Source organism: Hemitrygon akajei, unplaced genomic scaffold (assembly GCF_048418815.1).
Source record: "Hemitrygon akajei unplaced genomic scaffold, sHemAka1.3 Scf000043, whole genome shotgun sequence".
Lineage (NCBI taxonomy): Eukaryota > Metazoa > Chordata > Chondrichthyes > Myliobatiformes > Dasyatidae > Hemitrygon > Hemitrygon akajei.
The window spans coordinates 6,761,315-6,905,493 of NW_027331929.1; the positions used below are offsets into that span (position 1 = coordinate 6,761,315).

General features: G+C 48.4%; 2 protein-coding genes across 2 annotated transcripts; one reads left to right on the forward strand and one right to left on the reverse strand.

Annotated features, from left to right (window-relative positions):
* Positions 1 to 529: 529 nt before the first annotated feature.
* On the reverse strand, positions 530 to 67,598 carry LOC140720483 (NACHT, LRR and PYD domains-containing protein 3-like). The gene is made up of 10 exons (XM_073035334.1): positions 67,553 to 67,598; positions 61,057 to 61,118; positions 59,414 to 59,510; positions 55,749 to 55,915; positions 46,639 to 46,810; positions 46,479 to 46,544; positions 42,221 to 43,955; positions 1,512 to 1,598; positions 1,186 to 1,356; positions 530 to 704 (listed from the first exon to the last, which is right to left on the reverse strand). Exons 1-10 carry the CDS (start codon positions 67,596 to 67,598, stop codon positions 530 to 532), a joined length of 2,778 nt encoding a protein of 925 aa, XP_072891435.1.
* A 585-nt stretch (positions 67,599 to 68,183) lies between these two features.
* On the forward strand, positions 68,184 to 116,101 carry LOC140720485 (uncharacterized). The gene is made up of 11 exons (XM_073035335.1): positions 68,184 to 68,301; positions 87,583 to 87,762; positions 90,292 to 90,360; positions 94,202 to 94,321; positions 106,072 to 106,188; positions 107,469 to 107,660; positions 110,459 to 110,601; positions 113,058 to 113,122; positions 113,746 to 113,920; positions 114,483 to 114,583; positions 115,855 to 116,101. Exons 1-11 carry the CDS (start codon positions 68,184 to 68,186, stop codon positions 116,099 to 116,101), a joined length of 1,527 nt encoding a protein of 508 aa, XP_072891436.1.
* Positions 116,102 to 144,179: the final 28,078 nt, after the last annotated feature.

The following is a 144,179-nucleotide window of genomic DNA, read 5'->3' on the forward strand; positions in this document are numbered from 1 at the left end:
AGCGGAGACGAGATCCTCGGCCCCAGAATCTGTGAGACCGACATCCCTCAGCCTGGAGATGAGAGAGAGTGAGGGTGAAGGACACAGAGAGACAGGAGACGGTACAAATCCCCAGTGTTTATCAGTAACACAATTACTGATCACATTAATGTTCAGTGTCAGACACCCAGTGACTGTAAACACAATCTCCCACAGTCTTGTACTTACCCCAGTTTCTGTATTTTACACTCCGGGTTCCTCAGAGCCGCAGACACCAGTTTCACTCCTGAATCTCCCAGTTTATTATAACCCAGGTCCAGCTCCGTCAGTGTTGGGTTTGTACTGAGAGCGGAGACGAGATCCTCGGCACCAGAATCTGTGAGACCGACACCCAACAGCCTGGAGATGAGAGAGAGTGAGGGTGAAGGACACAGAGAGACAGGAGACGGTACAAATCCCCAGTGTTTATCAGTAACACAATTACTGATCACATTAATGTTCAGTGTCAGACACCCAGTGACTGTAAACACAATCTCCCACAGTCCGGTACTTACCCCAGTTTCTGTATTTTACACTCCGAGTTCCTCAGAGCCGCAGACACCAGTTTCACTCCTGAATCTCCCAGTTTATTATAACTCAGGTCCAGCTCCGTCAGTGATGGGTTTGTACTGAGAGCGGAGGCGAGATCCTCGGCCCCAGAATCTGTGAGACCGACACATTTCAGCCTGGAGATGAGAGAGAGTGAGGGTGAAGGACACAGAGAGACAGGAGACGGTACAAATCCCCAGTGTTTATCAGTAACACAATTACTGATCACATTAATGTTCAGTGTCAGACACCCAGTGACTGTAAACACAATCTCCCACAGTCTGGTACTTACTCCAGTTTCTGTATTTTACATTCCGGGTTCCTCAGAGCTGCAGAGGCAAGTTTCAGTTTTGAATCTCGCAGTTTAATACCACTCAGGTACAGCTCCGTCAGTGATCGATTTGTACTGAGAGCGGAGGCGAGATCCTCGGCCCCAGAATCTGTGAGACCGACATGGGTCATCCTGGAGATGAGAGAGAGTGAGGGTGAAGGACACAGAGAGACAGGAGACGGTACAGATCCCCAGTGTTTATCAGTAACACTATTACTGATTACATTAATGTTCAGTGTCAGACACCCAGTGACTGTAAACACAATCTCCCACAGTCTCGTACTTACCCCAGTTTCTGTATTTTACACTCCGGGTTTCTCAGAGCCGCAAACACCAGTTTCACTCCTGAATCTCCCAGTTCATTATAATTCAGGTCCAGCTCCGTCAGTGATGGGTTTGTACTGAGAGCGGAGGCGAGATCCTCGGCACCAGAATCTGTGAGACCGACTTTGATCAGCCTGGAAATGAGAGAGAGTGAGGGTGAAGGACACAGAGAGACAGGAGAAGGTACAGATCCCCAGTGTTTATCAGTAACACTATTACTGATCACATTAATGTTCAGTGTCAGACACCCAGTGACTGTAAACACAATCTCCCACAGTCTGGTACTTACCACAGTTTCTGTATTTTACACTCCGGGTTCCCCAGAGCCGACAACACCAGTTTCACTCCTGAATCTCCCAGTTCATTGTTCCCAAGTCTAAACACAAACAGACAAATTGATGAACAAAGTGATACAAACCGTGGGTCTGAAGGTAATTCTCTCACGCGGATATTTCAGGAAACATTAAACCCTTCCGTAAATCACTGATCGGAGTTCCCATCACTGTCAATGTCCCTCACTGCCCAGCTCCAGGGTATTCACCCAATGTCAGTCCTTTAGTCTGTTGCTGTGACCCTGTGAACTCCACATTTTCTGTCTCGTTCTCCGTTGGCTAGAAAAGTGTTACTGACCACAGAGTGTCAGAAGGGGCAGGGATGGGGGTGATATAGCCCCACAGTGAGGAAGCTTTGTGAATCGGGAAATGTCGATGGGAGATGGAGGAAGAGACCCCACCTGAGGGAACGGATGGAAAGACGCAAGAGGAAAGGGATGGGGGAAAGAGTTCCCACAGGAGGAAGTGGGATGGGGAAAAGAGATACCACAGTTATGGGGGGATGGGGAAGGAGAGATCCCACCGGGGGACGGGGAAGAGAGATCCCACCGGGGGATGGGGAAGAGAGATCCCACAGGAGAAAGGGGGATGAGGATGAGAGATCCCACAGGAGGAAGGGGGATGGGGATGAGAGATCCCACAGGAGGAAGAGGATGGGAAAGAGATATCCCACAGGAGGAAGAGGAAAGGGGAAGAGAGATCCTAGAGGAGGAAGTGGATGGGGAAGAGAGATCCCGCAGTAGGAAGCTGAATCAGGAAAAGAGATCCCACAGGAGAAAGGAGATTGGGAAAAGAGATCTACAGGAGGAAGGGGATGGGGAGGAGATATCCCACAGGAAGAAAGGGATGGGGAAGAGATATCACACAGGAGGGAGGGGATGAGGAAATTAGATCCGGCAGGAAGAAGTGGGATGGGGAAGGGAGATCCCACAGGAAGAAGGGGATGGGGAAGAGAGTTCCCACAGGTGGAAGGGGTTAGAAAAGAGAGATCCTATGGGAGGAAAGGGAATGGGAAGGAGAGATCCCACAGGAGGAAGGTGGATGGGGAAGAGAGATCCCACAGGAGGAAGGGGAATGGGGAAGAGGTCCCATAGGAGGAAGGAGATGGGGAAGAGAGATCCAACAGGAGGATGGGGAAGAGATCCCACAGGAGGAAGGAGGATGGGGAAGAGATCCCACAGGGTGAAATAGATTGGGAAGAAGATCCCACAGTCGGAAACGGAATCAGCAGGAGAGATCCCACGGGAGAAGGGGAAGGCAATGAGAGATCCCTCCGGAGAAAGGGGGATGGGGAAGAAATTTCCAGCAGGAGGAAGTGGATGGGGAAGAGTGATCCCACAGTAGGAAGCAGAATCAGGAAGAGAGATCCAACAGGAGGTAGGGGGATGGGGAAGAGAGATCCCACAGGAGGATGGGGGATGGGGACGAGAGATCCCACAGGAGGAAGGGGGATGGGTAAGTGAGATCCCACAGGAGGAAGAGGGATGGGGTAGAGATCCCACAGGTGGAAAGGTGATGGGGAAGAGAGATCCCACAGTAGGAAGGGGGATGTGGAAGAGAGATCCCACAGGTGGAAATGGATGGGGAAAAAGAGATCCCTCCGGAGGAAAGGGGGATAGGGAAGAGAGATCCCACAGGAGGAAAGGGGGATAGGGAAGAGAGATCCCACAGGATGAAGGATGATGGGGAAGTGAGATCCCACAGGATGAAGGATGATGGGGAAGAGAGATGCCACAGGAGGAAGGGGGATGGGGAAGAGAGATCCCACAGGAAGAAGGAGATGGGGAAGAGAGATCCCACAGGTGGAAATGGATGGGGAAAATGAGATCCCTCCGGAGGAAAGGGGGATAGGGAAGAGAGATCCCACATGAGGAAGGGCGATGGGGTAGAGAGATCCCACAAGAAGAGGTGGATGGGGAACAGAGATCCCACAGGAGGAAGGGGATGGGGAAGAGAGATCCGACAGGAGGAAGGAGAATGGGGAAGAAACATCCTACAGGAGGGCGGGGGTTAGGAAAGAGATCCTACGGGAGGAAGGGCAATGGGACGGAGAGACCCCACAGGGGGAAGTCGGATGGGGCAGGGAGATCCCACAGGAGGAAGGGGATGTGGAAGAGAGAACCCACAGGAGGAAGGCGGATGGGGAAGAGATATCCCACAGAAGGAAGGACGTTGGGGAACAGTGATCTCTCTGGAGGAAGGGGGATGGGGAAGAGAGATCCCACAGGAGGAAGGGGATGGGGAAGAAATTTCCGGCAGGAGGAATTGGATGGGGAAGAGAGATCCCACAATAGGAAGCAGAATCAGGAAGAGAGATCCAACAGGAGGTAGGGTGATGGGAAAAAGAGATACCACAGGAGGAAGGGGGATGGGGAAGAGAGATCCCGCAGGAGGTAGGGGGATGGGAAAGAGATACCACAGGAGGAAGGGGATCCGGAAGAGAGATCCCACAGGAGGAAGGGAGATGGGGAAGAGAGATCCCACTAAAGGAGGGGGATGGGGAAGAGATATCTCACAGGAGGAAGGGGATGAGGAAGAGAGATCCCATAGAAGGAGGGGGGATGGGGAAGAGAGATCCCTCAGGAGGAAGGGGATGGGGAAGAGAGATCCGACAGGAGGAAGGGAATGGGAAGGTGAGATCCCACAGGAGGAAATGGATGGTGAAAAAGAGATCCCACAGGAGGAAGGGGGATGGGTAATTTCAACATACAGGTGAACTGGGAGAAACAGTTTGGTGCTGGACCCCAGGATAGGGAGTTTGTAGAGTGCCTACGGGATGCATTCTTGGAACAGCTTGTACGAGAGCCGACCAGGGTCAAGGCTATTCTGGATTTAGTCTTGTGTAATGAACAGGGTTTGATAAGTGATCTTGAAGCAAAGGAGCCATTAGGAGGTAGTGTCCATAACATGATATGTTTTTATCTACAGTTTGAGAAGGATAAGGGCAGCTCGGAGGTGTCAGTGTTGCAGTTGAACAGGGGAAACTATGGAGCCATGAGGGAGGAGCTGGCCAAAGTTGACTGGACGGATAGCCTAGCAGAAAAGACAGTGGAACAGCAATGGCAGGTATTCTTGGGAATAACGCACAAGGTGCAAAATCAGTTCATCCCCAGAGAAGGAAGGATTCAAAGGGGGGAAAGGGGCCACAGTGGTTGACAAAGGAAGTCAGAGATTGCATAGCATTAAAAAAAAAGGAAGTATGACAACTAAGGTGAGTGGAAGGACGGATGATTGGGAAGTTTTTAAGGAACAACAGAACTTAACTAAAAAGGCAATACGGGGAGAAAAAATGAGGTACGAACGCAAGCTAGCCAGGAATATAAAGGAAGATAGCAAGAGCTTTTTTAGGTATGTGAAGAGAAAGAAGATAATTAAGAACAATGTTGGGCCCTTGAAGAATGAATTGGGTGAAATTGTTATGGGAAACAGAGAAATGGCAGAAAAATTTAATGAGTACTTTAGATCTGTTTTCACTGAGGAAGACACAAGCAATCTCCCAGATGTATGGATGGGCCAAGGACACAGGGTAACAGAGGAAATGAAACAGATTGACATTCGGAAGGAAACGGTGATGAGCAGACTGATGGGTCTGAAGGCTGACAAATCCCCAGGTCCAGATGGTCTGCATCCTAGGGTACTAAAGGAGGTGGCCCTGAAAATTGCGGATGCATTGGTAATCATTTTCCAATGTTCCTTAGATTCAGGATCAGTTCCTGAGGATTGGAGAATGGCTAATGTTATCCCATTTTTTAAGAAAGGAGGGAGGGAGAAAACAGAGAACTAACGACCTGTCATCCTGACATCAGTGGTGGGGAAGATGCTAGAGTCCATTATTAAGAATGAAATGGTGGCATATCTAGGTAGCAGTGATAGGATTGGGCCGAGCCAGCATGGATTTACCAAGGGTAAATCATGCTTGACTAATCTGTTGGAGTTTTTCGAGGATGTAACCAGGAAGTTAGACGGGTGAGATCCAGTGGATGTAGTGTACCTCGATTTTCAGAAGGCATTTGATAAGGTCCCACATAGGAGATTGGTGGGTAAAATCAAAGCTCAGGGCATCGGGGGGAAGACATTGACATGGATAGAAAACTGGTTGGCAGATAGAAAGCAAAGGGTAGCGGTGAATGGGTGTTTCTCGGAATGGCAGGTGGTGACCAGTGGGGTGCCACAGGGCTCGGTATTGGGAGCACAGCTGTTTACAATTTACATCAACGATTTAGATAAAGGCATTGAGTATAACATCAGCAAATTTGCTGATGATACTAAGCTGGGTGGCAGTGTGACATGTGATGAGGATGTTAGGAGAATTCAGGGTGACTTGGATAAGCTGGGTGAGTGGGCAGATACTTGGCAGATGACTTGGTGTGAGGTTATCCACATTGGGAGTAAGCACAGGAAGGCAGATTATTATCTGAACGGTGTAGAGTTAGGTAAGGGAGAAATACAGAGAGATCTAGGAGTCACTGAGTTCATCAGTCACTGAAGGTGAATGAGCAAGTGCAGCAGGCAGTGCAGAAGGCTAATGGAATGTTGGCCTCTATTACAAAGGGAATTGAGTACAAGAGCAAGGAAATCCTCTTGCATTTGTACAGAGCCCTGGTGAGACCACAGCTGGAGTATTGTGTACAGTTTTGGTCTCCAGGGTTAAGGAAGGACATCCTGGCTGTAGAGGAAGCGCAGCGTAGATTTACGAGGTTAATTCCTGGGATGTCTGGACTGTCTTACGCAGAGAGGTTAGAGAGACTGGGCTTGTACACACTGGAATTAAGGAGACTGAGAAGGGATCTGATTGAAACATAGAGGTTTAAGGGACTGGACAAGATAGAGGCAGGAAATATGTTCCAGATGCTGGGAGAGTCCAGTAGCAGAGGGCATGGTTTGAGAATAAGGGGTAGGTCATTTAGGACAGAGTTAAGGAAAAACTTCTTCTCCCAGAGAGTTGTGGGGGTCTGGAATGCACTGCCTTGGAAGGAAGTGGAGGCCACTTCTCTGGATGCTTTCAAGAAGAAGCTAGATAGCTATCTTATGGATAGGGGAATCAAGGGATATCGGGACAAGGCAGGAACCGGGTATTGATAGTAGATGATCAGCCATGATCTCAAAATGGCGGTGCAGGCTCGAAGGGCCGAATGGTCTACTTCTGCATCTATTGTCTATTGTCCCACAGGAGGAAGGGGGATGTGGAATAGAGATCCCACAGGAGGACGGGGGATGGGGAGGAAATTTCCAGCAGGAGGAGGTGGATGGGGAGGAAATTTCCAGCAGGAGGAGGTGGATGGGGAAGAGTGATCCCACAGTAGGAAGCAGCATCAGGAAGAGAGATCCAACAGGTGGTAGGGGGATGGGAAAGAGAGATACCACAGAGGAAGGGGATTCGGAAGAGAATTCCCACAGAAGGAAGGGATATGGGGAAGAGAGATCCCACAAGAGGAAGGAGAATGGGAAAGAGAGATCCCACGGAAGGTAGGGGGCTGGGGAAGAGAGATCCCACAGGAGGATGGGAGATGGGGAAGAGAGATCCCAGAGGAGGAATGGGGCTGGGGAAGAGAGATCCCACAGGAGGATGGGAGATGGGGAAGAGAGATCCCACAGGAGGATGGGAGATGGGGAAGAGAGATCCTACAGCAGGATGGTAGATGGGGAAGAGAGATCCCACAAGAGGAAGGAGAATGGGAAAGAGAGATCCCACTGGAGGTAGGGGGCTGGGGAAGAGAGATCCCACAGGAGGACGGGAGATGGGGAAGAGAGATCCCACAGGAGGAAGGGAGATGAGGAAGAAAGATCCCACAGGAGGAAGGGGGCTGGGGAAGAGAGATCCCACAGGAGGATGGGAGATGGGGAAGAGAGATCCCACAGGAGGAAGGGGGCTGGGGAAGAGAGATCCCACAGGAGGATGGGAGATGGGGAAGACAGATCCCACAGGAGGAAGGGGGATGTGGAAGAGAGATCCCACAGAGGGAAGGAGGATTGGGAAGAAATTTCCGGCAGGAGATATTGGATGTGGAAGAGAGATCCCACAATAGGAAGCAGAATCAGGAAGAGAGATCCAACCGGAGGTAGGGGGATGGGAAAGAGAGATACCACAGGAGGAAGGGGATTGGGAAAGAGAGATCCCACTAGAGGTAGGGGGCTGGGGAAGAGAGATCCCACAGGAGGATGGGAGATGGGGAAGAGAGATCCCACAGGAGGAATGGGGCTGGGGAAGAGAGATCCCACAGGAGGAAGGAGAATGGGAAAGAGAGATCCTACTGGAGGTAGGGCGCTGGGGAAGAGAGATCCCACAGGAGGATGGGAGATGGGGAAGAGAGATCCCACAGGAGGAAGGGGGCTGGGGAAGAGAGATCCCACAGGACGATGGGAGATGGGGAAGAGAGATCCCACAGGAGGAAGGGGGATGTGGAAGAGAGATCCCACAATAGGAAGCAGAATCAGGAAGAGACATCCAACAGGAGGTAGGGGAATGGGAAAGAGAGATACCACAGGAGGAAGGGGATTGGGAAGAGAGATCCCACAGGAGGAAGGGAGATGGGGAAGAGAGATCTCACAGGAGGATGGGGGATGTGGAATAGAGATCCCACAGGAGGACGGGAGATGGGGAAGAGAGATCCCACAAGAGGAAGGAGAATGGGAAAGAGAGATCCCACTGGAGGTAGGGGGCTGGGGAAGAGAGATCCCACAGGAGGATGGGAGATGGGGAAGAGAGATCCCACAGGAGGAATGGGGCTGGGGAAGAGAGATCCCACAGGAGGATTGGAGATGGGGAAGAGAGATCCCACAGGAGGAAGGGGGCTGGGGAAGAGAGATCCCACAGGAGGATGGGAGATGGGGAAGAGAGATCCCACAGGAGGAAGGGGGCTGGGGAAGAGAGATCCCACAGGAGGATGGGAGATGGGGAAGAGAGATCCCACAGGAGGAAGGGGGATGTGGAAGAGAGATCCCACAGAGGGAAGGAGGATTGGGAAGAAATTTCCGGCAGGAGTTATTGGATGCGGAAGAGAGATCCCACAATAGGAAGCAGAATCAGGAAGAGAGATCCAACAGGAGGTAGGGGGATGGGAAAGAGAGATACCACAGGAGGAAGCGGATTGGGAAGAGAGATCCCACAGGAGGAAGGGAGATGGGGAACAGAGAGATCCCACAAAAGGAGGGGGATGGGGAAGCAAGATCCCACAGGATGAAGGGGATGAGGAAGAGCGATCTGACAGGAGGAAGGGGATGAGGAAGAGAGATCCCATAGAAGGAGGGGGGATGGGGAAGAGAGATCCCACAGGAGGAAATGGATGTGGAAAAGAGATCCCACAGGAGGTAGGAGGATGGGGAATTTCAACATGCAGGTGAACTGGGAGAAACAGTTTGGTGCTGGACCTCAGGATAGGGGGTTTGTAGAGTGCCTACGGGATGCATTCTTGGAACAGCTTGTACGAGAGCCGACCCGGGACAAGGCTGTTCTGGATTTAGTCTTGTGTAATGAACAGGATTTGATAAGCTATCTTGAAGTAAAGGAGCCATTAGGAGGTAGTGACCATAACATGGTATGTTTTTATCCACAGTTTGAGAAGGATAAGGGCAGCTCGGAGGTGTCAGTGTTGCAGTTGAACAGGGGAAACTATGGAGCCATGAGGGAGGAGCTGGCCAAAGTTGACTGGACGGATAGCCTAGCAGAAAAGACAGTGGAACAGCAATGGCAGGTATTCTTGGGAATAATGCGCAAGGTGCAAAATCAGTTCATCCCCAGAGAAGGAAGGATTCAAAGGGGGGAAAGGGGCCACAGTGGTTGACAAAGGAAGTCAGAGATTGCATAGCATTAAAAAAAAAGGAAGTATGACAGAGCTAAGGTGAGTGGGAGGACAGATGATTGGGAAGTTTTTAAAGAACAACAGAACTTAACTTAAAAGGCAATACGGGGAGAATAAAATTAGGTATGAACGCAAGCTAGCTAGGAATATAAAGGAAGATAGCAAAAGCTTTTTACGTATGTGAAGAGAAAGAAGATAGTTAAGAACAATGTTGGGCCCTTGGAGAATGAATTGGGTGAAATTGTTATGGGAAACAGAGAAATGGCAGAAGAATTTAATGAGCACTTTAGATCTGTCTTCACTAGGGAAGACACAAGCAATCTCCCAGATGTATGGATGGGCCAAGGACATAGGGTAACAGAGGAAATGAAACAGATTGACATTTGGAAGGAAACGGTGATGAGTAGACTGATGGGGCTGAAGGCTGACAAATCCCCAGGTCCAGATGGTCTGCATCCTTGGGTACTAAAGGAGGTGGCCCTGGAAATTGCTGATGCATTGGTAATCATTTTCCAATGTTCCTTAGATTCAGGATCAGTTCCTGAGGATTGGAGAATGGCTAATGTTATCCCATTTTTTAAGAAAGTAGGGAGGGAGAAAACAGAGAACTATCGACCTGTCAGCCTGACATCGGTGGTGGGGAAGATGCTAGAGTCCATTATTATCGATGCAATGCTCCTCAGACAGGATGAAGAGGTCAATACTCCCCAATGCCATTAGGCTTTACAATTCAACCGCCAGGACTTAAGAACTTTTTAAAAGCTATTATTAATGCTTTTTGAGATAGTGATTTAGATGCATATCATATTTTTTTTTACTGAGTTAAGTATTGTATGTAATTAGTTTTGCTACAACAAGTGTATGGGACATTGAAAAAAAAAAGTTGAATTTCCCCATGGGGATCAATAAAGTATCTATCTATCTATCTATTAAGGATGAAATAGTGGCATATCTAGATAGCAGTGATAGGATTGGGCCGATCAGCATGGGTTTACCAAGGGTAAATCATGCTTGACTAATCTGTTGGAGTTTTTCGAGGATGTAACCAGGAAGTTAGACGGGTGAGATCCAGTGGATGTAGTGTACCTCGATTTTCAGAAGGCATTTGATAAGGTCCCACATAGGAGATTGGTGGGTAAAATCAAAGCTCAGGGCATCGGGGGGAAGACATTGACATGGATAGAAAACTTTTTGGCAGATAGAAAGCAAAGGGTAGCGGTGAATGGGTGTTTCTCGGAATTGCAGGTGGTGACTAATGGGGTGCCACAGGGCTCGGTATTGGGACCACAGCTGTTTACAATTTACATCAACGATTTAGATGAAGGCATTGAGAATAACATCAGCAAATTTGCTGATGATACTAAGCTGGGTGGCAGTGTGACATGTGATGAGGATGTTAGGAGAATTCAGGGAGACTTGGATAGGCTGGGTGAGTAGGCAGATACTTGGCAGATGATGTTTAATGTGAATAAGTGTGAGGTTATCCACTTTGGGAGTAAGAACAGGAAGGCAGATTATTATCTGAACGGTGTAGAGTTAGGTAAGGGAGAAATACAAAGAGATCTTGGAGTCCTTGTTCATCAGTCACTGAAATTGAATGAGCAAGTACAGCAGGCAGTGAAGAAGGCTAATGGAATGTTGGCCTTTATTACAAAGGGAATTGAGTACAAGAGCAAGGAAATCTTCTTGCATTTGTACAGATCCCTGGTGAGACCACAGCTGGAGTATTGTGTACAGTTTTGGTCTCCAGGGTTAAGGAATGACATCCTGGCTGAATGGATGTGCAGCGTAGATTCACGAGGTTGATTCCTGGGATGTCTGGACTGTCTTACGCAGAGAGGTTAGAGAGACTGGGCTTGTACATGCTGGAATTAAGCAGATTGAGAAGGGATCTGATTGAAACATAGAAGATTATTAAGGGATTGGACAAGATAGAGGCAGGAAATATGTTCCAGATGCTGGGAGAGTCCAGTACCAGAGGGCATGGTTTGAGAATAAGGGGTAGGTCATTTAGGACAGTGTTAAGGAAAAATTTCTCCCAGAGAGTTGTGGGTGTCTGGAATGTACTGCCTCGGAAGGAAGTGGAGGCCAATTCTCTGGATGCTTTCAAGAAGGAGCTAGATAGCTATCATATGGATAGGGGAATCAAGGGATATGGGGACAAGGCAGGAACTGGGTATTGATAGTAGATGATCAGCCATGATCTCAAAATGGCGGTGCAGGCTCGAAGGGCCGAATGGTCTACTTCTGCACCTATTGTCTATTGTCCCACAGGAGGAAGGGGGATGGGGAAGAGAGATCCCACAGGAGGATGGGGGATGTGGAAGAGAGATCCCACAGGAGGAAGTGGATGGGGAAGAATGATCCCACAGTAGGAAGCAGCATCAGGAAGAGTGATCCAACAGGTGGTAGGGGGATGGGAAAGAGAGATACCACAGGAGGAAGGGGATCCGGAAGAGAATTCCCACAGAAGGAAGGGAGATGGGGAAGAGAGATCCCACAAGAGGAAGGAGAATGGGAAAGAGAGATCCCACTGGAGGTAGGGGGATGGGAAAGAGAAATCCCACAGGAGGAAGGGAGATGGGGAAGAGAGATCCCACAGGAGGAAGGGGGATGTGGAAGAGAGATCCCACAGAGGGAAGGAGGATTGGGAAGAAATTACCGGCAGGAGTTATTGGATGCGGAAGAGAGATCCCACAATAGGAAGCAGAATCAGGAAGAGAGATCCAACAGGAGGTAGGGGGATGGGAAAGAGAGATACCACAGGAGGAAGGGGATTGGGAAGAGAGATCCCACAGGAGGAAGGGAGATGGGGAACAGAGAGATCCCACAAAAGGAGGGGGATGGGGAAGCAAGATCCCACAGAATGAAGGGGATGAGGAAGAGCGATCTGACAGGAGGAAGGGGATGAGGAAGAGAGATCCCATAGAAGGAGGGGGGATGGGGAAGAGAGATCCCACAGGAGGAAATGGATGTGGGAAAGAGATCCCACAGGAGGTAGGAGGATGGGGAATTTCAACATGCAGGTGAACTGGGAGAAACAGTTTGGTGCTGGACCTCAGAATAGGGGGTTTGTAGAGTGCCTACGGGATGCATTCTTGGAACAGCTTGTACGAGAGCCGACCAGGGACAAGGCTGTTCTGGATTTAGTCCTGTGTAATGAACAGGATTTGATAAGCGATCTTAAAGTAAAGGAGCCATTAGGAGGTAGTGTCCATAACATGATATGTTTTTATTTACAGTTTGAGAAGGATAAGGGCAGCTCGGAGGTGTCAGTGTTGCAGTTGAACAGGGGAAACTATGGAGCCATGAGGGAGGAGCTGGCCAAAGTTGACTGGACGGATATCCTAGCAGAAAAGACAGTGGAACAGCAATGGCAGGTATTCTTGGGAATAATGCGCAAGGTGCAAAATCAGTTTGTCCCCAGAGAAGGAAGGATTCAAAGGGGGGAAAGGGGCCACAGTGGTTGACAAAGGAAGTCAGAGATTGCAGAACATTAAAAAAAAGGAAGTATGACAGAGCTAAGGTAAGTGGGAGGACAGATGATTGGGAAGTTTTTAAAGAACAACAGAACTTAACTTAAAAGGCAATACGGGGAGAATAAAATGAGGTACGAACGCAAGCTAGCCAGGAATATAAAGGAAGATAGCAAAAGCTTTTTTAGGTATGTGAAGAGAAAGAAGATAGTTAAGAACAATGTTGGGCCCTTGAAGAATGAATTCGGTGAAATTGTTATGGGAAACAGAGAAATGGCAGAAGAATTTAATGAGTACTTTAGATCTGTCTTCACTAGGGAAGACACAAGCAATCTCCCAGATGTATGGATGGGCCAAGGACATAGGGTAACAGAGGAAATGAAACCGATTGACATTAGGAAGGAAACGGTGATGAGTAGACTGATGGGACTGAAGGCTGACGAATCCCCAGGTCCAGATGGTCTGCATCCTAGGGTACTAAAGGAGGTGGCCCTGGAAATTGCGGATGCATTGGTAATCATTTTCCAATGTTCCTTAGATTCAGGATCAGTTCCTGAGGATTGGAGAATGTCTAATGTTATCCCATTTTTTAAGAAAAGAGGGAGGGAGAAAACAGAGAACTATCGACCTGTCAGCCTGACATCAGTGGTGGGGAAGATGCTAGAGTCCATTATTAAAGATGAAATAGTGGCATATCTAGATAGCAGTGATAGGATTGGGCCGAGCCACCATGGATTTACCAAGGGTAAATCATGCTTGACTAATCTGTTGGAGTTTTTGGAGGATGTAACCAGGAAGTTAGACGGGTGAGATCCAGTAGATGTAGTGTACCTCGATTTTCAGAAGGCATTTAATAGATAGATAGATACTTTATTCATCCCCATGGGGAAATTCAACTTTTTTTCCAATGTCCCATACACTTGTTGTAGCAAAACTAATTACATACAATACTTAACTCAGTAAAAAATATCACCACATAGGAGATTGGTGGGTAAAATCAAAGCTCAAGGCATCGGGGGGAAGACTTTCACATGGATAGAAAACTGGTTGGCAGATAGAAAGCAAAGGGTAGCGGTGAATGGGTGTTTCTCGGAATTGCAGGTGGTGACCAGTGGGGTGCCACAGGGCTCGGAATTGGGACCACAACTGTTTACAATTTACATCAACGATTTAGATGAAGGCAATGAGAATAACATCAGCAAATTTGCTGATGATACTAAGTTTGGTGGCAGTGTGACATGTGATGAGGATGTTAGGAGAATTCAGGGTGACTTGGATAGGCTGGGTGAGTGGGCAGATACTTGGCAGATGACGTTTAATGTGAATAAGTGTGAGGTTATCCACTTTGGGAGTAAGAACAGGAAGGCAGATTATTATCTGAACGGTGTAGAGTTAGGTAAGGGAGAAATACAAAGAGATCTAGGAGTCCTTGTTCATCAGTCACTGAAGGTGAATGAGCAAGTGCAGCAGGCAGTGAAGAAGGCTAATGGAATGTTCGCCTTTATTACAAAGGGAATTGAGTGCAAGAGCAAGGAAATCCTCTTGCATTTGTACAGAGCCCTGGTAAGACCACACCTGGAGTATTGTGTACAGATTTGGTCTCCAGGGTTAAGGAAGGACATCCTGGCTGTAGAGGAAGTGCAGCGTAGATTCACGAGGTTGATTCCTGGGATGTCTGGACTGTCTGCCGCAGAGAGGTTAGAGAGACTGGGCTTGTACACACTGGAATTAAGGAGATTGAGAGGGGATCTGATCGAAACATATAAGATTATTAAGGGATTGGACAAGATAGAGGCAGGAAATATGTTCCAGATGCTGGGAGAGTCCAGTACCAGAGGGCATGGTTTGAGAATAAGGGGTAGGTCATTTAGGACAGAGTTAAGGAAAAACTTCTCCCAGTGAGTTGTGGGGTTCTGGAATGCACTGCCTCGGAAGGTAGTGGAGGCCAATTCTCTGGATGCTTTCAAGAAGGAGCTAGATAGGTATCTTATGGATAGGGGAATCAAGAGATATGGGGACAATGCAGGAACCGGGTATTGATAGGAGATGATCAGCCATGATCTCAAAATGGTGGTGCAGGCTCGAAGGGCCGAATGGTCTACTTCTGCACCTATTGTCTATTGTCCCACAGGAGGAAGGGGGCTGGGGAAGAGAGATCCCACAGGAGGATGGGGGATGTGGAAGAGAGATCCCACAGGAGGAAGCAGAATCAGGAAGAGAGATCCAACAGGTGGTAGGGGGATGGGAAAGAGAGATACCACAGAGGAAGGGGATTCGGAAGAGAATTCCCACAGAAGGAAGGGATATGGGGAAGAGAGATCCCACAAGAGGATGGGGGATGGGGAAGAGAGATCCCACAGGCGGATGGGGAAGATATCCCACAGGACAAAAGAGATGGGCATGAGAGATCCCACAGGCGGAAGGAGAAAGGGGAAGAGAGATCCCACAGGAGGAAGGGGGATGGGGAAGAGAGATCCTTCAGGAGGAAGGGGATGGGAAAGAGAGATCCCACAGGAGGAACGGGGATGGGGAAGAGAGATCCTACAGGAGGAAGGGGGATGGGGAAGAGAGATCCTACAGGAAGAAGAGGATGGGAAAGCGATATCCCACAGGAGGAAGAGGGATGGGGAAGAGAGATCCCAAGAGGAGGAAGTGGATATAGTAGAGAGATCCCGCAGTAGGAAGGGAGATCGAAGGGGAGGAAGGAGATCGGGAAAAGAAATCTACATGGGGAAGCAGATGGGGAAGAGAGATCCCACAGGAAGAAAGGAATGGGGAAGAGATATCCCACAGGAGGAAGGAGATTGCGAAAAGAGATCCCTCAGGAGGAAGGTGAATGGGGAAGAGAGGTCCCACAGGAGGAAGCTGGATGTTGATAAGTGATCCCGCAGTAGGAAATGGAATGGGGAAAAGAGATACTACAGTTATGGGGGGATTAGGAAGGGAGTTCTCACAGGTGGAAGGGGGATAGGAAAGAGTGATCCTACGGGACGAATGGGGATGGGAAGGAATGATCCCACACGAGGAAGGTGGATGGGGAAGAGAAATCCCACAGAAGGAAGTGGGCTGGGGAAGACAGATCCCACAGGAAGAAGTGGGATGGGGAACAGAGTTCCCACAGGTCGAAGTGGGATAGAAAAGAGAGATCCTACAGGAGGAAGGGGGATGGGGAAGAGAGATCCCACAGGAGGAAGGGAATGGGGAAGAGAGATCCCACAGGAGGAAGGGGGGTGGGGAAGAGAGATCCCACAGGAGGAAGGGGGATGGGGAAGAGAGATCCTATAGGAGGAAGGGGGATGGGGAAGAGAGATCCCACAGGAGGAAGGGGGATGGGGAAGAGAGATCCCACAGGAGGAAGGGGATGGGGAAGAGAGATCCCACAGGAGGAAGGGCGATGGGGAAGAGAGATCCTATAGGAGGAAGGGGGATGTGGAAGAGAGATCCCACCGGAGGGAGGGGATGGGGAAGAGAGATCCCACAGGAGGAAGGGGGATGGGGAAGAGAGATCCTTTAGGAGGAAGGGGGATGGGGAAGAGAGATCCCACAGGAGGAAGGGGATGGGGAAGAGAGATCCCACAGGAGGAAGGGGATGGGGAAGAGAGATCCCACTCAAGGAAGGGGGATAGGAAGGAGTGATCCTACGTGTGGAATGGGGATGGGAAGGAGAGATCACACAGGAGGAAGGTGGATGGGGAAGAGAAATCCCACAGAAGGAAGTGGGATGGGGAAGACAGATCCCACAGGAAGAAGTGGGATGGGGAAGATTAATCCCACAGAAGGAAGTGGGATGGGGAAGACAGATCCCACAGGAGGAAGTGGGATGGGGCACAGAGTTCCCACAGGTCGAAGGGGGATAGAAAAGAGAGATCCTACGGGAGAAAGGGAATGGGAAGGAGAGATCCCACAGGAGGAAGGCGGATGGTGAAGGGAGATCCAACAGGAGGAAGAGGGATGGGGAAGAGAGATCCTATAGGAGGAAGGGGGATGGGTAAAGGAGATCCTACACGAGGAAGGGGATGGGGAAGAGAGATCCTATAGGAGGAAGGGGGATGGGGAAGAGAGATCCCACAGGAGGAAGGGGGATGGGGAAGAGAGATCGCACAGGAGGAAGTGGGATGGGGAAGAGAGATCCCACAGGTCGAAGGGGGATAGAAAAGAGAGATCCTACAGGAGGAAGGGGGATGGGGAAGAGAGATCCCACAGGAGGAAGGGAATGGGGAAGAGAGATCCCACAGGAGGAAGGGGGGGTGGGGAAGAGAGATCCCACAGGAGGAAGGGGGATGGGGAAGAGAGATCCTATAGGAGGAAGGGGGATGGGGAAGAGAGATCCCACAGGAGGAAGGGGATGGGGAAGAGAGATCCCACTCGAGGAAGGGGGATAGGAAAGAGCGATCCTACGGGAGGAATGGGGATGGGAAGGAGAGATCACACAGGAGGAAGGGGGATGGGGAAGAGAAATCCCACAGAAGGAAGTGGGCTGGGGTAGATTAATCCCACAGAAGGAAGTGGGCTGGAGTAGATTAATCCCACAGAAGGAAGTGGGATGGGGAAGACAGATCCCACAGGAGGAAGTGGGATGGGGAACAGAGTTCCCACAGGTTGAAGGGGGATAGAAAAGAGAGATCCTACGGGAAAAAGGGAATGGGAAGGAGAGATCCCACAGGAGGTGAAGGGAGATCCAACAGGAGGAAGAGGGATGGGGAAGAGAGATCCTATAGGAGGAAGGGGGATGGGTAAAGGAGATCCTACACGAGGAAGGGGATGGGGAAGAGAGATCCTATAGGAGGAAGGGGGATGGATAAAGGAGATCCTACACGAGGAAGGGGATGGGGAAGAGAGATCCTATAGGAGGAAGGGGGATGGGTAAAGGAGATCCTACACGATGAAGGGGATGGGGAAGAGAGATCCCACAGGAGGAAGGGGGATGGGGAAGGGAGATCCAACAGGAGGAAGGGGGATGGGGAAGAGAGATCCCACAGGAGGAAGGGGGATGGGGAAGAGAGATCCCACAGGAGGAAGTGGGATGGGGAACAGAGTTCCCACAGGTCGAAGGGGGATGGAAAAGAGAGATCCTATAGGAGGAAGGGGGATGGGGAAGAGAGATAACACAGGAGGAAGGGGGATGGGGAAGAGAGATGCTACAGGAGGAAGGGGGATGGGGAAGAGAGATCCCACAGGAGGAAGGGGGATGGGGAAGAGGGATCCCACAGGAGGATGGGGGATGGGGAAGAGAGATCCTACAGGAGGATGGGGGATGGGGAAGAGAGATCCTACAGGAGGAAGGGGGATGGGGAAGAGAGATCCTACAGGAGGAAGGGGATGGGGAAGAGAGATCCCACAGGCGGAAGGGGGATGGGGAAGAGAGATCCTATAGGAGGAAGGGGGATGTGGAAGAGAGATCCCACAGGAGGGAGGGGATGGGGAAGAGAGATCCTACGGGAGGAATGGGGATGGGAAGGAGATCACACAGGAGGAAGGTGGATGGGGAAGAGAAATCCCACAGAAGGAAGTGGGATGGGGAAGACAGATCCCACAGGAAGAAGTGGGATGGGGAAGATTAATCCCACAGAAGGAAGTGGGATGGGGAAGAGAGATCCCACAGGAGGAAGTGGGGTGGGGAACAGAGTTCCCACAGGTCGAAGGGGGATGGAAAAGAGAGATCCTATAGGAGGAAGGGGGATGGGGAAGAGAGATAACACAGGAGGAAGGGGGATGGGGAAGAGAGATAACACAGGAGGAAGGGGGATGGGGAAGAGAGATCCTACAGGAGGAAGGGGGATGGGGAAGAGAGATCCCACAGGAGGAAGGGGGATGGGGAAGAGAGATCCCACAGGAGGATGGGGGATGGGGAAGAGAGATCCTACAGGAGGAAGGGGGATGGGGAAGAGAGATACTACAGTTATGGGGGGATTAGGAAGAGAGTTCCCACAGGTGGAAGGGGGATAGGAAAGAGTGATCCTACGGGAGGAATGGGGATGGGAAGGAGAGATCCCACAGGAGGAAGGTGGATGGGGAAGAGAAATCCCACAGAAGGAAGTGGGATGGGGAAGACAGATCCCACAGGAAGAAGTGGGCTGGGGAAGACAGATCCCACAGGAAGAAGTGGGATGGGGAACAGAGTTCCCACAGGTCGAAGGGGGATAGAAAAGAGAGATCCTACGGGAGAAAGGGAATGGGAAGGAGAGATCCCACAGGAGGAAGTCGGATGGTGAAGGGAGATCCAACAGGAGGAAGAGGGATGGGGGAGAGAGATCCTATAGGAGGAAGGGGGATGGGTAAAGGAGATCCTACACGAGGAAGGGGATGGGGAGGAGAGATCCTATAGGAGGAAGGGGGATGGGGAAGAGAGATCCCACAGGAGGAAGGGGGATGGGGAAGAGAGATCCCACAGGAGGAAGTGGGATGGGGAACAGAGTTCCCACAGGTCGAAGGCGGATGGAAAAGAGAGATCCTACAGGAGGAAGGGGGATGGGGAAGAGAGATCCCACAGGAGGAAGGGAATGGGGAAGAGAGATCCCACAGGAGGAAGGGGGATGGCGAAGAGAGATCCTACAGGAGGAAGGGGGGTGGGGAAGAGAGATCCCACAGGAGGAAGGGGATGGGGAAGAGAGATCCCACAGGAGGAAGGGGGATGGGGAAGAGAGATCCTATAGGAGGAAGGGGGATGGGGAAGAGAGATCCCACAGGAGGAAGGGGATGGGGAAGAGAGATCCCACAGGAGGAAGGGGATGGGGAAGAGAGATCCCACTCGAGGAAGGGGGATAGGAAAGAGTGATCCTACGGGAGGAATGGGGATGGGAAGGAGAGATCACACAGGAGGAAGGTGGATGGGGAAGAGAGATCCCACAGAAGGAAGTGGGATGGGGAAGACAGATCCCACAGGAAGAAGTGGGCTGGGGTAGATTAATCCCACAGAAGGAAGTGGGATGGGGAAGACAGATTTCACAGGAGGAAGTGGGATGGGGAACTGAGTTCCCACAGGTCGAAGGGGGATAGAAAAGAGAGATCCTACGGGAGAAAGGGAATGGGAAGGAGAGATCCCACAGGAGGAAGGCGGATGGTGAAGGGAGATCCAACAGGAGGAAGAGGGATGGGGAAGAGAGATCCTATAGGTGGAAGGGGGATGGGTAAAGGAGATCCTACACGAGGAAGGGGATGGGGAAGAGGGATCCTATAGGAGGAAGGGGGATGGATAAAGGAGATCCTACACGATGAAGGGGATGGGGAAGAGAGATCCCACAGGAGGAAGGGGGATGGGGAAGGGAGATCCAACAGGAGGAAGGGGGATGGGGAAGAGAGATCCCACAGGAGGAAGGGGGATGGGGAAGAGAGATCCCACAGGAGGAAGTGGGATGGGGAACAGAGTTCCCACAGGTCGAAGGGGGATGGAAAAGAGAGATCCTATAGGAGGAAGGGGGATGGGGAAGAGAGATACTACAGTTATGGGGGGATTAGGAAGAGAGTTCCCACAGGTGGAAGGGGGATAGGAAAGAGTGATCCTACGGGAGGAATGGGGATGGGAAGGAGAGATCCCACAGGAGGAAGGTGGATGGGGAAGAGAAATCCCACAGAAGGAATGGGATGGGGAAGACAGATCCCACAGGAAGAAGTGGGCTGGGGAAGACAGATCCCATAGGAAGAAGTGGGATGGGGAACAGAGTTCCCACAGGTCGAAGGGGGATAGAAAAGAGAGATCCTACGGGAGAAAGGGAATGGGAAGGAGAGATCCCACAGGAGGAAGTCGGATGGTGAAGGGAGATCCAACAGGAGGAAGAGGGATGGGGGAGAGAGATCCTATAGGAGGAAGGGGGATGGGTAAAGGAGATCCTACACGAGGAAGGGGATGGGGAGGAGAGATCCTATAGGAGGAAGGGGGATGGGGAAGAGAGATCCCACAGGAGGAAGGGGGATGGGGAAGAGAGATCCCACAGGAGGAAGTGGGATGGGGAACAGAGTTCCCACAGGTCGAAGGGGGATGGAAAAGAGAGATCCTACAGGAGGAAGGGGGATGGGGAAGAGAGATCCCACAGGAGGAAGGGAATGGGGAAGAGAGATCCCACAGGAGGAAGGGGGATGGCGAAGAGAGATCCTACAGGAGGAAGGGGGGTGGGGAAGAGAGATCCCACAGGAGGAAGGGGATGGGGAAGAGAGATCCCACAGGAGGAAGGGGGATGGGGAAGAGAGATCCTATAGGAGGAAGGGGGATGGGGAAGAGAGATCCCACAGGAGGAAGGGGATGGGGAAGAGAGATCCCACAGGAGGAAGGGGATGGGGAAGAGAGATCCCACTCGAGGAAGGGGGATAGGAAAGAGTGATCCTACGGGAGGAATGGGGATGGGAAGGAGAGATCACACAGGAGGAAGGTGGATGGGGAAGAGAGATCCCACAGAAGGAAGTGGGATGGGGAAGACAGATCCCACAGGAAGAAGTGGGCTGGGGTAGATTAATCCCACAGAAGGAAGTGGGATGGGGAAGACAGATTTCACAGGAGGAAGTGGGATGGAGAACTGAGTTCCCACAGGTCGAAGGGGGATAGAAAAGAGAGATCCTACGGGAGAAAGTGAATGGGAAGGAGAGATCCCACAGGAGGAAGGCGGATGGTGAAGGGAGATCCAACAGGAGGAAGAGGGATGGGGAAGAGAGATCCTATAGGTGGAAGGGGGATGGGTAAAGGAGATCCTACACGAGGAAGGGGATGGGGAAGAGGGATCCTATAGGAGGAAGGGGGATGGATAAAGGAGATCCTACACGATGAAGGGGATGGGGAAGAGAGATCCCACAGGAGGAAGGGGGATGGGGAAGGGAGATCCAACAGGAGGAAGGGGGATGGGGAAGAGAGATCCCACAGGAGGAAGGGGGATGGGGAAGAGAGATCCCACAGGAGGAAGTGGGATGGGGAACAGAGTTCCCACAGGTCGAAGGGGGATGGAAAAGAGAGATCCTATAGGAGGAAGGGGGATGGGGAAGAGAGATAACACAGGAGGAAGGGGGATGGGGAAGAGAGATGCTACAGGAGGAAGGGGGATGGGGAAGAGAGATCCCACAGGAGGAAGGGGGATGGGGAAGAGAGATCCCACAGGAGGATGGGGGATGGGGAAGAGAGATCCTACAGGAGGATGGGGGATGGGGAAGAGAGATCCTACAGGAGTAAGGGGGATGGGGAAGAGAGATCCCACTGGAGGATGGGGAAGAGATATCCTACAGGAGGAAATGGGATGGGGCAGAGAGATCCTATAGGAGGAAGGGGGATGGGGAAGAGAGATCCCACAGGAGGAAGGGGATGGGGGAAGAGAGATCACACAGGAGGAAGGGGATGGGGAAGAGAGATCCCACTCGAGGAAGGGGGATAGGAAAGAGTGATCCTACGGGAGGAATGGGGATGGGAAGGAGAGATCACACAGGAGGAAGGGGGATGGGGAAGAGAAATCCCACAGAAGGAAGTGGGCTGGGGTAGATTAATCCCACAGAAGGAAGTGGGCTGGGGTAGATTAATCCCACAGAAGGAAGTGGGATGGGGAAGACAGATCCCACAGGAGGAAGTGGGATGGGGAACAGAGTTCCCACAGGTTGAAGGGGGATAGAAAAGAGAGATCCTACGGGAGAAAGGGAATGGGAAGGAGAGATCCCACAGGAGGTGAAGGGAGATCCAACAGGAGGAAGAGGGATGGGGAAGAGAGATCCTATAGGAGGAAGGGGGATGGGTAAAGGAGATCCTACACGAGGAAGGGGATGGGGAAGAGAGATCCTATAGGAGGAAGGGGGATGGATAAAGGAGATCCTACACGAGGAAGGGGATGGGGAAGAGAGATCCTATAGGAGGAAGGGGGATGGGTAAAGGAGATCCTACACGATGAAGGGGATGGGGAAGAGAGATCCCACAGGAGGAAGGGGGATGGGGAAGGGAGATGCAACAGGAGGAAGGGGGATGGGGAAGAGAGATCCCACAGGAGGAAGGGGGATGGGGAAGAGAGATCCCACAGGAGGAAGTGGGATGGGGAACAGAGTTCCCACAGGTCGAAGGGGGATGGAAAAGTGGATCCTATAGGAGGAAGGGGGATGGGGAAGAGAGATAACACAGGAGGAAGGGTGATGGGGAAGAGAGATGCTACAGGAGGAAGGGGGATGGGGAAGAGAGATCCCACAGGAGGAAGGGGGATGGGGAAGAGAGATCCCACAGGAGGATGGGGGATGGGGAAGAGAGATCCTACAGGAGGATGGGGGATGGGGAAGAGAGATCCTACAGGAGGAAGGGGGATGGGGAAGAGAGATCCTACAGGAGGAAGGGGATGGGGAAGAGAGATCCCACAGGAGGAAGGGTGATGGGGAAGAGAGATCCTACAGGAGGAAGGGGATGGGGAAGAGAGATCCCACAGGAGGAAGGGGGATGGGGAAGAGAGATCCTATAGGAGGAAGGGGGATGTGGAAGAGAGATCCCACAGGAGGGAGGGGATGGGGAAGAGAGATCCTACGGGAGGAATGGGGATGGGAAGGAGATCACACAGGAGGAAGGTGGATGGGGAAGAGAAATCCCACAGAAGGAAGTGGGATGGGGAAGACAGATCCCACAGGAAGAAGTGGGATGGGGAAGATTAATCCCACAGAAGGAAGTGGGATGGGGAAGAGAGATCCCACAGGAGGAAGTGGGATGGGGAACTGAGTTCCCACAGGTCGAAGGGGGATGGAAAAGAGAGATCCTATAGGAGGAAGGGGGATGGGGAAGAGAGATAACACAGGAGGAAGGGGGATGGGGAAGAGAGATAACACAGGAGGAAGGGGGATGGGGAAGAGAGATCCTACAGGAGGAAGGGGGATGGGGAAGAGAGATCCCACAGGAGGAAGGGGGATGGGGAAGAGAGATCCCACAGGAGGATGGGGGATGGGGAAGAGAGATCCTATAGGAGGAAGGGGGATGGGGAAGAGAGATACTACAGTTATGGGGGGATTAGGAAGAGAGTTCCCACAGGTGGAAGGGGGATAGGAAAGAGTGATCCTACGGGAGGAATGGGGATGGGAAGGAGAGATCCCACAGGAGGAAGGTGGATGGGGAAGAGAAATCCCACAGAAGGAAGTGGGATGTCGAAGACAGATCCCACAGGAAGAAGTGGACTGGGGAAGACAGATCCCACAGGAAGAAGTGGGATGGGGAACAGAGTTCCCACAGGTCGAAGTGGGATAGAAAAGAGAGATCCTACGGGAGAAAGGGAATGGGAAGGAGAGATCCCACAGGAGGAAGGCGGATGGTGAAGGGAGATCCAACAGGAGGAAGAGGGATGGGGAAGAGAGATCCTATAGGAGGAAGGGGGATGGGTAAAGGAGATCCTACACGAGGAAGGGGATGGGGAAGAGAGATCCTATAGGAGGAAGGGGGATGGGGAAGAGAGATCCCACAGGAGGAAGGGGGATGGGGAAGAGAGATCCCACAGGAGGAAGTGGGATGGGGAACAGAGTTCCCACAGGTCGAAGGGGGATGGAAAAGAGAGATCCTACAGGAGGAAGGGGGATGGGGAAAAGAGATACTACAGTTATGGGGGGATTAGGAAGAGAGTTCCCACAGGTGGAAGGGGGATAGGAAAGAGTGATCCTACGGGAGGAATGGGGATGGGAAGGAGAGATCCCACAGGAGGAAGGTGGATGGGGAAGACAGATCCCACAGGAAGAAGTGGGCTGGGGAAGACAGATCCCACAGGAAGAAGTGGGATGGGGAACAGAGTTCCCACAGCTCGAAGGGGGATAGAAAAGAGAGATCCTACGGGAGAAAGGGAATGGGAAGGAGAGATCCCACAGGAGGAAGGCGGATGGTGAAGGGAGATCCAACAGGAGGAAGAGGGATGGGGGAGAGAGATCCTATAGGAGGAAGGGGGATGGGTAAAGGAGATCCTACACGAGGAAGGGGATGGGGAGGAGAGATCCTATAGGAGGAAGGGGGATGGGGAAGAGAGATCCCACAGGAAGAAGTGGGATGGGGAACAGAGTTCCCACAGGTCGAAGGGGGATAGAAAAGAGAGATCCTACGGGAGAAAGGGAATGGGAAGGAGAGATCCCACAGGAGGAAGGCGGATGGTGAAGGGAGATCCAACAGGAGGAAGAGGGATGGGGAAGAGAGATCCTATAGGAGGAAGGGGGATGGGTAAAGGAGATCCTACACGAGGAAGGGGATGGGGAAGAGAGATCCTATAGGAGGAAGGGGGATGGGGAAGAGAGGTCCCACAGGAGGAAGGGGGATGGGGAAGAGAGATCGCACAGGAGGAAGTGGGATGGGGAAGAGAGATCCCACAGGTCGAAGGGGGATGGAAAAGAGAGATCCTACAGGAGGAAGGGGGATGGGGAAGAGAGATCCCACAGGAGGAAGGGAATGGGGAAGAGAGATCCCACAGGAGGAAGGGGGGTGGGGAAGAGAGATCCCACAGGAGGAAGGGGATGGGGAAGAGAGATCCCACAGGAGGAAGGGGGATGGGGAAGAGAGATCCTATAGGAGGAAGGGGGATGGGGAAGAGAGATCCCACAGGAGGAAGGGGATGGGGGAAGAGAGATCACACAGGAGGAAGGGTATGGGGAAGAGAGATCCCACTCGAGGAAGGGGGATAGGAAAGAGCGATCCTACGGGAGGAATGGGGATGGGAAGGAGAGATCACACAGGAGGAAGGGGGATGGGGAAGAGAAATCCCACAGAAGGAAGTGGGCTGGGGTAGATTAATCCCACAGAAGGAAGTGGGCTGGGGTAGATTAATCCCACAGAAGGAAGTGGGATGGGGAAGACAGATCCCACAGGAGGAAGTGGGATGGGGAACAGAGTTCCCACAGGTTGAAGGGGGATAGAAAAGAGAGATCCTACGGGAGAAAGGGAATGGGAAGGAGAGATCCCACAGGAGGTGAAGGGAGATCCAACAGGAGGAAGAGGGATGGGGAAGAGAGATCCTATAGGAGGAAGGGGGATGGGTAAAGGAGATCCTACACGAGGAAGGGGATGGGGAAGAGAGATCCTATAGGAGGAAGGGGGATGGGGAAGAGAGATCCCACAGGAGGAAGGGGGATGGGGAACAGAGTTCCCACAGGTCGAAGGGGGATGGAAAAGAGAGATCCTACAGGAGGAAGGGGGATGGGGAAAAGAGATACTACAGTTATGGGGGGATTAGGAAGAGAGTTCCCACAGGTGGAAGGGGGATAGGAAAGAGTGATCCTACGGGAGGAATGGGGATGGGAAGGAGAGATCCCACAGGAGGAAGGTGGATGGGGAAGAGAAATCCCACAGAAGGAAGTGGGATGGGGAAGACAGATCCCACAGGAAGAAGTGGGATGGGGAAGACAGATCCCACAGGAAGAAGTGGGCTGGGGAAGACAGATCCCACAGGAAGAAGTGGGATGGGGAACAGAGTTCCCACAGGTCGAAGGGGGATAGAAAAGAGAGATCCTACGGGAGAAAGGGAATGGGAAGGAGAGATCCCACAGGAGGAAGGCGGATGGTGAAGGGAGATCCAACAGGAGGAAGAGGGATGGGGGAGGGAGATCCTATAGGAGGAAGGGGGATGGGTAAAGGAGATCCTACACGAGGAAGGGGATGGGGAGGAGAGATCCTATAGGAGGAAGGGGGATGGGGAAGAGAGATCCCACAGGAGGAAGTGGGATGGGGAACAGAGTTCCCACAGGTCGAAGGGGGATGGAAAAGAGAGATCCTACAGGAGGAAGGGGGATGGGGAAGAGAGATCCCACAGGAGGAAGGGAATGGGGAAGAGAGATCCCACAGGAGGAAGGGGGATGGCGAAGAGAGATCCTACAGGAGGAAGGGGGGTGGGGAAGAGAGATCCCACAGGAGGAAGGGGATGGGGAAGAGAGATCCCACAGGAGGAAGGGGGATGGGGAAGAGAGATCCTATAGGAGGAAGGGGGATGGGGAAGAGAGATCCCACAGGAGGAAGGGGATGGGGAAGAGAGATCCCACAGGAGGAAGGGGATGGGGAAGAGAGATCCCACTCGAGGAAGGGGGATAGGAAAGAGTGATCCTACGGGAGGAATGGGGATGGGAAGGAGAGATCACACAGGAGGAAGGTGGATGGGGAAGAGAGATCCCACAGAAGGAAGTGGGATGGGGAAGACAGATCCCACAGGAAGTAGTGGGCTGGGGTAGATTAATCCCACAGAAGGAAGTGGGATGGGGAAGACAGATTTCACAGGAGGAAGTGGGATGGGGAACTGAGTTCCCACAGGTCGAAGGGGGATAGAAAAGAGAGATCCTACGGGAGAAAGGGAATGGGAAGGAGAGAACCCACAGGAGAAAGGCGGATGGTGAAGGGAGATCCAACAGGAGGAAGAGGGATGGGGAAGAGAGATCCTATAGGTGGAAGGGGGATGGGTAAAGGAGATCCTACACGAGGAAGGGGATGGGGAAGAGGGATCCTATAGGAGGAAGGGGGATGGATAAAGGAGATCCTACACGATGAAGGGGATGGGGAAGAGAGATCCCACAGGAGGAAGGGGGATGGGGAAGGGAGATCCAACAGGAGGAAGGGGGATGGGGAAAGAGAGATCCCACAGGAGGAAGGGGGATGGGGAAGAGAGATCCCACAGGAGGAAGTGGGATGGGGAACAGAGTTCCCACAGGTCGAAGGGGGATGGAAAAGAGTGATCCTATAGGAGGAAGCGGGATGGGGAAGAGAGATAACACAGGAGGAAGGGGGATGGGGAAGAGAGATCCTACAGGAGGAAGGGGGATGGGGAAGAGAGATCCCACAGGAGGAAGGGGGATGGGGAAGAGAGATCCCACAGGAGGATGGGGGATGGGGAAGAGAGATCCTACAGGAGGAAGGGGGATGGGGAAGAGAGATCCCACAGGAGGAAGGGGATGGGGAAGAGAGATCCCACAGGAGGAAGGGCGATGGGGAAGAGAGATCCTATAGGAGGAAGGGGGATGTGGAAGAGAGATCCCACCGGAGGGAGGGGATGGGGAAGAGAGATCCCACAGGAGGAAGGGGGATGGGGAAGAGAGATCCTTTAGGAGGAAGGGGGATGGGGAAGAGAGATCCCACAGGAGGAAGGGGATGGGGAAGAGAGATCCCACAGGAGGAAGGGGATGGGGAAGAGAGATCCCACTCAAGGAAGGGGGATAGGAAGGAGTGATCCTACGTGTGGAATGGGGATGGGAAGGAGAGATCACACAGGAGGAAGGTGGATGGGGAAGAGAAATCCCACAGAAGGAAGTGGGATGGGGAAGACAGATCCCACAGGAAGAAGTGGGATGGGGAAGATTAATCCCACAGAAGGAAGTGGGATGGGGAAGACAGATCCCACAGGAGGAAGTGGGATGGGGCACAGAGTTCCCACAGGTCGAAGGGGGATAGAAAAGAGAGATCCTACGGGAGAAAGGGAATGGGAAGGAGAGATCCCACAGGAGGAAGGCGGATGGTGAAGGTAGATCCAACAGGAGGAAGAGGGATGGGGAAGAGAGATCCTATAGGAGGAAGGGGGATGGGTAAAGGAGATCCTACACGAGGAAGGGGATGGTGAAGAGAGATCCCACAGGAGGAAGGGGGATGGGGAAGAGAGATCCCACAGGAGGAAGTGGGATGGGGAACAGAGTTCTTACAGGTCGAAGGGGGATGGAAAAGAGAGATCCTATAGGAGGAAGGGGGATGGGGAAAAATGATCGTTTGGGAGGAAGGGGGATGGGTAAAGGAGATTCCACACGAGGAAGGGGATGGAGTAGAGATATCCCACAGGACGAAGGGGGATGGGGGATTTCAACATGCAGGTGAACTGGGAGAAACAGTTTGGTGCTGGACCCCAGGATAGGGAGTTTGTAGAGTGCCTACGGGATGCATTCTTGGAACAGCTTGTATGAGAGCCGACCAGGGACAAGGCTATTCTGGATTTAGTCTTGTGTAATGAACAGGATTTGATAAGCGATCTTGAAGTAAAGGAGCCATTAGGAAGTAGTGACCATAACATGATATGTTTTTATCTGCAGTTTGTGAAGGATAAGGGCAGCTCGGAGGTGTCAGTGTTGCAGATGAACAGGGGAAACTATGGAGCCATGAGGGAGGAGCTGGCCAAAGTTGACTGGACGGATAGCCAAGCAGAAAAGACAGTGGAACAGCAATGGCAGGTATTCTTGGGGACAATGCACAAGGTGCAAAATCAGTTTGTCCCCAGAGAAGGAAGGATTCAAAGGGGGGAAAGGGGCCACAGTGGTTGACAAAGGAAGTCAGAGATTGCATAGCATTAAAAAAAATTAAGTATGACAGAGCTAATGTGAGTGGGAGGACAGATGATTGGGCAGTTTTTAAGGAACAACAGAACTTAACTAAAAAGGCATTACGGGGAGAAAAAATGAGGTACGAACGCAAGCTAGCCAGGAATATAAAGGAAGATAGCAAATGCTTTTTACGTATGTGAAGAGAAAGAAGATAGTTAAGAACAATGTTGGGCCCTTGAAGAATGAATTGGGTGAAATTGTTATGTGAAACAGAGAAATGGCAGAAGAATTTAATGAGTACTTTAGATCTGTCTTCACTAGGGAAGACACAAGCAATCTCCCAGATGTATGGATGGGCCAAGGACATAGGGTAACAGAGGAAATGAAACAGATTGACATTAGGAAGAAAACGGTGATGAGTAGACTGATGGGACTGAAGGCTGACAAATCCCCAGGTCCAGATGGTCTGCATCCTAGGGTACTAAAGGAGGTGGCCCTGGAAATTGCGGATGCATTGGTAATCATTTTCTAATGTTCCTTAGATTCAGGATCAGTTCCTGAGGATTGGAGAATGGCTAATGTTATCCCATTTTTTAAGAAAGGAGGGAGGGAGAAAACAGAGAACTATCGACTTGTTAGCCTGACATCGGTGGTGGGGAAGATGCTAGAGTCCATTATTAAGAATGAAATGGTGGCATATCTAGGTAGCAGTGATAGGATTGGGCCGACCAGCATGGATTTACCAAGGGTAAATCATGCTTGACTAATCTTTTGGAGTTTTTCGAGGATGTAACCAGGAAGTTAGACGGGTGAGATCCAGTGGATGTAGTGTACCTCGATTTTCAGAAGGCATTTGATAAGGTCCCACATAGGAGATTGGTGGGTAAAATCAAAGCTCAGGGCATCGGGGGGAAGACACTGACATGGATAGAAAACTGGTTGGCAGATAGAAAGCAAAGCGTAGCGGTGAATGGGTGTTTCTCGGAATGGCAGGTGGTGACTAGTGGGGTGCCACAGGGCTCGGTATTGGGACCACAGCTGTTTACAATTTACATCAACGATTTAGATGAAGGCATTGAGAATAACATCAGCAAATTTGCTGATGATACTAAGCTGGGTGGCAGTGTGACATGTGATGAGGATGTTAGGAGAATTCAGGGTGACTAGGATAGGCTGGGTGAGTGGGCAGATACTTGGCAGATGACGTTTAATGTGAATAAGTGTGAGGTTATCCACTTTGGGAGTAAGAACAGGAAGGCAGATAATTATCTGAACGGTGTAGTGTTAGGTAAGGGAGAAATACAAAGAGATCTAGGAGTCCTTGTTCATCAGTCACTGAAATTGAATGAGCAAGTACAGCAGGCAGTGAAGAAGGCTAATGGAATGTTGGCCTTTATTACAAAGGGAATTGAGTACAGGAGCAAGGAAATCTTCTTGCATTTGTACAGATCCCTGGTGAGACCACACCTGGAGTATTGTGTACAGTTTTGGTCTCCAGGGTTAAGGAATGACATCCTGGCTGTAGAGGATGTGCAGCGTAGATTCACGAGGTTGATTCCTGGGATGTCTGGACTGTCTTACGCAGAGAGGTTAGAGAGACTGGGTAGAGATATCCCACACGAGGAAGGGGGATGGGTAAAGGTCATCCCACATGAGGAAGGGGGATGGGGAAGAGAGATCCCACAGGAGGAAGGGGGATGGGGAACAGAGTTCTTACAGGTCGAAGGGGGATGGAAAAGAGAGATCCTATAGGAGGAAGGGGGATGGGGAAAAATGATCGTTTGGGAGGAAGGGGGATGGGTAAAGGAGATTCCACACGAGGAAGGGGATGGAGTAGAGATATCCCACAGGACGAAGGGGGATGGGGGATTTCAACATGCAGGTGAACTGGGAGAAACAGTTTGGTGCTGGACCCCAGGATAGGGAGTTTGTAGAGTGCCTACGGGATGCATTCTTGGAACAGCTTGTATGAGAGCCGACCAGGGACAAGGCTATTCTGGATTTAGTCTTGTGTAATGAACAGGATTTGATAAGCGATCTTGAAGTAAAGGAGCCATTAGGAAGTAGTGACCATAACATGATATGTTTTTATCTGCAGTTTGTGAAGGATAAGGGCAGCTCGGAGGTGTCAGTGTTGCAGATGAACAGGGGAAACTATGGAGCCATGAGGGAGGAGCTGGCCAAAGTTGACTGGACGGATAGCCAAGCAGAAAAGACAGTGGAACAGCAATGGCAGGTATTCTTGGGGACAATGCACAAGGTGCAAAATCAGTTTGTCCCCAGAGAAGGAAGGATTCAAAGGGGGGAAAGGGGCCACAGTGGTTGACAAAGGAAGTCAGAGATTGCATAGCATTAAAAAAAATTAAGTATGACAGAGCTAATGTGAGTGGGAGGACAGATGATTGGGCAGTTTTTAAGGAACAACAGAACTTAACTAAAAAGGCATTACGGGGAGAAAAAATGAGGTACGAACGCAAGCTAGCCAGGAATATAAAGGAAGATAGCAAATGCTTTTTACGTATGTGAAGAGAAAGAAGATAGTTAAGAACAATGTTGGGCCCTTGAAGAATGAATTGGGTGAAATTGTTATGTGAAACAGAGAAATGGCAGAAGAATTTAATGAGTACTTTAGATCTGTCTTCACTAGGGAAGACACAAGCAATCTCCCAGATGTATGGATGGGCCAAGGACATAGGGTAACAGAGGAAATGAAACAGATTGACATTAGGAAGAAAACGGTGATGAGTAGACTGATGGGACTGAAGGCTGACAAATCCCCAGGTCCAGATGGTCTGCATCCTAGGGTACTAAAGGAGGTGGCCCTGGAAATTGCGGATGCATTGGTAATCATTTTCTAATGTTCCTTAGATTCAGGATCAGTTCCTGAGGATTGGAGAATGGCTAATGTTATCCCATTTTTTAAGAAAGGAGGGAGGGAGAAAACAGAGAACTATCGACTTGTTAGCCTGACATCGGTGGTGGGGAAGATGCTAGAGTCCATTATTAAGAATGAAATGGTGGCATATCTAGGTAGCAGTGATAGGATTGGGCCGACCAGCATGGATTTACCAAGGGTAAATCATGCTTGACTAATCTTTTGGAGTTTTTCGAGGATGTAACCAGGAAGTTAGACGGGTGAGATCCAGTGGATGTAGTGTACCTCGATTTTCAGAAGGCATTTGATAAGGTCCCACATAGGAGATTGGTGGGTAAAATCAAAGCTCAGGGCATCGGGGGGAAGACACTGACATGGATAGAAAACTGGTTGGCAGATAGAAAGCAAAGCGTAGCGGTGAATGGGTGTTTCTCGGAATGGCAGGTGGTGACTAGTGGGGTGCCACAGGGCTCGGTATTGGGACCACAGCTGTTTACAATTTACATCAACGATTTAGATGAAGGCATTGAGAATAACATCAGCAAATTTGCTGATGATACTAAGCTGGGTGGCAGTGTGACATGTGATGAGGATGTTAGGAGAATTCAGGGTGACTAGGATAGGCTGGGTGAGTGGGCAGATACTTGGCAGATGACGTTTAATGTGAATAAGTGTGAGGTTATCCACTTTGGGAGTAAGAACAGGAAGGCAGATAATTATCTGAACGGTGTAGTGTTAGGTAAGGGAGAAATACAAAGAGATCTAGGAGTCCTTGTTCATCAGTCACTGAAATTGAATGAGCAAGTACAGCAGGCAGTGAAGAAGGCTAATGGAATGTTGGCCTTTATTACAAAGGGAATTGAGTACAGGAGCAAGGAAATCTTCTTGCATTTGTACAGATCCCTGGTGAGACCACACCTGGAGTATTGTGTACAGTTTTGGTCTCCAGGGTTAAGGAATGACATCCTGGCTGTAGAGGATGTGCAGCGTAGATTCACGAGGTTGATTCCTGGGATGTCTGGACTGTCTTACGCAGAGAGGTTAGAGAGACTGGGTAGAGATATCCCACACGAGGAAGGGGGATGGGTAAAGGTCATCCCACATGAGGAAGGGGGATGGGGAAGAGAGATCCCACAGGAGGAAGGGGGATGGGGAAGAGAGATCCTATAGGAGGAAGTGGGATGGGGAAAAATGATCGCTTGGGAGGAAGGGGGATGGGTAAAGGAGATTCCACACGAGGAAGTGGATAGGGTAGAGATATCCCACAGGAGGAAGGGGGATGGGTAAAGGACATCCCACACAAGGAAGGGGGATGGGGAAGAGAGATCCCACAGGAGGAAGGGGATGGGGAAGAGAGATCCCACAGGAGGAAGGGGATGGGGAAGTGAGATCCCACAGGAGGAAGAGGGATGGGGAAGAGAGATCCCAGAGGAGGAAGTGGATATAGTAGAGAAATCCTGCAGTAGGAAGCTGAATCAGGAAGGGAGATCGAAGGGGAGGAAGAAGATCGGGAAAAGAATTCTACATGGGGAAGCGGATGGGGAAGACGTATCCCACAGGAGCAAGTGGGATGGGAACAGAGTTCCCACAGGTCGAAGGGGGATAGAAAAGAGAGATCCTACGGGAGAAAGGGAATGGGAAGGAGAGATCCCACAGGAGGAAGGGATGGGGAAGAGAGATCCCACAGGAGGAAGGGGATGGGGAAGAGAGATCCCACAGGAGGAAGAGGGATGGGGAAGAGAGATCCTATAGGAGGAAGGGGGATGGGTAAAGGAGATCCTACACGAGGAAGGGAATGGGGAAGAGAGATCCCACAGGAGGAAGAGGGATGGGGAAGAGAGATCCTATAGGAGGAAGGGGGATGGGTAAAGGAGATCCTACACGAGGAAGGGAATGGGGAAGAGAGATCCCATAGGAGGAAGGGGGATGGGGAAGAGATATCCCACAGGAGGAAGGGGGATGGGTAAAGGACATCCCACACGAGGAAGGGGGATGGGGAAGGGAGATCCCACAGGTCGAAGGGGGATGGGTAAAGGAGATCCCACACGAGGAAGGGCAATGGGGAAGGGAGATTCCACAGGAGGAAGGGGATGGGTTATTGAGATCCCAGAGGAGGAAGGGGATGGGGAAGAGAGATCCCTCAGGAAGAAGAGTGATGGGGATGAGAGATCCCACAAGAGGATGGGAATGGGGAAGAGAGATCCCACAGTAAGGGGGATGGGGAAAGTGATCCGACAGGAGGAAAGGGATCGGGAAGAGAGATCACACAGAAGGCAGGAGGATGGGGAAGACGTATCCCACAGGAGCAAGTGGGATGGGGAACAGAGTTCCCACAGGTCGAAGGGGGATAGAAAAGAGAGATCCTACGGGAGAAAGTGAATGGGAAGGAGAGATCCCACAGGAGGAAGGGATGGGGAAGAGAGATCCCACAGGAGGAAGAGGGATGGGGAAGAGAGATCCTATAGGAGGAAGGGGGATGGGTAAAGGAGATCCTACACGAGGAAGGGAATGGGGAAGAGAGATCCCATAGGAGGAAGGGGGATGGGGAAGAGATATCCCACAGGAGGAAGGGGGATGGGTAAAGGACATCCCACACGAGGAAGGGGGATGGGGAAGGGAGATCCCACAGGTCGAAGGGGGATGGGTAAAGGAGATCCCACACGAGGAAGGGGGATGGGGAAGGGAGATTCCACAGGAGGAAGGGGATGGGTTATTGAGATCCCAGAGGAGGAAGGGGATGGGGAAGAGAGATCCCTCAGGAAGAAGAGTGATGGGGATGAGAGATCCCACAAGAGGATGGGAATGGGGAAGAGAGATCCCACAGTAAGGGGGATGGGGAAAGTGATCCGACAGGAGGAAAGGGATCGGGAAGAGAAATCACACAGAAGGCAGGGGGATGGGGAAGAGAGATCCCACAGGAGGAAGGGGGATGGGGAAAGTGATCCGACAGGAGGAAGGGGATGGAGAAGAGAGATAACACAGGAGGAAAGGGTTCGGGAAGTGAGATCCCCTAGGAGGAAGGGGGATGGGGAAGAGAGATCCCACAGGAGGAAGGGGTTGGGAAGAGAGATCCCACAGGTTGAAGTGGTTGGGAAGAGAGATCCCACAGGAGGAAGGGGTTGAGAAGAGAGATCCCACAGGAGGAAGGGGGATCTGGAAGTGAGATCCCACAGGAGGAAGTGGTTGGGAAGAGAGATCCCACAGGAGGAAGGGGGATGGGGAAAGTGATCCGACAGGAGGAAGGGGATGGAGAAGAGAGATAACACAGGAGGAAAGGGTTCGGGAAGTGAGATCCCCTAGGAGGAAGGGAGATGGGGAAGAGAGATCCCACAGGAGGAAGGGGGATCTGGAAGTGAGATCCCACAGGAGGAAGTGGTTGGGAAGAGAGATCCCACAGGAGGAAGTGGATAGGGAAGAGAGATCCCACAGGAGGAAGGGGTTGGGAAGAGAGATCCCACAGGATGAAGTGGTTGGGAAGAGAGATCCCACAGGGGGAAGGGGTTGGGAAGAGAGATCCCACAGGAGGAAGGGGGATGGGGAAGAGAGATCCTATTGGAGGAAGTGGGATGGGGAAAAATGATCGCTTGGGAGGAAGGGGGATGGGTAAAGGAGATTCCACACGAGGAAGGGGATAGTGTAGAGATACCCCACAGTAGGAAGGGGGATGGGTAAAGGACATCCCACACGAGGAAGGGGGATGGGGAAGAGAGATCCCACAGGAGGAAGGGGATGGGGAAGAGAGATCCCACAGGAGGAACGGGATGGGTTATTGAGATCCCAGAGGAGGAAGGGGGATGGGGAAGAGAGATCCCACAGGAGAAAGGGGAATCTGGAAGAGAGATCACACAGGAGGAAGGAGTTGGGAAGAGAGTTCCCACAGGAGGAAGTGGTTGGGAAGAGAGATCCCACAGGAGGAAGTGGATAGGGAAGAGAGATCCCAGAGGAGGAAGTGGATATAGTAGAGAAATGGCGCAGTAGGAAGCTGAATCAGGAAGGGAGATCGAAGGGGAGGAAGAAGATCAGGAAAAGAATTCTACATGGGGAAGCGGATGGGGAAGAGAGATGCCACAGAAAGAAGTGGGATGGGGAAGAGAAATCCCACAGAAGGAAGTGGGATAGGGAAGACAGATCCCACAGGAGGAAGTGGGATGGGGAACAGAGTTCCCACAGGTCGAAGGGGGATAGAAAAGAGGGATCCTACGGGAGAAAGGGAATGGGAAGGAGAGATCCCACAGGAGTTAGGCGGATGGTGAAGGGAGATCCAACAGGAGGAAGAGGGATGGGGAAGAGAGATCCTATAGGAGGAAGGGGGATGGGTAAAGGAGATCCTACACGAGGAAGGGGATTGGGAAGAGAGATCCCAAAGGAGGAAGGGGGATGGGGAAGAGAGATCCCACAGGAGGAAGGGGGATGGGGAACAGAGTTCCCACAGGTCGAAGGGGGATGGAAAAGAGAGATCCCACGGGAGAAAGGGGAATGGGAAGGAGAGATCCCACAGGAGGAAGGGGGATGGGGAAGAGAGATCCTACAGGAGGAAGGGGGATGGGGAAGAGAGATCCCACAGGAAGAAGGGGATCGGGAAGAGAGATCCCACAGGAGGAAGGGGGATGGGGAAGAGAGATCCTATAGGAGGAAGGGGGATGGGGAAAAATGATCGCTTGGGAGGAAGGGGGATGGGTAAAGGAGATTCCACACGAGGAAGGGGATGGGGTAGAGATATCCCACAGGAGGAAGGGGGATGGGTAAAGGAGATCCCACACGAGGAAGGGGGATGGGGAAGAGAGATTCCACAGGAGGAAGGGGGATGGGTAAAGGAGATCCCACACGAGGAAGGGGAATGAGGAAGGGAGATTCCACAGGAGGAAGGGGATGGGTTATTGAGATCCCAGAGGAGGAAGGGGATGGGAAGAGAGATCCCACAGGAGGAAGTGGATAGGGAAGAGAGATCCCACAGGAGGAAGTGGTTGGGAAGAGAGATCCCACAGGAGGAAGTGGATAGGGAAGAGAGATCCCACAGGAGGAAGGGGTTGGGAAGAGAGATCCCACAGGATGAAGTGGTTGGGAAGAGAGATCCCACAGGGGGAAGGGGTTGGGAAGAGAGATCCCACAGGAGGAAGGGGGATGGGGAAGAGAGATCCTATTGGAGGAAGTGGGATGGGGAAAAATGATCGCTTGGGAGGAAGGGGGATGGGTAAAGGAGATTCCACACGAGGAAGGGGATAGTGTAGAGATACCCCACAGTAGGAAGGGGGATGGGTAAAGGACATCCCACACGAGGAAGGGGGATGGGGAAGAGAGATCCCACAGGAGGAAGGGGATGGGGAAGAGAGATCCCACAGGAGGAAGGGGATGGGGAAGAGAGATCCCACAGGAGGAACGGGATGGGTTATTGAGATCCCAGAGGAGGAAGGGGGATGGGGAAGAGAGATCCCACAGGAGAAAGGGGAATCTGGAAGAGAGATCACACAGGAGGAAGGAGTTGGGAAGAGAGTTCCCACAGGAGGAAGTGGTTGGGAAGAGAGATCCCACAGGAGGAAGTGGATAGGGAAGAGAGATCCCAGAGGAGGAAGTGGATATAGTAGAGAAATGGCGCAGTAGGAAGCTGAATCAGGAAGGGAGATCGAAGGGGAGGAAGAAGATCAGGAAAAGAATTCTACATGGGGAAGCGGATGGGGAAGAGAGATGCCACAGAAAGAAGTGGGATGGGGAAGAGAAATCCCACAGAAGGAAGTGGGATAGGGAAGACAGATCCCACAGGAGGAAGTGGGATGGGGAACAGAGTTCCCACAGGTCGAAGGGGGATAGAAAAGAGGGATCCTACGGGAGAAAGGGAATGGGAAGGAGAGATCCCACAGGAGTTAGGCGGATGGTGAAGGGAGATCCAACAGGAGGAAGAGGGATGGGGAAGAGAGATCCTATAGGAGGAAGGGGGATGGGTAAAGGAGATCCTACACGAGGAAGGGGATTGGGAAGAGAGATCCCAAAGGAGGAAGGGGGATGGGGAAGAGAGATCCCACAGGAGGAAGGGGGATGGGAAGGAGAGATCCCACAGGAGGAAGGGGGATGGGGAAGAGAGATCCTATAGGAGGAAGGGGGATGGGGAAAAATGATCGCTTGGGAGAAAGGGGGATGGGTAAAGGAGATTCCACACGAGGAAGGGGATGGGGTAGAGATATCCCACAGGAGGAAGGGGGATGGGTAAAGGAGATCCCACATGAGGAAGGGGGATGGGGAAGAGAGATTCCACAGGAGGAAGGGGGATGGGTAAAGGAGATCCCACACGAGGAAGGGGAATGAGGAAGGGAGATTCCACAGGAGGAAGGGGATGGGTTATTGAGATCCCAGAGGAGGAAGGGGATGGGAAGAGAGATCCCACAGGAGGAAGTGAATAGGGAAGAGAGATCCCACAGGAGGAAGTGGTTGGGAAGAGAGATCCCACAGGAGGAAGTGGATAGGGAAGAGAGATCCCACAGGAGGAAGGGGTTGGGAAGAGAGATCCCACAGGATGAAGTGGTTGGGAAGAGAGATCCCACAGGGGGAAGGGGTTGGGAAGAGAGATCCCACAGGAGGAAGGGGGATGGGGAAGAGAGATCCTATTGGAGGAAGTGGGATGGGGAAAAATGATCGCTTGGGAGGAAGGGGGATGGGTAAAGGAGATTCCACACGAGGAAGGGGATAGTGTAGAGATACCCCACAGTAGGAAGGGGGATGGGTAAAGGACATCCCACACGAGGAAGGGGGATGGGGAAGAGAGATCCCACAGGAGGAAGGGGATGGGGAAGAGAGATCCCACAGGAGGAAGGGGATGGGGAAGAGAGATCCCACAGGAGGAACGGGATGGGTTATTGAGATCCCAGAGGAGGAAGGGGGATGGGGAAGAGAGATCCCACAGGAGAAAGGGGAATCTGGAAGAGAGATCACACAGGAGGAAGGAGTTGGGAAGAGAGTTCCCACAGGAGGAAGTGGTTGGGAAGAGAGATCCCACAGGAGGAAGTGGATAGGGAAGAGAGATCCCAGAGGAGGAAGTGGATATAGTAGAGAAATGGCGCAGTAGGAAGCTGAATCAGGAAGGGAGATCGAAGGGGAGGAAGAAGATCAGGAAAAGAATTCTACATGGGGAAGCGGATGGGGAAGAGAGATGCCACAGAAAGAAGTGGGATGGGGAAGAGAAATCCCACAGAAGGAAGTGGGATAGGGAAGACAGATCCCACAGGAGGAAGTGGGATGGGGAACAGAGTTCCCACAGGTCGAAGGGGGATAGAAAAGAGGGATCCTACGGGAGAAAGGGAATGGGAAGGAGAGATCCCACAGGAGTTAGGCGGATGGTGAAGGGAGATCCAACAGGAGGAAGAGGGATGGGGAAGAGAGATCCTATAGGAGGAAGGGGGATGGGTAAAGGAGATCCTACACGAGGAAGGGGATTGGGAAGAGAGATCCCAAAGGAGGAAGGGGGATGGGGAAGAGAGATCCCACAGGAGGAAGGGGGATGGGAAGGAGAGATCCCACAGGAGGAAGGGGGATGGGGAAGAGAGATCCTATAGGAGGAAGGGGGATGGGGAAAAATGATCGCTTGGGAGAAAGGGGGATGGGTAAAGGAGATTCCACACGAGGAAGGGGATGGGGTAGAGATATCCCACAGGAGGAAGGGGGATGGGTAAAGGAGATCCCACATGAGGAAGGGGGATGGGGAAGAGAGATTCCACAGGAGGAAGGGGGATGGGTAAAGGAGATCCCACACGAGGAAGGGGAATGAGGAAGGGAGATTCCACAGGAGGAAGGGGATGGGTTATTGAGATCCCAGAGGAGGAAGGGGATGGGGAAAGTGATCCGACAGGAGGAAAGGGATCGGGAAGAGATATCACACAGAAGGCAGGGGGATGGGAAGAGAGATACCACAGGAGGAAGTGGATATGAAAGAGAGATCCCACAGGATGAAGTGGTTGGGAAGAGAGATCCCACAGGAGGAAGGGGTTGGGAAGAGAGATCCCACAGTAGGAAGGGGTTGGGAAGAGAGACCCCACAGGAGAAAGGGGGATGGGGAAGAGAGATCCCACAGGAGGATGGGGGATGGGGAAGGGAGATTCCACAGGAGGAACGGGATGGGTTATTGAGATCCCAGAGGAGGAAGGGGATGGGGAAGAGAGATCCCTCAGGAAGAAGCGTGATGGGGATGAGAGATCCCACAAGAGGATGGGAATGGGGAAGAGAGATCACACAGTAAGGGGGATGGGGAAAGTGATCCGACAGGAGGAAAGTGATCGGGAAGAGAGATCACACAGAAGGCAGGGGGATGCAGAAGAGAGATACCACAGGAGGAAAGTGTTCGGGAAGTGAGATCCCCTAGGAGGAAGGGGGATGGGGAAGAGAGATCCCACAGGAGGAAGTGGTTGGGAAGAGAGATCCCACAGGAGGAAGGGGTTGGGAAGAGAGATCCCACAGTAGGAAGGGGTTGGGAAGAGAGACCCCACAGGAGAAAGGGGGATGGGGTAGAGATATCCCACAGGAGGAAGGGGGATGGGGAAGAGAGATCCCACAGGAGGATGGGGGATGGGGAAGGGAGATTCCACAGGAGGAAGGAGATGGGTTATTGAGATCCCAGAGGAGGAAGGGGATGGGGAAGAGAGATCCTATAGGAGGAAGGTGGATGGGGAAAAATGATCGCTTGGGAGGAAGGGGGATGTGTAAAGGAGATTCCACACGAGGAAGGGAATGGGGAAGGGAGATTCCACAGGAGTAAGGGGATGGGTTATCGAGATCCCAGAGGAGGAAGGGGATGGGGAAGAGAGATCCCTCAGGAAGAAGAGTGATGGGGATGAGAGATCCCACAAGAGGATGGGAATGGGGAAGAGAGATCCCACAGTAAGGGGGATGGGGAAAGTGATCCGACAGGAGGAAAGGGATCGGGAAGAGAGATCCCACAGGAGGAAGGGGGATCTGGAATAGAGATCACACAGGAGGAAGGAGTTGGGAAGAGAGATCCCACAGGAGGAAGGAGTTGGGAATAGAGATCCCACAGGAGGAAGGGGGATGGGGAAAGTGATCCCACAGGAGGAAAGGGATCGGGATGTGAGATCCCATAGGAGGAAGGGGATGGGGAAGAGAGATCCCACAGGAGGAAGTGGGATCTGGAAGAGAGATCACACAGGATGAAGGAGTTGGGAAGAGAGATCCCACAGGAGGAAATGGATCGGGATGTGAGATCCCATAGGAGGAAGGGGATGGGGAAGAGAGATCCCACAGGAGGACGGGGGATCTGGAAGAGAGATCACACAGGAGGAAGGAGTTGGGAAGAGAGATCCCACAGGAGGAAGGGGGATGGGGAAGAGAGATTCCACAGGAGGAAGGGGGATGGGGAAGAGAGATCCCACAGGAGGAAGGGGGATGGGGAAAGTGATCCCACAGGAGGAAGGGGATGGAGAAGAGAGATACCACAGGAGGAAAGGGATCGGGATGTGAGATCCCATAGGAGGAAGGGGATGGGGAAGAGAGATCTCACAGGACGGGGGATCTGGAAGAGAGATCACACAGGAGGAAGGGGGATGGGGAAGAGAGATCCCACAGGTGGAAGGAGTTGGGAAGAGAGATCCCACAGGAGGAAGGGGGATGGGGAAAGTGATCCCACAGGAGGAAGGGGATGGAGAAGAGAGATACCACAGGAGGAAAGGGATCGGGATGTGAGATCCCATAGGAGGAAGGGGATGGGGAAGAGAGATCCCACAGGACGGGGGATCTGGAAGAGAGATCACACAGGAGGAAGGAGTTGGGAAGAGAGATCCCACAGGAGGAAGGAGTTGGGAAGAGAGATCCCACAGGAGGAAGGGGGATGGGGAAGAGAGATCCTATAGGAGGAAGGGAGATGGGGAAAAATGATCGCTTGGGAGGAAGGCGGATGGGTAAAGGAGATTCCACACGAGGATGGGGATAGGGTAGAGATATCCCACAGCAGGAAGGGGGATGGGTAAAGGAGATCCCACACGAGGAAGGGGGATGGGGAAGAGAGATTCCACAGGAGGAAGGGGGATGGGGAAGAGAGATCCCTCAGGAAGAAGAGTGATGGGGATGAGAGATCCCACAAGAGGATGGGAATGGGGAAGAGAGATCCCACAGTAAGGGGGATGGGGAAAGTGATCCGACAGGAGGAAGGGGATGGGGAAGAGAGATCCCACAGGATGAAGGGGGATGGGGAAGGGTGATCGCACGGGATGAAGGGGGGTGGCATTTGTCACAATTCATCTCAATCTGATTTACTGCAGTTTTACCCAAATCCGTTTACTTTGAAACAGCACAATGGAACCGTTTCACAGTTCTGAGTGAGAGATAAATCAAGTTACCTCAACTCCTGGCACTTGTGCAGCCCGGGTCCCAGCCGCTGGATTCCTTCACACTGAATGTGGCAGCCCTCCAGGTCGAGGTGTTTTATTGTATCACAGAGTCCAATGGCATGAGACAGGACCGCGCAGTCAATAGGGGTCAGTGTCATTCCAGTGAATGAAAGTGTTTTCAGAGATCCCAGTGCGGCCTGAGCCAGTCCACGATTCTGAGACTCAAACAGGTAGTGCAATGTGTTCAGGAGTCTCCTTCTACCAATGTCACCCGTGTTTCTACTCTGGTGTTTAACCTTGTTCTTCAACCAGTCAATCACCCGGCAGGTTGTTTGATGAGGAAATGGACCCAGAAACTCCTCCAGGCCCCGAGCTGTCATTGGGTTGGAGAGACCAGCAACAAAACGGAGAAATACCTCAAATCGCCCATCTTTTGTCTTGTGGGCTTCAGTGAGGAATTTCAGGATATCCTCGGGATGTACAGACAGGAATTGTGCGACTGCAGCTACAAACTCCTGGATGGTGAGGTGTGGGAATGTGTACACCACGCTGTGGGCAGAATCCTCTCTCTCCAAAAGCTCCATCAGGAACCCGGACAGGAACTGGGAAGGCTGCAGATTGTAGTTGATCAAATCTCCGTCTGCAAACACAATCTTCTTCTCGGACACTCCTCTGTAGGCCATCTGACCCACCCTGAGTAACACATCACGGGGGTTCTCAATCTCACGGCCGTGGTTTTTCAGGATGTTGTAAATATAGTAGGAGTACAGTTGGGTGATGGTCTTGGGAACTCTCTGCGGGTCCCTGACTCTTTGTGTGAAGAAGGGGCCCAGTGCCAGAGCGAGGATCCAGCAGTAGGAGGGGTTGTAGCTCATGGTGTACAGGATCTCGTTCTCCTCCACGTGTTTGAAAACAGCTGCTGCCACCGTCTGATCTTCAAAATGCCTGATGAAATATTCCTTCCGTTCCTCACCAACAAATCCCAGGATTTCAGCCCAGACACCGATCTTCGCCTTTTCCAAGAAATGTAACACAGTGGGGCGGGTGGTCACCAGCACTGAACACCCTGGGAGCAGCTTGCCCTGGATTAAACTGTACACTATGTCAGACACCTTGCACCGGAATTCAGGATCTGTGCATGAGTCCTGAGGGTCCGTGTTTCTCCGGCTGTCAGCAAAATCAATTGTGTCGTTGAATTCATCCAAACCATCAAATATAAATAGCATTCCCACTGGATTCTTCCACAGTGATTTCAGGACATTCCCGAGGTAAGGATAGAAAAACAGCACCAGGTTCGAGAGGTTTATTGTACAATTGATCGTGTTTAAATCTCGGAACTTGAAACTGAAGACGAACTGGAACTGTTGGTAAATTTTTCCCGTGGCCCAGTCATAAACAATCTTTTGTACCATTGTGGTTTTCCCGATCCCTGCGACTCCGGCCACTGCTGCCGAACTCCCAGATTTGGATTTACTCCGGGAAAAGCTGCTCTGGAACAACTGATCAGTCCGGATTTTTTCCAGCTCCCTGCGGAGTTGTTTCTCTCTATAATCCTCGTGGTCTCTGCCTCTTGCCAGCAGCTCATGTTCCACCAGTCTCCGAACTCGAACAGTAGAAATGACCGTGAGCTCAGCGTATCGATCAACCAGCTGGAAATCCTTCACCTTCTCCCTCATCAGGATCGTGTTCACTCTCAGTGTCTCAGTTTGTGCCCGCAGAGTCTCCTTGTGTTTCTGTTGAACATCTTCCATGGGAACAGAGAACATATTCAAAATGTTAACTAGCTCAACTGACAAAGGTCTTTATAACTGCATTCCAAAATTCAGTGTTTGAGATTACATGAATTAATTCAATGCTTCCATGGATATTAGGACAGAAAGTAAAATTCTGTTCACAGACACTGGAACTAACAGCGATGATTGTCCCAGAAAAATATCCAATCCTCATATTCTGACACTAATTACTGATGAAGGTGAACATTCCCCGATATCCTATTGCAATCCTGACTGCACTCCCGTTACAACATTTCACTATATTTAAAGCATTGTTTGCATCATTAACAGACGATGTTATTGCTGACCTGGTGTGGAATTGTGGAGAGCAGGACAACGTGCATTTTGGCAAAGCTACACACTGGGGTGTCACGGGTGTCCACTGCTCTTGCATCAAAACAGGAGCAGAATATGCGGGAAATACTCAAGTCGGGCAGTGCCTGGGGGAGAATCGCAGTGAACTTGCGGATCGATAACCCTTCGGAATGACAAGAAATAAAATGGCTAGTTTGCAGTCCAACCGGGACACTCCGATATGGAGAGGAAGCTTTTGCCGATGTAGCAAGCTCCCTCTCTCCCTGCATCTGATTAACACAAAGGAACGGCAGAGACTGACACAGCCTGGCACTAGAGATGTTTCAGGAGATGCCAGTCTGCGTTGAACATTATTTAAGACTGCCTCAGGGGCTCTAAATCCACTGGGTTTACTCCCAAACTCTTCCCCATGAGGGGTACAGTTACAGAGCCGTGGATGTTTGACATCAGAGCTTTCCTGTTGCTGGGTGAGCTGCCAATCACGGCCGACCAGACCCATCTGCTCAAAGCGACAGGTTGTAAGGAACCAGTAACCCGCCTTTACCCTTTCTCCTGTCGGAAGAAACGCTTCCACCGGGCTTAGTGGCTGAGCCAAACGCCAACATACCAGCTGCCCGTTTTCCTGCTGTTCCCACGTCTGCAGATCCCAACAGTCACCAACGACCGTGCCATCATTCAGCAACACACACACACACACACACACACACACACACACACACACACACACACACACACACACACACACACACACACACACACACACACACACACACACACACACACACACACACACACACACACACACACCCACACCCTACCAGGGAAGAGAAAAGGACTTAGGGTACTTGATGTATCTTATGGAACTTGGAACTTCTGTTAACCAACCAAGGGAGACAATCAAATGTTTTTCGATACAATATAACATTGAAAGATGTCTGCTTTCCTCAGTGTTTGATATAGAATTACATAATTTATTATCAGTTGTTCCTTAAATTCGTTCATACGCTAAAGGTATTCTCTCTGCTTTTCTGTACGTATTATGGTTATCTAAATAAGTGGTTATTGTTTATGAGATACATAATGTTACAATTTTATATATAAAATTCTCTTATTATTAGGAGCCAGTAATAACATAGTAGGTGACCATTCAATAGTCATAAATGCAGAATTAAAGCTATCCTTGAGGCTGCTGGTACGTACCTTCAGCTTTTTATATTTTCTGCCGCATGGGAGTATGAAAGGGAGAATGTTTGAGGGTTCATCAGCAAGGCTTTGGTGGGGCTTGTGTCTGGCTAACTTAATTGAGTTCCTCCAGGAGGTGACAAAGGTGATGGATGAAGTTACAGATGGATGTTGTCTACTTGGATATTGGTAGAATCTTTGACAAGGTTCCCACATGGGAGGCTCATACACAAGGTTAACATGTCTGGGAACTGTGGTGAATTGCCCTGGCTGGCGGGGAACCATATTGTGAGAAATTGCTTTCGCTGGCAGGTGGTGAATCTGTGAAAAAATTGTCATAGATGGCAGAGGAAGACAGGTCAATGGGTATACTAAAATGCAGGTCTATGTTCCTGATTCGGAAGAACATCAACATTTACAGAAGGCAAGATAATGGGGTTGAGAGGAATTGCGGAGCAAATTCACTGAGCTGAATGGCTTAACTGTCAGCTTAAGTATGATGGTTTTAAGGTGCATCTAGAGTATTGTGTTCACTTCTGATTGTCCAGCACTGCGGATGATTGGAGAGGGTGCAGAACAGGTTCACCTGGATGTTGCTTGGATTCGGTGGCATGTGAGGCAAGTACAGCTTTGAGAATCAGAATTGAGTGCAGCTGCTTTACGATGGAGGAGGTGCTTGGGAATCTGAAAGGTCTGAAGAGAGAAAGGTCACCTGGACTGGGTCATACAGTGTGTCAGGAGCCTGTATGGGGATACCCAGAGCATTAGGACCCGGAGTGGAGGGTTCAGCAGACACAAGGGCTGGATGAATACATTAACAGCTGGAACAGCTGGAAAAATACACTTTACAATGTTCAGGCTGCAACGAGAGATGATCTGAATTGTAACCTGAAACCTGAGATCGGCGAATGATTGATGGTGGATTTTCGTTCCCAGATTCTGCCAAGTCACAGTCTAACATTTGAGTTGCGGTGTGAACTGAGGATTTCATCACTCACCTGTCAGTTCAGTGGGTAACTCAGATAACCCTTGTGCGATGTTTATGTATTCCTCTGGGTCAGGACCTGTTTAAATCAAAAAAAGAGTTCATGAAAACAGAACTAAAATAATTACAACTATTTAATGTGCCTTTGTGTTCAGTGCATGTTTTTAACATACCGAGCTCCTGTATTTCCCTCAGTATCCTGTCCAACTTCGGTAACTCAGTCCTCCACATCAGAAAGGATTCCCACATCGCCCTCCGGGCCCGGGAGCCTTTGCCATTCACCAAACTGACGAAGAGTCTGGAACTCTCTGTCCGGTTGCCCTTCTCTGTCAGTTCAGTGACTTTCTATAAAAGCAAACAATTAATTTATTGTGGAGTAGATGGACAGACATGGCGAATCTCACTGTTTAATATTCATCCTGGATTAATGAGCTGAGGTGAATTTGACCGACGGTCCTGATAAGATGCAAAATTAATTTTAGACTGAATGCCTTGACAACAGTCCAGATATGCAGCCCTTGCACTTATGTCATACAACGATATGACTATTACAGCACAGTAACACAGTCCGTGCCGAGCGCTTACTCTCACCTAGTCCCACCTACCTGCACTCAGTCCATAACCCTCCATTCCCTTCCTGTCCATATACATATCCAGTTTTTAAAATGACAGTATTCAACCTGTCTTTGCCACTTCTACTGTAAGCTTATTCCACACAGTTACCACTCTCTGAGTAAAGAAGTTCCCTCTCGTGTTACCCCTAAACTTTTGCCCCCAACTCTCAACTCATGTACTCTTGTTTGTATCTCCCCTACTCTTAATGAAAAAAAGCCTATGCACGTCAACTCTATCTATGCCCTCATAATTTTAAATGCCTCTATCAAGTTCGCCCCTCAAACTTCAACGCACTAAAGAATAAAGACTTAACTTGTTCAACCTTTCTCTGTACTTAGGTGCTGAGACCCAAGTAACACGGTAGTAAATCTCCTCTGTACTCTATATTTTGTTGACATCTTTCCTATAATTCGGTGGCCAGAACTGTACACAATACTCCAAATTTGGCCTTACCAATGCCTTGTACAATATATCTTTACTTCCCATCTCCTCTACTCAATGCTCTGATTTATAAAGGCCAGCATACCAAAAACTTTCTTCACCAGCCTATCCACATGAGATTCCACCTTCAGGGAACTATGCACCATTATTACTAGTTCACTGTGTTATACTGCACTCTTCAACGCCCTACCATTTACCATGTATGTCCTATTTTGATTAGTCCTACAAAAATAAAGCATCTCACACTTATCAGCATTAAACACAATCTGCAAACTTTCAGCCCACTCTTCTAACTGTCCTAAATCTCTCTGTAAGATTTGAAAACTACTTCATTTTCCACAACGCCACCTATCTTAGTATCATTTGCATACTTAGTAATCCAATTTACCACCCCATCATCAGGATCATTAATGGATATGACAAACAACATTAGACCCAGTACAGATCCCTGATGCACACCACTAGTCACCAGTCTCCAATCTGACATACAGTTATCCACCACTACTCTCTGGCATCTCCCATCCAGCCACTGAATCCATTTTACTACTTCAATATTAATACCTAACGATTGAGACTTCCTAACTAACCTTCCGTGCGGAACCTTGTCAAAGGTCTGACTGAGGTCCGGTACACGGATAAATACAGCAGGTGTGAGAGGAGAAGGTGACTCTGAACCTGCTGTTCCCAGTGCTCCCCAAATGAACAGCTGAAACAGATCTACTGAAGACAAAGGTCTGACTGAGGTCCGCTACACGGATAAATACAGCAGGTGTGAGAGGAGAAGGTGACTCTGAACCTGCAGTTCCCAGGGCTCCCCACCTGAACAGCTGAAACAGATCTACTGAAGACAAAGGTCTGACTGAGGTCCGGTACACTGATAAATACAGCAGGTGTGAGAGGAGAAGGTGACTCTGAACCTGCAGTTCCCAGTGCTCCCCACCTGAACAGCTGAAACAGATCTACTGAAGACAAAGGTCTGAATGAGTTCCGGTACACTGATAAATACAGCTGGTGTGAGAGGAGAAGGTGACTCTGAACCTGCAGTTCCCAGTGCTCCCCACCTGAACAGCTGAAACAGATCTACTGAAGTCAAAGGTCTGACTGAGGTCCGGTACACGGATAAATACAGCAGGTGTGAGAGGAGAAGGTGACTCTGAACCTGCAGTTCCCAGTGCTCCCCACCTGAACAGCTGAAACAGATCTACTGAAGTCAAAGGTCTGACTGAGGTCCGGTACACGGATAAATACAGCAGGTGTGAGAGGAGAAGGTGACTCTGAACCTGCAGTGCCCAGTGCTCCCCACCTGAACAGCTGAAACAGATCTACTGAAGACAAAGGTCTGAATGAGGTCCGGTACACCGATAAATACAGCAGGTGTGAGAGGAGAAGGTGACTCTGAACCTGCGGTTCCCAGTGCTCCCCACCTAAACAGCTGAAACAGATCTACTGAAGTCAAAGGTCTGACTGAGGTCCGGTACACTGATAAATACAGCAGGTGTGAGAGGAGAAGGTGACTCTGAACCTGCAGTTCCCAGTGCTCCCCACCTGAACAGCTGAAACAGATCTACTGAAGACAAAGGTCTGAATGAGGTCCGGTACACTGATAAATACAGCAGGTGTGAGAGGAGAAGGTGACTCTGAACCTGCAGTTCCCAGTGCTCCCCACCTGAACAGCTGAAACAGATCTACTGAAGACAAAGGTCTGACTGAGGTCCGGTAAACGGATAAATACAGCAGGTGTGAGAGGAGAAGGTGACTCTGAACCTGCAGTTCCCAGGGCTCCCCACCTGAACAGCTGAAACAGATCTACTGAAGACAAAGGTCTGACTGAGGTCCGGTACACTGATAAATACAGCAGGTGTGAGAGGAGAAGGTGACTCTGAACCTGCAGTTCCCAGTGCTCCCCACCTGAACAGCTGAAACAGATCTACTGAAGACAAAGGTCTGAATGAGGTCCGGTACACTGATAAATACAGCTGGTGTGAGAGGAGAAGGTGACTCTGAACCTGCAGTTCCCAGTGCTCCCCACCTGAACAGCTGAAACAGATCTACTGAAGTCAAAGGTCTGACTGAGGTCCGGTACACGGATAAATACAGCAGGTGTGAGAGGAGAAGGTGACTCTGAACCTGCAGTTCCCAGTGCTCCCCACCTGAACAGCTGAAACAGATCTACTGAAGTCAAAGGTCTGACTGAGGTCCGGTACACGGATAAATACAGCAGGTGTGAGAGGAGAAGGTGACTCTGAACCTGCAGTGCCGAGTGCTCCCCAAATGAACAGCTGAAACAGATCTACTGAAGACAAAGGTCTGACTGAGGTCCGGTACACGGATAAATACAGCAGGTGTGAGAGGAGAAGGTGACTCTGAACCTGCAGTTCCCAGTGCTCCCCACCTGAACAGCTGAAACAGATCTACTGAAGTCAAAGGTCTGACTGAGGTCCGGTACACGGATAAATACAGCAGGTGTGAGAGGAGAAGGTGACTCTGAACCTGCAGTGCCGAGTGCTCCCCAAATGAACAGCTGAAACAGATCTACTGAAGACAAAGGTCTGACTGAGGTCCGCTACACGGATAAATACAGCAGGTGTGAGAGGAGAAGGTGACTCTGAACCTGCAGTTCCCAGTGCTCCCCACCTGAACAGCTGAAACAGATCTACTGAAGACAAAGGTCTGACTGAAGTCCTTTACACTGATAAATACAGCAGGTGTGAGAGGAGAAGGTGACTCTGAACCTGCAGTTCCCAGTGCTCCCCACCTGAACAGCTGAAACAGATCTACTGAAGACAAAGGTCTGACTGAGGTCCGGTACACGGATAAATACAGCAGGTGTGAGAGGAGAAGGTGACTCTGAACCTGCAGTTCCCAGGGCTCCCCACCTGAACAGCTGAAACAGATCTACTGAAGACAAAGGTCTGACTGAGGTCCGGTACACTGATAAATACAGCAGGTGTGAGAGGAGAAGGTGACTCTGAACCTGCAGTTCCCAGTGCTCCCCACCTGAACAGCTGAAACAGATCTACTGAAGACAAAGGTCTGAATGAGGTCCGGTACACTGATAAATACAGCTGGTGTGAGAGGAGAAGGTGACTCTGAACCTGCAGTTCCCAGTGCTCCCCACCTGAACAGCTGAAACAGATCTACTGAAGTCAAAGGTCTGACTGAGGTCCGGTACACGGATAAATACAGCAGGTGTGAGAGGAGAAGGTGACTCTGAACCTGCAGTTCCCAGTGCTCCCCACCTGAACAGCTGAAACAGATCTACTGAAGTCAAAGGTCTGACTGAGGTCCGGTACACGGATAAATACAGCAGGTGTGAGAGGAGAAGGTGACTCTGAACCTGCAGTGCCCAGTGCTCCCCACCTGAACAGCTGAAACAGATCTACTGAAGACAAAGGTCTGAATGAGGTCCGGTACACCGATAAATACAGCAGGTGTGAGAGGAGAAGGTGACTCTGAACCTGCGGTTCCCAGTGCTCCCCACCTGAACAGCTGAAACAGATCTACTGAAGTCAAAGGTCTGACTGAGGTCCGGTACACTGATAAATACAGCAGGTGTGAGAGGAGAAGGTGACTCTGAACCTGCAGTTCCCAGTGCTCCCCACCTGAACAGCTGAAACAGATCTACTGAAGACAAAGGTCTGAATGAGGTCCGGTACACTGATAAATACAGCAGGTGTGAGAGGAGAAGGTGACTCTGAACCTGCAGTTCCCAGTGCTCCCCACCTGAACAGCTGAAACAGATCTACTGAATTCAAAGGTCTGACTGAGGTCCGGTACACGGATAAATACAGCAGGTGTGAGAGGAGAAGGTGACTCTGAACCTGCAGTTCCCAGTGCTCCCCACCTGAACAGCTGAAACAGATCTACTGAAGACAAAGGTCTGACTGAGGTCCGGTACACTGATAAATACAGCAGGTGTGAGAGGAGAAGGTGACTCTGAACCTGCAGTTCCCAGGGCTCCCCAGCTGAACAGCTGAAACAGATCTACTGAAGACAAAGGTCCGACTGAGGTCCGGTACACTGATAAATACAGCAGGTGTGAGAGGAGAAGGTGACTCTGAACCTGCAGTTCCCAGTGCTCCCCACCTGAACAGCTGAAACAGATCTACTGAAGTCAAAGGTCTGACTGAGGTCCGGTACACGGATAAATACAGCAGGTGTGAGAGGAGAAGGTGACTCTGAACCTACAGTGCCCAGTGCTCCCCACCTGAACAGCTGAAACAGATCTACTGAAGTCAAAGGTCTGACTGAGGTCCGGTACACGGATAAATACAGCAGGTGTGAGAGGAGAAGGTGACTCTGAACCTGCAGTGCCCAGTGCTCCCCAGCTGAACATCTGAAACAGATCTACTGAAGACAAAGGTCTGAATGAGGTCCGGTACACCGATAAATACAGCAGGTGTGAGAGGAGAAGGTGACTCTGAACCTGCAGTTCCCAGGGCTCCCCACCTGAACAGCTGAAACAGATCTACTGAAGACAAAGGTCTGACTGAGGTCCGGTACACTGATAAATACAGCAGGTGTGAGAGGAGAAGGTGACTCTGAACCTGCAGTGCCCAGTGCTCCCCACCTGAACAGCTGAAACAGATCTACTGAAGACAAAGGTCTGAATGAGGTCCGGTACACGGATAAATACAGCAGGTGTGAGAGGAGAATGTGACTCTGAACCAGCGGTTCCCAGTGCTCCCCACCTGAACAGCTGAAACAGATCTACTGAAGACAAAGGTCTGACTGAGGTCCGGTACACGGATAAATACAGCAGGTGTGAGAGGAGAAGGTGACTCTGAACCTGCAGTTCCCAGTGCTCCCCACCTGAACAGCTGAAACAGATCTACTGAAGTCAAAGTTCTGACTGAGGTCCGGTACACGGATAAATACAGCAGGTGTGAGAGGAGAAGGTGACTCTGAACCTGCGGTTCCCAGTGCTCCCCACCTGAACAGCTGAAACAGATCTACTGAAGACAAAGGTCTGACTGTGGTCCGGTACACTGATAAATACAGCAGGTGTGAGAGGAGAAGGTGACTCTGAAGCTGCAGTTCCCAGTGCTCCCCACCTGAACAGCTGAAACAGATCTACTGAAGACAAAGGTCTGAATGAGGTCCGGTACACAGATAAATACAGCAGGTGTGAGAGGAGAAGGTGACTCTGAACCTGCAGTTCCCAGGGCTCCCCACCTGAACAGCTGAAACAGATCTACTGAAGACAAAGGTCTGACTGAGGTCCGGTACACGGATAAATACAGCAGGTGTGAGAGGAGAAGGTGACTCTGAACCTGCGGTTCCCAGTGCTCCCCACCTGAACAGCTGAAACAGATCTACTGAAGACAAAGGTCTGACTGAGGTCCGGTACACTGATAAACACAGCAGGTGTGAAAGGAGAAGGTGACTCTGAACCTGCAGTTCCCAGTGCTCCCCACCTGAACAGCTGAAACAGATCTACTGAAGACAAATGTCTGACTGAGGTCCGGTACACTGATAAATACAGCAGGTGTGAGAGGAGAAGGTGACTCTGAACCTGCAGTTCCCAGTGCTCCCGACCTGAACAGCTGAAACAGATCTACTGAAGTCAAAGGTCTGACTGAGGTCCGGTACACGGATAAATACAGCAGGTGTGAGAGGAGAAGGTGACTCTGAACATGCAGTTCCCAGTGCTCTCCACCTGAACAGCTGAAACAGATCTACTGAAGACAAAGGTCTGACTGAGGTCCGGTACACGGATAAATACAGCAGGTGTGAGAGGAGAAGGTGACTCTGAATCTGCAGTTCCCAGTGCTCCCCACCTGAACAGCTGAAACAGATCTACTGAAAACAAAGGTCTGACTGAGGTCCGGTACACTGATAAATACAGCAGGTGTGAGAGGAGAAGGTGACTCTGAACCTGCAGTTCCCAGTGTTCCCCACCTGAACAGCTGAAACAGATCTACTGAAGACAAAGGTCTGAATGAGGTCCGGTACACGGATAAATACAGCAGGTGTGAGAGGAGAAGGTGACTCTGAACCTGCGGTTCCCAGTGCTCCCCACCTGAACAGCTGAACAGATCTACTGAAGACAAAGGTCTGACTGAGGTCCGGTACACGGATAAATACAGCAGGTGTGAGAGGAGAAGGTGACTCTGAACCTGCGGTTCCCTGTGTTCCCCACGTGAACAGCTGAAACAGATCTACTGAAGACAAAGGTCTGACTGACGTCCGGTACACGGATAAATACAGCAGGTGTGAGAGGAGAAGGTGACTCTGAACCTGCGGTTCCCAGTGCTCCCCACCTGAGCAGCTGAAACAGATCTACTGAAGACAATGGTCTGACTGAGGTCCGGTACACTGATAAATACAGCAGGTGTGAGAGGAGAAGGTGACTCTGAACCTGCAGTTCCCAGTGCTCCCCACCTGAACAGCTGAAACAGATCTACTGAAGACAAAGGTCTGACTGAGGTCCGGTACACGGATAAATACAGCAGGTGTGAGAGGAGAAGGTGACTCTGAACCTGCAGTTCCCAGTGTTCCCCACCTGAACAGCCGAAACAGATCTACTGAAGACAAAGGTCTGACTGAGGTCCGGTACACTGATAAATACAGCAGGTGTGAGAGGAGAAGGTGACTCTGAACCTGCAGTTCCCAGTGCTCCCCACCTGAACAGCTGAAACAGATCTACTGAAGACAAAGGTCTGACTGAGGTCCGGTACACGGACAAATACAGCAGGTGTGAGAGGAGAAGGTGACTCTGAACCTGCAGTTCCCAGTGCTCCCCACCTGAACAGCTGAAACAGATCTACTGAAGACAAAGGTCTGACTGAGGTCCGGTACACGGATAAATACAGCAGGTGTGAGAGGAGAAGGTGACTCTGAACCTGCAGTTCACAGTGCTCCCCACCTGAACAGCTGAAACAGATCTACTGAAGTCAAAGGTCTGACTGAGGTCCGGTACACGGATAAATACAGCAGGTGTGAGAGGAGAAGGTGACTCTGAACCAGCGGTTCCCAGTGCTCCCCACCTGAACAGCTGAAACAGATATACTGAAGTCAAAGGTCTGACTGAGGTCCGGTACACGGATAAATACAGCAGGTGTGAGAGGAGAAGGTGACTCTGAACCAGCGGTTCCCATGGCTCCCCACCTGAACAGCTGAAACAGATCTACTGAAGACAAAGGTCTGACTGAGGTCCGGTACACGGATAAATACAGCAGGTGCGAGAGGAGAAGGTGACTCTGAACCTGCGGTTCCCGGTGCTCCCCACCTGAACAGCTGAAACAGATCTACTGAAGTCAAAGGTCTGACTGAGGTCCGGTACACGGATAAATACAGCAGGTGTGAGAGGAGAAGGTGACTCTGAACCTGCGGTTCCCAGTGCTCCCCACCTGAACAGCTGAAACAGATCTACTGAAGACAAAGGTCTGACTGAGGTCCGGTACACTGATAAATACAGCAGGTGTGAGAGGAGAAGGTGACTCTGAACCTGCAGTTCCCATTGCTCCCCACCTGAACAGCTGAAACAGATCTACTGAAGTCAAAGGTCTGACTGAGGTCCGGTACACGGATAAATACAGCAGGTGTGAGAGGAGAAGGTGACTCTGAACCTGCAGTTCCCAGTGCTCCCCACCTGAACAGCTGAAACAGATCTACTGAAGACAAAGGTCTGACTGAGGTCCGGTACACAGATAAATACAGCAGGTGTGAGAGGAGAAGGTGACTCTGAACCTGCAGTTCCCAGTGCTCCCCACCTGAACAGCTGAAACAGATCTACTGAAGACAAAGTTCTGACTGAGGTCCGGTACACTGATAAATACAGCAGGTGTGAGAGGAGAAGGTGACTCTGAACCTGCAGTTCCCAGTGCTCCCCACCTGAACAGCTGAAACAGATCTACTGAAGTCAAAGGTCTGACTGAGGTCCGGTACACGGATAAATACAGCAGGTGTGAGAGGAGAAGGTGACTCTGAACCTGCGGTTCCCAGTGCTCCCCACCTGAACAGCTGAAACAGATCTACTGAAGACAAAGGTATGACTGAGTTCCGGTACACTGATAAAAACAGCAGGTGTGAGAGGAGAAGGTGACTCTGAACCTGCAGTTCCCAGTGCTCCCCACCTAAACAGCTGAAACAGATCTACTGAGGATAAGTCAGAGATCAAAGTCTCCATTGCCATGTAGAACTCCTAGAACGTGCAGGAGATTAATATCGATCACTATCCCCTCTGATACCAGCAGTTCGGTGACTATACAGTAAATACACTCACCTCATTTTCTTCTCTACTGAAATGTCCCTCCTTTGTCAGCATCCAACCGAGTCTTTCAACTTTTTCTTCAATTGCATGTTTGAGTCTGTCCCTGTAGAACTTGGTCAGTTGGTACAGTCGATACTCGCCCCCCTCTGCCAGGAGGTCGGAGATTGTAAATTCTGTCTCTGCGAATATAAAATGAGAATGTAGTCACAAACTCAAATATCACTTATCTCCATTGCTTCACCCAACTCAACAAACCAGTCATGTCTTGAACCTCAGTGTTTACCTGCTTTCTACTGGAAACACGTATTTTGCCGTAATCTCCAACACTGGCCTTAAAAAACCGACCCATCAATGCGCTGTGCTAGACGTTCCCAGAAGAAACCCATTCACCAGCAACCTGTCTCTCAAATCGTCCCATCCACTCACCGATTTCAGTTTAAAATGGACAATAGATGTTGGGACTGTCGCTTCCCAGAGATACTCTCTCTATCCTGGCGAATGCATTTCCCATAAATCATATCCTGGAAATACTCTCTTACCGAGCTGACAGGTAGTCGCCTCACTTGTGCCGGTTCCAGGGTCCTGCTCAGTGTCTCTGACGTCACTGTCTCTGGGCTGACAGGCAATCACCTCACTTGTGCCGGTTCCAGGGTCCTGCTCAGTGTCTCTGACGTCACTGTCTCTGGGCTGACAGGAAGTCGCCTCACTTGTGCCGGTTCCAGGGTCCTGCTCAGTGTCTCTGACGTCACTGTCTCTGGGCTGACAGGCTGTCGCCTCACTTGTGCCGGTTCCAGGGTCCTGCTCAGGGTCTCTGACGTCACTGTCTCTGGGCTGACAGGCAGTCGCCTCACTTGTGCCGGTTCCAGGGTCCTGCTCAGTGTCTCTGACGTCACTGTCTCTGGGATGACAGGCAGTCGCCTCACCTGTGCTGGGTCCAGGGTCCTGCTCAGTGTCTCTGACGTCACTGTCTCTGGGCTGACAGGCAGTCGCCTCACTTGTGCCGGTTCCAGGGTCCTGCTCAGTGTCTCTGACGTCACTGTCTCTGGGATGACAGGCAGTCGCCTCACCTGTGCTGGGTCCAGGGTCCTGCTCAGTGTCTCTGACGTCACTGTCTCTGAGCTGACAGGCAGTCGCCTCACTTGTGCCATTTCCAGGGACCTGCTCAGTGTCTCTGACGTCACTGTCTCTGGGCTGAATTTGCTCCTCCTCCTCTGCAGCCGGACCGCATTCCATTGGGACATTGCTCTCAATCTGACCGTGCTTTGGAACCTTGCTTCCCGTGTCCCGATCACATTCCCTCGATGAGCTGCCGGGTAAAAGCCTCTTGAGGACTTTCTGTACCCGATTTAATTTCCCACCTGCTGTAAATGATGAATTGCAGGTTTAGAGTGATTTGTGCTCGAACAAGGATTCACAATGGGTGTCTGCAATGGAGCCAGGAAACGGGCTGACCGGATTTGGAGTGGGACTGTGCTGGTGAATGTGAACCACACATCCTGCTAGGTGACCATTACGGTAAGCCAGTGAGTGGACACATCCACTCCCAGAAAAAGAACTGGATAGACACAGTAATACTGATCACCGACTACGCATTAGCTGAACACACCAAGAATCAGCGGTTATTAATGCAAAGGCATTAGGTGATACCGGGAATTATCACTGGGATTATTTCCCACAAACTTAAATCTCCCTGGATCACAAACTGTCCAGTCACCTGTGTCACTCACAGACAAGCCACTGGATTACTCGTGGTCCGATCCTCGAGATCAAACGTTCTCCGGTTGCTATGTCACACACTTTCTTGTCCCCTGGGTCAAAGACTGACCACTGCCTTGAGATGGACAACGTTCAGTCCCCTGGGTTACAGACTGAACATAACCTTGAAGCCCATGATGCCTGGTCCCCTGGGTCCCATCCCGTCTCCTGGATAATAATTGTCATGTAGCAACTATACAAGTCATTGGCAAAGGGAGAGTCTTGCGTGCAGTTCCAGTAGCTAAACAAAGTCTCGCTGAGAGAGCTTTGCATTTGCTAAGGATGCAGTTGCTAACAATCTACAGGATGGATGGGATTCAGCTGGAAAGTGTCGGGGAGATTCACAATTACGTTACCGGATGGGGTTGTTTGTTATCCGGTTCGGCTGGGACAGTTTGCCCCGGAACACGGGAGCTTGAAGGGTAAACTTGCACACGTAAAACAGAATCAGAATCAGGTTTATTATCACCGGCAGTGACGTGAAATTTGTTAACTTAACAGCAGCAGTTCAATGCAATAGGTAATCTAGCAGAGAAAAAATAATAATGAATAAAATTTTTTAAAAAGTAAACAAGGAAACCAATTACGGAAATTGAATAGATTTTTTTTAAATGTGCAAAAACAGAAAGACTGTGTATTTTGAACAAAGTTAGGTAGTGTCCAAAGATTCAATGTCCATTTAGGAATGGGATGGCAGAGAGGACGAATCTGTTTCTGAATCGCTGAGTGTGTGCATTCAGGCTTCTGTACCTCCTCCCTGATGGTAACAGTGAGAAAAGGGCATGCCCTGGGTGCTGGACGTCCTTAATAATGGATGCTGCCTTTCTGAGACACCGCTCCCTGAATATTTACAACTTCCGGCAGCTTCTCTCGGTCCTGTGCAGTTGACCCTCCATACCAGACAGTGACAGACCAATGCAGACCACAAATGAAGTGTCTCCTGATGCTCAGCCATTTCCAAGGCTGGCAATGTTCTCGGCTCGGCTACAGAAAACAGAGTTCGGAAAACTCCCCTCATCTACTTTGCGCAGCGAGGGGGGAGTTGAGAGCTGCCCTGACAAAACCTGAAATGTTGTATTATAGCACAATCTCTGAAATCCCAGAAATGCTCTTGTCACCTGTCTCTGAATTTTATAAATGAAAGTTGAAGATGTCTTTCACCTCTAAACAGGCCCTGATGTGCAACAAACCCTGAACCTAGATAATGTTGTAGGGGTGGAACTGGACTCTCTGACGGTGGTGTCTGAAAAGAGGATGCTGTCCAAGTTGCATGTCATCTTGGAAAATGCTCCCCTCCACTCCATAATGTACTGGTTAGGCACATGAGTACATTCAGCCAGAGACTCATTCCACCGAGATGCAACACTGAGCGTCATAGGAAGTCATTCCTGCCTGTGGCCATCAAATTTACAACTCCTCCCTCTGAGTGTCAGACACCCTGAGCCAATAGGCTGGACCTGGACTCATTCCCACTTGGCATGATTAAATTATTATTATTTATGGTTTTATATTGCTATACTTCTACACTATCCGTGGTTGGTGCGGCTGTAACGAAATCCAATTTCCCTCGGGATCAATAAAGTATGTCCGTCTGTCTGTAGACTTTTACGTAACAAACAGCACCGCTGTCACATTCCTGTTTGTGTTTCACTCTCACGCTGCTGATTCAGGGTCTCCGGCTCCTTTCACTCAGGTGAAGCTTTGCCTGGTGAGTGGAGTCATTCGACCATTACTGGTGTCAGGTCCCTGCGCTGGAACTGTTGGACCGATCGATTACACAAAGTCACTTTACCAGTGGGATCAATGACACTGCTTGATGAAACTTTTTCTCTGCCCTGTTAGCGCCTGTGTAAGCTTCTTTTTCTGAACTATTGTGCACCAACAGGGTAGAAGTTTAGTTATAAAGGTCCAGGTGAACATACCTGTAGCCATTCTGATTCTGGCTGACGGTTGTTGATTGTCGTCGTCTTGTTTACACTCTGATCCCGGTGCAGGACAGCTCCACTTGCTGGTGATGCCCTGAATTAAACACAACAAGCAGACAGTGAGTCAGAGAGAGTTGGATTACTTTGCAAATGTGACAGTACAGCCATTCTCTGTATCAGAGCCGCAGTTCGCATCAACTTCCAAACCATGTCTGTATGTCTGTCCAGTGATATCTGGAGCATCCTTCCGATAGAGGCACAGAGCAACAGATCACAGATACTGACCCTTCAGCCCATCGAGACAATGCTGACCACAGTGTACACTGAGATGGTCCTAATTTTCAGGCCTTTAGTACAGGGTCAAACAGGAACATAACTTCATTGTAAAACCTAATTCTGCTTAATCACAGATTCGCAGGTTATGACAATTTATTAGTAGAAAAGCAACTGATGACGACAGGGTAGGTAAATATAAATTATTGGTTGGCATTTGCTAGTTAGGACTGAGTGAAATGTGGTGCTGGGACATTTGGCTTCAAGGGGGTTTGCTCTCAGCAGAGGCTCGCACGACGATATACTCGAGGGTAAGTATATCATTGCAGCTTGCAATAGACAGAGGAGTCAATGACATGTTGCTGTAGTTCATGGTGATTCCACATTTCTGCAATCACTGCAGCAGGAAACAAAAGTGGCATCTCCTGACTGGAGGAAATTCTCCACGCATTTTGAGATAATTGTGACGTAACACAGCCGAAGCAAGGAAAGGTCAGAGGTGATGTTGGAAATGGACAAGCAATGTGAGGGAATGTGCGTGGCTTCGCAGAGCTGATGCTGACATCTGCAATGATTGCGACTGAGTCTGATAGAGGCATAAATGGTATTTCTAGGCTTATTCAGTCTGACTCCAGCTATTTTCTACCTTCCTTGGTACAGAAATGTAATGTCTAAAGAACTAGCGTTTGAGTGAATGAGACTCACCAAACTTTCTCCTGAATGAGTCAATGGAAACTCTGATTCAGACTGAGGGTAAGTTGTTCTACTCAGAGAGGTGTGGATCCCCGGATTGCCCTGTCTGTTATGGAGGTGGAAGCAAATACAATGGGGGCTTTAAGTGAAGTTTAGATAAGCACATGGGTGTGAGGAAGATTGAGAGGTTATGGACATTGTGTAGGAGGGAGTCATTAGTATATTTCGGGGGGTGTTGATTTACTTTTCCGCTGGTTTGGCACACCATTGTGGCGGGAAGGCCTGTTCCTGCGATGTACTGTTCCATGTTCTGTTCTATCTTCAGCACCAGGAGTTTCTATTTGACTCCCACTGGCAGATGGACAGGTGACAGTCAGGGGGAATTTCCAAATGCAAATTGATTTCTGAAACTCCGCTCTATTTCTACCGGTGCAAACACAAAACAGCGTATTTAACCCCAGCCTCTCCCTGTGAGGGATGGAATGGGGACTCGTCCTCTGCTTTGCTTCCAAAGGAACTTCACAACCAAACACCTGAGCACAGAACAGAAATACTCGCTCAACATCTCATAAACCCGGACAGCTTGATCCCCTGACTCATTTTATCTGGATCAAATCAGGTGTGGTATCCCAGGTCCAACCTCAGAGGGTCACAGCCCACACCGAGAGACTCACATCTTTCCCACACCTCACACTGGGTGTTCCCACAGCCCACAATGAGAGATTCATTGGGGGTCCTGGTGCAGGAAACACAAAAAGTTAGTATGCAAGTGCAGCAGGTGGTCAAGAAGGCCAATGGAATGCTGGTTTTTATTGCTAGGGGGATGGAGTATAAGAACAGGGAGGTCTTACTGCAGTTGTACCGGGTATTGGTGAGACCACACCTGGAGTACTGCGTGCAGTTCTGGTGTCCATATTTAAGAAAGGACATACTGGCTCTCGAGGCAGTGCAGAGAAGGTTCACTAGGTTAATTCCGGGGATGGGTGGGTTGATGTATGATGAGAGGTTGAGTAGATTGGGACTCTACTCGTTGGAGTTCCGAAGAATGAGAGGCGATCTTATTGAAACATATAAGATTGTGAAGGGGCTTGATCGGGTGGATGCGGGGAGAATGTTCCCAATGATGGGTGAAACTAGGACTAGGGGGCATAATCTTAAAATAAGGGGATGCCATTCCAGGACTGAGATGCGGAGAAATTTCTTCACTCAGAGGGTAGTGGGGCTGTGGAATTTACTGCCCCAGAGAGCTGTGGAAGCTACTACACTCAATAAATTCAAAACGGAGATAGACATTTTCCTGGATAAAAATGGCATTAGGGGATACGGTGAGCGAGCAGGTAAGAGGACAGGAGGCTAGGTTTAGATCAGCCATGTGATCTCCTGGACCAGTTTTCGATAGCTTGGATGGGTCGGAGAGGAATTTTCCAGATTTTTTCTCCTCAATTGGCAACTCGGTTTTTTCCCCCGGGTGATCACATGGGTTTGGGCGGGATGAATAATAAAATAAAATGGGCGGCATGGTGCCCTGTTGGTTGGCACTGTTGCCTTGTGGGATTCGGTGAAAACTAGAGTTAAGATTGGATCAGCCATGATTTTGTTGAATGGCGGAGCAGGCTTGAGGGGCCGATTGGCCTACTCCTGCTCCTATCTCTTATGTTCTTATGTTCTATACCAGGTCAATTAGCAGCCCCTTTTCTCGTCGTGTAACAGGAACAAAATGTTTTAAATATAAAATTGAAAATATAGCACTCAGTACAGGAGATTTTTTTTTTCTGTTCTTTTGACGTAGAAACGATTCACTGACTGCAAGGTGTTTGACACCCAGAACAGAATTGCATAAATACTATCCCTGCAATTTTCTTCATTCCATCGATAAACATGTTCAACACTCTCTGCAGCTCTGGTGAGCTGTTGCCCTGGCGACGGAGGAAGTGGCTCGCAAAGATAACCGAGCGGGAAAACAACAAACTCAGTGTGACATGTTCTCAGTTTCATTGTGACGAAGATGAACTGAACATTCAGCCATTTTGTAATGGTGACACTAAAATTCCGGTGGTTGTCTTTACCCTGTCGAGGTGCATTCGGTAAATCTCATGGTGGTTCCAGCTCTACAGAACTCTCAGCAGCGCAGATGCTGGCCCAACATAAAAACAAATTGTTGGATACGACCCTTCCGCAACAAATGTCGATGTTGTGCAGAAGTTTCAATTGAGATTCACAGAGACCTTAAAGCACAGACACAGGACTGTTAGCCCATCCAGTCCGTGCCGTGTTCGGTGTGGTCCCATCCCCCCGCACCCAGACCGCAGTCCTCTATACCTCTCTCATCTAGATACCCACCCAAACATCGCTCAAATACCACAATCGAACCTTCATCTCTCACTTCTGCTGGGAGCTGGTTCCCCATTCGCACCACCCAGTGAGTGAAGTAGTTCCCCCTCAGATTCCCCTTCAATGTGTCAGTTTTTGCCCCAAATCCATGATCTTACCCAGCCTGAGGGGAAAATGTCTCCCTGCATTCACCCAGCTTATAGCATCATAGATTTCTGTATCTCTAGCAGGGGTTCCCAACTTGGGGTCCATAGACCCTTCCTTTAATTGTAGGGCAAAATGGCTTAGAAAAGTTGGAACCCTGCTAGGGTACCCCGTCATTCACTTGTATTCCAGGTAACAAAGTTTAACCTGTTCAAACTATCACTATAATTAATTCCTGAAATACCAGCAATGTCCGTGTAATTTTCACTGCACTCTTTCACGCTTATCGGTAACTTTCCTCCAAGTAGCTGACCAGAACTGCAGACAATTCTGCCTATTGTAGAATCACGGTGCCCTTTACAACTTTAGCATTAATATCCCAACCCCTCTTCGTAATAGCCTGCGTTGTGAAGGTCAATCTGCCCAAAACTCTCTTTATGACTCTGGTGCTACCTTAAAGGAATTGTGGATCTGTAACACCCACACCAGGACAATCAGGCTCAAAACAGTTATTTTCCCCAAGTAGTAAGCCTGATCAACACCTCTACTCACTAACCCACGCTCCACACCCCACACACTACCAGTTTAACATTTCCTGACCGTTCCAGACACTCCTGTGCCTAACGTCACTTTATGGACAGACAATCAATGTCAGTCTCCATATGTCCAGACACTTCTGTGCCTAACGTCACTTTATGGACAGACAATCAATGTCACTTTCCGTATGTCCAGACATTCCTGTACCCACCGTCAACTTATGAACATAGAATCAATGTCACAGACCAGACAATTGTGCAATATTGCAAAGGAAGTATTGCTGAATCAAAAATGCAATCAAGTAGAAGGCTATATTAACAACAGCAAAGATATGCACAAAAAAAAAGGAAATTGCTGGAGTTAAGGAAACCTCCTCTGCAGGATGCATAACAGATCAATAAAGTATGTGACAGCTGGATTCAGTATATAGAGCAGCTTTTTCTGAAGATAATAGAGGGGAACCCCCAGATATTAAACACCCTAATTCTGGCCCACCGATTGCCAAAGAAGAAATAACTAAAGCAATGAAAAGCATGAATCATGGTAAGGCCACTGGACCTGATGAAATATCAATGGAACTGATACACGCCCAAGAAGATCTGGGCATAGACATTCTTTCTGAAGTGTTTAATGGCGGATATGAGTCTGGTGTATTCACTGACGATCTCTTGAAATCAGTGTTTATAACTCTGCCTAAAATTCCTGGAACTTTTGACTGAAAATTATAGAATAATCAGTCTTGTGAATCACATAATAAGAATTTTGTTGAGAATTGTTCTGAGTCGAATCAAAAACAAGTTAAGGCCAGAAATTTCTAAACTGCAATAAGGGTCTATTTAGGATAGAGGAGCTAGGAACGCAATTGTCATGCTACGAATACTTTCAGAAAGGGCAATTGAATATCAAAATGATGTATTTTTATGATTTATTGAGTTCACTAAAGCATTCGACGAAGTCAACATGAAAAATTATTTCAAATTCTCAGTAAACTAAATATTGACGGAACGGACCAATAATCTCTTCAAAATGTATTTTGGAATCAAACGGTGGAGGTAAGAATTGATGATTTAATAAGCATTTGGACTAAAATTCAAACAGGAGTTAGGCAGAGATGCGTTGCCTCACTGAAATTATATAACATCTAAACTGAAATGATTTTCAAAGAAATAGAAGACCTAAATGGGATGGAAATTGGAGGTGTTAACATCAACAATATGAGATATACAGATGATACCACCCGAACAGCAAGTGCTGCAGAAGGCCTACAAATCCTCCGAGATAAAGTAGTACAAACAAGTGCAGATTTTGGTCTGACCATCAATTGTAAAAAAAAATCCAAATATATCGTCACATCAGAAGAGCAGAATTCTCCCAAGTGCAAATTGTCCATCAGTAACAAAAGAGATTGAACAAAAGACCGGCTGTAATTACCATGGTAGCTTTATATCACAAGATGCTAGAAGTAAAGTAGAAATAAAAAGAAGAATTGCCATTGCCAAAAACAACTTCCAAAAAATAAAATCTATTTTTCCCAACAGACACATTTCAATGACAACAAAGCTTAGGCTACTAAAATGCTACATCTGGTCAATCTTGCCGTATGCTTCCGAAACATGGACGATAACATCAGAACTCCAAAGAAACTTACAAGCAGCAGAAATGTGGTTTCTCACAAGAATTCTGAAAATATCATCTAGAGATGGGGTAATTAATGAGACAGTACACCAGCATGCCCAGACAAAAAGATCTTTAATGAGAATATTACATGAGAGGAAACTTCAATTCCTGGGCCATGTCATTAGAAAGGGAGAAATAGAATGTCTTACATTGCAAGGCAGTATGCCTGGGAAACGTGACAGAGGAAGGCAAAGAGGAAAATATATGGACGCTGTGAAAGAATGAACAGATCTAAGTGTGCGAGGTATCATCGACGCTGTGAGGGATCATTGGATGTGGAGAGTCATGATCGGCCAGGCATGTAAGGCGCAAGTCACATGCAGAAGAAGAATCAATGTCAGTCTCAGATGTCCAGACACTCCTGTGCTTAACCTCACTTTATGGACAGACAATCAATGTCAGTCTCATATGTCCAGACACTCCTGTGCTTAACCTCACTTTATGGACAGACAATAAAAGTCAGTCTCATATGTCCAGACACTCCTGTGCTTAACCTCACTTTATGGACAGACAATCAATGTCAGTCTCATATGTCCAGACACTCCTGTGCTTAACCTCACTTTATGGACAGACAATCAATGTCAGTCTCATATGTCCAGACACTCCTGTGCTTAACCTCACTTTATGGACAGACAATAAAAGTCAGTCTCATATGTCCAGACACTCCTGTGATTAACCTCACTTTATGGACAGACAATCTATGTCAGTCTCATATGTCCAGACACTCCTGTGCTTAACCTCACTTTATGGACAGACAATCAATGTCAGTCTCATATGTCCAGACACTCCTGTGCTTAACCTCACTTTATGGACAGACAATCAATGTCCGTCTCATATGTCGAGACACTCCTGTGCTTAACCTCACTGTATGGACAGACAATCAATATTTTTAAACGATCATACTTTATGTATCGTGCTTTGTCTATTATTGTGGTCTCCATCTTTTTTTTTCTGTCTTGCTTTGGATCCAGAGTAACAATTATTTAGTTCTCCTTCACACTTGTGTAATGGAGTGACATAAAACAATTTTGGATCTTGAACCCTGGGGAGAATGCCACGACCATCCACATTATCTAATCTCCCACTTGATTCCATCAGCTCCTACAATGTCACCCTCATTCTCCTCTGGAATAAAGGTCCAGCTCGGCCAAACGCTTCCTATGACTCGGCCCTCTAGTCCAGGCAACATCTTCAGTAATCTCTTCCGCACCCTCTCCAGCTTCAAATATATTTACTACAGTAGGGTGAACACAACTGTACATAATACTCTGTGTAGCCATGTTGATTCATACACAAGTCAATGGCATGAATAGTGAATTACAGAGGTCTCAACGCTGACACACACACCCCAGTCGTCACAGGCCTCCATTCGCTAAAACCATCTTTAATCATCTCCCTCTGCTTCTTGTTCTCGAACCCGGAGTGAATCCTCCTCGCCAGCTCCCCGTGAATCCCTCGTGACCGAACCTCCCCGATCAGCTGCCACGCGGGATTTTGTTACAGACTTTACCAAAGTTCAGATAAACAACATCACTGCACAACTTCACCCAACTCCCTAGTGAACTCTTAAATAATCTCCAAAATAGTTGACAGATATGATGTCCTCTTGGGCAGTGTAGAGGGTGATTTCCCCATGACTAATGCCCAACCGCCCGAGACTTCAGCTTCACTCCATACTGAGAAAATTCCGATCCCAGCTGTGGAATTACCAACCTGGACTGAAGCCCGCATACTGCCCGTTCCATATCCTCAGAGTCACCAGCCCAATATTCTCACCCATACACAGACGCTTTGGTGCCGGCGATTTGCCGTGGTGTTCCTGCCATGTCCGATTCACAGACTAAGGTGGAACTGGAACCTAATAACCCTCTGCCGGGGCCGGGGCTCAGTCTGGTTCCCCGGTCTGTGTAGAGGTTGCGGATACACTTCAGCCTGTCCCCAGCAGCAAAACCGAGCACATTTGATCACAATCTTCGTGCTGTGAGGGATCTTGCCCAGCACAGCTGGCTGCCCAAAATGTAAAATTACAAAGTAGAAAATGCTGGGAACTCAGTACATCAGACTACATCTCTGAAAGGTGAAATGGTGGAAGACCCAGTTCCAGAACTAAGACTGTCCGTGATCTGCTGAGCGTCTCCAGTATTTTTCTCCTCCTCACTTTAAATTTCCTGCAACTGTAGTATTTCCTCCCTCTTCATTTTAATGCACAGATAGTAACTGATTGCCACCCCACCCCAACCAATGTGTCAGTTGTCAGTTCATTCTGACCCTGGTGTAACTCAGCCCATACGGTCAATGCTCACAGCATCCTTTCCCCCCACTGTCACTCTGTGCATTTGCCCCTGAGGCCGCAGTCTCTGCGCTGAGAGGCCGTGACCACAGAACCAGTGAAACACTCGCTGCAGCTCTGACGGGCTGTTACCATGGAAACAGAGGAAGTGGCTCACTGAAAAAAACCGAAAAAGGAAATAACAAACTCACCATGTGATACAAGTGTCGTTTTGACAAAGATGAACACTGCAGCCATTTTGTAACGGTGATACTAAAATTGAAATGGCCGCTTTTACCCCGCCGTGTGCGGTGTTCAAATAAACCTCTGTCTGAACGGGGGAAACATGCTTCTACTCATACACGTGGAGCAGTGTCCCGAGGGTGAGATCACTCTGTTTAACCCTCGCTGTCTGCAAGCACACAGCGGGCCGAACGCCCGCTTCCGGTGAGATGTAAGCATGTAAAACAATTACCGACCCCAGGCGTCGATCCAGGTGAAGTCTGGATCCGCTACCGGGCCGGGTGATGGAGGTAAAGTTCCCCAGGTACATTTTAATGCGTGTGTTTAATCTCGGCATCACCACCTCATCCCGCTCCTGGGACCAGAACACCAGGGGCTGAGCGGCGGCTCATCTCAGGCGGTCCGGCGTGAAGGTCCCATAACCCGGTCCGACCACGACAGGTTGGATCCAGGAAGCGGGACGAGGCCGCCAGTTCGAGGAAGTTAACGGGACTCCCTGCCCGACATCAGGTCCCCTCAACCACACCCCTCACCCGAATCGGCTTCAGTACTCACCGATGGGAAATTGTTGGTCGCGTTCACCCCTAATGACCGGCCTGAATGCTCACCGATGAGAACTTGATTAATTTGTCCCGCAAAGAGCGATCGGTACACCACTCCCCGCCGACGACCCGCTTCGACAGAGGACGGAAAGAAAAGCACCGCCCATCCGGAGACTGTGAGAGCGGGGGCGGGGCCTCGGAAGCGAGAACCTCAGATGCTGCAGATCTGTGTTTGAAATGGGAGCCAGACGCTGGATCACGTGACGGGAGGAGGGACTCCCTCCTGAACTGGGGACTCTGCTCCTCGCCCCTCACACACTGACCGACCTACCTGCCGCATTTTAAACCTTATTTCATACTTACACCAGCTACATTTTTAATGTTCCCCTCTGTATCTTTCCCGTCCCCATTGCTCCGCCTCCCGGTTCCTGGAGCTTTGCGGGTTCGATTCCATCCCGGTCCGATACACAATGCCCACCCGAACAGGAATTGCGCAGGTTTCATTGAAATCACTTGTCTGTTTATAAACAGTAATTTCTATTCACCATCCTCCGGAGCCTCACTGAACAGGAACCCTGGAACATCAAGTGAGAAACAGCAGGAGGAGGCTATTCAGCTCCTCCAACCATCAAGATGGCGGCTGCTCTCCCATCTCAGCCCACATGTTTCTGCTCGATCCTCATTTCCTCGATCCCTTCGGTCTCCATACATCTGCCGGCCTTTGATTTATGTGAAGATGATCACTGAGACTTCATCGTCCTCCAGGAATCAGTCTGGCGAATCTCTAAAGCAAACACTGTCCAACTTCTTATAATCCTCCATGGAATTAAATTCTATTTCTGTAGCCCCGTATTGCACCCACAACTCACCTCCCACCCATGTCACTATTTCCACCTTGCCACCTCCCCTCAAACCTGGATCCACCTCTCTCTCCCCAGCTCTTGCCCCATCCCTACCCCTCACCGCTTTTCTCTGAATATTTCCTGTCCACTCTCAGTCCAGAGGGAGGGTCTCGGCCCGAAATGTTGACGGTCCATTTCCTTCCACAGCCGCTGCCCGACCCACTGTGTTCCTCCGGCAGTTTGTTCTTTGGTCTGTATAACCCGTGTTAGTATGGGGAGCGGGATTTTACACCAAATACTCTCAGATGCAGGGGTCAAAGGAACACGTACAACACGCTGGAGGAACTCAGCAGGTCGGGCAGCTTCCGTGGACACGAAAAGTCAACATTTCAGGCCGAGACCCTTCGGCAGGATTGAGAGGGAGGGGGCAGGGTCACTATAGTCTATGGTGGGAAAGCTGTTGGAAAAGATTCTTAGAGATAGGATCTATGGGCATTTAGAGAATCATGGTCTGATCAGGTATAGTCAGCATGGCTTTGTGAAGGGCAGATCGTGCCTAACAAGCCCGATAGTGAGCAGGCATATAGATGGGGGTAGTGCAGTGGATGTGATCTACATGGATTTTAATAAGGCATTTGACAAGGTTCCACACGGTAGGCTTATTCAGAAAGTCAGAAGCCATGGGATCCAGGGAAGTTTGGCCAGGTGGATTCAGAATTGGCTTGCCTGCAGAAGGCAGAGGGTCGCAGTGGAGGGAGTACATTCAGATTGGAGGGTTGTGACTAGTGTTGTCCCACAAGGATCTGTTCTGGGACCTCTACTTCTTGTGATTTTTTATTAACGACCTGGATGTGGGGGTAGAAGTGTGGGTTGGGAAGTTTTCAGACGACACAAAGGTTGGTGGTGTAGCAGATAGTATACAGGATTGTCAACGATTGGGCAGAGACATTGATAGGATGCAGAAGTGGGCTGAGAAGGGGCAGATGGAGTTCAACCCGGTAAAGTGTGAGGTGGTACACTTTGGAATGACAAATTCCAAGGCAAGGTAAATGGCAGGATACTTGGTAGTGTGGAGAAGCAGGGGGGTCAGGGGGTACTTGTCCACAGACCCCTGAAAGTTGCCTCACAGGTAGATAGGGTAGTTAAGAAAGCCTATGGGGTGTTAGCATTCATAAGTCGAGGGACAGAGTTTAATAGACGTGATGTAATGATGCAGCTCTATAAAACTCTGGTTAGGCCACACTTGGAGTACTGTGTCCAGTTCTGGTCACCTCACTATAGGAAGGATGTGAAAGCATTGGGAAGGGAACAGAGGAGATTTACCAGGATGCTGCTTGTTTTAGAGAGTATAGATTATGATCAGAGATTAAGGGATCTAGGGCTTTACTCTTTGGAGAGAAGGAGGATGAGAGGAGACATGATAGAGGTGTACAAGATATTAAGAGGAATTGACAGAGTGGACAGCCAGCGCCTCTTCCCCAGGGCACCACTGTTCAGTACAAGAGGACATGGCTTTAAGGTAAGGGGAGGGAAGTTCAAGGGGGATATTAGAGGAAGGTTTTTCACTCAGAGAGTGGTTGTTGCGTGGAATGCAATGCCAGTCATTGGTGGAGGCAGATACACTAGTCAAGTTTAAGAGTCTGTTAGACAGGTATATGGATGAATTTAATGTGGAAGGTTATATGGCAGGCAGGGTTTGAGGGTCGGAACAACATTGTGGGCCGAAGGGCCTGCAATGTGCTGTACGATTCTATGTTCTATAAAGAAGGGGGAAGGGTGGGAAGGCGAAGGCTTTGAGGTGCCAGGTGAAAAACCAGTAAGGGGAAAGATCAAAGGGTGGGGGAGGGGAAGCTGGGTGGGGTTAGGCAGGAAAGGTAGAGAAGGAGTGTAAGGGGAAAGCACTATGTGTAGTTCAAGAAGGCAGAATCATGAGAGAGATGATATTTGTGGCAAATATAATTATGTGATATGTATGTACAATATCTGAAGTATATCACATGGAAATGTTTGTTTGATGATGAACTTCAATAAAAAATAAATTACAAAAAAGTAAATTTACCGATGACACAAAGGTTGGGGGTGTTGTGGATAGTGTGGAGGGCTGTCGAGGTTACAGCGGGACATTGATAGGATGGAATACTGTGCTGAGAAGTGGCAGAGGGCGTTCAACCCAGATAATTGTGAGGTGGTTCATTTTGGTAGGTCGAATATCATGGCAGAATGTCGTATTATTGGCAAGACTCTTGGCAGTGTGGAGGATCAGAGGGATCTTGGGGTCCGAGTCCATAGGACACTGAATGCAGCTGCGCAGATTGACTCTATGGTTAAGAAGGTGTACGGTTCATTGGCCTTCATCAACCATGGGATGAGTTCAAGAGTCAAGTGGTAAAGTTACAGCTGTTTAGGATCCTGGTCAGACCCAACTTGGAGTACTGGACTCAGTCCTGGTCCCCTCAGTGCTGAAAGGTTGTAGAAACTATACAAAGTTTGCAGAAGAGATTTACAAGGATTTTTTCTGGATTGGGGAGCATGCCCTATGAGAATAGGTTGAGTGAACTTGGCCCTTTTCTCCTTCGACAGATGGAGGATGAGATGTGACCTGATAGAGGCGTATAGGATGATGAGAGGCATTGATCGTGTGGATAGTCAGCGGCTTTTTCTCAGGGCTGAAATGGCTAACGCGAGAGGACACAGTTTTAAGAGGCTTGGAAATAGGTACCGAGGCGATGTCTGGGTAAGGTTTTTGTACGCAGACAGTGGTGAGTGCGTGGAATGGCCTGCCGGCGACGGTGTGGAGACGGATAGAGTGGGGTGTTTTAGGAGAATTTTGGGCAAGTACATGGAACTTAGAGGAATAGAGGGCTGATGGGTAACCCTAGGAATTCTCGAAAGTAAGTTCATGTTTGGGACAGCACAGCACTCTTGGCCGAAGGGCCAGTGTATTATGTTATAGGTTCTCTATGTTTCTATGCTTCTATGTTCTCAGTTCATTCCATACCGCCAATGCTCACAGCATCCTTTCCTCCCACTATCATTCTGTTTCCTTTGCTCCTGAGGCCACTGTCTCTACCCTGAGAGGCGGTGAACACTGAGCGTTAAAAAAATGTGCAGCTCTTCTTGCAGTTCTGGTGGGCCGTTACCCTGGAAACGGAGGAAGTGGCCCACCACAAAATAACCTAAAAGGGAAATGACAAACTCGACATCGTATGCTGTGAGTTTCATTGTGACAAAGGTTGACACTGCAGCCATTTTGAAATGAAGAATCTAAAACTGTAAAGTCTGCTTTTAACGTGCTGTATTCAGTTAATTCTCTAGTAGCTCTGGCTAACAAAAATGATCAATAGTTGGCGATCAATAATATATAAACCTCTGCCGTAAATATACGCAGTGAGAAACTCAATCACCATCTGTTGCTGCAAACTCCACAGATTGAACACTGTTTTGCTGAAGAGGTTTCTCTCATCTCAGTTTTAAAGGGAAGCTTGATTATTTGGATGTTGTCCTCTCAAACCCCAGACTCTCGGTTTCGCTCCCGACGCGACTTCCTTGTCCATTCATCCCACCCCCCATCCCACCCCACCGACCTCCCTCCGGGCACTCATCCCTGCAAACGGAAGAAGTGCTACACCTGCCCCCACACTTCTTCCCTCACCACCATCCCAGGCCCCAGACAGTCCTTTCAGGTGAGGCACCACTTCACCTGCGAGTCAACTGGGGTGATATACTGTATCCGGTGCTCCCGATGCGGCCATTTATACATTGGGGAGACGCGCCGCAACTGGCGCTCAGTCATCCAGCAGTTGCGGGATCTTCCTGTGGCCACACACTTCAATTCCACAGACCACTCCCATTCCGACATGTCTGTCCATGGCCTCCTCTACCGTCAAGATGAGGCCACACGCAGGTCGATGGAGCAATACCTTATCTCCCGCCCAGGTAGCCTCCTACCTGCCGGCATGAACATTCAACTCACAGACCTCCGTTGATACCCCTGCCCCCCCTCTTACCCCCATCTCTATCTATTATTTTAGTCTTGTTCTCCTTCTTTCTTTTTCCGCCGTCACTATAATCTCCCCCCGGCCCTACCTTTCTTTCTCTTTTATTTCCCATAATTCTCCACCTTCCCCCCAGCCCATTTCCCTCCAGCCTATCACTTCCCAGTTCACTACGTGATCCCTCCCCCTACTTCTTATCCCCCCTCGACCATCCCATGATACTTCACTCCTGATTAAAAGTTTCGGCCCGAAACATCGTCACTACCTCCTCCCATAGATGCTGTCTGGCCTGCTGAGTTCTGCCAGCATTTTGTGTTTTTACTTGGAGCACTGTGTCCAGTTCTGGTCGCCTCACTATAGGAAGGATGTGGAAGCATTGGAAAGGGTACAGAGGAGATTTACCAGTTTGATGCCTGGTTTAGAGAGAATGCATTATGATCAGAGATTAAGGGAGCTTGGGCTTTACTCTTGGGAGTGGAGGAGGATGAGAGGAGACATGATAGAGGTGTACAAGATATTAAGAGGAATAGATAGAGTGGACACCCAGCACCTCTTCCTCAGGGCACCAGTGCTCAATACAAGAGGATATGGCTTTAAGGTAAGGGGAGGGAAATTCAAGGGGGATATTAGAGGAAGTTTTTTTTCACTCAGAGAGTGGTTGATGCGTGGAATGCTCTGCCTGGGTCAGTGGTGGAGGCAGATACACCAGTGAAGTTTAAGAGACTACTAGACAGGTATATGGAGGAGTTATATGGGAGGCAGGGTTTAAGAGTCGCACAACATTGTGGGCCGAAGGGCCTGAACTCTGCTGTACTGTTCTTTGTTCTATGTTCCAAATAATCTCTTCCCCAGATCCCTCTAAACCTCTTATTCCCAAATATATTCCCTTTGACCTATGACACGTCTGCTCCCGGACTGTGGCCGATACGGGCATCAGTGAGGCCTTTGATCAGGTTCCACATGGTCAGCTGCTGTGGGAAGTTACACCGCATGATACCCAGGGAGAGACGGCGAACTGGATGCACGGTTACCTTGATGCCAGGAAGCTTTTTGGATAGGTAAATAGAGCTTGGAAAATTAGAGGGCTATGGGTAACAATGGGTAATTTCTAAGTTAAGTACAGGTTCGGCACAGATTTGTGGTTAAAGACCTGTATTGTGCTGTAGCTTCTCTATGTTTTCCTTTTTCTTTCTTTCTTTTTCAATCATTTTATTAAGTTTCAAATAGGTAAACATAACAATAATGACAGTGATTCAAAGAGATCGGGATTACATTAATAACGGTCAACATGTACAAACACAGTTTCCAAATAACAGATGTAGTTTAGCCTCCCAATCTCTTAGTAACCAGCCGTGAAAAAGATATTTTATAAAGAGTGAAAAAAGAACCTCAATCTATGAAAAAACTAAACTAAAAAACAAACAAACAAAGATTGGGCTGCCATATCCCATCGGCTAAAATTATATTTTTTTAACTCCGTTCCTCTATACCTGAACAAAAAAATACTAAAAAAAGGATCCAGAAAGTATCAGTTTACATCATTAAAAAAAATATTGAATAAATTTCCGCCAAGTTTCTTCAAATTTAAACGAAGGATCCTTCTTACCGCTCCTATTTTTTTTTTAGTTTAACCATGCAATCGTTTGGGAAAACCAATGAAATGTTGTAGGAGGATTGGAATATTTCTATTTAAGTAAAATGGATCTACTAGCTATTAATGTAACAAATGCAATTGAACGGCAAGCTGATGAGGACAAATGAGTGGATTCTATCACTGGTTGTCCAAAAATTGCAGTAATAGGATGAGGTTGTAAAGCAACACGCAGAACTATTGAAATAATATCAAAAATATCTTCCCAATATTTTCCTATGAGAGGACAATTCCAGAAAATATGTGCCAGGGAGCTACTTAAGAATTACATCTATCACAGACAAGATTTATATGGAAGTTAAAACGAGCAAACTTATCCTTGGATATATGAGCCCAATGAACTACATTAAATTGTATCAAACAGTCTGGCACATCTTGAAGTATTAACTATTTGAATTGTCTCCCATTTCTTTGTAGATAAAGATATTTGAAATTCTCTTTCCCACTCAGTCTGTTTTGTCGGAAGTACCCAAGGGTATTTTCATAATTAAATCATGAATAAATGCTATTAAGCTCTTCTGATATGGATTTAAACTTACTTTTTATTTCTTCTGTAATTTCAATTTGTTGCGATATCCGAAAGCTTACTAAAGTGGCGTTCAGAAAGTTTCTAATCAGTAAATATCTGAAAAATGCTATCTAGGCAAATTATATTCATTAGTCAACTGTTCAAAAGACATAAAACATTCATCCATGAATAAACCACGAAAACATGTTATTCCCTTTGCTTTGCGTAAAAGAAAAAAGCTTGATCAATTCTAGATGGTTGAAAGAAAAAAAAAGATATAATAGAACTTGACAGGATAAATTTATTCAATCCAAAAATAAATACTAAATTGAAACCATATTCGTACTGTGTGTTTAATTATTGGATTTATCATTGGGTTATTCAATTTAGTAAGTGCAAATGGAAGCGGATGCCCTAAAATAGAAGCCAGTGAAAATCCATGGGCAGACACCCGCTCGAGGTTCATCAATTGTGAACATTGAGTTTCATCCAGCTCTTTTGTCCGAAACGTTAATTATCGAATATTAATTGCACAGTAATAAAGTCCAAGATTCGGCAAAGCCAATCCACCTTCCTTTTTTGATTTCTGTAAATACTATTTCTATTCTGCCATATACATGAAGAAATTTTAGAATTAGTAATATAAAAAAAGATTTAGGAATGAAAAATGATACCGCCTGAAACAGATACAGATATTTAGGTAAAATAATCATCTTAATAGCATTAATTCGACCAATCAAAGATAACGACAATGGGGATCATTTAGTAAACAGTTGTTTAACATGATTAATTAAGGGTTAAAAAAAAACTTTAAATAGGTCCTTATGCTTCTTAGCAATTTTACCACGACAATAAATAAAATAATCAGTAAACTACCCAAATGATGATTGTCTATAAATTGAAACTTTCATATTTAATGGCAAAGGACACTCTTATTAAGATTCAATATAACCAGAAATACTACTAAACTGAGCAAGTACCATTATTACTGCAGGAATGGATTCCTTTGGGTTAGAGGTATATATCAACAGGTCATCTGCATACAGTGAAACATTATGCGTCCCATTCCCAGGAATAATTCCAAATATATTGTGTGAATTACGAAGAACGATTTCCAAGGGCATCAGGGCAATATCAAATAGTAAAGGGCTTAAAGGTCAACCCGGTCTAGTACCTCGAAAAAGCCTAATAAAAGAGAGATCTCTGATTATTGGAAAATACAGCGGCCAAAGGTGTATGATACATCAGTTGAATCTAAGATATAAATTGTGGGCTAAAATTAAATTATTGAAGTATATAAAAAATATTCCCATTCAAGTCTGTCAAAAGACTTCTTGGCGTCAGGCGAAATAACACATTCTGGAGTATTAGATGAAGTTGCGTATACAATGTTCATTAACCTCCTAACATTAAAATGCGAATTACGATTTTTAACAAATCCTGACATACTCGGAGACAATTTCCGGCCATTTCTTCTCTAATCTAATTGCTAATATTTTGGTATGGATTTTAGAATCCACATTCAAAAAAGATATACGTCTGTATGATACACATTAAGTGGGATCTTTGTCTTTTTTACCAATTAGAGAAAAAAGATGCTTCCTAAAAGGTTTGTGGTAATATAACTACAAATAAAACATCTTCAAAAATTCTACATAACCAGGGAGAAAGTAAATCAGAAAAAGATTTTTAAAATTCAGATATATACCCAACCGGGTAAGGTGTTTTACCAGAGTTCATCGAAAAAATTGCTTTCTTTATTTAGTAATGGGCACATCTACTGCTAAACGTTCATCAGTTTAATTAATTAATTAAGAATAATTAATCTCATCATGGTCAACCGTCAAAATACCTCACGTATGCGAACTTTATTAATCAGACGTTTCGCCGAAGCAGCTTTCAATATTTGACCAATAAATTACTGGATTTATTACCATGTATATAAAATTGACTCTTAGTTTTAAGTAATCGGTTTTCAATCTGGGATGGTATTAACAAACTGTGTTGCATCTGAAGTTCAACTCTCTCTTCATAAATCTCCAGATTGGAAACAATGGAATATTTATCAATGTCCTTATTCTTATCAAACAATGTACATATTTCACTATTAATTCGTTTTTACAATTCTGCAGAGTATGAAATAATTTTTGCCACGGATATATAATATATATAGGTATCCCACAATAGCCCACCGGAAATTTCTTCCGTTGAGTTAGTTGAAAAGAAAAATTCAATCTGTTCTTTAATGAAATTAACAACATTTAAATCCTGTAGCAAAATAGAGTTGAATCGCCATTGTCTATTTCTAAAAGTTACATCAATTTAATTGATAATTTCAAAGGGACATGATCAGAAATGGCGATTGCATCATCCGCACACACAGTTATAGAAGAAACTAATCGCGAATCAATAAAGAAGGTATCGATTCTAATTATGATATTTATGAAAAAATGAAATACATTAGGATGTAAAACCCTCCAAATTTCTAAAATTCTCGAGTCCGCTAAAATGAATTAATAAAAGTAGCAGATTTGTTTGGAAGTACCTGATTGGGAGCAGACCTATCCATCACAGTATTCAGACAACATTTAAAATCTCCGCCCACTATTAACATATATTCATTTAAATGTAGAAGATGTACAAATATATTCTTAAATGATTCAAGATAGTCAGTACTCGGTGCATAAATGTTAACCAAATCTACCTTTTGTTTATAAAGTAAACCGGTAATTAATAGAAATCTACCATATGTTCTGAGATTATGTTATAATGAACAAATGAGATCGAGGTGTCTATGAAAATTGAAACGCCTTTCAGTTCGGTCGGTGAGTTAGAATGAAACAGTTGATCTTTCTAAAAACCTTAAAAAAACGCTGATTATCTTCCTTGACCTTGTTACGCTCCCCGTAACTGGGTGTCTTACCAGCAAAGATAGAAGTGTCCGTTGGAGTCTGGTACTATTTTCCAAACAGTGTTTATTAGTAAAATATACAAATCAATATCAACAATGCAAATATACAGAGAATACACGTTAGCAATCCTAAACCTAAAAGTGTGGGTATAATAATAATCAATAATAAACAAGCTCTATCGATGTTTAGGAGATAATGAATTGTCATATGTGAATATAAAGTTCAGTTCGTTCATACAGGTTGAGGTAGTTGTTGGTCGATGTGTTGTAATTGTTGGAGAGAGAGAGAGAGAGAGAGAGAGAGAGAGAGAGAGAGAGAGAGAGAGAGAGAGAGAGAGAGAGAGAGAGAGAGAGAGAGAGAGAGAGAGAGAGAGAGAGAGAGAGAGAGAGAGAGAGAGCAAACAGTAACAGCTATTGTCTTGCAAACCTTCATTTACTTTCTTGATTCTTCGATGTGTTGTTGTGGCCATTCAGTTATGACCCCTCTGTCCATTAGCTAGACCGTTCTTCCATGGTTGACTCGTCACCCAGGCAAGGGTGGACACACACACAAGCACCCACCGGCCTCGCTATAAATACTGTGAGTTAAAATTGACCGATCCTTCGTTCGGTCTCCGATGCCTCCACACTTTCTCGTGGGTTCCAATCCTTAAACAGTGCTCACTAGTGTATCTCTTGGTGCGTTTCCTGGTGTGTCTGAGGGGTGTCTCCCCAGACCTCACTTTTATCCCTACTCACGGGGTCTCAGGTGTCAATCAGCTTTGAATGGCTTAGTCCATCAAACCAGCCCACTCCGGCTGTCCACTGAGGAATTTCAATGAACAGAATAGTACCAAGTAAACAGCCCTCTCCGGAGCTGTGAGTCTTACTGGAGTCATAATATTGTCTCTCTCCCCCGGTGTTATCTCGCCCTTGTCTGAAGCAAATGTTCCAGTCCCAGTATGTTTTTGTTCCATCTCTTTCTCTCTCATTAGCAGCCTGGCAACAGAAACGGTTTGTAATTCTCCCAGGGGAAGGGGACGTGGGCAACCTTGCGCCCTTCTGCCCATCAGAACTGTTCATCCTTCACAAGAACCTCATTGAAGCCGATCAAACGTTGAAGATCCTCGATAGAGTACGTGTGGAGATAAGGCTTCCTGAGGTGGGGCGGGAGCGATACTAAAACTGCAGAACACGGCCTCAGAATGGAGGGATTTCCATTTACAACGGAGAGTGGGTGGGAGGAATTTATTTTGCCGGAGAGGAGTGAACCTGTGGAATTCGTTGCCACAGACGCCCATGGAGAAGAGGTTACTGGGCATATTTTTAGTGGGAGTTTCATTGGGATTCAGCCAACTTGATCAGCGAAGATCAAATGTTGGAGCAGACCCGATGGGCCAAATGGCTTAAATCTGCACTCCCAATGATTTGAAGTTCCTGGCAATCTAGTTGTCAGCATCTCAGAACATCTACATTAGACCCAACACATTCAGCCAGATGTGAATAAGGTGTCATGTTCCCGACCGGACAGCGTCAAACATCCAGGTGGCGGAGCGTAGTAAGGTGTCTCTTTCCCTTTAAGACTCGGAATGCCATTTATTATCTGCCAATCTTCCTTCATGGAATCTATGTCCTTAAAGGCCTCAGGCTGAGATCTCAGCTCTCAACCGTAGGAGATCCATGTCTTGTACTGCTGTTTGTGACTTTATCTTTCGATTTCATTGTTGTCCTGTTTATTTCAAGTCTGAGTCGGAGTGTGTTCGAGAATCTAATCGCCACTTGCTTTCATCACCACCTATGGCTCTCTCGTAACAGAAGGGATTACAACGTTAGGAGTTTGAGGTGATGTGGTCTGTCATTTATAAACCATAGAACCATAGAAGATTACTGCACAAAAACAGGCCTTTCGGCCCTTCTTGGCTGTGCCGAACCATTTTTCTGCCTAGTCCTACTGACCTGCACTTGGACTATATTCCTCCACACACCTCTCATCCATGTACCTGTCCAGGTTATTTCTTAAATGCTAAAAGTGAGCCGGCAGTTACCACTTCATCTGGCAGCACGTTCCACACTCGCACCACTCTCTGTGCGAAGAAGCCCCCCTAAAGTTCCCTTTAAACTTTTCACCCTTCAACCTTAACCCTTGAGCTCTGATTTTTTTGTCCCCTCGCCTCAGTGGAAAAAGCCTGCTTGCATTCATTTTATCTATACCCATCATAATTTTATACGCCTCTATCATGTCTCCCCTCATTCTTCTACGTTCCGATGAGTAAAGACCAAAACTATTCAACTTTTCTCTGTAACTCAGTTTCTCAAGTCCCGGCAGCATCCTTCTAAACCTTCTCTGCACTCCTTCAAACTTATTAATATCCGTTTTGTAATTTTGTGACTAAAACTGCACACAATACTCCAAATTCGGCCTCACCAATGCCTTATATAACCTCACCATAACATTCCAAGTCTTATACTGAATTAGACTGATTTAGAAAGGCCAATGCACCAAAAGCTCTCTTTACTACCGTATCTACCTCTGAAGCTACTTTTAGGGAATTATATATCTGTATTCCCCGATCCCTGTTTCCCACTGCAGTCCTCGGTGCCTTACCATTAGCATTGTATGTTCTACCTTGTTTTTTCCTTCCAAAGTGCAATACCTCACACAGTAGTCCATCTGCCATTTCTTTGCCCTCTCTAAGTCCTTCTGTAGCCCGTCTACTTCCTCGAAACTACCTGCCACTCCACTTGTCCTCATTTGGTCTGCAAACAGTGGAGCCACGTTCAGGGATCTATGAACACGGAGCGCAAGGCCCCTCTGCTCATCGAAAAAGTTTTGTCTTTAATAGTGTGCTATATGTTTGTATTTGTCCGTGTTGAACTCCACTGTCATTTTTCCAACCATATCTGCAAGGGATGTCAGCAGAGCGGCAATGGCTTCAATTTCTGGGGGGAAAAAATGAGGAAGATGCAGGACATGTGTATTCTTAAAAATGAAGAAGTATTCAATTATCAAGAAGTATTCAATTGTGGCAAAAAAGGGAACTCAAGGCTCTTGTAAAAGCTAAAGAAAGGACATACAATAATTTATCCCGGGATCAAAGGGAAATGAAGGCACAAACATCGGTGTACGGTTAACCCTTGAATTCGTGATAACATTGCCTGCGACTCCGCGAAAGTCAGGTTATATCTTAAATTTATACAGTGAATTTTGGGCGATAGCCAACAGCCAAATATACACACTGAGCGATTTCAAGAAGCACTTGTTGGAAATCAGCCAGTCTCCGAAGGCTTTCGTGCGGTGCACAAAATTAGAACTGCACATCTGTTGTCAGTTCCTCCATTACCAAGACAGTTTCGCAGAAAAGTTAACATTACCTCATTCTTGGTATAAAATGTGGTTAGCTTCTGTTAGCTCGCACAATCAAGGCAGCGTCTGCATCTTATCCTGTGGCTTCAGTCTTCAGCTAGTCAAGCTTAGCAACTGCATTTTTATTTTTGCGCAATAAAACAAAGTAACTTATCTTAAGAACGTAAGATTCAGTAGAAAAATTAGACCATTTGGTCCATTGAGTCTGCTCCACCATTTCATGGTGGATGATCCAATTTACTTCTCAGCCTCAATCCCCTCCTTCTGCCGGTATTCCTTCAAGCCCTGAACCTCTGATATAAATATACAAAAGGACATCTTAGCCTTGGCCTCCACGGCTGCCTGTGGTAAGGAAATCCACAGATTCACCGCTCTCTGGCAAAATAATTTTTTCCTCGTCTCTGTTCTAAATGGTCGCGCCACTGTTCCAAGTCTTTGTCCACTGGTCTTCGACTCCCCAACAATAGAAACTATCCTCTCCACAACCACTCGATCAAGGAATTTAAATAAACAGATTTCAATGGGGTCACCCTTCTTCCTTCTAAATTCCAGAGTGCAGACCTAGAGATATCAAGCACTTCTCACATGAGGCCCTTCAATCTTGTAAGCATTTTTGTGAACCTCGTTTGAACCCTCTCCCCTTTGAGCAACATCTTTCTAAGATAAGAGGCCCAAAACTGTTCATAATACTCCACGTGAGGCCTCACCAGTGCTTTATAAATTCTCAGCATCACACCTTTCCTTTTATATTCGAGTCGAAATGCTGACATGCATTTGCCCTCCTCACCACAGACTCAACCTGAGAAAGTTACATCATCGGCACAACATGGGGGCTGAGGGGCTGGGAATGTGCTGTAGATTTCTACATTCAGTCTGCAAATTAGACTTCCCTAAAAAACCTTAGGGAATCCCGCACAAGGACTTTAAAGTCCCCGTGAATCTCTGCTTTTTTTGTGTTTCCTCTCCATTTAGAAAATAGTCAACCATTTTATTTTCTCCCAAAGTGCATGATCATGCATGTTTCAACACAGCAGTACAGCTGCCATTACTTTGTCCTGTCCAAGCCCTTCTGTAGCCTGTCTACTTCCACAAAACTACCTTCCCCTCCACTTATCCTCATATCGTCTGCAAACTGTGGAGCCTTGTTCCTGGAGCTACTTACACGGACCGTAAGATCCCTCTGCTCATCGACACGGTCTTGTCTTTAATAGTGTGCTATATCTTTCTATTTGTCCGGGTTGAACTCATCTGCCATTTCTCCAGCCACATCTGCAAGGGTTGTCTGCAGAGCAGCAATTACTTTCGTTTCTAGGAAAAGATGAGGAAGGTGCAAGACATGTGTATTCCAAAAATGAAGAAGTTCTCAGTACTCAAGAAGTATTCAATTTTGGCCGAAAAGGGAACTCAAAGCTCTTGTAAAAGCTAAAGAAAGGGCTTACAAGAAAATAGAAAATAGTGGGAATGCAATCATCGGTTCGGCCCCCGGCTTCATCCGGGTGATGGTAGCCCCCGGACCGAGAAACTTACGAAATCTCGTTTAGGTGGATTCTATACGATGTTTAAAAACTGTACACAATATGAGAGCAAACGATTGAGTTTTAAATTTGTATTTTGACTATATGGTTAGCAAAGCAACATAAAAAATAAAGAAAGTGGCACGTTCTCATGAAACAGTCTAATAGTCCAACGTTGGAGCTCACAGTGTCGTCCATTTGTTCCCTTCGTCCTCTCCCGACCGTAGGCGACCCTCGGTTCCACTCTCCTCAGACCGCTCCGTCCAGCGGTCATAGAAACATAGAAACACAGAATGCCTAGATCACAGTACAGACCCTACGGCCGACAATCTGTGTGAACATGTCCTTACCTCCGAACCATCCAGCCCTTTCACAGAATGGACTTCCAAATTACCTGGGTTTGCCAATAGCTCTCTATTTTCCTGAGCTCCATGTACCTGTCCAGGAGACTGTTAAAAATGCCTGTCCTGTCGGGCTCCACCACCGTGTCCGGCAGCGCATTACGCGCACTCACCACAAAAAAATAAAAATACCCTGACATCCCCTCTGTACCTACTTCTAAGCAGCTTAAAACTGTGCACTCTCGTGCTATCCATTTCACCCCTGGGGGAAAAAAGGCCTCTGACTATCCAAACGATTATTGCCTCTCATCATCTTATACACCTTATCAGGTCGTCTGTCATTCCCCGTAGCTCCAAGGAAAACTGGCCGAGTTTACTCAACCTATTCTCATAAGGCAGGCTCTCCAATCCAGGCAGCATCTTTGTAAATCTCCTCTGCATCCTTTCTATTGTTTCCACATCCTTCCTGTAGTGAGGCGACTAGAACTGAGCACCATATTCCAAGTGGGGTCTGATCATTTGTAATATTACCTCTCTGCTACTAAACTCAGCTTCACGGTTGATGAAGACCAATATACCGGATGCTTTCTTAAGCACAGAGACAACCTGCGCAGCATCGTTGAGTGTCCTATGGACTCGAACTCTAAGATGTCTCTGAGCCACCAAACTGCCAAGAATCTTTCCATCATATTTGACCTACAAAAAAGGACTACCTCTCACTTATCCTGGTTGAACACCATCTGCCACTTCTCAGCCCAGTTTTGCATCCTAGGACTGTCCCGCTGTAAGCTCGGACAGACCTCATTATTGGGGGTATCTCAACTGTTCACCGGCCTCCATGCAGAATATGACCCATCTAAATCCTCCTGTGAGCAAGCCAGTTCTGCACCCAGAAAGCAAAGTCCCCTTCTGTCCCATGCACCCTTACTTTCTCAATAAACCTTCCATGGGTACGTTATCCAATTCTCCTTGAAATCACTATACACTGGATCTACTGCGCTACCTTCATCAATATGTTCAGTCACATCATAAAAAAAAAAATCAATCCGGCTATTATGGCACGAACTACCTTTGCATATCCATGCTGACTATTACTAATTATATCATGCCTCTCCGAATGTTCACAAATCCTGACTCTCAGGATCTTCTCCTTCTACGTAGCAAACAATGAACTAAGACTCATTGATCTATAATTTCCTGGGCTAGCTCTACTCCCTTTCGTGAATAAAGGAACAACATCCGCGACCCTCTAATCCTCCGGAACCTTACCCGTCCACATTGATGATACAAACATCATCGCTACAAGTACAGCAATCTCCTCGCTCGGCTCGCACAGTAGCCTGATCCTCCATTCCCTGTGACTTTTGCACCTTGATGCTTTCTAAATCTCCAGCATTTTGTCTTTATTAATGTGTACATACTCAAGGTTTTCAGTCCGCTCTAAGTCACCCGTACAAACGCCAGAATCCTTTGCCCTAGTGAATTCTGAAGCAAAGTATTCATTATGTACCTCTGCTGTCTACTCCGGTTCCATCCACACTTTTCCACTGTCACACTTGATTCGTCCTAATCCCTCACGTCTTATCCACTTGTTCTTTACATACCTATCGAGTGTGCTGCGGTGCACCTGAATGCTAACCTAAAGGGGCTTCCTATGGCCACTTCCGGCTCTCCTAATTTATTTCTGAAGCTCCTTCCTGCTAGCTTTATAATCTTCCAGAACTCTGTCATCAACTAGTCTTTTGAACTTTGCATAAGGCCTTCTTTTATTCTTGACATCATTTCCAACAGCATTTGTTGACCACGGTTTCTGTACCCTACCATCCTTTCCCCTTCTCATTGGAACATGCCTATGCATAACTACAAACATATATCCCGTAAACATGTACCATAACTCTTTCTTACAGTTCTGAGAACACCTAATCCCAATTTATGCTTCCAAATTCCTGCCTGTTAGCCCCATATTTTGGCTTAATTCAATTAAACGCTTTGCTAACTGATCTGTTCCTATCCCTGTCCAATGTTATGATAAGGGAGGGAGAGTGTGATCACTGTCTCCTTTGGAGTTATGATGAGGTGGCCATTACAGCGACTTGGATGCCTCAGGGACAGAAATGGTTACTTTAGGGGCCGGGTTTTGATGTTTCAGAAAGGACAGGGAGGGAGGCAAGCGAGGTGGGGCCGTGGCACTGTTGAACAGAGATAGTGACAAAGCTGCAGAAAAGGTGTACGCCAAGTGGGAATTCTCTACGGAGTCTCTGCGGATGAAGATTAGTAACAAGAAGGGTTGAATAACTTTAATGTGTGTTTTTATAGGCCGCCCAATAATAGCAGGGATATCAAGTAGCAGACAGGAAAACAGAGTCTGGAAAGGTGTGATAATAACAGAGTAGTCGCGATGGCAGAGTTTAATTTCTCAAATATTGATTGGTATCTCCCGAGAACAAGGGGTTTAGATGGAGTGGAGTCTTACGTGTGTTGCAGTAAGGTTTCGTGACACAACATGTAGATAAGCCTACAAGAGGAGAGGCTGTACTTGATTTGGTATTGGGAAATCAAACTGGCCCGGTTTCATATCTCTCAGTGGGAGAGCATTCTGGAGATAGAGATCATAATTCTATTTCCTTTACAGCAGCATTGGAGAGATATTAAGAGACGATTAGAAAAACACTTGATTGGAGTAAGGTCAATTATGAAGCTATCAGGCAGGAACATGGAAGCTTAATTTGGAAACATATGTTCTCAGGGAAAAGTACGGAAGAAATTTGGCAAATGTTCAGGGGATGATTCACAGTGAGCGATTTCAAGAAGCACTTGTTAGATATCAGCCAGTCTACGAATGCTTCCGAGCGGTGCACACATTTAGAACTGCACGTCCGCAGTCAGTTCCTCCATTACCACGACAGTGTCGGAGAAAAGTTAACATTACCTCATTCTTGGAATGAATCTTTGCAAACTTTTGTTAGCTCGCACAAGCAGAGCAGCGTCTGCATCTGATCCTGTGGTCTTCGGGGCCTCAGTCTTCAGCTAGTCAAGCTTAGCAATAGCATTTAATGTTTCCACAATAAAACAAAAGAAACATATCATAGGAAAGTAAGATGTAGGAGCAGAATTAGACCATTTGGGTCATCGAGTCTGCTCCACCATTTCATTGTGGCTGATCCATAGAACCATAGAACTTTAGAACATTATAACAAAGAAACAGGCCTTTTGGCCCTTCTTGACTCTGCCGAACCATTTATCTGTCTAGTCCCACGGTCCTGCACCTGGTCCGTATCCCTCCATACACCTCTCATCCATGTACCTGTCCAAGTTTTCAATGTTAAAAGTGAGCCCGCATTTACCACATCATCTGTTCGCTCTTTCTACATTTTCACCACTCTCTGCGTGAAGAAGCCCCCCCCCCCACAATGTCCCCTTTAACCTTTTCCACCTTCACCCTTAGCACATGACCTCTGTTTTTTTTTTCTCCCCTGGCCTCAGTGGAAAAAGCCTGCTTGCATTCACTTTCTCTATTCCCATCATAATTTTATACACCTCTGTCAAATCACCCCTCATTCTCCTACGCTCCAGGGAATAATGTCACAACCTATTCAATCTTACTCTGTAACTTAGTTTCTCAAGTCCCGGTAACATCCTTTTAAACCTTCTCTGCACTCTTTCAAATTTATTAATATCCTTCTTGTAATTAGGTGACCAAAACTGCACACAATACTGCAAATTCGATCTCACCAATACCTTATACAACCGCATCATATCATTCCAGCTCTTATACTCAATACTTTGATTTATAAAGGCCAGTCTGTATCCCCAGATCCCTCTATTCTACAGCACTCCTCAGTGCCCTACCTTTACCTTGTATGTTCCACCTTGATTTTCCCATCCAAAATGCAACACCTCACACTTGTCTGCATTACACTCCATTTGCCATTTTCCAGTCCGTTTCTCCAGCTGGTCCAAATCCCTCTGCAAGCTTTGAAAACCTACCTCACTGTCCACTACACCTCCAATCTTTGTATCATCAGCAAATTTGCTGATCCAATATACCTTATTATCATCCAGATCATTGATATAGGTGACAAATAACAATGGTACACCACTAGTCACAGGGATCCACTCAGGGAAGAAATCATCCACTACCACTCTCTGGTTTCTCCCATTGAGCCAATGTCGACTCCAGTTTACTACTTTACCATCTATACCTAGCAAATGAATCTAATTAACTAACCTCCTATGTGGGACCTTGTCAAAGGCTTTATCGAAGTCCATCTCTGCGGGCCATTCTCTTGCACTCTCATTCCCTCTCCACGGTAACTCTCCCACCCCCAGCTCTCGCTTCCTCACTTTTTCAGCTGTTCAGCTTGCGTTTTTTGGTATCGGTCTGACTCACTTGTCAAAACGGGCTTACTCTGACAACGGTTACTTCTCCTTCCTGAGCTCAGATACGCAGAGGATCCTCGACAGGATGGACGACAGCGAGACTTACATGAATATGAAAAGCACAAATGCTGGCTCAGGGGCACCTTCCCGAGGTGAGTGGGGATGAAAGACGGAGGGGGGGTGTTTCAATTTGAGTCTGACTCCGAGAGCGTGTGTTGGGTAGTGTGGATGAAAACCCCCTCTGCGTTTGACCCTGGGGGTTTGTGATGGCACTTTGGGGAGGGAGCGTCACTCAGTTTCTAAGCTCAGGACTTGCGAGACGCTACACAGGGAGATTCACTCTGTGTTTGATTGGATCGATGATGAGGGAGCCTCAGCCAATTTCTGAACCTGATGTATCGTACGGGGAGTCTAAAGCCCAGACCCTCTCTGTGTCCCAGGTCCGTAGAGATGGAAGTCAGTTTCATCGTTGTTGCCTTGACTGTGTTCATGTAATTTGTCCATTCCTGTCGAGAAACCACAGGGCAAACTTGCAGCTGACCCTAATGATTCGCTGATTGAGAATATGTTAGAGGGAAGGCGCAAGGACAGGCGACTAGGAGGGAGCAATGTGAGCGGGTGGGGGCGTCAGTGATGCTGGCGTGGTTTGGGAAGGGTAGCGTTCAGCAACCGGCATAGGAGGGCATTATGGAGGCAGCATTGTGGAGTGGGGAGTAGAGAGTGTGATGTGGGAGGACGGAATGTCATGGGGGGGCAGTGTTGTGGAGTGGGGTGTAGAGAGTGTGATGTGGGAGGACGGAATGTCATGGGGTACAGTGCTGTGGAGTGGGGTGTAGAGAGTGTGATGTGGGAGGACGGAATGTCATGGGGAGCAGTGTTGTGGAGTGGGGTGTAGAGAGTGTGATGTGGGAGGACGGAATGTCATTGGGGCAGTGTTGTGGAGTGGGGTGTAGAGAGTGTGATGTGGGAGTACGGAATGTCATGGGGGCAGTGTTGTGGAGTGGGGTGTAGAGAGTGTGATGTGGGAGGGCGGAATGTCATGGGGGGCAGTGTTGTGGAGTGGGGTGTAGAGAGTGTGATGTGGGAGTACGGAATGTCATGGGGGCAGTGTTGTGGAGTGGGGTGTAGAGAGTGTGATGTGGGAGGACGGAATGTCATGGGGGGCAGTGTTGTGGAGTGGGGTGTAGAGAGTGTGATGTGGGAGGACGGAATGTCATGGGGGGCAGTGTTGTGGAGTGGGGTGTAGAGAGTGTGATGTGGGAGGACGGAATGTCATGGGGGGCAGTGTTGTGGAGTGGGGTGTAGAGAGTGTGGTGTGGGAGGACGGAATGTCACGGGGGGCTGTGTTGTGGAGTGGGGTGTAGAGAGTGTGATGTGGGAGGACGGAATGCCATGGGGGACAGTGTTGTGGAGTGGGGTGTAGAGAGTTTGGTGTGGGAGGACGGAATGTCATGGGGAAAGTGTTGTGGAGTGGGGTGTAGAGAGTGTGATGTCGGAGGACAGAATGTCATAGGGGGCAGTGTTGTGAATGTCTCGTGGTCGGGGCGGTGGGGTGGAAGGGTGACTGAGTGGGGAGCGCTGAGACGGCGAAAGGAGGGAGCGCTGTGGGATGGCAGGTGAATAAGCAGCACCGTGGGAAGGGTGGTGTTTAGAGAGGGCAATGAGAGATATGGTGATCAGGGAGCCCCCGAAAATATATTTTTAATCCCCTCTAGTTTTTTCATCCCCCCCCCTCACTCTGCACAAACCATATCTCTTCCCCTTCTCTCTCACTTTCCCTCTCACACTCATTCATCTGTTTCCCTTCACTTCTCCCCTCTGTCCCTCTTTTCCCATCTCATACACTCTCCCCTCTCTTGTCCTCACTCTGCCCCTTGTCCCTCATCACCCCCTCTTTTTTACGCTCTAACTATTCTCCCCATGCTGCTCTCTCTCATTCGCTCCCCTCTAACGCCCCCTCCCCTCTCTATCCCTCCTTGAACCTCTCTCTCTTCCGTACCCCCTTTCTCCCTGTCCTGTCTTTCACTCTATCTTTCCCACTATTCCCTATCTCCCACTCTGTCCCTTTCCCTCCCTCTTTCTCTCCTCTTTTGTCTCCCTCTCGCGTGATTATTCTGTCTGCTCTCTAACTATCTCCCAGCATCTCTCTACCCCTTTATACCCATTAACTCTTCCCTCTCTCATTGCTTACTATCTTAATCCTCTCCCCTCTGTCACCCTCCCCCGGACTTCAACTCTGGATCTCCTTCTACACTCTTTCCCTCACTCTCTCGCTCCTTTTGACTCTTCCATCCTCTCTCCCACACATTTCACTACCCTTCACTTTATACTCTCTCACCAGTCTCCTCGCCTCTTAATCCTACTCTCCGCACTGACTACCTCACGCCCCTCACCTCACTTTACCCTCTCTCTCCTATTTCCCCAATTCTGCCCCATTATCCCACCCATCGCCACTCTTCAGTCACCCCCTCTCAACAACTCAATTAATCCATTTCACTCGCTCTGTCGTTGTACTCCCTGTCTCGCTTCCCTCTCTTGCCTCTCCCTTCATCCCTTTCACTGTCCCTAACCATCTCTCTCCCCCCTCCACGTCTCTGTGCTCTCTTCGCTTCCCTCTACACCTCACTGTCCCCGATTCTCTATCGCGCAATCTCATACTTGTCTACCTCTCTCTCTCGCAGATCATCTGACCTCCACCTACACCGATTTGAACATTCGGAAAGTCGAACGCCTCACCAATACACAAGCAGGTCAGTGATGGAACAACGACGTCATTCTGGAGGACTCACATGTCATACTCCCAAATGCCCAAGTGTGTAATGTATTCTTCTCCACCAATTCCCTGGCAGCTCGTTCCACAGACTGACCACCATCTGGGTAACAAACGGTTATCAATCGGCTCACCAGTTGAATCCATTTCCCCTCTCTCCTTATACCTGTGCGCTCTGGCCCTCGATTTTCCAAATCTAGGGGAATTAATTGCACCCATTCACTCTGTCTGTGTTCCTCGTGGCTTCATATACCCCTGAAAGGTCATCCCTGCTCTACAAGGAATAAATTCGCAATCAACCCAACCTCTTTCCCTAACTCAGTCCCTGGAGTCCCGGCAACGTCGTCGTAAATCTCCCCGAGCACTCATTTCCAGTTCTATGGCATCTTTCCGAGAGCATGATGAACAAAACTGAATACCGTTCTCCAAGTGCGGCCTCATCGACGTCCTGTACAATTGCAACATGACCGCCTTACTCCTTTACACAATGGACAATAGACAATAAATACAGGAGTAGGCAATTCAGCCCTTCGAGCCAGCATCGCCATTCATTGTGATCATGGCTGATTATCCACAATCAGTACCCCGTTCCTGCCTTCTCCCCATAACCCTGGACTCCGCTATCTTTAAAAGCTCTATCTAACTCTTCTTTGAAAGCATCCAGAGAAATGGCCTCCGCTGCCTTCTGACGCAGAGCATTCCATAGATCCACAACTCTGTGGGTGAAGATGCTTTTCCTCAACTCAGTTCGAAATGACCTACCCCTTAGTCCTAAACTGTGACCTCTGGTTCTGGACTCCACCAACATCGGGAACATGTTTACTGCCTCTAGCATGTCCAATCCCTTAATAATCTTATATGTCTCAATCAGATCCACTCTCATCCTTCTAAATTCCGGTGTATACAAGCCCAGTTGCTCCAATCTTTCAACATATGACATTCCCGCCATCCCCGGAATTAACCTCGTGAACCTACGCTGCACTCACTCAATAGCAGGAATGTCCTTCCTCCAATTTGGAGACCAAAACTGAACACAATACTCCAGGTGTGGTCTCACCAGGGCCCTGTACAACTGCAGAAGGACCTCTTTGCTCCTATACTCAACAACCCTTGTTATGAAGGCAAACATGCCATTAGATTTCTGCACTGTCTGCTGTACGTGCATGCTTGTGCTCAGTGACTGATGTACAAGAACACCTAGATATCGTTGTATTTCCCCTTTTCCCAATTTGACACCATTCAGATAGTAATCTGCCTTCCTGTTCTTGCCACAAAGTGGATAAACTCACATTTATCCACATTAAACTGCATCTGCCATGTATGTGCCCACTCACCCAACCTGTCTAAGTCACCCTGCATTCTCTTAACATCCTCCTCATATTTCACACTGCCACCCTGCTTTGTGTCATCTGCAAATTTTTAATGCTACTTTTAATCATTTCATCTAAATTATTAATGTATATTGCAAGTAGGTGCGATCCCAGCACCGAACCTTGCAGTACCCCACTAGTCACTGCCTGCCATTCTGAAAAGGACCCGTTAATCCCTACTCTTTGTTTCCTGTCTGCCAACCAATTTTATATCCACGTTAGCACCCTACTGCCAATACGATGTGCTTTAATTTTGCCCACTATTCTCCTATGTGGGACCTCATAAAAAGCTTTCTGAAAGCCCAGATGCACTACATTCATTGTCTCTCCTTTGTCCATTTTCATAGTTACATCCTCAACAAATTCCAGAAATTAGTCAAGCATGATTCCCCCTTCGTAAATCCATGATGAGTCGACCGATTCTGTTACTACTATCCAAATGTGCCTCTATTTCATCTTTTATAATTAACTCCAGCACTTCCCCACCACTGATGTCAGGCTAATTTCTTGTTTTCTCTCTCCCTCCTTTCTTAAAAAGTGGGATAACATTAGCTATCCTCCAATCCTCAGGATATGATCCTGAATCAATAGAACATTGGAAAATGGTTACGAATGTGTCCACGATTTCTAGACCCACCTCTTTAAGTACCCTGGCATGCAGACCATCAGGCCCCCGGGATTTATCTGCCTTCAGTCCCATCAGTCTACCCAACACCATTTTCTGCCTAATGTGGATTTCCGTCAGTTACTCCGTTGCCCTAGGTCCACTGGCCACTATTACATCTGGGATATTGTCTGTGTCTTCCCTAGTGAAGACAGATCCAAAGTATCTGTTCAGCTCGTCTGTCATTTCCTTGTCCACCATAATAAATTCACCCGTTTCTGCCTTCAAGGGCCCAACATTGGTCTTAAATATTTTTTCCTCTTCACATACCTAAAGAAGCTTTTACTATTCTCCTTGGTATTCTTGGCTAGCTTACCTTCGTTCCTCATCTTTTCTCCCCGTATTGTCTTTTTAGTTATCTTCTGTTGCTCCTTAAAATGTTTCCCAATCCTGTGGCTTTCCGCTCATCGTTGCTATGTTATACTTCTCTTTTATTTTTGTACTGTCCTTGACTTCCCTTGTTAGCCACGGACGCCCTCTACTCCCCTTAGAGACCTTCTTCCAGTTCTATTGTTACCCCTGCTAGGCTATCTTTCCAGTCAACTTTGTCTAGGTCCTCTCTCATGGCTCCATAGTTCCGTTTGTTCAACTGTAATACTGACACATCCCATTTTCCCTACTCCCTCTCAAATTGTAGATCAATACTTATCATATTATGGTCACTACTTCCTAATGACTCCTTTACCTCGAGTTCCCTTATCAAATCCGGTTCATTACACTACACTAGATCCACAATTGCCTTCTCCCTGGTAGGCTCCAGTACAATCTGCTCTAAGGATCCATCTCGGACGCACTCCATACACACCCTTTCTTGGGGTCCAGTGCCAGCCTGATTTTCCCAGTCTTCCTGCATGTTAAAATCCCCCATTACAACGGTGGTTTTACCTTTGCGACATGCTAATTTTAACTCTTGATTCAACTTGCACACTATATCCTGGCTACTATTGGGGGGCCTATAGATAACTCACATTAGGGTCTTATTGCCCTTACAATTTCTCAGTTCTATCCATACTGACTCTACATCTCCTGATTCTATGTCACCCCTCGCAATGGACTGAATTTCCTTCCTCACCAGTAGGGCCTCCCCCAGCCCCTCTGCCCACCTGCGGGCCCTTTCGATTGGACGTAAACGCTTGAATATTCATTTCCCAGCCCTGGCCCTCTTGCAGCCATCTCTATGTTATTCCTATAACATCATACTTGCTAATTTCCAACTGAGCCTCAAGCTCATCCACTTTATTCCTTATACTTCGTGCATTCATATATAATACTTTTCATTCATCACTCCCCTCGCTTCTCACACGGATCCCTATTGCACTTGGCCATACTCTGCGATCCCTTTCTGAGCTTTCTTCCCCTTTAATTCTGTTGTCTTTCTTACGTTTTCTGTTTCACTCTTTCCCTTTAACTGTATCCTTATATTTCCAGATCGTACCCTCCCCTCCCCCCACTTACTGGTTTAAACGCACCCGTGTTGCAGTGGCAAACCTGCCTGTCAGAATGCTGGTCCCCCGCCTGTTAAAGTGCAACCCGTCCCTTTCTTTCTTCTCCGGCCACATTGCCTCTGTTTCCCCATTCTCTCCCATTTTCCCGTCCATCGGCTTTATCTCTCACCCTATTTCCCTTCTCCATCCATCCATCTGCTGCTCAGTCTCCACGTCTTTCTCTACTCACTTCCATATCTTCCTCAAATTTTCTCCCTGTCTCTCACTCCGCCTGGCCATTCTCTACCCGTCTCCTGCCCTTCTATTTGTCTCTCTCTCACATTCTATTCCATTCTGTTCCAGATGGTCTGGACCCCACCTACTCTCAGCTGAACTTTCGCCAAAATGAAACTCCCATCGCTAAGGAAGAAAATCCTCCTATGGCGCCGAGACCAGGAAGAATGCCAATGACTGCTGAGGCAGGTCAGAGTTCACGTTTTGAAGGGGCCACGTGCTATACGTGCTATATTGTGATAATTCATCTGCATCGACCATTTCTCCGGCAGTACGTTCCATAGACGGAGCACCGTCTGCTTAAAAAATATGTCACTCTGGTCCGCAGTTAAATCTCTTTCTGCTGTCACCTCAGAACGGTGCGCTCTGTTCCTCAATTCTCCAAGTCTATAGAAAATGACTCTGCGCATTCACCTTGTCTTTCCCCACTTGGTTTTGTAAACCTCTGTAAGGTCACCCATGAATTCCAAGGTATAAAATCCTAACCTGCCTGAATTATCTCCATAAATCAGTCCCTCGAGTCTCGGGAATATCCCCGTAAAGCTCCCTCTGCAAACTTTGCTGCTCAGTGGCATTTCACCTAGAGCAGTTGGACAAAACCTGAACACTATACTCCAAGGTGCGCCAACCCTACGTCGTGCACAACTGCAAAGTGACCTCTAGACTCCTTCACCGCCCTATCTAATATTGACCTCAATTTCTGGGAACCGTTTTACCGTATCCCTGGGTCCGTCTATTCTATAACTCTCCCCGGGTTCATCCTCTTCACTGTGAATGTCCATCCTGGCTTGTCTTCCTGAAATACCACGCGGTTTGCTTATACAGAAAGTCAGAAGGTATGGGATCCAGTGAAGTTTGGTCAGGTGGATTCAGAATTAGCTTGCCTGCAGAAGGCAAAGCGTCGTGGTGGATTGGAGGATTGGAGGATTGGAGGATTGTGACTCGTGGTGTCCCACAAGGATCTGTTTTGGGACCTCTACCTTTTGGGATTTTTATTAATGACCTGGATGTGGGGTTAGAAGAGTGGGTTGGCAAGTTTGCAGACGACACAAAGGTTGGTGGTGTTGTAGATAGTGTTGAGGATTGTTGAAGACTGCAGAGAGACATTGGCAGGATACAGAAATGGGCTGAGAAGTGGCAGATGGAGTTCAACCCGGCGAAGTGTGAGGTGTTACACTTTGGAAGGACAAACTCCAAGGCAGAGTACTAAGTGTATGGCAGGATACTTGATAGTGTGGAGGAGAGAGGGAACTTGGACTACATGTCCACAGAGTCCTGAAAGTTGCCTCACAGGTAGATAGGGTAGTTAAGAAAGAATACTGAGTGTTTTCTTTCATAAGTCGAGGGATAGAATTTAAGAGTCACGGGTAATGATACAGATCTATGAAACTGTTAGGCCACACTTGGAGTACTGTGTCCAGTTCTGGTCGCCTCACTATAGGAAGGATGCGGATTCATTGGAAATGGTACAGAGGAGATTTACCAGGATGCTGCCTGGTTTATAGAGTATGCATTATGATCAGAGATTAAGGGAGGTATGTTTTTTTCTCTCTCTCTCTCTGGAGAGAAGGAGGATGAGAAGACATGATAGAGGTATACAAGATATTAAGAGGAATAGATAGAGTGGACAGCCAGCGCCTCTTCCCCAGGGCAATACTGCTCAATACAAGAGAACATGGCTTTAAGGTAAGAGGTGGAAAGTTGAAGGGAGATATTACAGGAAGTTCTTTAACTCAGAGAGTGGTTGGTGCGTAGAGAGCACTGCCTGAGGCACTGGTGGAGGCAGATACACTAGTGGAATTTAAGAGATTACTATACAGCTCTCTGGAGGAATTTCAGGTGGAGAGTTATATGAGAAGCACTTAAGGGTTTAAGGGTGGGCCGAAGTGCCTGTACTGTGTGTACTATTCTATGATATGTGTTATAACATTGTCATGCATTTCTTGTTCGTCATTTCCACCCATAAAGCCTCACTTAGACGAATTCTCTTGCCTGTCCTGATTGTCCACTGCGGTAACATTTTCTAAGCCGAGTAATGTCACCCCTCCTCCTTTAATTCCTTCTGCCTTCTCACATGGAAATATGGTGCTCTCCTGCTTGCTCTTCCTGCACACAATTCTCAGTAATGGCTACAATCTCATAATTCACTGTATTGATTCAATCCCTGAGCTCAACCGCATTTCCTTAAAGCTTCCTGCATTGAGATATACCCCAATCCCGTCTGGGATATTGCCTGTGTCTTCCACAGTGAAGACAGATCCAACTGTTCATCTCTTCTGCCATTCCCTTGTTCCCCATAATAAATTCAACCGGTTCTGTCTTCAAGGGCCCAACTTTGGTCTTAACTAATATATTTCCTCTTCACATACCGAAATAAGCTTTTACTATCCTCTTTTATATTCCTTACTAGCTTACCTTCGTACCTCAACTTTTTTTCCCTTATTGCCTTTTTAGATATCTTCTGTTGCTCTGTGATTGTTTCCCAGTGCTTTGGCTTCCCGCTCATCTTTGCTATGTTATACTTCTTCTCCTTTATTTTTATACTGTTCTTGACTTCCCTTGTTAGCCTCGGTCGTACTCTACTCCACTTAGAAACTTTCTTTCACCTTGGAATGATCTGATCCTGCACCTGCTGTATTATTCCCAGAAATTCCTACCATTGTTGTTCCACTGTCATCCCTGCTTGTGTATCCTTCCAGTCAGCTTTGGCAAGTTCCTCCCTCATGGCTCCATAGTTTCCTTTGTTCAACTGTAACACTGACACTTCCGATTTAGAGTAGCCCACTAATTGGAAACATTAAATGCCTTATTGAGTTTCCTATTCATCAAGTCTACTACCCTGTTCTCATGAATCATCCTGGATCCTCACTAAAAATATAGAAACTGCAGGACCTGTGACCGCAAGAAACTGCAGAGCGTTGTGTAAAGAGCTGAGCCCAGCTCCGAAACCAGCCTCCCCTCCATGAACTCCGTCCATAGATCCTGGCGCATCGATGAAACAACCAGCACCATCACAGAACCACCTCCTGTCACGCCGGCCATTCTGTCTTCTGCACCTGCCCCTCGGAGGGAAGGTGCGAAGGCATGTCTCACTAGGCTCAAGGAACACTTCTACCCCACAGTTATCGGACTATTAAACTGTCCTCTACCATGATAAATATACTCTTGACCTCGCAATCTGCTTACCCTTTGCTCTGGCCCCTTATTCTCTGTCAAAACTGCACTCTCTGTGTAACTGTGACCATTTATTCTGCATTCTGTGATTGATTTACGTTGCTTCAGTACCATGAAGTGATCGGTATCTCTGGATGTCTTACTGAAATCCATACAAACAACATCCACTGTTTATCCGCGTCAACTTTCCTAGTAATTTCTTCAAAAATTCAATAAGATTTGATAAACATGACCTTCCATGCAAAAATCCATGTTGACTGTTCCTCTTCAGGCCCTGTCTATACAGATAATTATATATACCATCTCCAAGAATACTTTCCATTAATTTAACCACCACTGACGTCAAACTGACAGACCTATAATTGCCAGGTTTATTCTGAGAATCCAGTTGAAACAATGGAACCGCATGAGCAATACGCCAATCCCCGGCACCATTCGCGCTTCTACTTACATTTGAAATATTTTTGTCAGAGCCCCTGCTATTTCTGCACTAACCTCCGTCAAGGTCCTATTGAATATTCTGTCAGTACTCTGAGATTTATCCACATTTATATTCCTTAACAGCACCAGTCCGTACTCCTCTTTAATAGCCATAGTTTCCATAGCTTCCCTACTTGTTTCCCTTACCTTACACAATTCAGTATCCTTCTCCTTAGTGAATACCGAATAACATAATTGTTCAAAATCTCCCCCATCTCTCTTGGCTCCACATATAGCTGTTCACTCTGATTCTCTAAGTGGCCAATTTTATCCCTTACTATCCTTTTGCTATTAATATTACTGGAGAAACCCTTTGGAATTATTTTCACCATATTTGCCAAACCAAACTTGTTTCTTATTTTAGCCTTTCTAATTTCTCTCTTGAGATTCTTCTTATATTATTTATATTCCTCGAGCACCTCATTTACTCCATGATGCCTATATTTATTGTAGATCTCACTTTTTCCCGAACCATGTTTCCAAAATCCCTTGAAAACTATGGCTGTCTCAAACCTTTAACCTTTCCTTTTAACCTAACAGGAACATAAAGATTCTGTACCTTCAAAATTTCGCCTCAAAATCCAGTAGGATATGTATCAGTTAAAGCTATGGGTTGGACAAATGGCAGGTGGAGTTTCACACAGAGAAATGTGACATGTTGCGATTTGATCGGACAAGTGTTAAGATATAGAACACTCTTAAAACCAGGAAGCTAAACAGTGTTGATTTTCAGAGGAAGATTGGGTTCCAATGTCACTATCCGTGGTTAAGGACTTAGAACGTAGAACATAGAATTGTACAGCTCATTAAAAGCCATTCGGCCCAAACTGTTGTGCCGACCCCTCAAACCCTGCCTTCCATATAACCACTCCCCACCTTAAATTTTTCCATGTACCTGTCTAGTAGTCTCCTAAACTACACGAGTGTATCTGCCTCCACCACTGACTCAGGCAGTGCATTCCACGCACCAGCCACTCTCTGACTGAAAAACCTTCCTCTAATATCCCCCTTGAACATCCCATCCGTTTTCTTTAAGCAACATTAAGGGATCTGTGGACACGTACCCCCAGATCCCTCTGCACCTCCACACTACCAAGTATCGTGCCATTTACGTTGTACTCTGCTTTGGAGTTTGTCCTCCCAAAGTGTACCACCTCACACTTCTCAGAGTTGAACTCCATCTCCCACTTCTCAGTCCACTTCTGCATCCTATCAATGTCTCTCTGCAATCTTCGACAATCCTCTACACTATCTACAACACAACCAATCTTTGTGTTGTCTGCAAACTGGCCAACCCACCATTCCACCCGCACATCACGGTCATTAATAAAAATCACAAGATGTAGAGGTCCCAGAACAGATCCTTGTGGCACACCACTAGACAGAACCCTCCAATCTGAATGCATTCCCTCGACCACGACCCTCTGCCTTCTGCAGGCAAGACAGTTCTGAATCCACCTGGCCAAACCTCCCTGGATCCCATGCCTTCTGACTTTCTGAATAAGCCTACCGCGTGGAACCTTGTCAAATGCTTTACTAAACTCCATGTAGATCACATCCACTGCACGACCCTCATCTATATGTCTGGTCACCTCCTCAAACAACTCTATCAGGCGTGGTAGGCACGATCTGCCCTTCACAAAGCCATGCTGATTGTCCCTGATCAGACAATGATCCTCTAAATGCCCATAGATCATATCTCTGAGAATCTTTTCCAAAAGCTTTCCCGCCACAGACGTAAGGTTCGCTGGTCTATAATTACCTGGACTATCCCTACTAACCTTTCTAAACAAAGGAACAACATTCGCCACCCTCCAATCCTCCGGTACCATTCCCGTGGACAACGAGGACATAAAGATGCTAGCCAGAGGTTCAGAAATCTCTTCCGTTGCCTCGTGTAGCAGCCTGTGGCATATTCCGTCAGGCCCCAGGGACTTATCCGTCCTAATGTATTTTAATAACTGCAACACCTCCTCTCCCTTAATATCAACATGCTCCAGAACATCAACCTCACTCATATTGTCCTCACCGTCATCAAGTTCTCTCTCAGTGGTGAATACCGAAGAGAAGTATTCATTGAGGACCTCGCTCACTTCCACAGCCTCCAGGCACGTCTTCCCACTTTTATCTCTAATCGGTCCTACATTCACTCCTGTCATCCTTTTGTTTTCAACATTGAAGAATTGAAGTGTTTGGTGTTTTCCTTTGCCCTGCTCCCCAAGGCCTTCTCATGCCCCCTTCTTGCTCTTCTCAGCCCTTTCTTAAGCTCCTTTCTTGCTACCCTATATTCCTCAATAGACCCATGTGATCCTTCCTTCCTAAACCGCATGTATGCTGCCTTCTTCCACCTGACTAGATTTTCCACCTCACTTGTCAACCATTGTTTATCTTCCCCAGCGGGACAAATTTATCCTTAACATCCTTCAAGAGATCCTTAAACATCGACCACATGTCCATAGTACATTTCCCTGCAAAAACATCATCCCAATTCACACCCACAATTTCTATCTTTATAGCCTCATAATTTCCCCTTCCCCATTTAAATATTTTCATGTCCACTCTGATTCTATCCTTTTCCAAGATAATGCTAAAGGTCAGGGAGCGGTGATCACTGTCCCCCAGATGATCACCCACTGACAGATCTGTGTTAAGCAGGTATATTACACGCATGTTTTTATCATTGAGGACACTGGTTTCAAAAGTCAGAAGTTATGTTGCAACTTCATCAAAATGACGGTTAAGGCTGCATTCGGCGTATTATACATAATTTTGTTCACCACATTGTTGGGAGGATTAGAAGGCCTTGGATAGCCTCCGAAGATGTTGAACGAGAGATCCGACAGAGGTCTCTAAGATCACCAAAGAAATAGACTGAGTAGACAGACAGTTACTTTTTCCAAAGTTGAAATATATCATACCAGAGGGAGTGCATTCGGGACAACATTGTAGGCCTGTTTCTGTACTCTGCTGGATGGTCTCTGTTCCTCAGGGTCCCTCTGTTTTGCAACACTCTCAACGGTCCCTGTACCTGTGACTCCACTTTCTAGGAACCGTGTACCTCTACCCCTGCGTCCTTCCGTTCTTTAACATATCGCAAGTTTCCTCACTTTGACCGTGCAAGTCCTACCCTGTTGTTTGCCCTCCTGAAATACGATAGTTCAAACTAAATTGCAAGTGCTCCTGTTCAGCCGACTTCCCCGGCGAATCGAGATCCCACTGTAAGAGGTAACTGTCTTCACTGTTTAAAACGCCATCAACGTTAATGTCGTCTGCAAGCTCACCTAACGTGTATTGTATAATCTGCTATAAATGGTCAATATAGTTGACAAAGATCACTGGACCCACCGCCGACCACCCTTGTGCAACGCTAGTGACGGGATTTCAGTCTGAGAAATGGACTGCAACTCTAAATTTTGTCCCATATCGCTGAGCCAAATATATACCGAATCAGCCATCCCTCCCTGCATCGCACACCCTCTCCCAGAGCGGTATACCATCTGGGTTCTTGTTAAATTCTATGTACATTATATCCGGCACCTTGGACTGAGCAGTCCTCCTCAATGAAATCGGGCAGAGAGATCTCCTTCGGTTCCAAAACATCTTCACACCAGTCTCTCATCTGAGCCCTTGTTAATAGCCCTGTTCAAGCCTCTGTATGGTACATCTACTACCAGTTCCTGGTCTGTCCTCCACAGTCAAATCCGCCCGAAAAATCTACCTGGGTCTCACGTCACCTGTCATCTCCTTCCCCCTTCTCTGGTTTATTTTCCCTATCTTTCCCTCTCCCGCCCAATCTCACTGCTCCATTCCTTCTTCGTCTCTCTCTACATTCCTCTCTTCTATCTTCCAGAGTGATCTACCATCTGGATTTTGATACGGGACTTGTCAGGCATCCATTATGCCTATCAATCCGGACATATCAGTCAATCAAGTTCCCCCGGGGCCCATACCATTACACGGAGTAGTCTATCATGTTGAAAAAAAAGTCTTATTTTCTTCTCTGTTCACAATGTCAACTTCCCTGTTCTCATGAAACGCCCTGGTTCCTTACTAAAAATATGAACACTGCTCCGCCCATTACGCTGGAAACTGCCGAGCGTTGTGGAAAGAGCTGAGCCCAGCTCCGAAACCAGCTTCCCCTCCATGAACTCTTTCTACACATAGCGCTGTTTCGATAAAGCATCCAGCATCAACAAGGGTCCCCGGACATTCTGTCTACTGCACCCTCCCATCGGAGAGAAAATGCAAAAGCATTTATCAGGTGGCTCAAGAACAGCTTCTACACTACAGTAATCAGACTATTGAACGGGCCCCAAACACGATAAGATGTACTCTTGACCTCAAATCCTTCTCTTCGTGGCTTTTGAACCTTATAGTCTGCCTACACTACAATTTCTCTGTAATTTTGATACTTTATTCTGCATTCTGTGATTGAGTAACCTTGTTCTACTCCAATGAAGTGATTTGCATCTAAGTGATAGGATCTCTCCTATCATTAATGTCTATCTGAATTACTTCTAATTATCTGGATAGGCAGGGTCTGATAACCAACAGTCAGCATGGATTTGTGCGTGGAAGTTCATGTTTGACAAATCTTATTGAATTTTTTGAAGAGGGTACAAGGAAAGTTGACAATGGAGAAGCAGTGGATATTATCTATATGTTGTCTATATGGTAGGTAATTGACAAGGTTCCACACGAAAAGTTAGTTAGGAAGGTTCAATCGTTAGGTATTAATTTTGAAGCAGTAAAATGCATTCAAAAGTGCCTGGATGGGAGTGGTGGATAACTGTTTGTCAGGTTGGAGGCCGGTGACTAGTGGTGTGCCTCAGGGATCTGTACTGGGTCCAATGTTGTTTGTCCTATACATTAATGATCTGGATGATGGGGTCGTAAATTAGAATAGTAAGTATGTAAACGATACTAAGATAGGTGAGATAGGTGGCGTTGTGGATAATGAAGTAGGTTTTCAAAGCTTGTCGAGAGATTTGGGTCAGTTAGAAATGTTGGCTGAAAGATGGAAGATGGGGTTTAATACTGATAGGATTGAGGTACTACATTTTGCTAGGAATAATCAAAATAGGACATACACCGTAAATGGTAGGGCATTGAGGAATGCAGTAGAACAGAGTGATCTAGTAATAATGGTGCACAGTTCCCTGATAATGAAATCTCATGTGGATAGGGTGGTGAAGAAAGTTTTTGGTATGCTGGCCTTTATAAATCAGATCATTGAATCAGATATACGAGTGGTATGTAATGTTAAAATTGTACAAGTCATTGGTGAAGGCAAAATATGGCGTATTGTGTACAGTTCTGGTCACCGAACTATAGGAAAGATGTCAACAAAATAAAGGGAGTATAGGGGACATTTACGAGAATGTTACTTGGGTTTCAGCACCTAACACAAAGAAAGTTTGAACAAGTTTGGCCTTTATTCTTTGGAGCATAGAAGTTTGAGGGGGGACTTGATAGAGGTATTTAAAATTATGAGGGGGATAGATCTAGTTGACGTGGATAGGTTTTTTTTCATTGACAGCAGGGGAGAATCAAACAAGAGGACATGAGTTGAGAGTTAAGGAGCAAAAGTTTAGAGGGTACATTTTTACACACAAAGTGGTAGCTGTGTGATAGATAGATAGATAGATAGATAGATAGATAGATAGATAGATAGATAGATAGATAGATAGATAGATAGATAGATAGATAGATAGATACTTTATTCATCCCCATGGGGAAATTCAACATTTTTTCCAATGTCCCATACACTTGTTGTAGCAGAAACTAATTACATACAATACTTAACTCAGTAATAATATGATATGCATCTAAATCACTATCTCAAAAAGCATTAATAATAACTTTTAAAAAAAAAAGTTCTTAAGTCCTGGCGGTTGAATTGTAAAGCCTAATGGCATTGGGGAGTATTGACCTCTTCATCCTGTCTGAGGAGCATTGCATCGATAGTAACCTGTCGCTGAAACTGCTTCTCTGTCTCTGGATGGTGCTATGTAGAGGATGTTCAGGGTTTTCCTTAATTGACCGTAGCCTACTCAGCGCCCTTCGCTCAGCTACCGATGTTAAACTCTCCAGTACTTTGCCCACGACAGAACCCGCCTTCCTTACCAGCTTATTAAGACGTGAGGCGTCCCTCTTCTTAATGCTTCCTCCCCAACACGCCACCACAAAGAAGAGGGCGCTCTCAACAACTGACCTATAGAACATCTTCAGCATCTCACTGCAGACATTGAATGACGCCAACCTTCTATGAAATACAGTCGACTCTGTGCCTTCCTGCACAAGGCATCTGTGTTGGCAGTCCAGTCTAGCTTCTCGTCTAACTGTACTCCCAGATACTTGTAGGTCTTAACCTGCTCCACACATTCTCCATTAATGATCACTGGCTCCATATGAGGCCTAGATCTCCTAGGCCTGGAACGAGCTTCCAGTGGAAGTGGTGGAAGCAGGTTCGATATCGCCATTTGAAGTAAAGTGGATCGGTATATGGACAGGAAAGGAGTGTAGGGTTATGGGCTGAGTGTGGGTCGGTGGGTCTAGGTGAGAGTAAGCGTTCTGCACTGACTAGAAGGGCCGAGATGGCCTGTTACAGTGCTGTGATTGTTATATGGTTATATATATGAACGATCTGGATGAGAATGTAGGTGGGTGGTTTGGTATGTTTGTAGATGATAGGTTGATGGGTGTTGTGGATCGCTTAGAGGACCTGCATTCAATTCCGTAGGACATGGATCAGTTTCTGATATGTGATGGAGGAATGGCAGATGGTGTTTAACCCGGAGAAACGTAAAATGTTGCACCTTGGTATGCGAAATGCTCAGAGATAGCACAAGATCAGAAGAGTTACAGAGGCTATCATTCACAAATGTGAAATGTCTAACACCAGAGGGAATGCATCGTGGACAGCATTGCCGGCCGAATGGCCTGTTCCTGCGCTGTAATGGCTGGTCTACGATGCAGGATGTTCGAAACACACAACGCGGTGTTAAATGCCCAGCTTCGCACAAGTCTTGGCCACAGATATTAGAGGTCCCGCGGGTAACACCTCCAGTCACGGACGTCCAACGTCCTCTGGGTTCTGTGGACAAGCCAGTACGGAAACTTAATTCCCAATTCACTGTGAATCCCAGTCATCACAATCTTGTGAATGCATCTCCCATGAGAGAGACTTTGTCAAAGGCCCGTCTGCAGTCAACTCTTTATCTCTCCACTGAAACGCGTGATCAACCCGAGATCCCTTTCTCTGTCGACAGTTAAGGGTTCTGTCGTTAACTGTCTCCTCTCCTTTCACATTTAACGCCCCAAAGGAAAATACCTCACACTTACCTGAGCTAAACTCTGTTTGCCATTTTCCACCCGGATCTACAACTGACCCATACCCCACTGAATCTATTGGCGATCTTACGCACTGTCCACAACTCCTACAATCTTTGTGTCGTCTGAGATTTTACAGCCTTCCATCTCTATTTTTATCCAGGACAGTCATAACCATCACAAACACCTGATGGTCCGGTTGCATATGTATACAATTTCCCACCATCTTTTATCATTTCTTCCTCAAAATTTATTTTTTTTTATTATAGAGAAACAGTACAGAATCGGCTCTTCCGGCCATTCAGGCCGCGCTGCCAACAATACTCTGAGTTATTCCTTTTTAATGACAGTTAAATTTACAATAAACGATTAACCGAAAAACCGATATGTCTTTGTACTATGGGAGGAACCCAGATCACCCGGAGGAAATCCACTGGCTCATGGGGAGTATTGGAAACTCCTTGCAAGCAGCGGCGGGAACTGAACCCGTGTCGCTGGTACTGTAAAGCGCCGCGCTAACCATCACGAGTCCGTGCTGCCCTTCTCCTTGTCAGCAGCCACAAAACATAGAAACACAATGGAGTCCACGAAAATCCCCACAACTTGTTCACCCCCACAAGACCGTCATTTATCTCATTCGTGAAAAATGAACAAAGCGGGCAAACAATGATACAGATAGGAAAAATAATAAACCCGTGACACTCTGTCTTTCCACTCTTACGCACCCCTTTCTCTCGCTCCATTGTCTCTTCCCCCGTCTCTCCCATTTTTTTCTGTCTCTTTTTTTTCACACATCCCACTCCCCATTCACATCGATCATCTCACCCGGACATTTCCTAGGTCCTTTCTCTTCTAGTTTTCTCTCCCCAATTGTCTCACATTTTCCCGCCCATCGCTCCCCTCACACCATACCCTTTCCTCTCCTTCGGTTTATCTGAATGGTCTCTCCACAGGTCCGCATAAGCAGGAGCCGAACGAGAACATCGGAAATAGACCGGACCGTAAGATCTGCTTACTCTGCCTAGTGACGTCCGTCCTCTTCCTGGCAGTGGTCGGGCTGTCGATCCATGGTGAGTCGAACGGACTCCGGTTGGAGTCAGACTGTAAACTAACAGAGTGGAATAAAACATGACCGTAAAACTCTGAATCCAGACAGCCAATTCCCCGTGCATCCCATGTATTCCCACATTCTGGATAAGCCTCCCCTGAGGGCTCAGTCAAACACCCACAGTTCCAACTTAATCGATGACATTCGGGAGACGTGTCTAAGTTTCTGGAATCAGAGAGACGCTTGTCAGCTCTGGGAAGTCAAGGAATTTGGACTCTCAGCGATGAGGCTCAATGTAACTGGGATTGAGAGAGGGAGGGGTGATCGTGGTGGCAGGAGAGACCGCGGCTGGTGGGTGGAAGGGAGTCCCAGTGGGGGACACGGCTGAATTCACACACATACTGAAAGAGAACATGGGAAATAGATCGAACCGTAGGATCTGCCAAATCTGCCTAGTTACTTCCGCCATTATCGTGATTGCTGACGGGCCCTCGACCCAAGGTGAGCCGAACGGGCTCCAAATGTAAATAAATTGTGATTGTAAAGCACCACAGTGACAATGACAATAAGACACCACTCACTGTGACACGTACACGCTCCTCAACCTGACACGTTCAGCTCCGCACCGTGACAAAGACTCACTCGTCACTGTAACACACCTTGCCGAGACAGTTTCGCCCCTCAACTTAACACAGATGCACCGCTCACTGATGTAATTACCCATACCTCACCCTGACACAAGCAAACCCCTTACCGTAATAGGGGATCCGAAATTCACAGCGAAACCTCCGTGACATTGACGCGCACCTCAGCGTGATACTGTCACACCAGTCGTGGCCATAACATGCCTTTCACTGTGAAACAGACACACCTCTCCCTGTGAGACCAGCTCACCCCACACCATGACACAGATTCTCTACCCACCGTGACACCGCCACCCCCCTCACTCTGATTTTTCCCTCGCCGTGACGTCAAGAAACCCTTCATTATGACTCGGCTCAACCCGCGACAGTGCACCTAACCACCTATCACAGTGACACCGACATTTTCCATAGAGTAACTCGGACATGCCCCGCAAGATACTGACGCAGAATCCCATTGTAAAATCAACAAAATCTTCACCGGGACTTTGGTATATCCCTCAGCGTGACACAGACACGCCCCTCAATATGGTGCCTACTCCTCTCACTGTGCCACCCTTCACCGTGACACTGACACAACACTCTCTGTGACCCGTTCGGTAGCGTGACGCTGACTCACGTGTTACTGTAAACGCTAAACATCCTTCACCATCTCTCTCAGTATCACAGATTCCCCAGTCTCAGATCACCCGGAGAACCTGTCTCAAGAATCTCTCTGCGCTCAACTCTAATCTTTCCGATCTTAAACGAATGCACAGCGAACTCCGTCACCAGTTCACTGAGATGGAAACGAAGTACAGATCTGTCAACGAAACCAAGGCTCAAATCTGTGAATTGTTGACCAGCAGAAGAGGTGAGGCATCATCCCCCTCTTTCACCCGCTCCTCATCACAGGACAAGCATGGAGAGAGGAATCGTCATTCTGTGCTTGACATCGGGAGTGTGTGAAGAGAAGGTATGGAGAGTGATTCACTCTGTGTTTGAGCTGGTCAGTTTGTGACGCGTCTCCCTGGAAGAAGTTGTATTCTGTCACTGAACTCAGGAGAGTTTGGCGGGATGTTGTAGAGGTGGATTCACTCTGGGTCTGACTTCGGGATTGTGGGACGTAGCATTAAAATTTCCTTCTATGTCTGACTCCGGGAATGTCTGATGGGACGGTATGGATCCAGCTTCACTCTGTGCCTGACCGAGGGATTGTATGTTGGGACAGTGCCCAGAGCGAATCACCTCATTTCTGACCTATGAAGTGTGTTATAGCACTGTGGAGAGAGAGCTTCACTCTGAATTCGGGAGTGTGTGAAGAGACGGTGCAGCGGGGACTTCGCTTTGTGTCTGAATACGGGAGTGAGTTATGGGATGTTGCAGAAGGAGCTTTACTCAGTGTTTGATCCCGGGAGTTTGCGATGAGACTGTGTGGAAGGAGTTTGTATTAAAAAAAAATGGCTTAAAGGAAGAAAGCAGAAAGGTAGTTGTGGAAGGAAAGTATTCTGCCTGGAGGTCGGTGTCTAGTCGAGTGCCGCAGGGATCTGTCCTGGGACCCCTGCTGTTTGTGATTTTTATAAATGACCTGGATGTGGAGGTGGAAAGATGGGTGAGTAAGTTTGTGGATGACACGAAGATTGGAGGAGCTGAAGATGGAGCTGTATGTTGTCGAAGGTTACAAGAGGATATAGACAGGCTGCAGAGTTGGGCATAAAAATGGCAGATGCAGTTCAATCCGGACAAGTGTGAGTTGATGTATTTTGGAAGGACAAACCAGAAGACTGAGTACAGGATTAATGGTCAGTTACATAAGAGTGTGGATGAACAAAGTTGACCTTGGGTTTCAAATCCATACATCCCTCAGGGTCCCTGCGCAGGTTGATAGGGTAATTAAGAAGGCCTATGGCATGCCAGGCTTCATTAACAGAGGGATTCAGTTCAAGAGTAGAGAGGTCATGTTACAGATCTGCAAATCTCCGGTGAGACCGCACTTAGAGTATTGTGTTCAATTCTGGTCACCTCATTGTAGGAAGGATGTGGAAGCTATAGACAGGGTGCAGAGGAGATTTACCAGGATGTTGCCTGAGTGGAGAACAAGTCATATGAAGCAAGGTTAGCAGAGCTGGGATTTTTCTCTTTGGAGCGTCGAAGAATGAGAGGGGACTTGATAGAGGTCCACGAGATTATAAGAGGCATAGATAGGGTGGTTAATCAGTACCTGTTTCTCAGGGCACAAAAAGAAAAAAAAACACCAGAGGGCATAGGTACAAAATTTAGGGAGGGAAGTTTAGGGGAGACATCAGGGGTAAGTTTTTTTACACAGAGGGTTGTGATTGCCTGCAATGACTTGCCAGGGATGGTGGTGGAGGCTAAAACATTAGGGTTATTTAAGAGCCTCTTGGACAGGCACATGGATGAAAGAAAAATGGAGGATTTTGGGGTAGTGTTGGTTTATGCATTTTTAAAGGATTATATGGGTCAGCACAACGTGGAGGGCTGAAGGGCCTGTACTGTGCTGTAGTGTTCTATAGTTTTATGGTTCTATGGAGTAACAGCGAGAGACTGACCCCGGAGGGGTGTGACTGGACGGCGTGCAGGAAATTTCACTGCACGTCTGAACGCTGGAATGTGTGATGAGGCCATGGCGAAAGAGATTCACTCTGTGTCTGATCCAGGCAGTGCGTGACGAGACTTTGTAGAGGGAGAAAACTATGTGTCTCTCTCCGGGAGTGTGTGATCGGACGGTGTGCAGGGAACTTATAGCTGTGTCTCACCCCGTGTGTGTTTGATGTGACTCTGTGTTGGACCCAGTTGCGTGTGATGAGTAGCTACTGCGGGACGTGGGGTGGGCGAGTGCCTTTGACAGGGGGTGGGGAACGTTATGTGTTTGTCTGACACCGGTAACGGTGACGCGTGCCTGGATGGTGTTCCGCTTTGTGTCAGATATCTCTCTGATAGGACTGTGGAGGGAACGTCTCTCGTTTATTGACCCCTGTGATGTCACCGGTAGACATCATGCTATGGTTGACCACGGGAGTGTGCGGCGGAATGAAGCAGAGTGTGTTTCATTTCCTATCTGACCACGGGAGGTTGTATTCGGGTAGTGTGGAGGGAGGTCTACTTTGTATTTGTCCGCAGTGCCGTGTGATGGGAGAGTGCGCAGGGAGCTTCACTCTATGTTTGACCCAGGGAGTGTGTGATAGTGTGGATTAGGGTTAGGATCGTGTGTGATGGGACAATCTGGAAGGAGCATCACTCTGTGTCTGACACCGGGACAGTATGATGTGACCGTGAGACAAGAGCTTCATTCTTCTCCTGTCTCCGAGAGTGTGTGACGGGACATGGTGTACGGAACACAGATTTGTGTCTGACCCGTCAGGAAGTGTGTGTTTGAATGGCCTGCAGGGACTTTCACTCTATAACTGATGGGACGGTGCCGAGTTAGTTTTATTGCATGTCTGATCTTGGGAGTGTGTGATGGGACCGTGTGGCGGGAGATTCACTTTATGTCTGGCCGGAGGAGTGAGTGATGGGACGGTATGAAAGCAGCGACACCTGCTGTCTGAATCCGGGATGGGAGTTGTGGACGGAGGTTGAATTTTTCTGATCCCATTCGGTGCAATGGGAGTTATGGAGGGAGATTCACTGTTTTTTATTGCTGACTTGCAGAGCAAACGTGTCCTCAGAACTGGATCGGAAACGTAAATCGGTGTTATTTCATATCCTCCTTGGAGAAACCTTATGATGGAGCGAGGGAACTTTGTTCAAAATTTGATGGAAGGCTCCTCGAAATAAATTCAAAACAGGAAGAGGTAAGTGATTCCCGGAGTCTAACAGAGATAGATAGATAGATAGATAGATAGATAGATAGATAGATAGATAGATAGATAGATAGATAGATAGATAGATAGATAGATAGATAGATAGATAGATACTTATTCATCCCCATGGGGAAATTCAACATTTTTTCCAATGTCCCATGCACTTGTTGTAGCAAAACTAATAACATACAATACTTAACACAGTAAAAATATGATATGCATCTAAATCACTATCTCAAAAAGCATTAATAATAGCTTTTAAAAAGTTCTTAAGTCCTGGCGGTTGAATTGTAAAACCTAATGGCATTGGGGAGTATTGACCTCTTCATCCTGTCTGAGGAGCATTGCATCGATAGTAACCTGCCGCTGAAACTGCTTCTCTGTCTCTGGATGGTGCTATGTAGAGGATGTTCAGAGTTTTCCATAATTGACCGTAGCCTACTCAGCGCCATTCGCTCAGCTACCGATGTTAAACTCTCCAGTACTTTGCCCACGACAGAGCCCGCCTTCCTTACCAGCTTATTAAGACGTGAGGCGTCCCTCTTCTTAATGCTTCCTCCCCAACACGCCACCACAAAGAAGAGGGCGCTCTCCACAACTGACCTATAGAACATCTTCAGCATCTCACTACAGACATTGAATGACGCCAACCTTCTAAGGAAGTACAGTCGACTCTGTGCCTTCCTGCACAAGGCATCTGTGTTGGCAGTCCAGTCTAGCTTCTCATCTAACTGTACTCCCAGATACTTGTAGGTCTTAACCTGCTCCTGATTAACATAAATTGAATCATTCCACACCGTCCCACCACACACTCCCGGGGTCAAGCACAGAGTGAATCTCCCTCCACACCGTCCCATCACACACTCCCGGGATCAGACACAGAGTGAAACTACCTCCACACCGTCCCATCACACTCTCCCGGGGTCAGACACAGAGTGAATCTCCCTCCTCACCGTCCCATCACACTCTCCCGGGGTCAGACACAGAGTGAATCTCCCTCCTCACCGTCCCATCACACTCTCCCGGGGTCAGACACAGAGTGAATCTCCCTCCTCACCGTCCGATCACACACTCCCGGGATGAGACACAGAGTGAAACTACCACTGGAAGCAGAATTAGATTCAGGTTTTTTATCACCGGCATGTGATGTGAAATTTGTTAACTTAGCAGCAGCAATTCAATGCAATCCATAATCTAGCAGAGAAAGAAAAAATATAATAAATAAAGTAAAACATAATAAAAATAAACAAGTAAATCAAACACATATATTGAAAAGATTAAATTAAATGTAAATAAAAACAGAAATGTTCAGCATTATAAGAAGTGAGGTAGTGTCCAAAGCTCTAACCCATTCAGGAATAGGATAGCAGAGGAGAAGAAGCTGTTCCTGAATCACTGAGTCTGTACCTTCAGGCTTCTGTATCTCCTACCTGATGGTTACAGAGAGAAACGGGCATGCCCTGGGTGCTGCAGGTCTTTAATAATGGACGCTGCCTTTCTGAGACTCCGCCTCCTGAAGATGTCCTGGGTACTTTGTAGGCAAGCGCCCACGATGGAGCTGATTAGATTTACAACCTTTCGCAGCTTCTTTCGGTCCTGTGCAGTAGCCCCTCCATACCAGACAGTGATGCAGCCTGTCAGAATGCTCTCCACGCTGCAAATGTAGAAGTTTTTTTTTAGTGTGACCGAATGAAGTCCCTCCACGCCGTCCCGTCACACACTCCATCTATACCGTCTGATCACACATTCCTGGCAGCAGACACTGCGTGGATCCATCTCTGTCCCATCTCTTCACATTTTCCCGTGGTCAGGTATGGAGGGAGGCTAAATGGAACCCTGACGTTGGACCAGCATGCTTTTGTCTGAGGCTCGGCGGGGGGGGTGGGGGGGTGGGGAGGGGGTCGATACTGCCTCCGGCCCGGTCAAACCGAATAATCTCCATTGTGTGGGTGTGGCCTGGTTACAAATCAATCCCAAGATATAACGAGCAGAACACCATTTCCAATTAAATGATTGGGCTTTATGATTCTTCATTTGACTATGGGTCATTACAGAAAACAAAGAGAAAAAGGGCCCATTTTAACGAAACAGTCTAATACGCTCCTTGGAGCTCACTGTTTTCCCGTCCGTCCGTTCTCCATCGATTTACCCCGGGTGTGGTCGACTCCCAACACCATTCCAGGACCGCTCAGGCCTGCAGTCTACGATTACCCCGCTCTGGCATCTTCTCTCTCCATCTTCTGCCGAACAAAAGCCCGCGAGTCCCTCGCTCTCGGGCTCACAGGAAAGAGAACCCCTCCCATCATGGGACGCCACCCATTCCAAAGCCCCCGTTATCTCTCGTCATAACACAAACACACTGTTGCTACAGAGAAACTATTACATTAGCAGTGAAACATTTCCCAGGGCTTTGCATGCACATTAATCGGAAGGATTTACTTTCACAGAATTTTATTTCCATCTCTATCGGCTACGGACCCGGAATTTACTGGATTGGAAAATGCAGAGACGGGTGAGGTTTGGACGGTTGCAGGTCGGTGGTGTGGGACTGACACGAGGCCGTGGGGAGAGAGCCGGGAGTGGGATTAGTTTTCAGATTTACAGATTTACGCTGTGAGTCAGGTTGGAGACTGACACGAGGCCGTGGGGAGAGAGTGGGTCAGTGGGATAAGATCGGAGGCTGACGCAAGGCAGTGGGGAGAGAGTAGAACAGTGGGATTAGTTTGAATACTGACACAGATTTGTGGGGAGAGAGTGGGTCAGTAGGATTAGTTTGAGTATTGACACAGATTTGTGGGGAGACAGTGGGTCATTGGGATTAGTTTGGAGACGGGGCTGTCAGGAGAGTGGAACAGTGGGATTAGTTTGTTGCCTGATGTAGGGTTGTCGAGAGAGGGTGGGGAAATTGGATTAATTTGGGAACTGACTCGAGATTGTGGGGGAGAGCGGTGTACTGGGACTCGTACGGCCAAGAAACCGGAGCTGTGGGGAGAGCGTGGTATCATGGGATTAGTTCAGAGTCTGACAAGCGGCTGTGGGGAGAGCGTAGATTAGTGGGATTAGTTTGCCGACGGTCTCCGGTTATCTGCTGGAGCTGTTTTGTCTCTGTTGAAATTGTCTGACCCTTTTTGATAGGAATGTGGCCTCTGATCTTCTGTACAAGATTTTCTATGGATCGCCCACCTGCAGTAAATGTGACTCGTCCCGTGACAATTTCCATTGCAAAAGGAAACACAGATTCATCTGTGAGAAGTCGGCACATTTATACCCGGATATTCCAGAAGAGATCCAAGTTCTCTGTCAACAGCCTGTCGGGACGACTTCAATCATGTGACTACACCCCGCTACTCCTCATTCAATCTGCCCACTCTCATTCTGCCATCCTTTCATCCCCACCCACCCTCTCTTCCCCTCATTCCTACTCCAGTCTCCTCCTCTACTCGCATCCACATTCTTCTCACTACTCTCTCTACCCTTCGAGAGTACTCCTCTCCCCTACCGCCCCCGCTCTACCCCGCTCCCCCCATTTATTCCCACTTTCTACTCCTCGTCTCGCTCTGCTATTCTTCTCACCAACTTATTCCGTTTCTCCACCCTCCTCTCCCCCTCAGGTCCCATTATCTGACCCTCCTCACTCCGTCCTCTCCACACACTCTCACCTCAATTCTGTGCACTCTAAATTCCCCAACACAGAGGAAAAAGACTGTGCACATTTACCCTATCTGTGCCTCTCCTGGCTTCATACCCACGCTCCAAGTAACAGTGACACATCCTTCTTGCCGGCTGTCCATAATCCAGACACTCGACACCCAGCAACATCCGCGGAAATCTCCGTCAGCGCTCTTTCCAGCTCAGTGGCATCTTTCCCACAGGAGGGCGACGAGAACCGAACACCGCCCTGCAAGTGCGACCTCACCGGCGCCTTGTACAATTACAACGTGACCTCAGCACGCTGCAAATATGTAAATTTAACGTAAATTGGAAAAAAAAATAAATACTGCAAAAAAGGTGAATACCGAGGGAGTGTTTAAGTGTTCAGCGAGCTTTCGCAATCCGATGGCGGAGGGGAAGCAACTGCTTGTAAATTGTTGAGTTTACAGGCGCCTGTAACCCCCTCCCCGATGGTACCGATGGGAACTGGACATTTCCCAGCTGGAGGGGTTCCTCGCTGATGGATGTGGTCTTCCCCGAGGCATTCCTTCTAGAACATGTCCTCGATGGAGGGGAGGGTTGTGCCCGTGATGGGGTTGGCTGAGCCTTGAACCCGCTGCAGCCTCGGGCGACCCTCTGCGTTGCAGCCTCCACACCAGGCGGCGATGCGACAAGTCAGAACGCTCTCCACAGTACATCCGGAGAAAGTCGCGAGTCTTCAATGACAGACCACTCTCCCTCAAACCCCTAACCTTGCAATCCCCTCTGTACCGAGAGAGTTATGGATGGTAGAGAAGGCAAGGGCCGAGTAGAGTCTAGAATACACTCCGGCTCAGACTCGAAATAATCAAGACCACAGTGATGAAATCCAAATATTAAGTCACAAACAGCAGTACAGGAAATCGATCCCGTACGGTTGAACACTGAGTGCTCGGCGCGAGGCCTTGACCGACAGACATTCCATGAAGGAACATTGGCAGACAATGATTGGCAGTCTGAGTCTTAAAGGGAAAGTGACAGCGAACTACTCTCCGAGGAATGGGAGTGCTGAAACCTCGATATCCGAGTCTGTTCTCTCAGGAACATGACACGTTCTTTGTGTCACATGAATATGTTTTTCCCAGTGAGGACCCTCACAGACCCAGTATCACAGGATGCCATACAAGAGAGTCACCCTCTCTCCCCAAAACTTTGTGTCAGACTCCAAACTAATTCCACTCCTACCCCCCTGCGTCAGTCACCAAAATAATCCCAGGGTAGTGATCCCTCCCGTCAGCCCTCTGCCAGTTCTCAAAATATTCCCCTGCCCTGTCCTTCCCCGACAGACACCAATCGGTTCCCAAAGTATTCCCATTGTACCATCCTCTCCAAACAAGCTCGTACAGTCGTCAAACAAATCCCAGTCCCCCTCCCTCTTCCCAACAAACTTCATTCAGTCCGCAAACTTATCGCATCTTTACTCCTCAGGCGTATTTCATTTCCCAACTCCCACACCACACCCGTTCTCGCATTTTCGAATCTAGTAAGCAAGGACTCCGTGGACAAGAGAGCGGAAAACAAAACTCTGTATTTTTTTTTTTGATTAATGCCTAGAAACGAAGACGATTCCCGGAGCTTTTCTCGGTTTATTACAACAGGGGTGTACGACGGGTCGGTGTGGTGGGTGCTTCACTCTGTGCCGGACACCGGGCTGTTTGATGCGACGGTGCAGAGGGAGCAACATCTGTCTCTGACCACGGGAATGTGTGATGTAAACGTTCGGACGGAGAATCACACTGTGTCGAACCCGGGCGTGTGTAATCGGACGCTGTGGTGCGAGTTTTACTCCGTGCGTGTGTAATTGGACGGAAAACAGGAAATATCACTGCGTGTGTGACCCATGGGTGTGCCTGACGTGACCGTGTGGAGGTAGCTTCAATCTGTGTACGACACGCGAACGCGTGGAGGGAGGTTTACTCTGTGTCTACATCCGGGATTGTGTGCAGGCAACATCACTCTGAGTCTGACACTGCGAGTGTGTGAATCCCACTCTCTGTCTGACCAGGTGTGTGTGTGTGTGTGTGTGTGTGTGTGTGTGTGTGTGTGTGTGTGTGTGTGTGTGTGTGTGTGTGTGTGTGTGTGTGTGTGTGTGTGAGAGAGAGAGAGAGAGAGAGAGAGAGAGAGAGAGAGAGAGAGACAGACAGACAGAGAGAAAGAGAGGAGACAGAGACAGGCAGATTCACGCTGACCCCGAGATTGTGTGATGGGACGCTGTGGAGGGAGATTTACTCTGTGTCTGACCCCGGGAGCGTGTGATGGGATGGTGTGGAGTGAGATTCACTCTGTCTTTGACCCCGGGAGTGTCTTATAGGACGGTGTGGAGGGAGATTCACTCTGTGTCTGACCCCGGCAGTGTGTGTGATGGGACGGTGTGGAGGGGGATTCACTCTGTGTCTGACCCCGGGTGTGTGTGATGGGACGGTGTGGTGGGAGATTCACTCTGTGTCTGACCCCGGGAGTGTGTGACGGGACGGTGAGGAGGGAGATTCACTCAGTGTCTGACCCCGGGAGTGTGTGATGGGACGGTGCGGTGGGAGTTTCACTCCGTGTCTGACCCCGGGAATGTGTGATCGGACGGCGCGGAGGGAGATTCACTCTGTGTCTGACCCCGGGACTGTGTGTTGGGACGGTGCGGAGGGAGATTCACTCTGTGGCTGACCCCGGGAGTATGTGATGGGACAGTGTGGAGGGAGAGTCACTCTATGTCTGACTCCGGGAGTGTGTGGTGGGACGGTGTGGAGGGAGATTCACTCTGTGCCTGACCCCGGGAGTGTGTGATGGAACGGTGTGGAGGGAAATTCACTCTGTGTCTGACCCCGGGAGTGTGTGATGGGACAGTGTGCAGGAAGAGTCTTCTCGAAAGTTCAGCTTTGAGTAGTTAGAGGTGAAATTATCTGGGAGAGAGAACGAGAAATTGAGAGAGACGGGGAGAGACCAGGAAAAAAATTTGGGGGGAGGGAGGACAGAGACAGCGAGCAGTAAGTGGCGAAGAAAGATTAGGAATTGAGAGGGATAGATGTGGGCGAGAGAGGTATGAGAGGTTGGGGCACAAAAGATGAGGGACAGAGGGAAGACAGGAGAAAGTGCGAGGACACAGAGCAGTAGAGAGAGGGCAAATGAGGTGGATGGTGTGGTGGAGGGAGGTGTATCCGATGGGGGCAATGGACGAAAAATTGGGATAGAATGGGGAGAGTGAATGGGGAGAGTAAAGGGTATGGCGAACGGGAGAGAGAGTGGCGAATGGAGAGTGGGCAAGTAAGTTTATGTGACGGTGGATTGAGAAAGGTGAGAGAGAGGGGGAGATTGAGGGCGAGGGAGTGGGTGAGGAAAAGGGGAGAAAGTGTTAGAGAAGGCGAGAATGGAGATAGAGGAGAAAAGGGGAAATAGAGAGTGTGGTTAGAAAGTGTAGATTGTGGTACAAATTGCATACAGCTCTCCTTCCACACCGCCTCTCCCACTGTCCTCTCTCCTCACCACTCCTCCCACAGTGTTCCCTCGCCACAGGCCAACCCGCAATGCTCCCTCTTCTGTGTTCCACCTCAGCACTACTTCCTCAGTACCCTCGCTTCATCGCCCTCCCACTGTCCTCTCTCCACACCACTCCTCCCACAGTGTTCCCGGTCATCCCGCGGTGATCCCTCTTCTCTGTTCCACCTCAGCACTACTTCCTCAGTACCCTCGCTTCATCGCCCTCCCACTGTCCTCTCTCCACACCACTCCTCCCACAGTGTTCCCGGTCATCCCGCGATGATCCCTCTTCTCTGTTCCACCTCAGCACTACTTCCTCAGTACCCTCGCTTCATCGCCCTCCCACGGTACTATCTCCACACCGCTCCCCCTATTGCAACCCCGACGTTCGCTGACCGCTCGTTCCACACCACATCTCCTCATTTCCTCTCCATCGCTATCTCTCACACATTCTCAAACAGGGAATCATTAGGGTCAACTGTGCGCTTGCGCTGAGCTCCCTGGACAGGAACGGACCCATCAGCTAAACACAGTTAAACCAAGAAAGATGAAACTGACTGCCATCTGTCCGGACCCGGGGATCAGAGAGGGCCTGGACATTCAGTTCCACGTATGTTACATCAGGTTCCGCTGGGGACCGTACAGTGAGAGTCAGAAACAGGGTGAGGCTCCCTCCACCCGTCCGATCGCACGCACCCCGGATCCAACAAAAAATGAAGCTCACCCCCTCCGTTTCTCTGCCCCGCTCACCCATCGATGGAGAGTTTTTGCGAACTGCACGTTCATGTAAGTCTCGCTGCCGTCCATCCTGTCGAGAATTCTCTGCGTCTCTGAGCTCAGAAAGGGGAAGCAGCCGTTGTCAGAGGAAGTCCGTGTTGACAGAGGAGGCGGACTGACACCGACAAACAGCAGATGGATAGCTGATAGAGAAAGCAAACAGGAACAGGCGGAGGAAGTGGGGGCAGGGAGGAGAGAGACTAAGGGTGTGGGAGAGTGTAATTATGGTAACTTCACACACTTCATGAACCCTGACACCTGGAACTTTCACCACACTGCTGGTGCCATCTGCAATGGAGACTGATGCAAAATACCCAGTCACTTCATCCGCCATTCCATTGTTCCCCATTACAAACGACCCAGAAACGTTGTCCAGCGGTCAGATATCCACTCTCGCCTCTCGTTTATACTTTATGTATCTGAAGAAACTTTTGGCATCCTCTTCAACTGTACTGGATTGGTTACTCTCGTATTCCATCTTTCCCGTCTTAATGACCTTTTAAGTTGTCTTATTTTAAAAGCGCTGAACAAATTCTCAATCGTCCAGCTCCCCACTAACCTTTGCTCAATTATAGGCTCTCTCGCTTTTGCTTTTATGTTGGCTCTGACTTCTCTTGTTATCGACCGTTGTGTCATCTTTCCTTTAGAATATTTCTTCCACTTCGGGATGTTTATATCCTGTACCTTCTGGACTGCTTCCCGAAATCCGAGCCATTGCTGCTCTGCCGTCATCCCTGCAGTGTTGTTTTCCAATCAATTCTGGCCAGCTCTTCTCTCATGCCTCTGTAATTCCCTTTATTCCACTGTAATACTGACACATCTCCACTTGGCTTCTCCTTCTCAAATATCAGGATGGATTCGGTCATATTATGACCCCTTTCCCCTCAGGGATCTTCTATCTTAACATACCTGATGAATTATGCTGCATTTAACAGCCTCCATCCGATTATAGCGGATCCCCGTTTGGCTTAAACCACGAGCTGTTCTGAAAAAACTATCTCGCAGGCACTTTAGAAATTCACAGTCCTTGGCGTTTAATTCAAGGGGAATGGAATATAAAACAGGAGATGTTGAAGATGTATAGGGCACTAGTCAGGCCGCACGGATTATTGACGACAGTACTGGGCCCCTTATCTCAGAAAGGATGTATTGTAATTGGGGCGGGTGCAGAGGATGTTCAGGAGTATGATTCTGGAAATGAGGGGGTTAAAATATCAGGGGGCGCTTCACAGCTGTCGGCCTGTACTCACTTATATTTAGAAGAATGGGTGGGAATCTCATTGAAACTTGGCGAATGTTGAATGTTGAACAGGATCAGGAGGATGTGGAGAGCCGGATTCCTCTGGTGGCTGGATGCAGATGTAGACGGAACAGCCTCGAAATTGAGTTAGAACGGAAGTAAGTAGGATTTTGTGTGGTTTGTCTACTGTGGAGGCATTAAGGGATATGGTATGAGAGCAGGTGCATAGTATTGACTAGATCTGGCATCGAACAAGAGGAATTGACGGAGAAGGCTAGATGGGCTGAATGGCCTAATTCGGCTCCTGTGCCTTATGGTCTTACGCAATCCAACAACAACCTGATTTTCCCAATCTACCTGTACATTGTAGTCTCCCATGTCTACCGTAACATTGTTCAAAACCTTCCAACCCCATGACACCTCTTTCCAACGGGCGGATTTCATTTTTTACCAACAGAACAAAGCGGCTTCTGTACCCTCCTGCCTGTCCTCTCGATACAATGCTTATCCTTGGACATTAAGCTCCCAACTATAATCATCCTTGAGCCATGATGCAGTGATGCCTCCCACATCATACCTGCCAATCTGCAACTGTATCCCTTTGACTGCAGTTTCAACGTATTAGCAGCCTCTCCTCTGTCTGTAACCTGTTGCCTCACGTTTCGCACTATTATCCGCCTTTCCCACGATAATGCTTGGAATGAAGTACACGCAGATCGGGATACTAGTCACATCATGCTCAATCTTTTGATTCCTAATTTTGTCTGAATTCCTCCCATCACGTCTCCACTAAATGTTCTGGCATTCTGTTTCCCATCCGCCTGCAATCCTAGTTTCACAGCCCCCTTTCCTGTCTGCAAACCGTTCCTCATTCTGGCCTACCGAGTAATCCTGAGACACCACTCGGGGGTCCAGACCTATAACTTAGCACCTAACTCCCTGTACTCCCTCAGCATTCGTCCACGCCATGACATTAGTACCTAAGCGGACCGCGACTTCTGACTGCCCTCCCTCGCTCTTAAGTATACTGAGGGTTCGGTCTGAGACATCTCGGAACCTTGCAGCCGGGAGGCAACATCACATCACATCCGGGAATCTTGTACTCGTCCATCGACCCTCCTGTCTGTTCCCCTAACTAAGTCATCATCATTAAACCGTCATTAGCCACTTCGCCCGCTATCTGTTCCCTTTTGAGTCACAGGGGTCACCTCTCCAGCAGTATCCAAAGTGGTTTACCTGCTATTGTGGAGGATGGTCACACGGGTCATCTGCACTGGCTCCTTAACTGTTAACCCCATCTGGCCGTCACCCAGTTTGCTGTGTCCTGCACCTCTCAACATGTCCTATCTATCACCACCACAGCCTCTTGAATCGCTTGGTCTCTTTGTGGCAGCATCTCAGAAGAACGATATTGCGTCAAGTACATTGCCCCGTTACAATTTGTCTCTCGGCTGAGTGGAGCTATAGCGGGCGCTATCTAACTCGCTCTCTACTGGACCTTGGACCATCTGGACAATAGCAATACCTACGCTGTGGTTTATTGAAACAGCTCACAGTTCTGCACAATTATTCCTCAGTTCTAATCAACAAGCTCCAAATCCTAGGGTGTTGTATCTACCTCTACACCAGAATGTGTGCCTTCCTCATCAGGAAACCACAGTCAGTGTTGATCGGTGATAAGATTTCCGATTTAAAGACAGTGTTGAAGCAGCAGAGAGGCTACAGAGGGGCTGAAAAGATCAGCAGAACGGGCAAAGGAGTGGCAGGTGGAATACAGTGCCGGGATGTGCTTGGTCATGCAACTTGGTGGAAGAAACAGAAGTGTAGACTATTTTGTAAATGGAGAGAAGATTCAACAATCTCCAGCGCAAAGGGATTTGGGAGTGCTCGTGCAGGATTCCCTCAGTGAATCTGTAGATGGAGTTGGTGGTGAGGAAGGCAAATACAGTGGCAGCTTTCCTTTCCAGAGGACTGGAATATAAAGGCAATCATCACATCTTCAGCCTGTTTAAGAACCTAATCCAGGCTATTATGAGCGGTTTTGGACACTTATGTAGGAAAAGATGTGTTGACATTGAGGAGCGTTAAATGGGGGCTCAGGAAAATGATTCCGGGATTGAAACGCTTATCACATTAGGATCATTTGATGAATCTGGGACTGTCCTCAACTGAAAGTCAGAAGAATGAGCGGTGACCCCATTGAAACCGATCTAATGTTGAATGTCCTCGATAGAGTGGGTGGGGAGAGAAGGCTTCCAATGGTGGGAAGACTAACCACAGCGGGAACAGCCTCTCAATACAGGGGTGACAATTTAGAACGGAAATCGGGAGGAGGTTCATCAGCCAGAGAGGGGTAAATTTGGGGAATAAGTAGCAGCAGGCTGTTGTGGATGCCAATTCACTGGGTATATTTAAGACATCGGTAGAACGAGGAAAGAGGTTCTGCTGAGGGAACCAGAGCCGCTGGGGACTGAAAAATCAGACACGAAAAAAAATGTATCTCGGATTACTGCCTCAGCCACATGAAAACTGGCATAAGGTAAAGAAGAATAGAGAGTTAAACACCTGGCTCAGGATTTGAGTTCATGGGATATGGGTCCTAGTATTAGGGAAGGAGGGAGCTGCTCCAATGGGACGGGCTCCATCTGGAACGTGACTGGACCTGGATCCAGCAAATCACATAACGAGAGCTGTGGATATGGGGTTTAAACTACATAGTGGGAGGTGTGGAGTGGTCTTAGCAGATTGCAGAAGTAGAGATAAATTATAAGAGAATAGTGTGGATAAAGATAAATTAAAATCAAAAAATAAAAACGAAATTAATAAGAGTGGAGTGAAAAGAAGAAACCGCGCTCTCTTAGATCCGTTCTGTGCAATGAGAGAGGGAATATTAGTGATCTTGTAGTTAGGGGTCCTCTTGGAAAGAGTGATCACAGTATGACTGAGCTCCTCATACAAATGGAGGGTGCAACAGGTCGGTTTGAAGCCAGTATATTGTGCCTCAACATGGAGACAACAATGGGATGGTGTGAACTGGGAACACAGGCTCTGTGGCGGAACGGTTGAGGATCCTGGGAAGACTTTCACAGAGAATTTTCATGGTCCTGAACAGACGTACATTCCGGTTGAAAGCAAGGAGAGGAAGAGTTGGGAGAGCCAGCCGTGGATAACAAGGGAAATGAACGAAGGCATCAAACTAAAATGCTCGTGCACACAACGTCGCCAAGTGTGGCGGTTAACCAGAATATTGGGAAATGTTTAAAATGCAACAGAGAACTGCTAAGCGAGCAATTAAGAAAGATAAGCTGCACTATGAAAATCAACTAGCACAAAATATGAAAACGGACAGTAAAACGCTTTCTAATTATACAAAGCGAAAAGGTTAATGTGAACGCGCATCCTAGTTTCGGCACGTCAATTCCCCGGAGTGTGGTGAGCTGTCACTTTCCCTTTAAGACTCAGGCTGCCAATTTTTGCCTGCCACATTCCTCCCTGGAATGTCTGTAGTTAAAGGGATCCTCAACCAGAGGAGATCCCTTTCTGGTTTGTGAATTCGTCTTTGGTTTTCTTCAATGTGTTCTTGTTTATTTCGCATCTGAGTCTGAGTGTATTCTACACCTTGCTCTGTATTCACTTTCACCACCATCCATAGCACTCAGATACCAAAGGGATGACAACTGTAGGAGTCTGGGGATCTGTCGTCTCTCGCTGAAGATTCGGAAATTTCTCCAGAGGTACAGTGGACAGGATCAGGATCTGGTATGGAGCCTGCAACTCAGAGGGTCGCAAGAGGCTGCAGAGGGATGTCGCCCCACCCAGCTCTATCATGGTGAACCCTCCCCTCCATGGCTGTGGGCTGAATTTGAGAGGGTGGGGAGAGCTGAATGAAATCCTTTCCGGCATCACAATGTCCATCTCCCTCCATTCCCTGTACATGCACGCGCCTGTGAAAGAAGCACTTAAACACCTCTATCGATCTGTCCCGCCCATAAACCCTGGCAGTACATTCCAGTCACCCACGATCTCTGTATGAACAAGACCTTGCCCATCACAGCTCCTTTTAGCATACCCCCTCTCACCTTAAACTCTGCGGTATTTGAAATTTCTATCCTAGCGCAGAGACGTACAGTTTATCTCGTCTGTCTATGTCTTTCGAAATGAGAATGTCCTGTATCTGCTCAACTTTCACACTACGCCGCTCCAGGAAAATTTACCGGTTGTCTGGTCTATCTGGGTCTCTCGTAATAATATAGGATTTACCCCCAAGGAAATGGTCATTTATTTTTTATTCCTCATTTCCACCCATAGGGCCTCACTTAGACGCGTTCTCATGTCCGTCGTGACTGAGCAGGGCGGTGACATTTTCTCTGCCTAGGATTTTCACCCTTCCTCCTTGAATTCCTTCCGCTTTCTGATGTCTAACGCTGGAATTGAATTGAATTGAAATGCAGTGAAACTGTCTCGCCTTTAGATGGCGCACCTTCCTTGAAAGATCCCACTGCGATTTTCCATCATTCGGTCACCTCTCCGACAGTATCCACAGTAATATAACTGTTGCTAAGGATGAGAGATATCCGGTGGAAGGCGCGAGGTGTAGCAACAAACGTCAGCTCTCCCTCATAGACCACACAATTGCCTGTGAACACAGTAAGGGAGGCGAATGGGGCGGCGACCGAGACAGGGGTAGTTTTAGGGGATTGAGGAGGTAACGGAGACGTGGGAGGTGCCACAGCAAGGTGGGTGATCAGGGAGACGGGACGTGTGCAGGGCAGGGAATGGGTCACGGAGACGTGGTAGCCTGTAAGGGAAGGGGGCTGAATGAAAGTGAATCGGTGTTGTGTGAGCAGTGCGTGACAGAGACAGGGGGCAGTGCAGGAGAAGGAGCGGTTGACGAAGGCGGGTTGGGGTTTAAGTGATGGAGTGGGTCACGCGGACGGTGACTGGCGTAGTGAATGTTAGGAATGACCCGGACGGAGAATGTGTGCAGGGTAGGGACTGTATCACGGAGAGAGGGTAGCTGGTAAGGGAGGGACGGATGACGGAGACTGGAGTGGGGTAGTGGAGGGAATGTGTGACGGGTACGAGGAGTAGTGTTGGAGAGGGCGTGTTTTACGGATTCGAGGAGGGATATTGTGGAGGGTGGGTGTTATGAGCGAGGAGGTTTCCTTGTTGCATTGCAGGGTCTGTCAGTGTGTGGGTGTCACTGTGAGGGTCGAGTTCGTATCACGACGAGGGTTGTGTCGGTGACACAGAAAAACTGTAAGGGGTTTTTCAGTGTCCCTTTGAAGATGGTGTCGCTGTGTGTCTTTTTCACGGCTTATGTCATCTGCGAATTGGTCGTTCCCTCTGAGTGTCAATAAATCGTCAAGTTCCTTGTTCTACCCAACCCCCTGCTCTTCCCACCCGATGAGCTCAAATCACTCTGCTCTTTCTACAGAGCAGAGAATCTAAATCACACAACAGAGCAGACCCTTCGGTCCAAGAGTTGTGATATACCAATTCTGAATTCCTTCTGCCGACACAACATCCACCCGCCTCCATTCCTGCCCACCCGCGTGCCTGTTAAAGAGCCACTTAAATGCCTCTATGGATCTCCCTCAACCACGAGCGTTGCCAGCACTTTCCAATCACCCGCCAGTCTCTGTAACAACAAAAACTTGTCAAACTCATCTCCTTTCAACCTACTCTCTCTCACCTTAATGCAGGTCCTCTGGTATGAGACATTTCCACGCTGGGGGTAAAAGATACAAGCTATCTGGTCAACCTGCGTCTCGTATTGTTATAAACCTCAAAAATAAACTTAACTCGAGGTTACACCTATCCTTTTTCCATATTTACCCTGTCTCTAATGGCATTACCATCACCAGATGCAAAGTGGCCCCCGACACAAATGGCGTGTCCTGTTCGATAGGATGAGATCAAGTACTGCACTCTCTTTGGGACTTTCCGTCTACTGATTAAGGAAACTTTCTTAACTGATTAAGAAAACTGTCCAATGTTTCTTTCACGGTATGAGGCTCACAGTCAATACCAAGAATGTTAAAGTCACACAATGACACAACCTGATGTCTCTTACAACAGACTCCGAACGCTCCACAGGTTTGTTCCTCTAAATACCCAGACTGTTCGCTGGTCGATAATAAGCTCCATGAACGAGTTCATATCTTTCTTATTCCTCAGTTCCACCTTTAAAGCCTGGCCTCAGCCTAAATTATACATACATTAGCACGACAAAAACAGCCGTAAACAGGAAGTTTGAGCTAACAATCCTGCCCCTCCTACAACCAAGTCTTACTGATGACTAAACTATCGTGCTTCCAGTCGTTTACCACTGCCCTGAGCTCATCTGTCTTTCGTACAATACTTACTGCATTGAAACGTACGCAGCTCAGAACACGAGTTCCAACGGTCTCAACCTTTCGCTTGCTGACTTTGTCTGAAGCCTTAACATCTGTCCTAACATCCTAACTGTCTTTTCAAACATTCTGCTTATCACCCCGCTGCAACTTTAGCTTAAACAGCATAACGACCTCCTTCTTTATGGCAAACCTTCCCGCTGGGATATTAGTTCCACTCCGGTTCAAGTGTAAACCGAGAGAGTTGCCAGATGGCGGAGAAAATGAAGAATCTGCACAAGGTAGGGCGATGTGGAGCGGCCTCCAGACAGGGCTCTGTGCTGCCCCCCAGTGTTCGTTCGGCAGAAGACAAGATCAGTTGTAGTTTGTAGATTTCTGTGGCTTTTAAAGTGACTGGGAACTCAAGCTGCTTACATATATGCTCGCGGGCGGGCGTGCGTGTGTGTGCGTGTAAATAAAGCGTGAAAGTATTTCACTGGTGTCCTACATATGCTTGCTGGCTTTCTATTTGATACATATTATGTGTGCTTTGTGCCTCGTGTGACAGTTGGTTTTGTGTTTTGCAACTTGGCCCCGGCGGTCATGTGTGATGGAATTGCAAATAAACTTGAATTGAAATGAATTGAAATGAAATCAAACCTTCTCGTCTGTAGAGGTCGCACCTTCCGAGGAAGAGAGCCCAGTGAGTCACATATCGAAAGACCTCATTCCAACCCTAACATTTTAGCCACATTTTAAACTGAATGTTCTTTCTAATTTTGGGCACACCTGCACATACATGAGTGTACAGAACCAGCACCCTTTTCTTACCTATATACTGGCGACGATAACGACTGCATACCATCGAGGAATCTCGTTCTTGCTCGCAGTAACTTAGTAACATTTTTGCCTTTCACTTAACAACGACAACCCTATCGATATAGCTCGCGATATTTCACCCCCTGAACCACAGAACCACAGTCTGTGCCAGAGACCTGACCGGTGAGACGTTCCCCTGCTTGGTCATTTGCACCTCTCTCCTCCCATCCTGAAGTATGCAAAGTGGTCTATCTGTTATTGAGCGGTTAGGTCACAAGGGGTCTCTGCACTGGCTCTGGCTGTTTAACCCCTTTCACCGTCCTGTCTGTCACCCAGATTCCTGTATCCTACACCTTGGGGGTAAATACCTCTCTATATGTCCTTCTTATCTCCCCTTGGCTTCCTGAATGATCCCGAGTTCATCCAGTTCCAGTTCCAACTCCGTAACGCAGACTGTTAGAAGGTACAGCTGGATGACCTTCTCACAGATGAAGTTGTCAGGAACTCTTGAGGTCTCCCTGCCTTCCCACATCTCGCAGGAGGAGTATTCAACTCTCCTGCCAGACATTGCTACTGCTCTGATTTTGCGATTATAAAAAAAGAAACAATAATTCATCTGAAAACAAATCAACCAACAGTTCTGTGCCCTCTCTCACCGAAGAATCTCTACCTTGAAGACTCAAAGAGATAAACCCTCTGACTTCCACTCAAATCCAATTTTCCGCCCCTTTTTCCCTCTAGTCCGGCTCATCACACACACACACACACACACACACACACACACACACACACACACACACACACACACACACACACACACACACACACACACACACACACACACACACACACACACACACACACACATTCAAACACTGTGAAAATCTCTGCACACCGTCCCATCCAACACTGCTGGGTTCAGACACAGACTGAATCTCCATCCGCACCGTCTCATCATACACTCCCGGGGACGGAAACAGAGTGCATCTCCATCCATATCGTCATAACACACACTTCCGGGGTCAGACGCTGAGTAAAGCTCCCTCCACACCATCCCATCACACACTCTCGGGTTCAGACACAGAGTGAATCTCCCTCCACACCATCCCATCACACACTCTCGGGTTCAGACACAGTGAAGCTCCTTCCACACGGACACATCACATATTCCCGGGATCAGGCACAGAGTGAAATTCCCTCCACACAGTCGCATCACACTGTCCTGAAGTTAGACACTAGGTGACGCTTTCTCCTGACCGTCCTATCGCACACATCCGGGTTCAGAGACAAATTGAAGCTTACTCCCCCAGTGTCCCATCAGAAACTCCGATTTTCTGAAGCTCCTTCCCTATCACCAATCCCCAAAACTCCGCAATTCCTGAAGCCTTGAATTGTGTGCCGGCTCGGAGAATATGCGTGTGTTTCTGTTCAGGGGATGTGCAGGGAGTAGGCGAGAATTATAAGAGGGGGCGGTTTTGATGGGAGCAGAGACATGGTAGTGAGATATCAGTCACTGGGAGGAAGACTTGTTGAACCAAACGATCGGCCTGTTCACACAGAACAGTGCAGAGGCTCAGAACCGAGAGATCGATATCCGGTGGAAGCGGGCTGGGTGGTGTCACAACAGACGTCACCTCTCCACCTTTCTCCCCATAATTCCATATAAACAGTGAGAGCGAGACGTGTAGAGGAGGGAGAGGGTTAAGGGACCCGGGGAGGACCTGCAGGGGATAGAGCGAATCAGGGAGACGGGGAGAGGGGTTGGGGAAGGAAGAAATTACGGAGACGACACGGAGTGTAGGGGATGGAGGGGTGATTTAGACAGGGTGTGTAGAAGAAGATGGTGGTGTTGGAAATGGGGAGGACTGTAGGGGAAGTCGTGTCTGACGGTGACGGGGATGGTTGTCTAGGAAGAAGGATTGACGACAACAGGAAACTGAAAACTCAATGAACCAGGAACACCTTCTTCCCCTCCGCCAGCATATTCTTGAACGCATCAGCACCACCTCCACATTTTTGCGGCATTTTTTTTTGCATTTGACAGTAATTTTACATATTTGCGCCCTACTGATTCTTCAAAAGAACAAATCTCAGGTAGTCTAAGTCACAGATAATAAAACAGACAGTGATTCCGGTAGAAAAGATGCGATACAGGTGGAGAGGACATTTGACACGCTGGCCTTCATCAGTCAGGACACTGAGTACGGGGGTCGGAGGTCACGTTGCAGTTGCAGATGACGTCGGTCAGGCCGCACTTGGAGTATGGAGTTCAGTTCTGCTTGCCTTGCTCTAAGAGAAATCTCAACGTACTGGAAAGATTGCAGAGGGAGATTTCCGAGGATGCTGCCGGGACAGGAGGGACTGAGTTATGGAGCGGGGTTGGGAATTCTGGGACTTTTTTCGGTGACCTTACAGAGCTGTAGAAAACCACGAGGGACACAGATCAGGCGAATGCGTGCACTCTATTTCCCCAGGACCGGGGTATCGAGAACATTAACGCACATGATTGTCGTGAGAGCAGCTATAGACAGAAGCGGGAAGCGATTTGGGTTAGATTAAATGGAGACAGTGAGATGGGGAGAGTGTGTAGAGACGGAGCAGAGAATCGAGGGAGAGACCGGGATAGAAGGGGAAATTGGGGGAGAGGGATGCAAGAAAGCGGGGTGAGGAAAATGGGGATGAAACAGAGGAGGCGTGATTGAAGAGGGATGAACTTGAGGGACTTTAGAGGGACAAGCGTAAAGAGAGTGCAAGATGGTGAGTAAGATTGTGATAGAAGGAAAGAGGAGAATAGGGTAAAGGCGAAAATCAGCGGCGCGGGAAGGTGTAGTGCGAGTGGTTAAGAGAAAAGGGGGAGAAAGAGGGTTCTATCATTATATTCAAGTCGGTCCCACTGGTTGTTGAAAGAGACCTGGATCTTTTCAGAAATATCTGGGCACAAAGGTGCAGACTTCTCACAGATGAAACGCTTAAGAATCTGACTACAAGGTTTACGCCGACTGTGCCAAGTACATACACCGCAATTAAAATCTCCAGCGTTCATCCAGTACACGACATACGAAGCCACATTCCTATCAAAGAGGGGTAAACAATTACAACTCACCTCCAGCAGTCAGTCCCCAAAACCACTGATATCCTCCCTCGCCATTGACCTGTGGCACCCCAACATCTCCCACAACCCCACTTTCCCAGCACTGCCCTGTGTCAGTCACCAGATTACTCAAACTGACCCACTCTCTCCCTGCAGTCCTGTGTCAGTCATTAAAGTCATTAAAGTAATCCCTTGCCCCACTCTCTACACACAGATCGGTGTCAGACACCAGAATAATAAGTACCCAACCTTCTGCTCACAGTCCCGTGTCAGTCCCCAAAATATTCCAACAGCGCCAGTGTCTCCCAAGGCCCCATGTCTGTCCTCAAAATGCTCCAACGTCTTTTCTGTCTCCCCACAGGCCTGTGTTTTCTGCCCAAGTACTCACACTCACCACTCCCACCACACAGATCAGTGTCAGTCCAAACTACTCCCACTGCCTGATTCTCTCCCCACAGCCCCGTGCCGGTCCCCGAAATAATCGTACAACCCTCTTAGAGACCTGTGCCAGTCACGAAAACATCTCCCGCTTCCCATGCTCTCCCCACGGACGTGTCTCAGTCCTCAGAGTACTCCCACTGAAAAATTCTCTCCCCACAGATCTGTGTCTGTCCCCAACCTACACCTACCCTTCATTCTTTCCCCACAGACATGTGCCAGTGCTCTCACTGTCTCACTCTCTCCCAAAACCTGGGGCATTTCCCAAAAGAGCTCCATAGCTCAACACTTTCCCCACGTTCCCGTGCTAACCCCGAAAATACTTGCACTTCCCACTCTCAAGCCACTTCCCACTCGTGTTCCCAAAATAATCCCACTTCCTAGCCTTCTCCCTAAACATTTGTGTCAACCACCAAAAGACTCCCACTTCGCACTCTCTTCCCACAGCCATGTCAGTTCTCACATTTGGAGAAGGAAGTCTTAGGATCAGAACGGGAGTGCGGCGGGAGCCATTTTGATTTTTTCTTCTCATCAGAGTAAAGAGTAGCGGTACTGCGCAGGCGTGTGACGTCGGACAGTGAAGCGGGGGAGATTTAAAAGGGACAAGCCTTATACAGCGGGCGGTCGGTTTTCGGGCAGCGGAGTGAGCCGCGAGCAGAGTGAAGGGTTAAAGGATTTGGTTCAACGGGCTTAGGCAGGAAGGGGCGAGGCAAGGTAGGTTTAGTTTCTATTTTTTCCTGTAATTTGAGGAAAGGGGGAATTATGAGTGTGAGGGCAGCTTGTTGTTCTCGGTGTCGGATGTGGGAGGTCCTGGAGTCTCCCAGCCTCCCGGACGTTCACATCTGCACCAGGTGCGCCGAGCTGCAGTTCCTGAGGGACCGTGTTAGGGAACTGGAGCTGCAGCTCGATGACTTTCCTCTGGTCAGGGAGAGTGAGGAGATGATAGAGATGAATTACAGGCAGGTGGTCACACCAGGGCCACGGGAGGCAGACAGGTGTGTCACGGTTAGGAGAGGGAAGAGGAAGAGTTAGGTACTAGAGAGTACATTAGTGGCTGTACCTCTTGACAATAAGTACTGTTGGGGGGGGGGAACAACCTACCTGGGGGAAACGACAGTGGCCGCGCCACCGGCACAGAGTCCGACCCTATTGCTCAGAAGGGTAGGGGAATGAAGAAGAAGGAACTAGAATTAGGGGACTCGATAGTTAGAGGGTCAGTGAGGCGATCCTGTGGACGCAGTCAGGAGACCAGGATGGTAGTTTGACTCACTGGTGCCAGGGTCCGGGATAATTCTGATCGCGACCAGGATATCCTGAAATGGGAGGGTGAGGAGCCAGAGGTCGTGGTACATATCGGTACCAATGACACAGGTAGGTAAAGGGAGGTGGTCCTGAAAGGTGAACATAGGGAGTTAGGAAGGGAATTCAGAAGACAGACCGCAAGGACGGGTTACACGTATATCTTAGGTGGCAAACAGCCTGGACGGGAGATTTGCTAAGGCTACTGAGGAGGCTTTAAACTAGAATGGTTGGGAGTGGAAATCAATTTGAAGAGACTAGGAGAGAGGAGGTTGGTTCACAAATAGAGAAGGCTAGTAGACAGTGTGTGAGAGAGGATAGGCAGGTGATAGAGAAGGGGTGCGCTCAGACCGAAGGTGTAGGGCAGAAGGAAGAAAACGAAAATAAAATTATTTGTACCGTTTGGGATGAAGAGAGAAGAAGTGGTGGTGAGTTTCTTAAATGCATCTATTTTAATGCTAGGAGCATTGTAAGAAAGGTGGATGATCTTAGAGCTTGGATTGATACCTGGAAATATGATGTTGTAGCAAATAGTGAAACGTGGTTGCAAGGGAGGGGTGATTGATCAGCATCTACATATTTAATGATTTCGTTGCTTCAGATGTGATAGAATCGGTGGAGCAATAGGGGGAGATGTTGCATTGCTTGTCAGAGAAAATATTGCAGTGGTGGTTCGGCAGGAGAGATTAGAGGGCTCGTATCGGGAGGCTATTTTGGTGAAATTGAGGAATGGGAAAGTTGTAGCAACAATTCTAGGGCACCTAATGGGGAGCGAGAATTGGAGGAACAAATTTATAAGGAGATTGCAGATATTTGTAGTAAGCACAATGTTATGATTGTGGGAGATTATAATTTTCCACATATAAACTGGGAAGCCCATTCTGTAATAAGGATCGATGTTTTGGAGTTTGTAGAATGTATGCAGGATAGTTCCTTGCAGCAAGACATTGAGGTACCAACTAGAGAAGGGAGAGTTTTGGATCTGCTTTTAGGGAATAAGATAAGTCACGTGACGGAGGTAGGATTTGGGGAGCACTTCGGGTCCAGTGATCACAATACCATTAGTTTAAATATAGTTATGGAGAAGGATAGGACTGGACCCAGGGTTGAGATTTTTGATTGGAGAAAGGCTTACTTTCAGGAGATGCGAATGGATTTAGAAGGAGTGGATCGGGGCAATTTGTTTCATGGGAAGGAGTAATAGAGAAATGGAGGACATTTAAAGTTGAAATTTTGAGGTACAGAATTTTTATGTTCCTGTTAGGTTGAAAGGAAAGGTTAAAAGTTTGAGAGAGCCATGGTTTTCAAGGGATATTGGAAACTTGGTTTTGAAAAAGAGTGAGATCTACAATGCTGTGTGCATACATCTATTGATGCCTCTGGACACATCATCAGTGATGTTCCTGGAATCATCGGGTGATCCGAGTCTTTCAACATAATATACCCTTCTCCAGGTGACCCAGCCGGGGCTGATCAGACCCCAGCTTGTGTCCAGATGGCTAGCTACACATGACTCCATGGGTCCCCTCTCTTGAGACACAGCCACCTTGAGGCCCTCACTGCCGCATTGGTGGTACTGCCGATGGCTCTCCTTTCCTTTCTCGCTCGAAGCACAAATTGCTGTAGGCTCTGGCTATGGAACTGTCTGCGAATCCCCTACAACCATCTTCCACTGGGAGACACCTCGCTCTCCATCCAGCCTGCTGAAAATAAATATAGGCAGCATGGAGTAAATGAGCTGCTCGAGGAATATAAGGAATGTAAAAAGAATCCTAAGAATGGAATTAGAAAAGCTAAGAGAAGATATGAGGTTGCTTTGGCAAGTAAGGTGAAAATAAATCCAAAGGGTTTCTACAGTTATATTAATAGCAAAACGATAGTGAAGGATAAAATTGGTCCCTTAGAGAATCAAAGTAGACAGCCATGTGTGGAGCCATAAGAGTTAGGGAAAATTTTGAACAATTTACTTTCATCTCTATTCACTAAAGAGAAGTACATTGAATTGTATAAGGTAAGGCAAACATATAGGGTAGTTATGGAAACTATAATGATTAAAGAAGAGGAGGTACTGGAGCTTCTAAATAATATTAAAGTCGATACGTCTCCTGGACCTGACAAGATATTCACTCGGACCTTGAGAGAAGATAATTTAGAAATAGCTGGGGCTCTGACAGAAATATTTCAAATGTCATTAGAACCGGGGATGGTGCCGGAGGATTGGCGTATTGGTTCCATTGGTTAAAGAGGAATCTAAGACTACACCTAGCAATATTCGGCCTGCAAGTTTAACGTCAGTGGTAGGTAAATTAAGGGAAAGTAGTCTTGGAGATGTATATACAATGATATGGATAGACAGGGTCTGATTAGGAACAGTCAACATGGATTTGTGCGTGGTAGGTCATGTTTGACACATCTTACTGAGATTTCTGAAGAGGATACTAGGAAAGATGACGAGGGTGAAGCAGTGGATATTGTCTATATGGACTTCAGTGAGGCATTTAACAAGGTTCCGCACGGGGGGTTAGATAGTAAGGTTCAATCGTTAGCTATAAATTTTGAAGCAGTAAAATGGATTCCACCGTGGCTGGATGGGAGATGCCAGAGAGTAGTGATGGATAACTGTTTGTCAGGTTAGAGGCCTGTGACTAGTGGTGTGCATCACGGATCTATACCGGAGCCAATGCTGTTTGTCATATACATTAATGATCTGTATGGTGGGGTTGTAAATTGGATTAGTAAATATGCATACGATGCGACGATAGGTGTCATTGTGGATAACGAAGTAGGTTCTCAAAGCTTGCAGAGAGATTTAGGCCAGCTGGAAGAGTGTGCTGGAAGATGGCACATGGAGTTTAATGCTGATAAGTGTGAGGTGCTACATTTTGGTAGGGTTCTTCAAAATAGGACATACATGGTAAATGATAGGGCATTGAGGAATGCAGTAGAACAGAGTGATCTTGGAATAATGGTGCATAGTTCCCTGAAGGTGGAAACTCATGTGGATAGAGTGGTGAAGAAAGCTTTTGATATGCTGGACTTTACAAATCAGAGCATTGAGTACAGGAGTTGGGATGCAATATTAAGATTGTACACGGCATTTGTAAGGCGAAATCTGGAGTTTTGTGTACAATTCTGGTCACCGAATTATTGGAAAGATGTCAACAAAATAGATAGAGTACAGTGGAATGTTACCTTGGTTTCAGCAGCTATGTTGCAGAGAAAAGTTGAACAATATAGACCTTTATTCTTTGGAGCGTAGAAGGTTGAGGGGGGACGATATAGCTATTTAAAGTTATGAGGGGGCTATAAAGAGTTGACGTAGATAGGCTTTTTCCATTGAAAGTAGGTGTGATTCAAACAAGAGTACATGAGCTGAGAGTTAACGGGAACGTTTAGGGGCAACAGGAGGGGGAAATTATTTACTCAGAGAGTGGTAGCTGTGTGGAACGAGCTTCCAGTAGAAGTAGTCGAGGCAGCTTCGATTTTGTGATTAAAAATAAAAAGATAGGTATATGGACAGGAATGGTATGGAGGGATATAGGATGAGTGCATGTAGGTGGGACGAGGTGAGAATAAGCTTTCGGCACGAACTGGAAGGGCTGCGATGGCCTGTATCCGTGTTTTAATTGCTATATGGTTATATGGTTACATTAATTTTACTTTACACTCTCTACCAACTGCCCGTGTAGATTCCCATACAAATCCAATTACCCATTCTCTCACCGCAGAACTTCCTGTGTCTCCAAAATTCCGTGATTGCACTCTCTCTCCCCACAGCCCTTGTCAGTCCACAAACTCATTCTAATACCCTTTCCCTTTAAGCATCCGTGTCTGACCACAGACTAATCCCAATGCACACAACCTTCCCGCAGCCTGTGCCAGTCCCCAAATTAAATCCACTGTGCATTCGCTTCTCACAGCCTGTATCAATCCGACGACCCACTTTCTTCTCAGAAACTTGCAAGATCCCAAATCTCACCCGTCTTCGCATTTTCCAATCCAGTATGAACTGCCTTGGTCGCGGGCTGCTTTGTCAATAAAATTCTGTGAAATTAAATTGCTATCAAAAATGATTGAATTCGAGCAAAATTTAGTCATTTTATGTCTGATCCCAGGCGAATGTGAAGGGATGGTATCGAAGGAGCTTAATTCTGTGTCTCACCACAGGAGAATGTGAACGGACGGTGTGGAATGAGCTTCACTCTGTGTCTGACTCCGGGAGTGTGTGATGGGACGGTGTGGAGGGAGAGTCTCTCTGTGTCTGACCCCGGAAATGGGTGATGGAACGGTGTGGAGGAGATTCACTCCGTTTCTGACACGAGGAGTCTGTGCCGGGACTAGAAGGAGGGAGCTTCCCTCTGTGTCTGACCCCGGAAGTGTGAGATCAAACGGTGTGGAGGGAGCTTCACTCTGGTGTGGATAGATATTCCGTCGATCTGACACGTACCTCTTCTTCTGCTGAATTTATTTCAAGAAGTTTAGAATCAGAGTTCGAACAATACTGCTTCGCCTCATCGTAGGAAATGTTGAACGTGGATATAAAATAGCATCCGCATTCATTTTTAATCCAGTCCTGGGAACACGCTTGCTCTGGAAATTAGGAATAAGGAACAGTGAATCTCTTTGCGTACCGTCCATTACATCCGCTGTGTGTCAGACACAGAAAGAGGATACCTCCTCACCGTCACATCACACACAACTGGTCAAGTACAGAATGAAATACCCTCATCACCGGTCCCTTGACAGATTGTCTCTGGAAATTCCGAACAAGTAACAGTGAATCCCCTACATCCGTCTATTGCATCCGCCGGAAGACAGACATAGAATAGGGATCCCTACACGCCGTCCAGTAACACAATCCTGGGTATAGTTACGGAGTGAAGCTCCCTCCGCACCTTCAGATCACACAATCCCCTGGTCAGAGACAGAGTGAATCTCCTTCCTCACCGTCCCATCACACTCTCCTGGGGTCAACCACAGACTGAATCTCCCTCCACACCGTCCGCTCACACACTCCCGGGGTCAAACACAGACTGAATCTCCCTCCAAACCGTCCGATCACACACACCCGGGGTCAGACACAGAGTGAATCTCCATAGACACCGTCCCATCACACACCCCCGGGTTCAAACACAGACTGAATCACCCTCCACACCGTCCGATCACACACACCCGGGGTCAGACACAGAGTGAATCTCCATAGACACCGTCCCATCACACACCCCCGGGTTCAAACACAGACTGAATCACCCTCCACACCGTCCGATCACACACTCCCGGGTCAGACACAGACTGAATCTCCCTCCACACCGTCCGATCACACACTCCCGGGTCAGACACAGAACTAAGCTCCCTCCACATCGTTCCATCACGCACACCCGGCGTCAGCCACTGAGTGAATCTCATTCTACCCCGTCACATCGCATCCTGTAGGGGTCGGACACAGTGGTGCTCCCACCAGACGATTCCAATACACACTTTTGTTGTCAGACACGGAGAGAATCTCCCTCCACACCGTCCCATCACACACTCCCGGGGTCCGACACAGAGTGAATCTCCCTCCGCACGGTCCAGTCACACACTCCCGGGTTCCGACTCAGCGTGGAACTGTTCTGAATGAGCTGGGAGAAATCGAAGAAAAACTATTGTTTTAAGTTCATGAGATACTTGGGAGGTGGTTCGAAATATCTCTTGGACATTTATGGGAGCGGCTGGGTTAGTGTGGAAGATTCCTTTGTAGTTTTTCGGCCAGTTTGGACTGGTGTCGTTGACGGCTGCCAACTGCGTAACACGCAGCTCTGGCCGCCGGAAACTCGCTAGGAAGCCGGGTCGCTCCAAAAACTGGAGACAAACGCCATTGTTCCCCCACTGACATCGGGACAACCTCCTTCCACCTTCACCGTCGTGACCCTCGTTCCGTGTAGGAGCCGAAGCATCGTTTGAGACGTTTCGACATCTCTCGGCCTGGTAGTTCTGGTGGACCGACGGAGCTTTTCCCGGCTTTGCAGTTTCAGACAAACTTTCCGGCCAGTTACTCAACACGCTCTGGAACTTTATAACCAGCACCGGCATATCATTCTCGATTCGGACACAGCGGCAACATGCCGGACCGGTCTCCAGGGAGTCGCAGGCCTTCGGGGAGTTATGCAAAGGCGGCTGCCGCTCCAGCCTCGGACAAAGCCCTATTTCGGTCGGTGAATGTGGAACGCGAGGTGCAATGTATTTTGCGTCCTGAAATTACCCTGGATAAATGCGCGGAGGCAATGGAGGACTTGTTGGGGAGTGATGGTATTTTGGCCACTGAGAAAGAGTTCGGGAAGTTAGTGTTTTATCTGAGGAATGATGAGTTGGTGCAGAGGGCTCTCAGCAGGGGGATCACGGTAGCAAACATCTTTTTACTGATGGAGCGAGTGACAGCTCCAACACAACGCATCGTCCTCGGTCACATGAAGCCTTTCATCCCCAACGAGGATCTACTTCCCACTCTAGCACACTTGGGGCAAGTAAGGTCAGAAATAACATCAGACGCAAATTTAAGAGACGCACCCTTCGTACAGTAATCTCTTTCCGGCGTCAGGTATTTATGCAACTGGAAAGGGATGATGACGTTGAGGGACGGTTTACTGTCCAGCACGAGGGGTAGACAATCAGGTGTATTGGAGCTGTGAGCGCATACGGTGCCATGCGTGCAGGGAGGTGGGGCGCTTTCGGAGGGACTGCCCTAACACCCGAATACCAAGGGAGTGAACTTCGGGAACCAGTGCCCCAGCTACCTCTGCCACTGATCCCATTCCTGCGCCTACACCTGCGCTCGCCCCTGCTCCTGCCCCTGCCCCTATTCCTAAGTCTGTTTGAGTCCCTGCTCCTACCCCTGTGGTTCAGTCACGTGATCTTGAGGCTACGTGCAGTGAGGCTCAGGCGAGGGACGGGGTGGAGCATGTGCGCGGCAAGAAAGCGAAGAAGAACTCCAAACACTCGAAGAAGTCGGCCCCCGAGAAGGCAGACTTCACGCCTAGTTGCCCTGAAGTGGTGCGGGAGGCTCGGGGAGGTGCGCAGTTGGACGGGGTGATGGAAGCGGAAAGTACCGCTCCATCGGTAAATCCTGCACCTGTGTGCTCCTCCGGCTTGAAGAGGAGATGGGAATTTTCCCCCAGGAGGGTAGGGGATGCAAATGCGGGGGAGTCCCAGAAAGGGGTGGGAATCCGGGTGGAAGTTGTGTCCAACCCTGAATCCCCAGATGTAGCTACCAGTCCTGTGGTGGGTGGTGTGGTTGTGCGGGAAGCTAGTGCTGGGCCTGTTTGCACAACTAAGGCAGACCTAGATCCCTCCACCCAGGACCCTGTAGTAAGCAACTCCCTGGAGGCAGGTGTATTAAATAATATGGGCGGAGAGGAGAGCAAATCACTCACTGTCAGCATCAGGCTGCTGGTGAATCCCTTGGACCAGAGGTGTTGGGGTCCCCTGGGGAGGGTGATATAACCTGCATGCCGACACCATCAACTAATGGCCTGCAGGGAGTCCCTGGGGATTATCACTCCTTCGTCGTAACTGTGGATAAGACTGATGCGATGGTGGAGCGGATGGGTATGATTGAGGTACCCGCTGCACAGTGTGGGTTACCAGTGCAATCACCTACTGGAACATACAAGGAGGAAGACGGGGGATCTATCTGCAGTGAAGGTTTGGAGGAATCTCTTTTGATAGCGAGACAATGGACATCCTCACCTCTCCTGAGAAATCCCCATTGATACCTGTGGAGGAGATCAGAGAGTTCATTCAGTCCTCTGAGGGTGCAAAGCATCGGCCTAAACTAGCCTCGCTTCGCTGGTCTAGCATGCCGAGGCTGGTGAAGTCCCTGCGAGTTATCCTCAACCGGAATGGGAAGGGGAAGAGGAATGTTGTGTCGGGGAATGACAGACGGCAGCTGAAATCCTTTTTGGATGACCTGGTGAGGGACATCAGGGTGAAAAGCAGCCTCGCTCCTTCGGGAGATGGTGGGTCACAGGGTAGCGATGGTAGCAGTCGGACCCGGAAAGCAAAGAATGTTCTTGGTTTTCTTCGGGATAATGTAGTTGAGGGCGCGTCCGCTCTCCGTGGCAAGGGTACAGCCACTGAGGCCCAGAGTGCTCCCGACATGAAACAGACCATAGCTAGTCTAAATATAAATGTTAGTAGGGGCTCTCTCCGCAGATAAAACAATTTCTCAGTCCTCAGGGATGGACGATATGCGGTGAGTTGCCTCCGCTTGGCTCCTAGAGTGGCAGTGCTGGGTCTACACCTTAGCGCCAACTCTAGCGGGGTGGCAATCCTGTTGGCCCCAACCTTCCGGCCAAAAATCGTAGGAGTCCAACATGTTGTGCCCGGCCGTCTGCTCCACCTGGCTGTGCGCCTGGATGGAGTACCGCTGCATTTTATCATTGGATGTCGGTGTGGCCCAGGTGTGTGGACCGACTCAGGCTGAGCTGCATGTCGGGCCCAGGCCTTGCAATCTTCTCCGAGAACCGTGTCTACGCAACTTGAGCCGTCTCTCCTTGACACCTACAATCGCATTCAGGGATGCAAGTAGGAGGTACCTGTATGGGCTGTTGCTCCACACCCTCCACTTCCTTGCCCTTGCCCACCGTCCCGACACGCCATGGCGGTCGGTCTTTCCACCTGGAGGTGAGGGGGGGGGGGTCACCAATGGAAATCCCTTTACGAGGGGGTTCTTCCCATGCACTTGGGGGATTTCGGCTGGAGGGTGCTGCATGAACCGCTGCTCTACAAGAAGTTCTTCAGTTTGTACACGGATCTCCTACTCGCATGTGACTTCTGAGGGCTGGAGGAGACCGTGTACCACATGTACCTGGAGTGTGCGAGGCTGCAGCCCCTTTTTGCGTACTTACGTGTGCTGCTTCGCGCCAACTGGTTGCTTTTTTGACCCACCCTATTTACATATGGTCATCCAATAAGGAGGGGGGCATGGAAGGATGAGGATGTCCTTGTTAGCTTGCTGCTGGAGCTGGCGAAAACAGCCATCCGAGGGTTTTGGAAACGGGTGGTAGGAGGATCTGCCGGGCAGACTGCCTGGCAATGTTTAGGGGGTAAGTTCCTGCTCGGGCGAATAGTGAGAAGGAACACGCGCAGTCCTCTGCTACCTTAGAGGAGTTCCGGGACCGTTGGACTCCGCAGGGTGTAAACGCAATCTTGACAGGGAACATTTTGGTGTAATGTCTATTGTCTATTTGTAGTGAGTAATTGTGTTAGTCACTGATTTGTATATATTGTATAGCACCGATATTTGCAATAAAGGAATTTTGTAAAAAAAATGGTCAGAAACAGAGTGAATCTCCCTCCACACCGTCCCATCACACACTCCAGGAGTCAGTCACAGAGTGAATCTCCCTCCACACCGTCCCATCACACACTCCCGGGGTCAGACACAGAGTGAATCTCCCTCCACACCGTCCCATCACACACTCCCGGGGTCAGACACAGTGTGAATCTCCCTCCACTCCGTCCTATCACACACTCCCGGGGTCAGACACAGAGTGAATCTCACTCCACACCGTCCCATTACATACTCCAGGGGTCAGTCACAGAGTGAATCTACCTTCACACCGTCCCATCACGCACTCCCGGGGTCAGACACAGAGTGAGTCTCCCTCCACACCTTCTCATCACTCACTCCAGGGGTCAGTCACAGAGTGAATCTCCCTCCACACCGTCCCATCACACACTCCCGGGGTCAGACACAGAGTTAATCTCACTCCACACCGTCCCATCACACACTCCCGGGTTCAGACACAGATTGAATCTCCCTCCACTCCGTCCCATCACACACTCCCGGGGTCAGACACAGTGTGAATCTCCCTCCGCTCCGTCCCATCACACACTCCCGGGGTCAGTCACTGAGTGAATCTCCCTTCACACCGTCCCATCACACACTCCTGGGGTCAGACACAGAGTGAATCTCCCTCCACACCGTCCCATCACACACTCCCGGGGTCAGTCACAGAGTGAATCTCCCTTCACACCGTCCCATCACACACTCCCGGGGTCAGACACAGAGTGAATCTCCCTCCACACCGTCCCATCACACACTCCCGGGGTCAGCCACAGAGTGAATCCCACTCCACACCGTCCCATCACACACTCCCGGGGTCAGACACAGAGTGAATCTCCCTCCACTCCGTCCCATCACACACTCCCGGGGTCAGACACAGAGTGAATCTCACTCCACTCCGTCCCATCACACACTCCAGGGGTCAATCACAGAGTGAATCTCCCTTCACACCGTCCCATCACACACTCCCAGTATCTGACACAGAGCTAATCTCCCTCCACACCGACTCGCTAGAAACTGCCCCATTATACGTTCCCGTCGTCAAATACAAAGTACCTTCACACACACCCCACCACCCCCGCGTCAGGCATTCTAATCGTCAGAATCAAACTGAATCTCCTTCACACCGTCCTGCTCTCAGACTCAAATTGAAACTCTCGCCACGGCACACAGTCGCGAAACCCGTCTCCAGGTGAAGCTCCGTCAACACCGTCCCATCACAAAATTCATTAGTCAGTTACAAGCTCTATTCCACCATCCTATCACAGGATTAGGCTACATCCGCGATTTTCAATCACGCAACCCGTTGCCCGACACTAAGGGAATCTCCTTCGACACTATTCCATCGCAGAATCCGGGAGTAAACTTAGAGTGGAACTCCCGTATACTATTACATCATACCCACTCGGGGTCAGACACAGTAAAGCTCTCTGTCGCTCCATCACTCACTCATGGGTTCACACTGCACGCTGCTCACTATAAAATAACACGATCTTACGGGCAGACGCAGAGTGAATCTCCCTCCACACCGTCCCATCACACACTCTTGATGTCAGGCACACAGTGAAGTCTCCGCTACACTGTCTTGTTGCACACTCCTGGATTCAGAGTGAAACGCTCTGTCCACGGTGCCATTACACAATTCAGGGGTCAGACATGTAGTAAATCTCTCTGGGCACGTTTCCTTTACAAAATCCTGCTGTCAAATCAGGAATGAAGTTAGATCCATACTGTCCCATCAGACATTCCCGGAGTGAGGCATGGAGTGAAGCTGTCATTTTACGTCTCACAATCCCGTGGTCAGACACAGAGTGAATCTACCTCCACAACGTCCCATCACACTCTCCTGGATTCAGTGACAGAGGGAAACTCCCTCTGCAGCCCCATCACACACTCTCCGGGTCAAACACGGAGGGAAACAAACAGCATACCAATTTTTTCATACACTCCCGATGTCAAGCACAGAGTGACGCTTCCTCTCTCCATGCCTGCCCTCTGAGGAGGAGCAGGTGAAAGAGGGGGATGATGCCTCACCTCGTCTGCTGTTCAACAATTCACAGAAATGGTGACGTTCGCTGTGCATTCGTTTAAGAGACTGACGAATCTGTGACACTGAGAGAGATGGTGAAGGATGTTTAGCGTTTACAGTGACATGTGAGTCAGCGTCACGCTACCGAGCAGGTCACAGAGAGTGTTGTGTCAGTGTCACGGTGAAGGGTGTCACGGTGAAGCATGTGCTGTTAGCAGAGTGAGATGTCGGTGCCACCATGAGGGACGTGTCTGTCTCACTCTGAGCGGTTACCAATGCCCTGTTCAAGGTTTTGTTGCATTTACTGTGGGGTTTGTGTCAGTATCGTGGTGATGAACACTTCTCTGTCTCAGCGTGGGGCTTGTCCGAGTTGCTGTGAGGGACGTGTCGGTGTCACTGTGATAGGTGTTGCTGTGCCACGGCGGGGGTTGTACCGGGTCACAATGACGTGTATCTACACGTCACGGCGAGGGAAATGTCAGAGTGAGGAGGTCTGGTAGTGTCACGGTGGGAGGAGTATCTCTGTAATGTGTGGGTGCTGTTCTCATTGTGATGAGTGCGTCTGTGTCACCGTGATAGGCATGTCATGGCCACGGTGTGTGAGATTGTCACGCTGATGTGTGTGCCGTTGTGATGGAGAGGACTATGTCGGTGTCATTGTGGATTTAAGTGTCGGTATCACGGTAAGGGGTTTGCCTGTGTCAGGGTGAGGTGTGGGTAATTGCCTCAGTGAGCGGTGCATCGGTGTTATGTTGAGGGGCGATCTTGTCTCGGTGAGGGGTGTTACCGTGACGTGTGAGTCTTTGTCACGGTGCGGAGCTGGACGGGTCACGTTGAGGAGCCTGTGGGTGTCAGTGGTGTCTCAGTGTCACGGTGAAGGGCGTGTCGGTGTCACTGTGAAGTGTGTTTCGGAGTCGCCTTGAGACAGGTTCTCTGGGAGAGATCCGGGTGGGAAATCTCAGATATCTTGGATTCAAAGTTGGGTTTGACTCATGGACTGGTTGTCGATATTGACCTTGGGTCCTGTTCATCTCCTGATTTTCATCCCAAAGGAGTTT

Excerpts from the sequence above, each read along its gene's own strand:
- LOC140720483 (XM_073035334.1), bottom strand. The coding sequence starts at position 67,598 with ATGGCTGCAGTGTTCATCTTTGTCAAAACGACACTTGTATCACATG. Across the intron at positions 46,545-46,638 it reads GAGGGAAATACAGGAGCTCG|GTCCTGACCCAGAGGAATAC; the intron begins GTATGTTAAAAA and ends TGATTTAAACAG. Across the intron at positions 1,357-1,511 it reads TGTAAAATACAGAAACTGTG|GCTGATCAAAGTCGGTCTCA; the intron begins GTAAGTACCAGA and ends TCTCATTTCCAG.
- LOC140720485 (XM_073035335.1), top strand. The coding sequence starts at position 68,184 with ATGCTCACCGATGAGAACTTGATTAATTTGTCCCGCAAAGAGCGATCG. Across the intron at positions 68,302-87,582 it reads GCACCGCCCATCCGGAGACT|CTGTTCAGCTTGCGTTTTTT; the intron begins GTGAGAGCGGGG and ends TCACTTTTTCAG. Across the intron at positions 113,921-114,482 it reads AAGTTCTCTGTCAACAGCCT|GAGGGCGACGAGAACCGAAC; the intron begins GTCGGGACGACT and ends TCTTTCCCACAG.